This window comes from Polypterus senegalus, chromosome 13 (genome assembly GCF_016835505.1).
Source record: "Polypterus senegalus isolate Bchr_013 chromosome 13, ASM1683550v1, whole genome shotgun sequence".
Lineage (NCBI taxonomy): Eukaryota > Metazoa > Chordata > Cladistia > Polypteriformes > Polypteridae > Polypterus > Polypterus senegalus.
Window position 1 is genome coordinate 84,138,064 of NC_053166.1, and position 144,179 is coordinate 84,282,242.

The following is a 144,179-nucleotide window of genomic DNA, read 5'->3' on the forward strand; positions in this document are numbered from 1 at the left end:
GTAGGAGAAGCCCCAACGTGAGCGTCCTGGCCGTTGGGTAAAAGCCAAGTCTCGGTCTGGAGAGTGCGCGACCAAAGCCAGGGATCGGGAGGCCTCACCTTGTTTTAAAGGATTGTTTTTTCTTTTCTATTGGATTTTAACCTCCGCTTCACTTCTGTTTTAATGGATTATTTATTTAAAGATTTGATGCACTGCACTTTGTTTAAACACTTGTTTTTGTTTGTTGTTTTTAAATAAAAGCATTTTGCACTTTTGCACTATCCCCTTGCTCTATTTGTTGTGCCTCACTGCCGAGCTCATCGGTAACATTACCAATGGTGACGGGTTCAAAGGCTCCCGGAAGCAAGATTGGAGCATGCAGCGAACCCGCATCGTCACAATGTGAATTGAAAATATCATGTCATGACTAATAAGAACAGATTAAGGTTTGGGCAGTTGGGCGAAAAAAATGTACCTTGCCTCTGGCTTTATGAGAAGCGCTGTGATTGTTGCACTGACCAGTGGGAGACTCCTTTTCTGTTACTAACTATTGCTGGCTGAGCACTTGTATTATTTAAGGCACCTCTGTCAGGTATACTGTTGTTACAATGCTGGATTTTTAGGACTTTATCACACTGTGCTCCCCCTAGCAGGTTAAATACCCCCATTTTGGTCTGGAGCCAGGGCTGCCAAGAATGCTTGTCAAAATGCGGGTCAATTTGAATGTCCACATGCCACAAATCACCAAAGGGTCCCCACCACACTTGTCGAAATGAATGTCCACCTGGTGAGACCAAAACTGGTTACTGCTACATACGTTGTAGTCATAATAATTCAAAAGTAAACAGGTTTGCATAGCTTTTGTGCAGAGGTGTATCTGTGTTCAGGCACACTTGCTTGCAAACCATGGATTATATGCTTGTCTGCTGTTATGATGGCCATTGATGTAATGGAGTCCTTTTCAGGTGGTCTGAATGCTTTTCTCCTGCTGGTCTCAAACTTGGATCTTGACCTTTGCATAGAGAGTGGTAATTAACCTTCTTAACCACTCCATTAGAAGAGAAATTGTCTTTGTTCAAGAGGCTTTTCAGCCATCATACACTTCATGCAATTTTTGCATTTTAGTGCTCAAAGAATGATGTGCTTTAGTCAAAATTAATAACTTTAATTATGCCACTCTTCTATATTCTCCTAAGTATTTAAGGTCCGCTGAGGCTTGCCTTAATTTAGCAGACGCTGTGATGGAGGTTTGCTGTAGGGTGATGATTCAAAAACCATTAAGTAATATATTTGCACTATACAGCTTTCACTGTCTTTCCAAAATAGAGCAAATGGTGGGCAACAACAGAATATCTGTGTTTGTGCAGATTCCTAGGGTTTTTGCATCTAAAAAGAAAAATAAAGAAAACATTCTTTAACACAGGAAGGAGCGGACAAGGCGCTAGTCAAAGGAAATCATGCATCTTGACTCTTTAGCTTGATTTTGCGGTCATTGTGACATGGCGTTTTCAAGTCCTTTTCTTGAAAAAGTGACCTGGACAACAATAAGAAGGTAACTCTTTTAGATTATCCATCCATCCATTATCCAATCCGCTATATCCTAACTGCAGGGTCACGGGGGTCTGCTGGAGCCAATCCCAGCCAACACAGGGCACAAGGCAGGAAACAAACCCCGGGCAGGGTGCCAGCCCACTGCAGCTCTTATAGATTAGATTATACTTAATTTGTCCAAAGAGATAATTAAAATTTTAGTTTTGTTAGTTCAATCTGAAACCTCAATCACAGTATTACAGTGAAAGTTATGAAAGCACATTCTTGTGGAACAGAGAGTCTAGTTTCACAAAACAAGGCTAAAAAAACTGGTCCATATATGACAGCCCTTATACAGTTCTCTGAATGCTTTAAATTTAATTTTAAATTTGAACTTAAGCACATTGGACGTCATCTCATCCATCTACTTTGGAACTCCACTACAGACATTTTCAGTGTCTTCTATTGACAAACCATCAAATACAGGAAAGTTTCAGAACAAATTACTTTTAGCACTTCCATTGTACTTAAAAGGATTTGCTTCTTGCTGCTTAACATATTTCTGGACACACACAAAAAAAAAACCCAAAAAAGACTTCCTTGGAGTTTATCTCCTTTTCAAAACAAGTGGTGTGGAGGGGGAGTAGACAAATGGAGTGTTTGTAATCTATACTAATAAAAGGCAAAGCCCTCACTGACTCACTCACTGACTGACTGACTGACTGACTGACTCATCACTAATTCTCCAACTTCCCGTGTAGGTAGAAGGATGAAATTTGGCAGGCTCATTCCTTACAGCTTACTTACAAAAGTTAGGCAGGTTTCATTTCGAAATTCTACACTTAACGGTCATAACGGTCGATAACGGTCGACAACGTCCGCCATGTTGAACTTTCTTATTTATGGCCCCATTTTCACGAAATTTGGTAGGCGGCTTCTCTGCGCTAACTGAAACCGATGTACGTACTTATTTCGATGGTATGACGCCACTGTCGGCCGCCATATTGAACTTTCCAACGTCACTAATTTACCAACTTCCCGTGTAGGTAGAAGGCTGACCCCATCTTCACGAAATTTGGTAGGTGGCTTTCCTGTGCTAACCAAAACCGATGTATGTACTTATTTCGGTGATATGATGCCACTGTCGGCTGCCATATTGAACTTTCCAACGTCACTAATTCTCCAACTTCCCGTGTAGGTAGAAGGCTGAAATTTGGCAGGCTCATTCCTTACAGGTTACTTACAAAAGTTAACCAGGTTTTATTTCGAAATTCTATGCGTAATGGTCATAACGATCAACAACATCTGCCATGTTGAACTTTCTTATTCATGGCCCCATCTTCACGAAATTTGGTAGGCGGTTTCCCTGCGCTAACTGAAACTAATGTACGTACTTATTTCGGTGGAATGAGGCCACTGTCAGTCGCCATATTGAACTTTCCAACGTCACTAATTCTCCAACTTCCCGCGTAGGTAGAAGGCTGAAATTTGGCAGGCTCATTCCTTACAGCTTACTTACAAAAGTTAAACAGGTTTCATTTCGAAATTCTACGCGTAACGGTCATAACGGTCATAACAGTCAACAACATCTGCCATGTTGAACTTTCTTATTCATGGCCCCATCTTCATGAAATTTGGTAGGTGGCTTCCCTGCGCTAACCGAAACTAATGTACGTATTTATTTGGGTGGTATGATGCCACTGTCGGCCGGCATATTGAAGTTTCCAATGTCACTAATTCTCCAACTTCCCATGTAGGTAGAAGGCTGAAATTTGGTACTTATTTCGGTGGTATGATGTCACTGTCGGTCGTCATATAGAACTTTTCAACGGTCTTTGTTACTTATGGGCCCATCTTCAAGAAATTACGCGGGTTCCCAACGCTAACTGAATCCTACTTACGTACATATACAGTAATCCCTCGCTATATCGCGCTTCGACTTTCGCAGCTTCACTCTTACGCGGATTTTATATGAAAGCATAACTAAATATATAACGCAGATTTTTCACTGCTTCGCGGGTTCTGTGGACAATGTGTCTTTTTACTTCCTGTACATGCTTCCTCAGTTGGTTTGACCAGTTGATTTCATACAAGGGACGCTATTGGCGGATGACTGAGAAGCTAACCAATCAGAGCACGCAGTTAAGTTCTCCTGACTAAGAAGCTAACCAATCAGAGCACGCAGTTAAGTTCCTGCGTGCTGAATGCAGTGTTAACCAGGAAGTCTTGTCTCGCTCATTCAGCATCAACGTGTTTCGCTGTGTAAAGAGTTGTGCTCTTTTGTGTTTATCTTTGTGCATAGTCAAGCCCTTCATTATGGCTCCAAAACGATCTGCTACTGCTTCAGGGGCCGTGCCCAAGCGCAAACTGAAGATGTTAACGATTGCCGAAAAGGTAAACGTTTTGGATTTGTTGAAGGCTACGATTCTTTTTATTTAAAAAGTAGGAAAGGACTATAAGATCTACGGCCGCAGTGTCCTTTTAACCAGGGTGCAAAACGAGTTGTAAGTGGATGTAATAAGGCAGTAATCTGGATGGAATCTGCTTTAGGGATTTGGATTGAAGACTGCCAGAAGAAGAACAATGGCAGTGCTACACAATTGCCTGAAGTGGCTCCTTTAGAAGAGCTGTAACGCTTTCCTTTGTTGTGCAGTAAAATTAAACTCATTGTTATCGGACAAGTCATCGTGTCATTGTTGGTGAGTAACCATAATTAATTTTCTACTTACAGTACTTAGTACATGTACATATGTTTAGTGTCACTGTACACACATTTACTGTATACTATTTTTCTTGCATTGTACGTAAAGTATCTATCTATCTATCTATCTATCTATCTATCTATCTATCTATCTATCTATTGCTGGTGGCCTGTCTATCGTAATGGCTTTAACATATGTGATATCGGAGACACTCAATATCTTTAAAATAATATTTAGGTTTTACTGTATATAAACAGTGTGTTTATATACATAATTTCAATGAATCTTACATAATATCTAAGAGAATACAAAGGGATTATGCTGTATAACTCTGCGGGGAATATTTATAAACAGTGTGGAAGAGTTTATAAGGGCTTAAAATATATAAAAATAACCATACAAAAATATGGTTTCTACTTTGCGGATTTTCACCTATCGCGGGGGTCTGAAACGCAACCCCTGCGATCGAGGAGGGATTGCTGTATACGTCCATAGCCTGCAGCTCGGTCACCGTGTGAGGTGGCGTTGGGTCCCCCATCCCAACGCCTCCCACGTTGTTGGCTGCCTGCCTATATAAGGCCATCCGTCGCTCCAGTCTCTACATTCCCTTCCTTGCTTCACCACGGGATTCACGTCTCCCTGCTGATAACTACAGCCTTATTATTTAATCCATGGCTTCTCCGCTGTTTTATTGTTCGTTTATTACGATTATAGTTATTGTGTAGGTATTTTAGACTTACTTTACATTGTTCAGGTACCCATTTCCTTTATCTTTCCAACCGTACCCGCATTAACATGTCTATCGAGGTGATCACCATCGATCAAAGAACTGTCACTTACTGAGTGGTTTCCATGCCCGGAGATGGCACGTGCCTCTTCCATTCTCTTTGTTACATATTGCACGGCCATATCAGGCTCACTCTTGATATCCGGAGGAACATTGTGTCTTATGTATTGAATGACTGGGACAGGTTCAAGGTGTGGACTGATGACGGTACAGGAGATAATTATTCTACACAGGAGCACTAGAAGAGTGAAATGCTTAAGCCCTTCACCTATGCATCTGCATGTAAGTTGATGGCTGCCGGTGAATTGTTTGGTTGTCGCTTTCAAGTGTACAGAAATGGCGAAATATTTTACACCTTTCGACAACCGCCAATGCCTCTTAAACATCTTAGATTCACAGATGACGATTTCAGTAGTGGACACTTTGATGTTTATGAATGTTTAAACTCTCAAAAGCTGAATTTGAAGTTATTGATTAAACCGGCTGTATACTTACAACGCTTGACAAATGCCAAATGTCACTTCAACACAAGTCCTACAAATACTGTCGGAATTGAAACAAACCATGAAACTCAAACCGACGGCAGCAATCCAAGCTGTGAGATTTGAAACAAGCTTACTGTTCACATGGCCAACTGTACGTTGCATGCTCAAGAGTAAGCTCAGCGCACAGCTTGGTCATATTACAACCGGAGGGCCGAACTCACAATGTGGTATACAAAGAGATCCTTAACAAATAATTATTGGTATATTTTCCCTCAGTTTAAAAAGGTTTAATTTTCTTCTTAATAAAAATTTTAAGGCAGTACTTCACCGCTGGGAAGCGCGGGTATTTTGCTAGTTTTTAATATTTGTAAAGAGTAATAAACCTGGTTGGGAATTAAAGACTGCAATGTGAAAACCCCGGACAAACTGGTATTTCAAGGCCCTATTTTGTCCTTTAAAGAATGACTTTCTTGCTGCCACTTTCTCTGTCAAACCTGCAGCACAAAGTCTCCTCTTCACATCAGAAACTGAGACTTGCATTTTTCAATCATAGTTAAGCTGTGCTTGAAGCTGTTGTGCTCTGAGGTGCCTATCATGTAAGCTGGTGACCCTTAGAAACTTGTCTTCTGATTGGGTTGTGACTTTAGGTTTGCTAGATCTCTTCCTATTAGAGTTTCTTCCAGTTTCTAATTGCATTTGTATTGTGTAGGACACCATACTTTGGAATTTCTCTAAATGAAAGGCCTCCACTTTTAAAGGTAATAATGCTCTGTCTCATTTCATTTTTTAATTTCTGTTTTCTTGCCATTATCACTAGAATATTGTCCAGGGGGTGTAGTAACACAGTTTGCTTCAGCTCTGTTTTAAGGCAGACAGACAGAGGGTTTTTAAGTAATCAACAGAAGTTGGGACACCTGTGCAAATTGTTTGCTTGATCTTGGAAGGCTTAATTTACTTTAATTACTGCAGAACATCTTTAAGTTGTAACCTATTAGTTGTTCCCTGATGATGGCCCATTTGTAATATTCTGATATTTCCTTTTTTACAGTTTCTGCTTATATAAACTTTAAACTTGAACCTTTGGCAGTTTACTGCTTACTGTACCATTTCACCATTTTAGGTCATTCATTCCATTTCAACTGACTAAGTTTGAAGAAAGACTCACAAAAACTGATGTGTTCTAAAACTTTTGACAGGTAGTGTATGTGATAAAGAAAAATGTCAATTTGCAAAAGAGAAGCATTTTATTAACTGGAACAAAATGTGCAGTCTTTCAAAACCAATCAACAGTCCGTCATTGATAAAGTCAATGGATATGTGTGACTCCAACCATCCATCCTTTATACAACCCGCTATATCCTAACTACAGGGTCACGGGGGTCTGCTAGAGCCAGTCCCAGCTAACACAGGGCACAAGGCAGGAAACAAACCCCGGGCAGGGCGCCAGCCCACCGCAGGACATACACACACACACACACACCAAGCACACACTAGGGACATTTTAGGTTCGCCAATGCACCTAACCTGCATGTCTTTGGACTGTGGGAGGATATGTGTGACTCATTTCTTTTAAATGAATTGAGACACAAATATCAAGTATTGCCTATCATTTTTTTTACACTGGACAATTTCTCAGATATTTTTAGAAATATTCAGATATAGTGGGCCATAAGAAAAGCATGTGTTGAGCTTCTTTAAGCATCTCACATGCAGATAGAAAGCAGTTAATACAGCATGGGTCTATTTAAGCACTCAGGCTTGAAATAACTGAGGCACAAAGAAATATTGTTGGCTCATGAGCAGAATCCTCCAGAGGGGGCTCTGTTGTTTCCATTATGTGAGCGTGCATTTATTATTGGCATCAAGCTAACAGGGTAAAGAGCCAGTTTAAGTGTTCTTAGTACCTGGTCTATAAAAGATGAGGTTAAAAAGCAAAGGAAGTACCTATCTAGGCTGTCTACAGTCTTGGCCTCTTGGTAATTTTCAAATAAAAAAAGGCATTTGCAGTCAGTGCACACAATAAATGTCTAGACAGAAAAAAATTTGATAATTCTTCTATTGTTTTGTGGCACCGCAACATTGCAATGTTATTTTTTGCTGTTTGTCTTTCCGGCCTGCATGTGTGAGCAAAGAATATCATCTGTACAAGCTGTTATAAAGTAGAATGATGATTGTCAGCAGCACTCCTGAAGGCAGAATGTCAGCTTGTTCACTCAGTTTCCAGAATCTTTTTACATAATTTGCATAAATTGCACTCTTTATCAAGATGGAGAGGGAGACCAATCAGAGGCTGCTTTGGGTCTCCATAACACTTATAAAACATCAGTAGATTAGTTATTCATCCTGGCAATGTAGACTTGTAAAATAACTACACTTTTGAGTGGTCTAAGGTGGCTTAAGTGAGACATATGTCTTTTTTTTGCATACTTCAATATAAGAATTGTGAATTCTTCATATTCTTAACTAATTTTACCAGCATATCAAATGCAACGTTGCACCAAGATGAATAGCCGCTTTACTGATGCTCTGTAAGTGATATAAACAACAAAACAAGCCTTTGTTAAGATCTTGTTATGTAACAGTAAATGAGTAATAGATGCATTTTTGCAGTACCTAAATTAAGGTGGTGCCCTTTTTTATCAATGTAGTTCCAATAACTTGATTGTCATAAATATATATATATATATATTATAGCTGTACACTAACTTACATAAAATAGGCAACAGATATAATTATAGTAACCCCCGGAAACTTTGACATTACAGTTGACTGACCCTACAGTTGAATCATCCTGTTCCAGTTCAACAATGGTGGAATCTATCTTCTTAAATAATACGCTACCATGGCTGTTCGTTTGTCTGTCCAGGATTTTAAATCACCTGTAGCTCGCAAACCGTTTCACCTATTGACTTGAAATTTGGTACACATACACTACGTGACGTCTACTAGTCGGGGTGATGATTTTTATTACTCATTTTATTTTTATTTTATTTTATTGTAGAATCAACTCTCAGCAGCGTGCAGTAGGACAGCCATGTGGCGCATGCATATGGGCACCGTTCTCATTCCCTACCACCTTCGCTAATCATTCTTGAGGCAGATTGAAGTGCCAGCTTAAGTGAAAAATTAAAGAAAATGTACTAAGTAATTGCAAAAAAAAACTAACAATCAGTTTTAACGTGAAAAGATACCGACGAAAGAAGATAAGCAGTGGGCCGTTTGGGTGGAGAAAAGAAGAGCTGCTCAGGAAGCAGCAAGCGCATCAACTTCTGAGCAAACAGATGCTAAACATACAGAGAAAGAGGATGAAAACTATGAATGCTCAAGTCAAGTGTATTCATTGCACGTTATTGTGCAGTACACCATTACTGGTATATATATAAAAGCCAAATACCACTGACTCACTCATCACGAAATCTCCTGAACCATGAGGACTTGGGACTTGATATTTAGAATGTAGGTTACCCTTGGCCCATATGTGCTTGCTAAGAAACGGTTTTAAAAATTGAACATCAACAACGCTCTGTTGGAGAAGCTGCCAACTGAGATGGTTAGATACGAGTCAGTGGACTCCGTGGTGGAGATTGAGGACACAGTGCACTATCCTGTGGAGTTCCTTCACACTCTCAACCCACCTGGAGTGCCTCCCTGTGTTCTGTGCCTCAAGGTTTGCGCTCCCATAATGCTCCTGCGCAACCTCAATCCTCCTAAGTCGAAGCAATGATACTGGGCTGCAGGTGATGGGTCTACACAAACATGTCATTGAAGCCATAATATTTACAGGCATTGGACAGGGAGAAACAATCTTCATTCTCTGCATTCCCCTAATCCCATCAGACTACCCCCTTCAGTTTAAAAGGCTGCAGTTCTTGCCGAAAGTCTACTACACCAAGACCATAAACAAAGCTCAAGGGCCAAGTTTGAAAATGGTTGGGGTGGATTTGAGGAGTGACTGTTTCCCCCATGGCCAGTTGTACGTGGCCTGTTCTATAGTAAGCTCCCCTGACACCCTGGTCATCCTCCAGCCTGAGGGGAAAACTAAGAATATAGTGTACAACAAAGTACTATGTTCTTAAAACATAGGCTGTTTACTCCATGGATTTTTTTTGGAGAGGGTGGTAAGATCCCTGGGCTTATTTTAAACTATTACAGTCTATGTAAATGACAATGTTATTTTGGATTTTGATTTTTATTTTCAGGTTTGGAAGATTGCTTAGGATTTGTATTTTTTTATGATTTTAAAAACCCCTCAAAAATCTATTTTTAATATAACTGATATTATGACATTCACCTTCATTTATTTTTATTAACAAATAAATTTAGCACTTAAAACCTATGCAATCTGGTTACTAAATAATACCAGAGGTGGTTATAGTCTATCTATCTATCTATCTATCTATCTATCTATCTATCTATCTATCTATCTATCTATCTATCTATCTATCTATAGGATCACTGGGGCTTTAGTCCAAAACAAGTTTTGATCATCAGTGTTTAAGTCTTCTATACTTAAAATAGCTTATATTTGAGTAAACTATTTCAAGTAATAATTAGTAACCTATTTTGTTTCGTTTATGTGCTAAATTTTGCCTTATGACCTTTACAGGACATATACTGTCACTCTACATATTTTCAAACACATTTTTCCTGTTGGGTATTCAGCTAGTAATGAATATTTGGAACTGTTTTGTAGAACTTTATTCTGGCACTTTGAGCTACATTTTATTGTATGAAAATGTGCTATATAAATAAATGTTGTTGTTGTTGTTGTTGGCCAGAGGCTGCATGGTGGGCAAGTTTCTTTCAGGCACTTCAGTTTTTTCGCAGATTCGAAAGACACACATGGCACATTAGAGGTTTGCATTGGCACTGGATTCCTGTGAGATGCAGTATAAAAATTGTGAGAAAGTGACATTTTACTCTAAGGTGGGCAGTAATGGAGCTTTAGATTTGAGATTACAGTAATAACTCCTCGATCGTGGGGGTTGCGTTTCAGACCCCCCCGCGATAGGTGAAAATCCGCGTAGAAACCATATGTTTGTATGGTTATTTTTATATATTTTAAGCCCTTAGAAACTTTCCCACACTGTTTATAAATATTCTCCGCACAGTTATACAGTAAACCCTTGTTTATCGCGGTTGATCCGCTCCAGACAGATAAATGAATTTCCAAGAAGTAGGATTCTTTATTTATAAATCTAATATTTTCACAGTTAGAGCATTGAAAACCTGTTTACGACCTTCTAAATACGTTTTTTTAACATTATTAGAGCCCTCTAAACATGAAATAACACCCTTTAGTCAAAAGTTTAAACTGTGCTCCGTGACAAGACAGAGATGACAGTTCTTTCTCACAATTAAAAGAATGCAAACATATCTTCCTCTTCAAGGTGCGCCGTCAGGAGCAGAGAATGTCAGAGAGAGAGTAAAGTAAACAATCAAAAATCAACAGGGCTGTTGCGCTTTTAAGTATGCAAGCACCGCAATAAAGCGGCTCAATGAAGGGATCAATGTGAAGGTAGCCTTTCAGCATTTTTTTACAGGCACGTCCGTATCTTCTAAGCAAACAGCCACTGTGCAAACAGCCCCTCTGCTCACACCCCCTCCGTCAGGAGCAGATAATGGGGCCAATCATACGCCTCCCTGATGGTATTACATGATGGATAAGTATCTGCCTGTATTTCTCAGAGAGAGTGAGAGACAGAGAAAAGCAAACAATAAAAAATCAATACGGGCTGTTAGAGCTTTTAAGTGTGCGAAGCAGCGCGCAGGAAGCATATCGTATATCATTGAGTTTTATTTAATATGTAATACGTGCTCTGATTGCTTCTCAGCCATCCGCCAATAGCATCCCTTGTATGAAATCAACTGGGCAAACAAACTGAGGAAGTATGTAACATAAATTGAAAGACCCATTGTCCGCAGAAATCCGCGAACCAGCGAAAAATCTGTGATATATATTTAGATATGCTTACATTTAAAATCCGCGGTGGAGTGAAGCCGCGAAAGTCGAAGCACGATATAGCGAGGGATTACTGTATAGAATAAATGCCAAATGACAAATTGCCTGTAATGATTAGTTTTACTCTAGTAGAGACTTTTGTTGCATTGAATATACTGTAAACAAAAAAAAACATCTTACAAACAATGTTGTCTTATTTATGTATTAAAAATCCATTTGTATTGTTGTTATTTTTATTGTATCATTTTTGAACACATGTATACTCATGTATAAATGGTGCAAACGCACAGAAATATTGCATACAAACGTTTCTACGTTCAAACTGCAATGTATGAAACCTAAACTTGGCGTAAAACCACACACATTTCTACGGTAGGTCATACCCTGTCATACGCATGTTCTCGGCTCGGTTTTGCAAACTGGCAGCACCCAGTGTCAAAGCAGTGCTACTGTTCCTGTGTGGTTTATCTTTCTTTTTCAGATCCACATAACTGACGCGGCTTTATAAATACACTGAAATTAACTGCATATTGTTTATTAGTTTAATGCATCTGATTGTAATTAACCTGTAACAATATACTGGTCTACGGTATGGTCAAACTACAGTATTCTAAATACCATAGCTGATTTAGCGTTGTTACTCTGACTGCACCTTCTTCTTCTTCTTTCAGCTGCTCCCGTTAGGGGTTGCCATAGCGGATCATCTTTTTCCATACGGAGCAGCTGATCGGAAAGAGAATTATCGGTATACAGCATCAAGCATACGCCGCCTCAGCAATGCTTCCTATTTGAACTGCTTCTCACACGGCAAACGCTTCAAAACCTTTCCTGTACGGACCTCGTGGTTCAGAAACAGTTTCATCCCAAGAGCTCTAACTTCATTCTATCAGTCCATCAACTGCTCCTTGTAGAACTGTTTGGACTTACTGTATAAGTACAATCATCTCACTGTAAACTTGCACTACAGTTATATTATTGCACAACCTGAGCCACTTTATAAAGCGCGTATTTACATATGATGACGATATCCTGTTTAAGATGAAATGCAGCAAAATATGTTTATTATATTATACAGATAAAACTTTAACTTCATTTAAATAATCTATATTGTTAATAATTACAGGACATGGTGTTGCTACGCTAGCAAGGATCTGGCTCTCCGTTCATGGATTGTTCCTGCCTCGCACTGTATGCTTCACTGGGACTGGCGTGAAGGATAGAATAATTAAACATGAACTATGAAGATATTTCAATGTTTCTTAAAAGTTTTGAAGAATCTGCGTTCTAAGCTTACAGATGTCTTAACGTCTATTACAGAGCTGATTATGTGGCAATTGGGTATTTGGAGAAAGAAAAGAAAGGACAGGAATTGGAGGTTAGTACGTTTGAAAGAGACAGAACTGCTGCAATAAATTATTTCATTGAAGGTCGCGCACAATCACTGTGCCACCGTGTTCCCATGTTTAATAACATGCTTTAATTCCTATCATCATGAAAATGACATCACGTATACATCTCAGTATTTTAGTTATTTAGAGAGCTGTATTATCACAAATGTAATGGATTCTTTGTCCTGTCGGAGAAAGAGAAAGCCGGTTTAAGAAGCATGTAGTGATTCACACACATAGAGCACATAGAAGATCAAACACAAAACAAAGCATTTAACGTGCTACTTTAGTTAAGATGGGATTTAAGAAATTAGTAAATTAAACGTTTTTTAATTTGAAGTTTATGATGTTCTACTTTAATGACAAAATAAACTACGTGATTAAAGTGGAAATTTCAAGATTAAAGTTGACATTTCGTGCTTTTTCCCCACTGTGTGTCTTTTTTTTTTCTCTGTACCTTAATAAGCTTTCATATGACACTCAGACTGTGGGCTATAACTTGCCTTTTCACGGCGACTTTGATATGCAACTTCTTTTTTATTTCGGGCACTGTGCGACTTTGTGAACTTGAGCTTTCGAGTTTCTCTGACACGCTATGTCACTCGATCAGCTTCCTTTTCTTGTTTATACCACTGTTTAAACCAACAAATAGTACGTTTTTCCTTGCCTCCACTTGGTATTCACTGAAACTGTTCTATTTTTCCTTGTGGTTTTGCCATTGTCTTTTCACAGAACGCTGAGCTTAAGGGCTATTTATATTGATTTACATATTCAAGGAGGCGTAATTCTGGGAGGAGTTGGGGCGGGACAGCAGGCGCATGCACAAGCATTACTTTCACGGTGATAGGGATTTATGTAGCGGAAGTTGGCGAATGCACAGATTTATGCTTCTGGATTTTTCTGTGCGTAAGCACATTTCGGCTTTTGTGTTTACGCCATGTTATAGTGTGAGTTCTACGCATGCCATTATACATGAGGCCCCAGATACTCAAAGCAAATTAAGTCAAAAAATAGGCAAAGGTGTAGTGTGGACAGTAGGGGGTGCTCCAGCCCCCCCAAATACAACACAAACAGTCACAGACACAGGTTAAAAGGCCAAGAGTTTTTTTATTTTGGGAAAACTCTTCTTTTATAAGGGTTTCCCACCACCTCAGCCACAAGTACAGCAAGCTCAATACAGCACACTCCTTGTCTTTTCCTCTCTCTGTCTCTCACTGCTTCCTCCACTCGTCTCATATGCTTTGTCCTCCTCCTCCTCCTGACTCTGGCTCCATGATGTGAGGCAGGCTGCTCCTTTTATTTTAACCACCCTGGAAGTGCTCCCGACTTTCTGCACATGTGGTCTGTCAGCACTTCTGGGTGAGGCAGAAACCCAATGATGTATGGACTCCCCAGTCATGCAGCTCCCCTTGGTGGCCCCCACGGGATGCAAAAAGGACTCTCTTCTTGGACTACAATACCCGGCATGCCCTGTGGGCACCCATGTGGGAATCTGAGACTGGGCTTGCTGTCATCTAGCATCCTGGGGGAGATTCAGTCCTCTATAAGCTGTCCTTCCATCCTGAGGGCGTCTGGCCAGGTAAGGATGACAGTAGTCATATCCAGCCAGTACAGCACAATTAAAAAAGATGGTGAAGTTTGAAATTAGTTTTCATTGGTTTTTAATTAGGGTGCAATGGAATTGAACTATCTGAGCTGTGACAAATGTAACAAAGTTTTAAGGTACAAATGATATGAAGTGGGCAGCAATGGTTAGATATGCGGGCAGAGAGTATGTGGAAGCAAGCGGGTGTGGAATTAATGCAGTGGTTCCCCTCAAAGCACCAACTGGATTATTGACACTAATTTGACTCAGTTAGCTGTTCCCTTGCAACATCTACAGTGGACTAGTGTCTCTTCCAGGTTTGAGTTCTTCCTCCTACAAGAGGACATCACATCACAATACGTAGAAAAACATTTTAGAAAATCAATTCATGTCTCAAAACATCTAGTTGTTTCCTGCCCATAATAAAACATTTCTCATTAATCTCACACTATTAAAATGTTGCAAAAAGAACATGAATATCACATTTCTGTGAGATGCAAAAGCACTCTTGGAATATATTTTATGTAGTCCTTGTGAAATCCCCTTGGGATTAATAAAGTATCTATCTATCTATCTATCTATCTATCTATCTATCTATCTAACTAACTAAAAAGACACATGGTAAACCACATTCATTCATTTACAAACAGATTAAAAACTTTCATTCACAAATCCATAGTGCATCAGCTTATATTTACATTAGTCATAATTAGTGTTAAGTGCTATTTTTTTTTATTTATCATATAATGAAGTACTCATCAGGCTGCAAGTATTTATTACTGTAGGTTTAATAAAATCTGTGAACATTCAGGAGTGGGAAACAAACTGATTGTATTAGAGGTTCTGTCTTTCATACACAGCATAGTGATTTATTATTAACTAGAATCACACAAACATATTAACTGGTCATGTAAATTCTCTCAAAAGTATTTATTAATTGTTCTGGTTTTTGGTGCAAAGAGAATATAGTCATATTTATGCAACAGAGTGCCAGAGACGCTGTCAGGCAGCCATTATTTTTTCCCCAGATCAGTTAAATGTAGCCAGTAATTCTTCATTCCTTCACAAACAATAAGATCTTAGTTTTATTATATAACAGGAGGTTTATCAGTTGTCAGGCATGAGCATGCAGGCTTCTTAGAGCTGTCTGGACTAGAGTCTGTGAAAGGGGGCACAGCAGCTGCTTTGAAACTAAGAAATTTCTCTGGATGTTCCTCTCATCACTCTGCCGACTTGTTACCTACTGTAGCTTGACAGCCGTATTGATTGAGCTGTCTAAATCACTGCCCGATTCAAAGCATAATGGTGTTACATACTGTTTTGCATTGCTTCCTTTTATATGTTTTTAGCCCTTATGTTTCCTGCTTTGCTTTGTTTCTCTTTTTTGTCACTCTGCAGCCTCAAAAAGCCTGGCTGTACTAATGACCTATGGATTGGCTTGTGCCCCAGCTTAAAGCAGGGGTGTTGAACTCCATTTCTGGAGGGCCGCAGTGGCTGCAGGTTTTCGTTCTAACCATCTTATTAATTAGGGACCGGTTTTTGCTTGTAATTAACTTCCTTTGCCTTAGTTTTAATTAACTTGACTGAAGCCCTCTTAGTTGTTTCTTTTTTCCTTAATTAGCAGCCAAACAATAATGAGACACAAAACAAACAGTGTTCTTAGAAAAAATCAGAAAAACAACAGTTTTGCAAATGGCTGCTGTGGAAGAATGAGAGTAGCAACAAGCCATGGAATTAAATGATATGTTTAATTAACAGCAAGAATTGGCTTCTTGGGCGGCACGGTGGTGCAGTGGTAGCGCTGCTGCCTTGCAGTTAGGAAACCCGGGTTTGCTTCCGGGGTCCTCCCTGCGTGAAGTTTACATGTTCTCCCCGTGTTGTGTGGGTTTTCTTTGGGTACTCCGGTTTCCTCCCACAGTCCAAAGATATGCAGGTTAGGTGCATTGGCGATTCTAAAAATTGTCCCTAGTGTGTGCTGGGTGTGTGTGTACCCTGCGGTGGGCTGGCACCCTGCCCAGGGTTTTTTTTCCTGCCTTGCACCCTGTGTTGGCTGGGATTGGCTCCAGAGACCCCCGTTACCCTGTGTTAGGATATAGAGGGTTGGATAATGGATGGAATTGGCTTCTCATTAAGAAAATGGTTGGAGTAAAATTGCTTGGAGTTTAAGCCCCAATTTTGCTGGTCATCTGTTGGCTCGTTTCACATCACACTTCTGTTTGGCTGTCATTTAATAACAATTCAAAGAACTCCATCCATCCATTATCCAACCCGCTATATCCTAACTACAGGGTCACTGGGCAATTCAAAGAACTGAATCCTTAAAAACAGGACTATTAAAATGAAGGGGAAAGAAGTTAATTAGCAGTGAAAACTGGTCACTGATCAAGAAAAGCGTTAGAATGAAAACCTGCATGGCTTAAAGCAGGGGTGCCCAACTTCAGTCCTGGAGGGCTGCAGTGTCTGCAGGTTTTCATTCTAACCCTTTTCTTAATTAGTGACTTGTTTTTGCTGCTAATTAACTACTTTTGAATTAATTTTATTTGACTTGCTCTTGAAGACTCAGACCCCTAAATTGTTTCTTTTTCCTTAATTAGCAGCCAAACAATAATGAGATACTAAATGAGCCAAAACAGGACCAGCAAACTGTGACCATCATACAATATCTGAAAATAAAGAAAGGTGAAGGTCTCAGGAATGCTGATCTACTCTTAGAAGAGAGAAAATCCACAATTTTGGAAATGTCTGCTTTTGCAAAATGAGAGTAGCAACAAGCCATGAAGAATAAAGAACGCGTTTAATTAACGACAAGAATCATCGCCTCATTAAGCAACTGGTTGGAGTGAAATTGGTTGGAGTTTGAGGCCCTGACTTAGTTGGTCTTCTGTTGGCTCACTTACTTCACATTACACTTCTGTTTGGGTGCCATTTAAGGAAAGAAATGAAGCAATTCAGAGGAATGATGAAGAAATTCAGGAAAACATTTTTTAAAAATTATATATTTTTTTTAAATTAATTCAAAAGAAGTTAATTAGCAGCAAAAACAGATCACTAATCAAGAAAAGGGTTAGAATGAAAACCTGCAGCCACTGTGGCCCTCCAGGACTGGAGCTGGGCACCCCTGGCTTAAAGGCTCTGGTGGTGGTAATTCCTCACTGATCCACAAGATGGCACTGTTTATTAACACATCTTCTCTTCCTCCCTCTACAGACCAGGGGCCTTATGCATAAATGGTGCATACACACAAAAACGTTGCGTACTCCCGTTTCCATGCTCAAATCTCGATGTATAAAACTTAAACTTGGCATAAAGCCATGCACATTTTCACGCTAGCTCAAACCCTGGTGTACGCAAGTTCTCCACTCGGTTTTGGAAACTGGAGGCACCCAGCGTCAAAGCAGTGCTACTGTTCCTGTGTGGTTTCCCTTTCTTTTTTAAGTGCACATCCTTGACACAGCTTTAAAAAAATACACTGAAATTAACTGCATATTGTTTATTACTTTAAGGCATCTGATTGTAATTAACCTGTAACAATATAATGGTCCACAGAATGGCCATACTATTCCAAATACCATAGCTGCTTTAGCGTTGTTACCCTCACTGCACCTTCTTCTTCTTTCAACTGCTCCCGTTAGGGGTTGCCACAGCGGACCATCTTCTTCCATATTATTCTCACTGCACCACTCGGAGTATTTACAGTATATCACTGTATCTGGGTGTGGAATCACAGCTCTACAGTAGCTGATTGGAAAGAGAATTATCAGGATACAGTATCAAGCACACGCTGCCTCAGTCATGCTGTCTATTTGAACTGCTCTCATACGGCAAACACTTCATAGCCTTTCGTGGTTCAGAAACAGTTTCATCCCAAGAACTATAAATGCACTCAATCAGTCCATCAAGTGCTCTTTGTAGAACTGTTTGTACTTATTAGTACAATCACCTCACTGTAAACTTGTGATACAGTTATAATATTGCACAACCTGAGCCACTTTATAAAGCGCGTATTTACATATGATGACGATATCATTTTTAAGATGAAATGCAGCAAAATATGTTTATTACATTATACAGATAAAATGTTAACATAATTTAAATAATCTGTATTGTTAATAATTAAACATGTGAGGACACAGTGTCACAGCGCTAGCTAGTTCAAGTTTTATGAAAGTCTACAAAGATTATTTTGGTATTCATCTGTAATAGAATAAACTGCCTTCAATGGAGCGGTTCCAAAGATTTATTGTATTTGCCAACAATTGCCTTCAGTTCATTAAAAATTTCAGGTCTATTGTTAAAACATAAAAAAATTTGACAAAAAACAGGAGACCATTCAGTTCATTAACTCCATTTGTTAAGCTAATAGCTAAGCTGTCCCAATATCTCATCCAGATTCGTCTTAACGGTTTTCAAGGTTTCTGCTTCAACTCCACGTCTTAGTAGTTTATTCCAGAGTCCCACAACTCTTTGTGTAAAGAAGTGCTTCCAGGCTTCAGTTGCTCCAATAACTGCTTTAATTACATAGTCCTTTAAGTGATTCTTCTGGACCCCTGGGACTGATCTGGCTTTTTCACTTGTCAATCAATTAATTTGTAAAGCAGCTTGTGATGACGTGATTGGTAAAAATGCTGCATCAAAGGTACCAATAGATTGTTGTGCCTGAATTGCATCTTTATAATGTTTTCAGTTATCTTGTTGTGTGCTGCTGTATTTAAGTAATTATTTCTCTCCTTGGCTTGCATTTGATTCAATTGATTTACTGTTTATGGAATATTTTCTCACCAATGCACAAAACTTCCCAACTTATTACAAAGGGTTTACCAAATGTTTTAACATAATGGAAAAATCGGGAGTGTGTTCCCATTGACTTTCTTGTATACTGAGATAGAGGAATAGGTCACTTCCAGTTGCTCAATATTTCTAAAATATCATATCTCTTTGTTTCTCATCATAACTAATTGATAATATTGATACCCAATCATTTATCTTTATCTATAATCAAACTTTATATTCAAATTTTTTCACACTCAGAGAGGTCGAAAACAGTGGTGGAATTTTTTCATGATTACATAAGCATTACCTAGATCATGTAGAAAATAAAAAGAGTTATAGCCACCTAAAAACATAGCAAAAGTTTAAGTATTATATAATATTTGTTGCAATAAATTGCTATAGGTAAAACTGCATTTAGCTACATTTAATTGTGATAATGATGGCGGAAATAAAAAAAAAATATCATAAAATTAAATGTATTACCAGGAACACGAGGCAGCTTATTATTCCCATTACATCTTTATATTTACATGACATATTCAATATTTACAAGTTATTGTAAAACTGATGATGTAAAATAAAATTAATAATAGTTACTGAAAAAATATGCGTTATTGAATAGTTTTTAATATTGTGTACACATTTATATTTCCATGACACAAAAATTTGGATGGTTGTTTAAATAAAATACTTCTTCCGGTTGAGTAATTTTTCTCAAATTTCATATCTGTTTGCTTTTTATCATTATACTGTAAATATCTATACAAAATTTGAATCATCTATCTGTAATTATAATCATAGTTTACTTGAAAATTTGAGGAGGTATTCAATTAAAGTACCACTTCAGATTGGCCCAAAAATTGATAAGGTTCCTTATTTTTGATATAAAGCAGGTATACAATAGGTCAAAGTGTTTTCGAGTTACTGTGTTTACACACAGACACACAGACAGACATAATTTTCGGAAATTGTATTTTCAACTCAGTAAGGTCTAAAATGTTTCATCACAATCATGAGGTTGAATTTTTTCACGATTCTTATACTTTCTTTATACTATGTATATGAGAAAATAAAAACCAAAGAAATAAATGCTGCAAATCAATAATAGAAGCTATGAAGCAAACCTGTAGTGTTCTCTTGCTTTTCTATTCTGAATAGATTTTTTTTCAAATGTTTTCAGGGAAGCTCATTATTTTGTTTAAATTGAATGAAAGTCCATTGACTTTTGTATCTAACAATTCACTACAGTAGAGAAAATGTTGTATTTTCTCAAGTTACCTGAAAATTCAAGAATCAAAAAAGTTTGCAAACAGCTAGTTATGAAATCTGTACATGACACATCCATTTTGAAATGCAAATGCATTTCTTATTCCCGGTATATGTACTTTCAGATCAACACCTGTGAGAGATTTATAAGCCTTGAGAAGCTCAGGCACACACACACACACACACGCATGCACACCCATGCAGGCACACACAGATTGGATTTGTTCTTTGAGATGCCATTAGGGGGTGCAAGAGTTCTGTTTTTTGCTCGTGATGCTATCTATTATTTTAGAAACAATTCTGAAGATCACATACCAATGTGTTTTCTCTCTGTTACACAAATACAGCAATAAACATCACACCAAAAAGATGTTCATACTCATTACAGTGGTGTTTAGGGTGTATTGATAATATAAATGATCAATGCTATACTTCCTTTTTGATATACAGATTAAAACCCATTTTCATTTTCTTCCTTTTAAATTATTATCCTACACTGCACAAGAAAAAATAACTGCAATATCAAGTAAAAATTTCAGCATGTAAAGCATAATTACAAAGTTTAATGAAACATTATAGCAGCATAGGTAGTCACTTTGTGTGATATATTTATTTTGTCTGGTAGGACTATTACAGTATACTGGCTGTCATTACCTGGTAGTTGGTACATGTTTTGCAACAGTAAAAAGTAACAAATAATGCATTAATGTAAAAATGCAAATAGATATCACCATCAAATGATAAACATAAATATGAAACGGTTGGAATCTTTAATCTGGCCGACCTTTCAAGACAAACGGTCTTACCATCACACAGCAGCTACACGTAAAGTGTATTTCTATTGTGAATTTGCCTAATTGTGGAATTAAGTCAACTAACCATGTATGCTATTAAATATATTCCCCATTTATAAAATACTAGTTTGTATGGCAGTTCATTTGAATATGATGAGCACCTGTAAAGGTATATTAGAAATTGATTAATAAACACTGTTTGTCTTTTCATACTGGAGACAAAGTTCTGGTCAAAATATTTTGAAGTCTATTTCAAAACACATCATAAATACATTTTGAAGTGTTATCAAGACTACATTTATTTGGGTAACCATTAAAATTATTCAGCACTTTTCTAGTAGCCATTTAGTTACAAGTACAATGAGACATATTTTCCATAATGATTAGAGGGCAATTTTCAACCCATCGAGACCTTCAATGGACAGCATGAGACTCTCGTCCCACTTCCGTCAGCTAGTTAGCACTAACGCATGTAGGACCGGATGAAAGCCTCAGGGGGCTCTCCCCTATTTTTGACCCTCTAAACTCAAAACACACTCATTATAGGCCATTTTCAGTACCGTATTTAGTGCATGAAATTACACCCTATGATAAAGAATAAACCGACAGGTGTCTTCAGCAAAAAGGATCAGAAGGACTTGAAGTTGTGCATGATACATCAGCTGAACCCTGGGGTTCACCCCCTAATGGAATACAAGGGGTCATAGTTAGTCCTTTTCACAAAACATCAAAAAATGGGGATTGGTGGTATAGGCAGGTTAAGATTCATTGTATGCTATTTTGAATTTGCTTATCATGAAAATGATAATATTTGTGACATTTGATTTTTTACTGGGGATCCCAGGCCTCTGAGAATCGCTTCTAGAAGGTTAAAAATGATCCATTTTAAAGGTAAGGTAAGGTATCGTTTAAGACAATTTTAAAGTCAGTTATTTGTGATTTTGAATCCTTTACTAGGAACTTAGCCCTCAGTAGACCCCCTCAGATGATGAAAACCAACAAATGTCTAGTATAACTGAGAATATTTAGCACTTTAAAAGTATACATTTTAATATTTCAAATATATGTCATAACTTTTCTTATTTATTATGTACTTCTGCCTCATGAAGTAAATCATTGCGTTTCTTAAAAAACCCCAGAATTAAGGAGGCTTATGCTAATTGAAACTCTTTTTTTATTTACAAAGCCATTTTGCATCAATAAATAAGAAATGATGTGAATCTGGTCCAATGTATCAGTTAATAGAAAAGTAGCTTATGAGAGTTTGGGCAACTGGATGCGATTTTTATAGATGAGCTTTTTTTTAGCACCACCTTCCTAAAGTGAAGAAAAGGGAAGTACAGACTCCTAAAAATAAAACAAAATGCAGAAAAGAAGGTAAAATATAGTAAAATAAAAAATAGTAACATAAAATAATGAAGGTAATTTTAGAATAATAATTTAAGTTGTCAACAACCTGCTTTGTATTTCTGCTTAACTCAGCAGTTTATTGAAGTAGCAACTTAACATTGGTTCAAGCGTATAAACATTTATTTATTTAGTACAGTTTTCATACATGAAAGTAGTTCATAAACTTCACAGGTTAAAAGACTTTATAAAACAGTATCAATGAGGAATAAAATCTCCAGCTTAATAAACAAATGTTACAGTCAGACAGCCTGGGAGGAGAGGAAAACAAAAACTCCAGCCGGCTGGATGCTGAAGAAATAAATCTGCAAGGGTTCCAAGGCTAAAAGACCACCCAGCCCCTTCTCAGCTTTAATGCTAAAAAAAACTTTTTAAATGTTTTCATTTTTTTAAATGTTCTCTTTGAGATATATAAACGGCTCAAAAAATTAAAGGAACATTTTGAAAACACATCAGATCTCAATGGGAAAAAGAAATCCTCCTGGATATCCTCCTGGATATCTATACTGATATAGACTGGGTAATATGTTAGGAACGAAAGGATGCCACATCGTTTGATGGAAATGAAAATGATCAACATACAGAGGGCTGAATTCAAAAACACCCTGAAAATTAGTGTGAAAAAATGATGCGGCAGGTTAGTCCTTTTTGCCGAAATTTCATTGCAGCAACTCAAAATCATACTCAGGAGTTTGTATGACCCCCACATGCTTGTATGCATGCCTGACAATGTTGTGGCAAGCTCCTAATGAAATGATGGATGGTATCTTGGAGGATCTCTTCCCAAATCTGGACCAGGGCATCACTGAGCTCCTGGACAGTCTAAAGTGCAACCTAGTTGTGTCAGATGGACCAAAGCATAATGTCCCAGAGGTGTTCTGTTGGATTTAGGTCAGGTGAGCGTGGGGGGCCAGTAAATGGTATCAATTACTTTATCCTCCAGGAACTGCCTGCATACTCTCACCGCATCAGGTCATGCACCAGGAGGAACCCAGGACCCACAACACCAGCATTGGGCCTGACAAAGGGTCCAAGGGTTTCATCCCAATACCTAATGGCAGTCAAGATGCCATTGTCTAGCCTGTAGAGGTCTGTGTCTCCCTCCATGAATATGCCTCCTCAGACCATCACTGACCCACCCCCAAACCAGTCATGCTGGACAATGTTACAGATAGCATAACGTTCTCCATGGCTTCTCCACACCCTTTCACGTCTGCCACATGTGCTCAGGGTCAACCTGCTCTCATCTGTCAAAAGCACAGGGCGCCAGTGGTTGACCTGCCCATTCTGGTATTTTATGGCAAATGGCAATATTCTATGGCAAATGGCAATCAGGCTCCATGGTGCCGGGCAGTGAGCACAAAGCCCACTAGAAGACGTCAGGACCTCAGGTCACCCTCATGAAGTCTGTTTCTGATTGTTTGGTCAGATATTTTCACACCAGTGGCCTGCTGGAGGTCATTTTGTAGGGCTCTGGCAGTGCTCATGCTGTTCCTCCTTGCCCAAAGGAGCAGAAACCGGTCCTGCTGATGGGTTAAGGGCCTTCTACAGCCCTGTCTAGCTCTCCTAGAGTAACTGCTAGTCTCCTGGAATCTCCTCCATGCCCTTGTGACTGTGCTGGGAGACACAGCAAACCTTCTGGCAATGGCACATATTGATGTGCCATCCTGGAGAAGTCGGACTACCTGTGCAACCTCTGTAGGGTCCAGGTATCGCCTCATGCTACCAGTAGTGACACTGACTGTAGCCAAATGCAAAACTATTGAAGAAAAAGTCAGAAAAGATGAGGAGGGAAAAATGTCAGTGGCCTCCACCTGTTAAACCATTCCTGTTTTGGGGGTCATCTCATTGTTGCCCCTCTAGTGCATCTGTTGTTAATTTCATTAACACCACAGCAGCTGAAACTGATTAACAATCCCCTCTGCTACTTAACTGACCAGATTAATATCCCAGAGGTTTCATTGACTTGATACTGTACTCTTATTAAAAGTGTTCCTTTAATTTTTTGAACAGTATATTACAGAATACATATTTACTGTATTTGCGGAATTCAGCTAAGCATATCTTTAATTTTTCAACAATACATTTTACTTGAACTGACATATTACAGGAGAAACTTGCACAATCACTGGGATTTTTAAATACTTGTCATATCCTGCTCATATTGGATCTCCACATTGGTACCGGCCTAAGTCTTTGAGGGAAGACCCTTCCAGATTCACATGGCTTAGTCTGCAAGGCAGGACCTGAGTGTCACAGAACAGTTGTGATCCTGGCCCAAAATTCCCAGTCGCCCGTCTCTTTACAGGCTCACAATTGTCTGCACCAGTGCTGAAGGAAGGAGGATTGCTAGCCAAAATAACAGATTGGAGAGTATGTCTCCTAAAACTATAGTTTTAAAGGGGAAAAGCTCATTGTGGTTTCATTGGTGAGCAGTATATAAAGGATCAACGTACACTTAAAATCTATGGATTATACTTTATTTAAATTTTCTGACAGGATAAACCTCAGGTTCTTACAATTTTGCAGTGAGACTGTTTTAAATTTTACTTTGTGTACCTCCTGACCACAAGTTTGCCACTAACTTATAAATAGTACCAAATATACCAGTGTTGCACTTTTGTCCTTTTTTAACAGACTCCAAACACCACATCTGATTAATTACTTAGCTTCATCCATTTTCTAATGAAAGAGATAAGAGAAAAAGATGTGTTTAAGTCTCCAGTTTGACTCGAGGAGGAGTACAGACAGAACAGAGTGGCTACAGGACTTTGTTTTTTACAGGGAAATGTTGATGTTCTTGGAGAAGGTCTGAGCAGTCGCTGATCATTGGTGGCACAACAATCACTACCAGAGGGAGGCTGATTCTACAATGAGGACTCGTTGGCTTTACTTGAGAAAGCACTGCTGTTGCCAATGATTTGCAATACCCTTTCCTTCACTCTTTTATTCTGTCATTCATTCATTGCAAGGATTCTGGGGTTCTTGAGCAGTGTGGTACACTGCTTGGCATCCATGGCTGTGCTACGCTTACTTGAATCCCTCATCATGGTACACTTAAGGCTGGCTTGGAAATCAACTGTGGAATGTGTCCTTTCCTTTGCAGCCATGCTGGCTTGGTTGGACTTTCTGATAGTGCTGGTATGTTTGACAGATGTGCTATACGTAGTACTTCGTCTTGTCCAGTACCTTGTTAACTCAAGCTTTTCCTCTCTTGACATTTTTATGAATGGGCACCATTTTAAAGCACATTTAAAACCTGTTCGAAACCTATGATGAAATAAAAAAAAAAAATTATATAAAAACAAAATAATGGAGGGATTTTCAAACAGGAAAAGGAATTATCTTGTTTTCTAAAATCATTACACATTTTTGTAATTCAAAATGTTTTGCATACTTGCTTGCTCTGTAAATCTCTATATATGTTTTGTAATCTCTTTTGGATAAAATATCAATTTATTAATCTCACCAAACTCTGTTGTTACTCCAGTATTTTAAAAGAGTGAGCTAGATCACTAAACTCACAATATTTATTAAACCATTCATCCATCAGTTTACTCAATTACATTACATAGGTACTGAGCGTATCTCAGCAGTTGTAGGGAATCAGTCAACTTGAGGGCACACTACAAGATGTCAAAAATTAAATGAATTTTTCAAATTTGTTTTTACTTACTTTTTACCATTTGAAGATGATTGTGGTGACATCAACACCAGGGCCATTTTTGTTTCAGCTCTTGAAATGGAACAAATTTCTAGGTTGTGTTCACACATATGATGTTAAGAGGTCAAGACATGGATTTATTAATGTCTACACTTTGGTTCTTCATTGAAAACTCCCAATGGGTAAAAAAAGTTTATTATCTTACATTTGAAAACTTTTGTTTAAAAATGATTTTACTCAAACATTATGGGGTACACTACAGCTAACAGTAATGTCCATGACCATGTTGTTGAAGAGAAATGAAACCACCTAAATTCAACAAATCTTATAAAACTGAATTTAACTGACATGCAGTAAATAGTAGTAGGAACCTAAAAGCTGAGCTTCTATTATAATAGAACATCCGATCAAGCAGGCAAAGTAATGATCTAGAATATGGAAAAAGGCAAGGCTGTTTTCATGGTGAACTTCAACACAAGGTTACACTCATTAAAGAGGCATTACCTATATGAACGTTTTTATATGACAGGTGTCAGGGTCAGGTTAATTGACTTGTTTGGGGTCATACAAGGAGTTAGCAGGGAGAATAAATCTGCAGCTCAGAGCTTATTGGAAAGCTCCTTAGGAAATAAATGTACAGACCAGCTTGTGATGATGTTATTCCACACACAAAGTGCTGCTAGTTTGTCTTCAAAGCATCTGGCCAGTAGGATAATTAAATTGAGTTATTACATGTCTTAAATGTGCTGTTTTCTGCCCTTCCTTCTTAAAATCTGCAACTCTCCCAATCCAAACTAATCCATGACATCAATCTGTTTGTGCCCCTCTGACCAGATACTGTGTTGGGCTGATCACATTTACAAGCCAATATTTGAAGTGCTATCCATACATATGCAGGTGTCTCAGCATCTGGGCTTAATTTAACTGCTGTGAGGATATAATTAATCTATAATGAATATTAAAACATGTCTGCTTTTTTATTCTTTCTTACACTGAAGGTTTAATCTCGTTAAATATGCCCTTAATGAATGGAAAGGAAAGCAGTAAAGCTTAGCCCCAAATCTTAACTGAATGTATTGGCCCAAAATTGCCATTGGTGCTAAGTAAAAGGACTTAAGAATCACGGTGAGCTACAAATGTGCAGTAAATGCCTCAAATCATTATTGCTGGATTTTACCATCTTGTTACGCAAGTTGTGGTGGACAGGACTATATACATGCTGGGAAGTCTGGGCTTATTTTAAAAAAAATCTAACTTTTTACTTCTTCATTATTCAATTTAAGCACTTCCAGAGAAATGTCAAAAGTACCTTTCACTTAGACAGCAGTAAATGATGGGGTTATAGGTGGTGGAGCTCATGGCCAACCAGAACACTCCAAGATACACTTGTTGAATGTGCCTCCAACGGTAGATTCCCTTGTATAGCCATCCCAAGAAAAAATAGATGTGATATGGCAGCCAACAGATGGCAAATGTTATAACAACAAGCACCATCATTTTCACAACCTAAAAAGAAATATATTATTTTCCTTTTAGATAGATAGATAGATAGATAGATAGATAGATAGATAGATAGATAGATAGATAGATAGATAGATAGATAGATAGATAGATAGATAGATAGATAGATAGATAGATAGATAGGAACAAAATACAATGTCCACTATATATAGTTATTTATTTGTTATCGTATATATTGAAAATTCATCCATCCATCCATTCTTTATCCAGGTGCTATGGGGGTAACTTGCAGTTGTGATTAATAGATAGTTAAGTGTGAGGCCATTTGCAAAGTTCAGACATCTTTGCTTCAAACTCATTCTTACAGTGCATGCAATTTCATTTATGCTTGTCATCTCTTGCATATTTACACATTATTTTTTTAAATCACAAGATTGTCACATTATTTTTTACCCTATTTTAGTTATACAATTGTCTTTATTTACATGCCTGCGTTTCTATCTATTTATTGACATATTAACAACCAGTCTGACAGCCTTTATTTAATTAATATCTTTTGGAGTGCTGCCCATTTGGAAAGAATTTTCTGTGGGCAGGGCTGGCACTAGAATAGCACATGCCTTTGACAAGATCTGAGATCTGGTAGGAGTGTCAGAGAGCCAGGGAGAATGAAAGAAAAGAAAGAGAGGTCATCCACATGCTAGCAATACGTAGGAGCCACTATGTGGCAATAGTGGCACAGATGTGTGTTCTCCTATGAAGTTAGAAGAGGTCTGCCTGGATATTAGAGGTCAAGCATTGCCATTTACATTGAGCAGGCCCAACCATGTAAAAAGACAGTAAGGCAAAGGAGGGCCAAAACTCCTTCAGACCAATATGAGGAAATGTATGTGTTGCTCTTTTACAACATAAGCCTAGGAGACAAGGCTCATGAATGACTGACAAGGACTTTGGGGTGCAGGGAAACTAGGAACCCATTATGGGCACTAATCATGTAGTTCATTAGCATACAATATAAAAAGCAATTCCAGATTGAGTGGGGTTTAAAAGCCTCCTCTAACCAGGAGAAAGAGTTTGGGATCATGAGAGGGAAATAGGAAGAGGTACTGGTGTGGAGAAGGGAGAGTGGTACTTGAGGGCTGGGTAAGTTTGAAAGCCTTTAAATAAGGGAAATCCCAGGAGTCATTTGGAACAGAAAAGTCGTATTTGTTTATTTATTTATTTTTTGATTTTGGCTTTTTGTAACCAACCTCTTTTTTATTTCATTATAAGTACACATATTTTGAAAGCTTTATTCTATGGTATGTGTTAAGAGGTACCCAAAAGTGATTGAAGGGTGTTTATTTATTTATTTACTTACATAAAAAGATTAAGTCTTATATATTTAAGGCTGAATTGAAGAAGAACATGATCTAAGATACTAACAAAAGAGCATGTCTCCATAACGTATGCAGGTATCTGTCAAATAGACTCAATAACAAATGAACAAGCTACAATGTTTTAAAGTTATATCTCCAGTTCATTAAGACAGCAGCTACTAATGGTTGAGCAAATTTCTTAGATAATAATTTACATCTCAAATCATTCTGGGCTTTATGTACTTTTTTCTTACCTTATTGAACTTTACTTCATTTCTATAAAATTATTCCCATTTGTCTCAATTTAATGAAAAATGAAGCTCTCAAATGATCACAAAAGAGCAAGAATACTGAGACGTGTTTGTCTTTTGTGGCACTAATTTGTTTGTGCTTTGAAATAGTCGGAGACTTACGCTCACCGGCAATAGACAGGTACTTGAGACTCAAAAAAGGAACCAAAGTAGCTCAAATTATTGGCAGTGCATTGAGAAACGAACTCATTTGCTGCCCTAAATCGCAATCCCGCACTTCTACCTTGCCTAAAAAAAAAAAACTTTCCTGTCTACATACCATTAGCTAGAAAATAGTGACTTGCTCTGCAGTGAGCTCAATAGGGGAGCTTGTCAAGGAACTCATTTCCTTATCATTCAGAGCCAGTGGTAATATAAAAATGCAAAGATGCAAAGTACTATTAAGATGTATTGCATTATTCTTTTCTGAAACATTTGAAATTTGTTTACTTAACAGGTGTGACAAAAGATGGCCTATTCAAGCTATCAGACTTGAATGTACATATCGGGCTTTTTCCACTGTTAAACTCATCATTTAGGAGTAAATTGTAATGTTCTAAATGTGCTAATTTGTTGTGTATATATACATATATATATATACTCTCTATATAAAATCCTAAGCCTAAAAGTGCAACGATATTGTGGAACGTATATCGAATATAATACATATAATATATGTTTGGTATCAATCTTTTCAGAGTTTATCAAACTTTCATGTGATTTTGTTAGATTTTCTGATTCTTATTCTGTTTTTAAATTATAAAGTAAAATATCAAGAAAGTCATGGTTTATAAGAATGTCAGTTAAAAGGAATGGATCGTTTATTTAGTCTTAAGAGAGTAAATATTTTATTCTCATTTCATGATTTTTTACTCTGTTAAATAATAATTACTTTTTCTTTAACAGATTTGTAGAAGGGGCGGCACGGTGGCGCAGTGGGTAGCGCTGCTGCCTCGCAGTAATGAGACCTGGGTTTGCTTCCCGGGCCCTCCCTGCGTGGAGTTTGCATGTTCTCCCCGTGTCTGCATGGGTTTCCTCCCACAGTCTAAAGACATGCAGGTTAGGTGCATTGGCGATTCTAAATTGTCCCTTGTGTGTGCTTCGTGTGTGTGTGCCCTGTGGTGGGCTGGGCTTGGCTCCAGCAGACCCCTGTGACCCTGTAGTTAGGATAAAGTGGGTTGGATAATGGATGGATATTTGTAGAATTTCGACTCCAATAAATAATAATTTTTCTTTTGTACATTTTCTAGTATTCTGGCTTGCCCTCTGAGTATATATATATATATATATATATATATATATATATATATATATATATATATATATATATATATATATATATATATATATATATATATATATATATATATATATATATATATATATATAGCACACATGCGTGTCTGAGTACCAACCCGAGGTCAGAGGGGGCACTGTCACTATCTGTCTTGTCTATTCCCTCTGCTGCTCAGTGAAAATGCCCCAGGAGGCTGACTGGCCATGCCAGATGTGGAACAAAGTGACATGTAGAGTCCCAAAAACAGTTGGGATGCCAACCCGGCCACCCTGTTTTTAATTTGAAGCACCACAGAAAATAATAAAGTTTCAAAGAAATAAACAAGCACATGGGGGTGCTAGAACACATATCAACCAATTTAATAGCATGTTTATATCAGTAGGCCTGACTGGGAGCTCCATCCTCTTGAAGGCTCAGGTTGAGTGAGACACCGCCTTCTGGGGATGGCCATTTTTATATGTTTCTCACCAGAGTTTGGGGAAAGGTCGGTTTGGGAATGATAGGGCCTTCTGGGCATCTTCTCTGAGCTGCAGTGGGAAGAGGCAAAACAGTTTTGACAATATGTCCTCTTCTCCCAGGGTGGTACTGCATACCTGATCAGAGCCGGTAAGGTGGTCCTCAGATCCACATGTGTGACTGTGTGTGTGTGTATTATATATATATACTGTATATACACTGTATATACTGTATACACACACACACACACACACATATATATATATATATATATATATATATATATATATATATATATATATATATATATATATATAGTGATGGGTGATGGACAGCCGGCTGTTGATCCCGGTCAACACTTCCAGGACGCTAGATGGCATCCTCCCTGCAGCCTAGAGGTGTCCCGGATTCCCGCAGGGCTTTATTGAAAATGTAGTTTGGCTTCACAGCCCTGCTGGGTACCGTGGGTGCCGCCAGGGGACGCTGCAGAGAGACACGGAGACTTCTGTTTCTATTATAGCCTGGAGGTACTTGCAAGTCACGAGGACTGAAGAACTGAAATACGTCCGGGCTGAAGAAAAAGAAGAGTTTTCATCTGACCCGGAAGTGTTATGGAAGCACATGGACTGAAGGACAGAAGCACTTCTGGGTCAAGGACTATAAAAAGGACTGTGGGAAGCCCAGAAGACTGAGACGGAGTTGAGAGGGAGTGTGACAGAGCTGCTGGGAGGAGAGGAGGATTATTGTATTGTGATTATTGATTATTGTGTATTGTGGTGGAGTAGGTGCTTTGTGCACTTTATAGAAGAAATTAAAATACTTCTGGGTGCTTTTAAACAGTGTCTGTATCTGTCTGTTGGGAGAAAGGTGGGCATAGCGCCACCAAGCATCCATTAACTTACAATATACAACAAATAAATCATGAATACATTGACAAAATTTGAAAAAAAGCATAGCAGTTTCACTGAAAAAAGCTTCCCTGTTAATTTAACATTTTAATGCTCTAGAAGAAAATTTTTGTCAGTACAGACAATATCAAATATTTTTATTTTAATACCATTACCTTTTAAATATATAATTCATTTTGAAATGATTACCTAATTATTTGTTTATAGTTGCTATTTTTATCATCTTATTATATTGCTATATGTTCATAATTTGACCTTTGCATAATCCAGCAATGACAATTGCTGAATATATAACTTTTTAATTACTTCCATGTTGATCAGACATTATGAGTTCTGTATCGTGAAATGGTCAACTCGTTTCACTAATCACTCAAGGCTTGTAAAAAACACCAAAATGCCTTTGTTGCTTCATATACCAGATTTTTGTACTGTAGTGCACACACTGTACATAGCACATAATGATTTTAGTATCCTTTTCTTTTCTTAATGTATCCACCATCGGGCTGTTTTAAACACTTACTTTCCTTTTGGAGTGGAGTTGCTCCTGATATTTATTAGACGTATCACCAGGAACTTTGCTTCCCCATAAATTGTAGCCAATGACTGTGTAGCAGACACCAATGATGAGGAGGGGTGCTACATACACCAGGACTATCACTATAACTTGATACCTGGTTATAAAAAAACAGATAAAGATGTTAAAGAAAACAATATGAGATGATATGCTAGCAACTACAGAACAGAACATGGTCCAGTTATAATTATATTGAGATGAAAAGAACTATAAGAGTGTGAGAATGTCTTTAAAAATCATGAAAATCTTCATCATTTATGTCACACATTAATATTACATATTTAGAAAACACTTTTGCCAAAAATGAGCTGCAGGGGCAGGATGCATAATAACTTATGATTTTTAAGCACAGACTGCTTAATAAACTTCTTAATGGACACAAAGAACTAATAACCTTAAAGTGTAAAGTGTAGTGCACTTTCCACCAGACCATACCAGCTGCTTATACAAGTAAAATAGCAGATAAGCAAATAAACATTAAAAATTACAAAAATAAAACTGCTTCTTGCTTTGTGTTTAATGCAGGAATAGACTCTAGCCTTCCATAGGAACATAAGAAATTTGACAAACGAGAGGAGACCATATAGGCCATCAAGTCCCATTTTTTAGCTGATAGCTAAGATGACCCAAAATCTCATCCCGATTTTTCTTAAAGGATGTCAAGGTTTCTTCTTCTGCTCCATGTCTCAATAGCTTGTTCGAGTGTCCCATAACTCTTTGCGTAAAGAAGTACTCCCTGGCTTCAGTTTTAAATGCAGGTTCCCTTAACTTTCCACTGATGTCCTTGACTATGTGATTCACCCTTAAGCTGAAAGAATGTTGCTGGGTCTACTTTATCAATACCTTTGAGGATTTTAAATACCTGGATTAGGTCCCCCCACAGTCTTCTCTTCTTTTGACTAAACAGGTTTAATTCTCTGAGTCTGTCACAGTATGACATGTCCTCAAGTCCTGGGATGCACTAGGTTGTTCTCCTTTGAGCAGCTTCAAGTGCTGCTATGTCTTTTTTCTACCGTGTTGACCAGAACTGCACACACTACTCCAGGTGTGGTCTTACTAGTGCATTGTATAGTTTGAGTGTAACGTCCCTTGAGAGATATCCAGCAGTTTATATGATATAACCTAACATCTTCTTTGCCTTTTGAATTGGTTCTGTGTATTGCTTAGTCAAAGAAAATGGTGTGTCAGCATAAATGCCTAAATCCTTTCCAGAGGTTTGTTCTTGTATGACGGTGTCTCCCATCTTGTATTTGTAACTTATGTTCCTTTTGCCCATGTGTGGCACTTTGCACTTTTCTACATTACACTGCATTTTAAAGATGTTCACCCAGTTCGGAAGGTTGTCTAGGTCTTTTTGAATTCTTTTTGCTACATCCTCAGTTTCTGCCATCCCTCCAATTTTAGTGTCACCTGTGAATTTGATAAGTTTACTATCCATCCATCCATCATCCAGCCCGGTATATCTTAACTACAGGGTCATGGGGGTCTGCTGGAGCCAATCCCAGCCAACACAGGGTGCAAGTCAGGAAACAAACCCCGGGCAGGGCACCAGCCCACTGCTGGGCACACACACACACCCACAAACCAAGCACACACTAGGGACAATTTAGAATCGCCAATGCACCTAACCTGCATGTCTTTGGACTGTGGGAGGAAGGAAACCCATGCAGACATGGGAAGAACATGAAGAACTCCACACAGGGAGGACCCGGGAAGCGAACCCGGGCCTGCTAACTATGAGGTGGCAGCGCTACCCACTGTGCCACCATGCCGCCCATAAGTTTACTAACTACACCAGAATCTATATCATTAATATAAATCAGAAAAAGTAATGGTTAGATCCCTGGGGGACTCCACTGATGACCTTGCTCCATATGGATCACTTTTTGTCTCCTGACGATTAATCAACTAGAGACCCAGTTTTGCAGGTTATCTCTGATGCCTACAGCTTCCATGAGCATGAATTGGATTAATTGGTTTTGAGAATCCAGTTCTTATTATATAGTCTTCAGAAAGGTGAATCTTATATAATTTGATTTTTATTCTTAAATCCTAAAACCCTCACTTTAATAAAGCTTTAAAAATGGCATCAGTTCACAACCCTCCTTGTGAACTGGAAGCATCCCAAAGCTCAATTCAATGTGCCACCCTAACCTGGCCAGAGTTTTTCTGTCATTCAGATTACAGAGTGGTATATTTGGTGTCACACAGCACCCACACATATCCACAGGCAAAGGTGTTTTAATCACATTGTAATTTTCAGTTTAAATGTAATTGCAGGATTAAAGATGGCTTGTAGCTATCTGCTTAGGTTGTCTTTTGGTCTACTCTGCCATTGCTCAACAAACTTATCTCAGAAGAGTTAATAACATTATTCTGTTTTTCAAATTAAGTAATTAGTTACCTGTGTTTATTCCATCTATTGTAATAACTTTTTCATGAAAGAAAAACATTTGCTGTATTTCCATACTGATTACTATATTTAATTCTATTAAAATTTATTGGAGTCTGACATGAATAGTTTGGCTAATTCGGTTTTCAAAACCACTTTGTGTAGTTTTCTACAGTCAAATAAAAGAAACCTTACATGCTTTCCAAGCTCCACTTCAAGGAAAAAAAGATAGTTTTTAGAGTCATTATCTATGTTTCATATTATAAGGAAATAAAGTGCTATTTCCTCCAATTAATTCAAAACAAACATTAAAAGAACAATATGAATGATGCGTTTTCAAGGTTTCTTAGTGTTCACCTTGCTGATTACAGTAAGCCTGCTGTTACACATTGCAGTTTCCTCCGAGTCTCACTATGAAAAGCACCTTCTCTCTTTTTTTTTGGCTAATCTCCACATTTACTGCGGCACTGCAATCCCTGCAGTCCTCCAGGAAGGCTAGTGATCAAAGGAGACCTGTCTTGGCGTGATCTGTCAGTGCCATTTTCTGCCCTGCAGATCTGAAGCTCTCCAAGCCTCCATGCCAATCACTGCGGCTATTGTGCTCTGTCAGCAAAATGATCTGGAGCCAGCTTTGTTCTCCTTCCTCTGCAGTGCCCTATTAGATGAAGAGCTTTGCTTGAAGAGAAAGTAAATATAAAGCACAGTGGGGATTTTTTTTTCCGCACAACTAATTATTGTTCTTAACCTAATGGCATTGCAGGTAGAACTATAGGCAGGGGTGCTTTTCTAATTCAAGGCAAAAAAGTGTTTGAAAAATATTATCTGTCAAAAGAGCATTAAAGTGAAATAATTATTTAAGTAGTCTGCTTTTGTTCATTAAAGTCAAATAATAGAAACATAAAAAAAACTGTTTTAGAGCAGTCTACTGACAGAAATGTATGATTTCATCAACAAATATGGCCAGCAAATGCATCTTTTGTGGTTTAGCTATGCAGCATATAGAATGCACCAAACTAATAATTAAATGAAAACACTTCAGCCAAATTTTGGACTGTTAAGTGCACACAGTTGTCAAATATGTGGTAATACTTACATTGTAGTCATTATAACTGAGATAATGGAATACAGGAGAGGAGAGCCAAATGACAAGTCAAAGTCCTCAGCAAAATCCATCCACATCTCATTTGCATTACCTGTAAGTCTTCCTCCAGCCCCCCATCATTGCTTCTCCCGTAGCAGTTCTTGGCAACTTTAGGGAATCAGACAACTATTGCCATTGAGCAAATAAATTTTCCCACAGCAAACTGAGTTTCCCGTTAAACCAGAAAGTCAACCACCTCTCCAATTATAATCCACAAATCCAAACTATTGAGTGACTCTTTATTTTTGCTGTTTTTATTTTTCTTTTTTGGCTTTCTTTTAACACGATTTAGTAGATCTTGCATTGCCTTTTTCTTTCACTTTCATGTAAACCAAAAATAAACAGGCTCTCTCCAAGCTTGATTGGACATGAATTAGGAAGGCAGTGTCGCCAAGCAAATATAACGTACTAGTAGACATCTTGTTAGCTTATGTTTCTGCACCCAGTCCTTCCTAAAGAGAATGATAACAGAGATCAAGTTTATTCTGGTAGCATGACGTGCAAGGTAGGATCTCCGCACTTAAGACAACACTAGACCATTGACCAACATAAATATTAATTCCTATTGGATCTGAACAGGAAATCAAACTGCAGACGCAAGCTCACATAAACACGGAAGACAAGATTTGCTAGATAGGGTTTAAACCTGTCATCATATTTGTCAATGATTTTCTTCCACTTACTGATTTGGCCAACAAAACTATGCTTTGTAGAGACTGTCCCCAAGTTTCCATGACATTAGCAAGTCCAGGATTATGAGGAAACTGGTAACACAAATAATTACCCGGTGGAACGAAGGGGAAAACTCTACTAAACAACAGTCCTGCAATCACACACAGGCTCTCAGTGCTGCCAACAACATAGTGAGCCACCTTTACCAAATTGTAAAGGTGAGCCTGGAGAAAATTGAGAAGACACATGAGCAAGTAATAATAAAGCAAGAATTATTTTGACTATGCCCTTGAATGGTAATTTGAAAGCAAAGTCCTGATAATCAAGGTGCCAGTCCTCTTATAGACATCACCCTGTTAAAGCAAGTAGTAGCCACTTTGAAATGAGAATAGCAAATCCATATCAATCTTTATGAGCAAACCTGAACAATATATACAGATGAGTCAGTATGATCGCTTGCTAAAAGGATATGGGGACCTCAGTTTTGTGCCATTAGATAGCTCAGCTTGGAGGATTCATGTTCAGTTTTCAAAACATATTTGCCTAATCAGTGTGCCTCATTTCACAGATTCTCTCATCCACTTGAACACCACACTACACTACAGATCTTGATCAGTATCTTCCCTTCATTCACACAGATTTAGCACGTAGTGTGGTAGACAGTAAGACAGAGAGCTTCCAATTTCATCTTGAGGTCATTTAAGAGACCTTGGGACTGATGATCTGTGTTTTGTCAAATAGTTCTAATGTTTTCACATGAGGAAAGAGAGACAATACGTACAAGATCACAAACGTGTACCCGAGTATTAACCTTCTACTATAAAACTCCCTTTTCATACCGTATAGCTGCATATATTAAAACCACACACTCATCCATCCATCCATCCATTCCGCTATATCCTAACTACAGGGTCACGGGGGTCAGCTGGAGCCAATACCCGCCAACACAGGGCGCAAGGCAGGAAACAAACCCCAGGCACACACACACACCAAACACACACTAGGGACAATTTAGGATTGGCAATGTACCTAATCTGCATGTCTTTGGACTGTGGGAGGAAACCGGAGTACCCGGAGTACCCGGAGGAAACTCACGCAGACACGGGGAGAACATGCAAACAACCACGAAGGGAGGACCTGGGTAGCGAACCCGGGTCTCCTAACAGCGAGGCATCAGTGCTACCACTGTGTCACAATGCCGCCCACCACACACTCGGCATGATTTAATTAAATGCAGTCATTAATAACAGATCCTGATTTCTCCATACCCATAACCCTGTATACAGAAAGCAGGCCTTTATCACTTTTTGAACAATGGCCTCTCTACAGCAATCCTGTACTGGGCTTTTAAAAAAGACCAATGACTGTAGCAGTGATGCATTTCATAGCTGAAAGCGTGCCCCCTGGCAAATTACAAAAAACGCCTAATCTATTGTGTATCGTACAGTACATTAAATAAATAATATTCATTTACATGTAGTTATAAATTTAATGCAAGACAATAGTGCAGTTGAATGTCAAACAATGGAAACATGACTTGAAAACACTGCAGTGGCAAGATGTGACACAAGGACCTGCTCAGAACGTTTGCTAGCCTATCATCCTTATTAATAGCAACTTCAGGGGAGAAACAGAAACTGCAAGTATTTTAATCTTTACGATTGTCTCCTCGTGTCTTAGCCCCTAACCCAGTTTTACACACAGTCACAACTCCTAAGAACTTTATAATGGACTTCATTTTCAGTAGTTTGTATTTTAAAATTCCAACGGATTGGTTGGCTCTCTTTAGATCAGGAAGAAGTAAATAGCATAAAAACAAACAAGCATGTTGCAATATCCATATATACACAGAATATTTTAGAAATATCCACATACAAAATATTTAGAAAGACATTGAAAATCAGATTATCAATATCCCTGAGGAAAAAAAAATATGTTCTAATTCATCTCGTTCACATCTCAGGGGTTAGTAATGGAGAAGACATGAGAACATCAAAGAATAAAATGCGCACATGAGTATTATATTAATGAAAAAAGCCTTTTACTATTGTAAAACTATAAAGCAAGGCAGTAAAAATGAAGCTCTAATACTTAAGATACCAAGTGCTTCTTAATCTCTTCTCCTCCTCCCCCCATATGGCACTACCCGCCGCTGCCACCGCCTCATCCGTATTGCTGGCAGCTGCCGCCGAAGAGACAAGAGCATCGCACGTCGCTGCCGCCTTCTTCGCAGCACTGCGGGGGCAAGAGGGTGCTGACGGTGAAGGGCATTGGGTGGTAGCAGAGCCACTGCCTGAGCAGGCTGGTGTGTAACTTCTGTAACTGTGGCATCCCCACGCCCATCAATATGGTGATTCCGCCTTTGTATGACACGAATGTGTGGTCCGTCACCCTGTGCAAGAGGCTGATTAATTATAATCAATGCCCTAACAATGTTGGCCATTCCCTGTCTTTGAACCTTTACAATACAAACAATGAACTAAAAGCATAGATGAGTCTGTGCCAACTTCCACTCGCTGAATACTACAGACCGAATGAGCTGCTCACTCACTACCTTGCTGCCTCTAACAGAACACAAGCACTAACTGAGTGAAACTGGGACGTGTCAGGCATACTTATAGTGATGAAACAGATCAGTGCTGTGAAGTCTCATGAGAAAAACAAAGCCAGCTTACATCTACGAAGGGGTGGAGAAAGGGGGAGGTTTTGGCATTCCTAATTCAGTCAATGTCGGCAGCTTTTCGCAGTGACTGGTTCCTCACCTGTCACCCCCCATCCCCATGCGTAATGCAGAAAGGACGCTTTTGTTCTCTTTCAGATATATAAACCTTTTTTGGTATTGTAACTGCATACTTGTGATACTGACCCTGGGTTCACTGAATTTTCAGTGTAGCTCTTTTGTTACTGGCACTGGCAATGTATATATTCATGCACACATCCATCAGTTTACAGCCATCAAAGTTACAGAAATGAAGAACAGGTCCCGATTAATGAGTAAGACATCCTTTGATTTGAAAGAATGAATATAGTGGAGGAATAAAAGGAAAGAGAAGAGGTAGGAAGAAAAGTTACACAGCGGGAAATGGGTGTAGGAGTAGCTGAAGGGCATGCAGTACAGGTCCATGTAATATTGAGAAAGGACAACATGACCTTACCTAAAAAAAACACACCATAATGAGATCAGACAAGGAGCAATAAACTTTGAATGGGAATGATGAAAAAAAGCTGCAAAATGCCCTGAAGGTGAGACAAACTCACTGTTGACTGACAGGGAAAAACTAATGAGGGAGTGATGGAAAGGAGTTGCAAACATACACTCACAAAGCAGGCTCTTGTGAAACAGGAAAAGCAACAAGAACAACATCTAGCTAGAGACCTAACTAACAAAGATGAAAGTTATAACAGAGAGGGTAGTTGACAGGGTAAGGGGACAGTTGTGGCTGTTGGGAGGGGAGAGGAGGACACACGCATTGGGTTAAAAAGAAACATGGAATAAGAAATGAAAGCAAGCAGCACTGCAATGAGAGGCACTGCTAAACATGCAAAAAAAGGTTAGCAACGATAGACATGCATGAGAAGATTTAGTCAGAAAAGGTGGATGAAAAAGGATGAAAAGAAAGATACACAATATGTGAGATGTCAGGGTTGGGAGTTGGCTTTATGGTGAAGATAGTAGCAGTTCTAGAGGGATTACAGGTGAAGGAGCAATAAGGGGAGACGGCCTAAGAAAGCAAGACTTGTGTGGGTATAGCCAAGAAAAAGTGTGCGGATGAAAAGGCAGCATAGAAAGATATGGAGCTATGGTTACAGAAATGTAACTGGTGAGGTTTAAAAAGGTTCAAACCAAAGAAAATGGGAAATGAAGAATAGGGGATAGGCAAGAAATTGTGGGGTAAAGTCAAGATTAGATGAGTCAGGGCATTAAGATACAAGAATTGGAGTTGGCAAGATGGCTGAAAACTGGGTCAATCAAGCAGAAGGTTTAGGGAACACAAGAAGCAACTTACTTAAAGTACGAACGCCCATAGCTCCATGTGGAGCATAGCCCATCAATGGTAACTTTCCAGCAAGTTCAACTGAGGGCTATCTTTAGTGTCATAGTTTTGTTTCCATGTCTTGCTTCCAGGTGTTTCTTGGTCTGCCTCTCTTCCTTTTTCCCAGAGGATTCTAGGCCAGAGACTGTTGGGTGATGCTGGAAGCACGGTTCTTGAGGGTATGTCCAATGCAAACCCACTTTCTCATCCAGATTTCCTTGGTGAGAGGCTCTTGTCCAGCTTTCGACCACAGGTACTCATTTCCTATTTTGTCAGGTCACCATATGTTGAAGATTCTTTACAGGCAATTTTTGATAAAAGTGTGTATCCTCTGTTGTATCCTTTTGACCATTCTCCATGTTTCTACACCATACAATTGAACTGGGTTGATGTTAGAATTGAAGATCCACAGTTGTTACTGTTCGTATTGCTCTGGAGAAACAAATATTATTGAGTGGCACAAAGCTGCCCTTATTATCCCTAATCTAATAGTGATATCTCTGTCTGTAAACCCCTATTTATCCATTATGCTTCCCAGGCATGTAACAGAGTCAACTTATTTAAGGTCGTCAATATGTTGTCATTTTAGATGTTGATTATTGTGAGCTTGGTCTTTTTCTTGCTATTTAGACCTATTTTGGCTGATGTGGCTGGCAGATATTCTGTATTATCTTGCATTTGGCTGTAATTGTGTGAAAGAAGGGCAATGTCATTTGCAAAGTCCAAGGTCCAGTGTATATCATTCTTCTTTCATACTGTGGTTGACTTCATGATCAAATCAATCCCCAAGAGGAACATAAAAAGTGACAGAAGGCATTCCCTGCATGGGCCATCGTGTAAGACCCTCAGAGGTGCTTTGTATGAGTGAAATGAATTTTTCTGGTATTCAACAGTTTCACCGCTAGGTTTTCCAACACTAGAAGCAAGGCAGGTACAAGTTCATAACATTGATCCGGACATGAGATGAGATTGTAACTTGTGGAGACAAGAAGACAGTATGCAAAAGTGATTCATTTTTTGTAATTATTTCTGTGTATTTGAGGGAGGTTGTTGTTATTTTTTGTTGTATTATTTCTAGATTTCTTGATCATCTGTAGCTACATTTTCCTCTTGTGACAAATAATCTATCTATCTAAATACACAGCAATAACAACAGAGAAGAAAGTGATTTTCTGTTTTTCAGCACTGTATATTTTGGCTACATTTTCTCCAAAATGTTTTAGTAAATTTTTTTAATGACAGGCTTTTCATACCATCAGTTTATAGGTTAAGACTCTGTCATTCATTAGGAAAATGGTAATTACAAACAAAAATAACTGTATGTGGCATGGTAGTAACAAGGCTGCAGGTTCATGCCTATCAATATGTGAAAATAGAAAAACAAGTATTTTTGAGCTCTTGATACTTGTGTTATCTATAATCTGTGTGCTTTGCAGGTAGCATTAATATTATTTCAGTCTAAGGGCTGTGAGATAACCAAACATAAAAACACATGCTTTTATTTTAAAAAGTGTCCCCAAACAATAGTCACACACACTCACAGTGCTTCCTACACCAAACACCCTTACTTCAATTGTCCGTGGGCCGCCTTTCCTCTCCTTACTAGAGCTTCGTCCTGCTCCCGCTCCCGACTCTAACTCCCAGACTGTAGGAAGGTGGCCCCTTTAATGTCCACCCGGATGTGCTCCAGGTGCTCATTGATGACTTCCTGGTGTGGTGGAAGTGCCGCACTAGCACCCGGAAGCACTCTGGGTGTGCCTGGAAGGTTCTTCCTCCACCTGCCCAGGTGTGGTGGAAGTGCAAGTCTCCCTGGTTCCATGACACTCGGGGTGCCCCCTGGCGGTGGCCATGGGCCCCAATGGGTTTGATCCTCTTTGCTCCATCCCCGTGGTCCCCTTATCATCTAGGGTGGTTGCCCCCTCGTGGCCCGGGGAATGTATAGACCACCTCCCAGTCCTTCCAGGCGTCCCGGCTGGGTCTGGTCCCCAGCCTCCTGCCATAGGGCATATTAAAATTTATGGTGCTGTCATTTAAACCTTCTTAGAAATTGCCATTGGGGGATGCACAAACCAGCATGTTTCTTTTTGCTGGTTAAAAATTTTGCCAGATCAATATGAGGACAACAATAAAGATTTCCATACCGGATCGGTCAAGGGCCAGGTTAACATTGGCTACTACCAGTACTGTTAGCCAACAGGGTGCTAGGGGAAATAGGGCTACTGTTGGCCGAAGGAGTAGAAGAGGGGGAAGGCATATCCAGAGGTAGGAAGAGAGGAGGAAGGATCAGAGAGTGGAAGTGAGGATAGAAACTTTGAATGTTGGCAGTATGACTGGTAAAGGGAGAGAGTTACCTGATATGATGGAGAGAAGGAAGGTTGATATGTTGTGCGTGCAAGAGACCAGATGGAAGGGAAGTAAGGCCAGATGTATCGGAGAGGGGTTCAAATTGTTCTACCATGGTGTACTGTAGATGGGAGGAGAAATGGGGTAGGAGTTATCCTGAAATAATAATATGTCAAGAGGGTTTTGGAGTTGAAAATACTGTCAAAGTGGTGATTATGAAGCTGGAAATTGAAGGTGCGATGATTAATGTTGTTAGGGCACGCACCCCACAAGTTGGGCGTGTGATGGATAAGAAAGAAGATTTCTGGAGTGAGTTGGATGAAGTGGTGGAGAGTGTACCCAAGGGAGAGAGAGCGGTGATTGGAGCAGATATCAATGGACATGTTAGTGAAGGGAATAGAATGGATGAGGAGGGGATGGGTACTTATGGTGTCAAGGACAGGAATGAAGAAGGTCAGATGATAGTGCATTTTGTGAAAAGGATGGACACAGCTGTGGTAAATACATATTTTAAGAAGAGTGAGGTACATAAGGTAATGTACAAGAGTAACAGAAGATGCACACAGGTGGATTATATTCTATGCAGGAGAATCAGTCTAAAGGAGATTGGAGACTGCAAAGTGGTAGTAGGGAAAAGCGTAGTTAGGCAGCACAGTGGTCTGTAGGATGAAATTGAGATCAAATGAGATCAAGTGAGGAGAGTGTGGACAAAGCCAAGGGTCAAATGGTGGAAGTTGAAAAAGGAAGAATGTAAGCTGGAGTTTAGGGAGGCACTGGGTGGCAGTGAAAACTTATCAGATAGCCTGGCAACTGAAGTAGAAGTGGTAATGGAGACAAGTAGAAGGGTGCTTGGTGTAACATCTGGACAGAGAAAGGAGGACAAGGAAACTTGGTGGTGGAATGGGAAGTACAGAAGAGTATAGAGAGGAAGAGGATAGTAAAGAAGAAGTGGGATAGTCAGAGAGATGAAGAAAGTAGACAGGAGTACAAGTTGATAAGGCATAAGGTGAAGGGAGAGGTGGCGAAGGCTAAAGATAAGGCGCATGATGAGTTGTATGAGAGGTTGGACACTAAGGAGGGAGAAAAGGACCTGTGCCGATTGGCTAGGCAGAGGGACTGAGCTGGGAAAGATGAGCACCACAGATGCGATGTTTGCTCTGTAATAAAAGTATAAGTTTAATATGTCACTGTACTCTGTGCAAATACATCTTATAAATCTGCCTTTTTCTACTCACATGCACAGTAACACAGAGCCAGATTTAACACAGGGCTTCACCATATAGAACTGCTAGGCAAGCATTATAAGACAAAACAGATCGACACATCTGGGAAAAGAGCAGTCAGACTGAGGACTGTTATATACTATTTTTGTCTGTCAAGTTCAGCATGAAACTGTATCCTCTTTTTCCTTGTTTCAAATGGCATGATTCACCTAAGTGGGGGCCTGCACATGAAGAAATAGTATAAAGCCTTGGAACATTGCCTGTCACATCTTTGAAGCCAACGGACGGATGGGAAATAATGACATTTGATCCTAAACTGCAACAGCAAAAATGTCAGACCCTACACATCGGGCCCCCATTCCCAAACTGGGTTTTTGCCATAGCCTTCCTTCATCTGTTATGCAGCGTAAACCATCATTAAACAAAACTAAGTTATTTCTCTTGAGTGATTTTTTTACCATCATATCACCTTTTGATGTTATATCTATACAGTTTCAAGTTATGTAACATGCTGCAGTCACGAAAGAACTCATTCCCAGGGAGCTAGCGCTCTTTCCTGGATACATGCTCTGAGGGTGTTGATGGAGAAGTATAGAGAAAGTCAGAAGGAGTTACAGTGGGTCTTTGTGAACTAGGTGAAAACATATGACAGGATGCCTCGAGAGGAGTTGTAGTATTGCATGAGGAAGTTGGGAGTGGCAGAAAAGTATGTAAGAGTGGTACAGGTTATGTACGAGGGAAGTGTGACAGTAAGGTCTGCCGTAGGAGTGACAGAAGCATTCAAGGTGGAGGTGGGATTACATCAAGGATTGGCTCTGAGCCCTATATTATTTGCAATGGTGATGGGCAGGTTGACAGATGAGATTAGACAGGAGTCCCCATGGACTATGATGGTTGTGGATGACATTGTGATTTGTAAACGAGAGTAGGGAGATATGCTGTAGAGAGGAGAGGAATTAAGGTCAGTAGGAACAAGACACAATACATGTGTGTGAATGAGAGGGAGGTCAGGAGAATATTGAGGATGCAGGGAGTAGAACTGGCAAAGGTGGATTAGTTTAAATATTTGGGATCAACAGTACAGAGTAATGGGGAGTGTTTAAGAGAGGTGAAAAAGAGAGTGCAGGCAGCATGGAGTCAGTGGAGAAGAGTTTCAGGAGTGATTTGTGACATACAGGTACCAACAAGAGTGAAAGGGAAGATCTAGAGGACAGTAGTGAGACCAGATATGTTATATGGGTTGGAGACGGTGGCACTGACCAAAAAACAGGAGACAGAGCTGGTGGTGGCAGAGTTAAAGAAGTTAAGATTTGCATTAGGTGTGACGATGATAGACAGGATTAGAATGAGTATGTTAAAGGGTCAGTTCAGGTTGGGTGGTTTGGAGACAAAGTCAGAGAGGTGAGATTGTGCAGGTGTGGACATGTGGAGAGGAGAGATGCTGGGTATATTGGGAAAAGGATGCTAAGAATGGAGCTGCCAAGCAAGAGGAAAAGAGGAAGGCCTAAGGGAAGGTTTATGGATGTGGTGAGAGAGGACATCTAGGTGATGGTGCAACAGAGCAAGATGCAGAGGGCAGGAAGATATGGAAAAATACCATCCACTGAGGCAACCCCTAATGGGAGCAGCCAAATGAAGAAGAATGGGCCCAAACAGAGTCAAGAGAACATTATCCACATCATTACACCACAGCCTGGAAAGACATAAGGCAGGTTGGGTTTATGGATTCATTTTATTGACACAGAATTCTGAGTTACCATTGGCATGCCTCAGCAGAAATCGAGATTAATCGGACCAAGCTATGTTTTTTAAGTCTTCAGCTTCCCTGTTTTGGTAAGTCTGTGCTCACCACAGCCTCAGGTTTATGCTCATGGCTGGCAGGAGTGGAACACAACATGGCCTTCAGCTGTTGTTGCTCATCAGCCTCAAGGTTCAACATATTGTTCATTATGAGGTGCTTTTCTGCTCACCACAGTTGTACAGAGTAGTCTTTCTGTCAAACTAGTCTGGCCATACTCCTCTGACCTCACTCATCAACAAGGTATTTCCATCCATAGAGCTGCCACTCACTGGATGTTTTTTGTTTTTTCTGCGCCATTCTGAGTAAACTCTTGAGATTATTGTGCACGAAAATCCCAGGAGATCAACAGCAACAGAGACACTCAGACCAGCCTGCCTGGCACCAATAATCATGCCACACTCAACATCACATTTTTTTCCCATTCTGTTGTTTGACAATTCCATGGTACAGGTGTTCCTACTAACTTGCTCAGATAGTGTATATGCAGTATTTGTTGTACAATATGTGACCATAAGAGTTTTTTTTACTTGCTATTTTCTTGTATACAGTTCAGTTCTCCATCAAACCACAGTCTACAGTATGAATCAGTTTGACACAAGAGACCACTGACAGCCATTGAACATATGTCGAATGACAGTTACCACATGTTAGATGCAAATATGTATAGAAACAAGGTGGCAGAAAAAGAAAAGAAAAACACAAAAGTGCTCAGTGCTCTAGATTTCAATGTTAAAGTTGGAAATATATGTCTTGTATGGTACATTCAGATTAGTGAGTGATATTTTAAATTGTGTTCACCTCAGCAGTGAATTTCCCAGTATAAAGCCAATCAATGAAAGTTCATCAATGCATCTGTTCAGCAGAAGGCTGTCAGCATCATTTCTGGCTCTGCTCCCTCAGCCCTCCATTCAAATACTGCCTGCCTTTGGCTTAGCTTCTCTATGCTCTGGACATGTGATGGGAAAGATTAGAAATAACAGTGGAAAACACACTTCTACATGTGTTTTACACTATGCATTTTGATTTTATGAAAGCCTGCTTTGTTCCCCTTGGCCTTATTTGAAACTTCTAGATGTTAAAACCTTATTTACTTTGCCCCAGACTTTATGAAGGCTAAAAATGTTACTTTATTATACATTCTCCACATTTTTCCTTGATTGTTCTGCTGCTGAATTCACACTTCCAAATTAAACTTCAACCTTTGTGATATGATGCTTGTATTATTAAAGCAAAGCCAGATTTTCCAGCCCAAAAAGAGCTGAGAATCATGAGGAGTATGTTACATGGACTAATGGCAGCTCATGGTATGCACTGTTTGACAGCAACCGAGAAGTTTTCACGATGCCTTTTCACTAATATCAGAGACTATAAAGAGTCAGACCAATCCCAATTCCTGTTTTGTTTCCACTACTTTTTTTTCAAAGGTTTCTGTTACCAGCTGTGAAGTTTGCCACTCTGTATCTCGCACCCACGCCAAACTTGCAATGTCTCAGTGGAGTCATTGGGAGGTTGTGCTTATTGACTGGTTTCAGGCCTTTTAATCATGCAGATGACACACAACTGTACTTTATTATTGTGACTCTGCATGCCAGTTGTTTGGGTTTGTTTTGTGGAATAAATTAATTTTATGAAAAATGGAGTAACAGATGTAATGGACTTATGACAAAGTTTAAGAAATTTCTAACAATGTAAAATATGGCTTGAAAATTTCAACCCACAACAAAGAGCAGTGCAAATAAATGAATATGAAGTATGTTGGCAAGAAAAGACCATTGTGTTCAAGTAGGAAGAAAAGGAATCAAATACTAGTTCACATTAGCAAGGAAACACCATTAGTAGCAAAGTAATTTTCTCAGTATCATTCATGTGAGCAGATGCATCAAATATCCCTTCCAAATGATTTAAGCATATTGCACTTGGCAAGAGGGCAGGATTTCAGATACACATCACTATTGTAGGTACTCCACTTTCCTGTGTACTCATTCTGATTAACTGATCAAAATAATGTGCAATTGAATTTTCTGCAAAAAGATCTTAAATTCATGCATAAGTGTTTATTATTTCATTTACCTACTGTCTAAATTTGATCTTTATTGTCCAGTGTATTGAAGAGCTGAAAGTTTGTTCTTACCTTTTAACTGACAAAAATGACCAAAAAGAAGGAATCAACCAAGAATACAATGCCAAAACATTCAAAGGCTCACTTCTGCCCACATCTACAGTCACACTCCAGGGACAAATACAGTGTCAGAGATGAAACTAACAGCACAGGCCTCATTTACACAGGATCATAAAATCAAACTTATTTGTAAACAAATAGCATACCCATTTACACGAGTGTTTATCAAAGAAAGAAAGAAAGAAAGGAGCACAGATCACTATCTTAACTATAACTTTTAATGTCAAATATAAATCTCTTTGACTTTTTCAAAGACATATTTTCAAGTCCTGCGAGCCAAGACTTTGTGCCAAGAGATTTAACCACGCCTAGGGCCAAAAATTAAAGAAAAGAGTAGATGACAAAGTAGAACGTCATAAAAGAGGTTCAAAAACGTTGGCACTATACACATGCAGAGCAGGTTACAGATTATGAAAGTACTAAAATTCAAAAGTCTCAAAAAAATGATAGTAAAGATAACATTAGTGCAAACAAATTATTACTCAGTAAAATAACGGAACAGCGAAAAGAGATTGAATATATTGTTCGGATTTAAACTTTAAGTCAGAGACTTGTAGATCATCTAATTCGTGTTGCCATCGGGGAAAAATAGTGTTTCTTCCCAATGAAGAGGCGTATCTGCAAGAATTTAAAGATTTGTTGTTTGGTGAAAGTGAAATCCACATACACAAGTGGCAGAGATGCGAAGTGGTTGGCACGTAGTGCAGGCCGGGGGTTGGCAAGCAAAGCGAGCAGGGGGGCAAAGCCCCCTAGTTTCTATTACAATCAATAATATTTAGACTTAAATATTTAAATTGAAGCACACATTGACACAGCTATTCTTGCTTATTCTGTACATCTACCTTATAAAGCAAATAATTACATTTCTTATGAATTCCCCAAGTTAGGAAGGCTTAGGCTAATTCAGACTTTTCCAATGTGTTTATATGTTATTTTTTGGGGATGTTCTGGGAAGTTTCATGAAAGTCTACAAAGATTATTTTGGTATTCATCCGTAATAGAATAAACTGCCTTCAATGGAGTGGTTCCAAAGATTTATTATATTTGCCAACAATTGTCTTCAGTTCATTAAAAATTTCAGGTCTATTGTTAGAACATAAAAAATTTGACAAATGAGAGGAGACCATTCAGTCTATTAACTCCATTTGTTAAGCTAATAGCTAAACTGTCCCAATGTCTCATCCAGATTCGTCTTAACGGTTTTCAAGGTTTCTGCTTCAACTCCACGTCTTAGTAGTTTATTCCAGAGTCTCACAACTCTTTGTGTAAAGAAGTGCTTCCTGGCTTCAGTTGCTCCAATAACTGCTTTAATTAAAAAGTCCTTTAAGTGATTCTTCTGCACCCCTGGGACTGATCTGTCTTTTTCACTTGTCAATCAATAAATTTGAAAAAAGCAACTTGTGATGATACTTCTGGGACTTGTAGATTGTCTAATTTGTGTTGCCATCAGGGAAAAGAAGTGTTTCTTCCCAATGAAGAGGCATATCCGTGAGAATTAAGAGATTTGTTGTTTGGTGAAAGTGAAATTCACATACTCGAGCGGCAGACACGTGAAGTGACTGGCGCATAGCGCAGGCTGGGGGGTTGGTGAGCAAAGTGAGCAGGGGGCAAAGCCCCCTAGTACCTTTCTTGAAATAATCAAAACTTTAAAATGAATGTTTAGGGGTTTCCTCTTTCTCTTTGTTGTATATCACAACACCTTTATGTTTTTTGAAGGGCAAGGTCTGAGTTGATGCTGATGACAGCCAAGCTGTTCATACATTGTTGTGCCATGGGTGACCCCAAATATGGCTTGATGAGCTTAAATTTTGGAAAACTTGTAACTTGAAGGATTGCTGCAATCTGGAGGGCAACCCATAGGTTTAGACTTGAATGGCAATGATATACAAATTGATTTGTTTCCTTTATAAGTGAAGGATTAATTAGTAATAATAATAATAATAACAGTCAAGAGTATCAATGTGCTGTTACTCTTTGTTACTTGTTACAGCCTACAATATCAATTGTGACCTGATTAAACAACAAGAAAAACAATTTTAATACTACTATTACCACTACTACTACTTATAATGATAATAAAAAAATAAAAAACTACTACTGAATATGCTGAATAAAATTAGGCCTACTTAATGCAGTCAATATAGGGTCATAATGGATATTTAGATATTTAAAAAATGAACATGTGAATATGTCATGTACACTTATGAATTCATCAAAACTTCACTTTGTCTTTCCAATGACAGCAAATAGCAATAGAGCATTAATAATGTAATAGTAATGTTAGCTACAAATTAAATGAACCAATATTTGAAGTTAATCTAAGCTAATTACTCTTTTTGTGTATCAAACTTTCTTGCATGGTGCTTTCCCACAATTAGCCAATAACTAATGTGATATTTGGCCGGCTTATCATCCCGGCCAATACCCCCAGGCCGCCAGATGGAGCCCTCCCTGCAGTATGGAGGTGCCCCGAAGACCAGCAGGGAATCATGGACGATGTAGTTTTTATTCTCAGCCCTGCTGGATACCTCAGGGGCCGCAAGAGGGTGCTGCAGGGAGGACCGAGGACTCATTTGTGCCCTATGACCCGGAAGCTCGTCATAGGAAGAGCGACGGGCTTCCGGTGAAGAAAGAACTTTTACCTGACCGGAAGTGATTGAGGATCACATGGACTGGGGATTGAGAACACTTCCGGGTCAGGGATTATAAAAGGACTGTGGGAGCTCCCAGACGGCGAGCTGAGCTGGGTGGAAGGGTGGCAATGCATCTGGGAGCTGGAGGATTGTTTATTGAATTATTGTGTGTATTTAATGAGTATTGTGGTGAAGAGTGAGCTTTGTGCACTGTGGCAACAAAATAAAGTCAACAATTGGACTTTTACCTGGTGTCTGGAGTCGTGGACAGGGGTTCAAGGGAGCGAGAACGCCCCCTATCTACCACACTAACTAGTAAGACAGAGAGCCGCATGTGTGTTGGAAAAACTTACAGACATGTCCTCAATACAACAACACTCACATGTTGACTAATGTCAGCAGCTACGTATAACAAAATGTGTAGATTCTGAGGTCTGTATGGTGCAAATAAATAATCCTAAAACCATGTGACAGCTAAGTACTGTAACATTATATAATATCTATTAAACACTTGATATCAAAACTATTGCGCATAATGCTACTCCATCAGTCCAGTAAACAACTAGCTTTAGTGTAGTGGCAACTGATGTAACGTTAGCTAGCTTACTGGAAGTGGACAGATTTAGATTTCTAAACACAAATGCAAATGCAGCATGAGATGCTTCTGCATGCTTTCTATTATTGTTTTATTTTATTTTTTTCTGACTGGTGTTGACTTGAAGCAATCTCTCTCCCTCCTATTATGTGAGATATATAGTTATTGCAAAGATGTTAATCTTATAGTTAAGATTAATGTGGGAGGAGTTACCTGACTCCAGTCATGTAAACCAACTGACAAAACATGTAATCCAATTGGCTGCCTACCGGAGCTCCTGAATTACAGAGATCTGCGAACACCTGACTGCCCCCCCACCACCACATTGGCCCACTGATCATGGGTCCCAGGCACAGTGCGTGATCTGCATTTAGGAAGGGACGGCTTATATGATAAATCTGATTGTATGATAAATCCAAATCCTTCAAATGGAATGTCTGGAAAGTCTTCACTGCCACCCATTGCCTGTCTTACCTCCTCCTCCCTGAAATCAACCTTGCAGTCTTCCTTTTTTAACTTCCACCATCTTCCTCTTCTTGATCTCCAACGTCATCCTACAGACCACCATCTTATGCTGCCTAACTACACCTTCCCCTTCCATCACTTTGCAGTCTTCAGTCTCCTTCAGGTTGACCCTCCTGCATAGGATATAATGTGCCTGTGTGCATCTTCCTCCACTCTTGTACGTAACCCTATGTTCCTCCCTCTTCTTAAAATGCGCATTCACTACAGCCATGTCCATCCTTTGTGCAAAATGCACTATTATCTGACCTTCTTCATTCCTCTCCTTAACACCATACCTACCCATCATTTCCTCATCTCCTCTGTTCCCTTCACCAATATGTCTAGTGAAATCCACTCCAATCACCATTCTCTGTCCCTTGGGTACACTGTCCTTCATGCCCCCGATCCATCTGGCCTTACTCCCCTAACATTTAGTCTCTTGCATGCACAGTATATCCAACTTCCTTCTCTCCATCACATCAGATAACTCTCAACCCCTTACCTGTCATACTGCCAACATTCAAAGTTCCTACCCTCAGTTCCACATTCTTTATGATCCTTCCCTTCCTCTTTCATTCAGACACGTCTACCCCCCTCTTCTTTTCCTTCTTTGGCCAACAGTAGGCCAATTTCCGCCAGCACCCTGTTGGCTAACAGTACTGGTGGCAGTTGTTGTTCCCCCAGGCCTTGACCAATCCGGTATGGAAATCTGTATTTTAAACTGGATGCCCATCCTGATGAAACCCTCCCCATTTATCTGCGCTTGGGACTGGCATGAAGAAACACACTAGTTTGTGTGTACCTTGTGGCTGGGGTCTATTTGGGCTCAATAATACCAATAAATCATTGCTTAAATGCCAAAGCCTATCTGAGTATTGTTACTGACCATGTGCATCCCTTCATGACCACAATCTACCCATCTTCTAATGGCTACTTCCAGAATGATAATACAACACATCACCAAGCAAAAGTCACCTCAGCCTGGTTTTATGAACATGACAGTGAGTTCAGTGTTCTGCAGTGGCCTTCACAGTCACTGGATCTGAGCCCAACAGAACACCTTTGGGATGTGGTAGAATGACAAATCTAAAGTAACAGCATGATGCAATCATATCAACATGGACCAGAACCTCTAAGGAATGTTCCAACATCTTGTGGGGTTCACACCACATAGAATTGAGGCTGTTCTGAGAGTAAAAGGATGTTTCAAGTACTAGTATGGTGTGCATAATCATTTGCTTAGTGAGCGTATAAGCCAAATCAATAGAATTAATAGGAACAACATACAGTATTCATTGTCCCCTTCCTCTCTCCTTTTGCTGGTACATGGCATAAGCTACTGTATGTGCTCTTCCCTTATCCTGCAAACTCAGTCATTTAAAGCTCTTCTATTTTGCTCAGGAGTGGCGATTCTGAATATAAATATCTCTGCTGATACCTGGAAGGTTGCTGGTTCAAATCTTATTACTGCTAGAAGGGATTTTACTCCATTTGGTCTTAACCTGAAAATTACACCAGTGGTGCTGTGCAATGGCTGAACCTGCACTCTGACCTCCAAAGATCATGAGAAAAGACAACTCCCCCTTGGAAATGAATGAAGTGTATCAAAACCAAATCTGGCTATTTCGAAATATTCAAAAAACTGAGAAGAATCACATGGAAGTGGTCAGGCCAGGGGTAGAGTGGAACAGCCTTTCAGTCCTGAAGTGACATGATACAGAGCAGCACACCCAAACTCCAGGGGGATGGGAATTATAACTTGGTCACCATGGTAACTGTCAACAGAAGAACAGAGACATACAGCTGCTAAATCAGCTGTCACTTGCTCTTTTCTATGCACTCTTGTGGATGCTGGAGCATCGTGTTAAACATGGTTAAGAGTGTCGTCTTGTTGAGTACAGGTAGCTTCAGCTTTGTACCCCTGATAGCTAAGGCTGTGTTTTCCAATTACTGTACATGCTTTGTCCTGGGGAATTGAGGTAATAGCAGAAAAACAGATCAAGATCTTTGGGCTGGAGATGTGCAAATTAACCAAAACTTTAGTAGCCTCGTCTAGTAGCCTTCCATCTGTCCGAGTATTCCTCTCTTTATCCTTCTCAGCTGTTGTTTCCTCTGTCAGGTACCCAAAAAGCACAACCATCTCTTGTCTCTAGCATGGATCCTGCCACTGAGATAACTACCCTCCTTCCCCCAGGGCCAACCTCATCTTAAATAACAAAGAAATTAAGTCAATAACAGGACCATAGCTAATTAGAAGTTTGCACTACATAATACATGATGTTTGTATTGCTATATTACTGCATGTTTTACCATAGATAATTTCTTCATATCCTGCAGTCATAATATTATATCACACTGGTCATAAAATTTTCTGTAATATTATAAAATACCCACAAACCTCCAACTTCCACACCGCAGCACCACAATGTTGCAAATATCTGTTGCGGTCCTTTCTTTACTACCTCGTGCCCCTTCCATAATTATCATCATTGCACTGGCTTTCTGTGGCTGCCAGTGGGTGCAGAACTAACAAACATGGGAAATGTTTTGTTTTCCCTGTGCATAGCTTGTGTTTCAATTGTTTAATACTTGAATTGTACATTGATTAATAGGCTACATATAGCTTAAATTCTAAAGCCACCGATGAAATTTAGGTAGTGATGCTATATTATAACTACTACTTCATTCAGTGAGCTGACGTTAACAATGTTGTCATGTGACGCATTCATGTCAGTTAGACACGGCATGTGATAACACCAGAAACAGTGGGTTTTACGCAATATCAGTGCCGGTGACAATATGACAGACAGTAAGGTCAATCACATTTGATTCAGTAGCTAGTTAGCCACATTACTGTCACCAAGTGCTACTGAAGTTGTGAACCAATGCAGTGTTGTGAACTTAACAGATGATAACTTTTCTCACCTGTTCTAAATAAAGCTGATATTTTCACACATAATGCTGCATCCTCCTTGCTTTCTCAGCATCACCTTTCTTTTTTGCTTTTACCTTCGGTGTCCATTGTAAAATGGTTGAATGCTTTGAGTGGGTTAAGAAAATGGATGGATGAATAGATAGTTTCAATTTCATGTGTGCAGGGTTGTACCACTTGGGGAGGGGATGTCTCCTTTTCCCCTAGAATGGATACAAGCACGCAAAGCGAGATTATACCACCTGAGGTGGGGGATTCTTTTTATAGATTTACTAAATGTGTGTGCATTTATTTATGAGAAATTGAAAAGATATGCATGGCAGCTCAATCAGCCACTCTGCCCCAGGTTAGGTTCTTCAGGGTGCTGTTAGTTAGATGGATGAAAGCTGATTTTGACTATTTTAATCTCACATGTGCTTTGACCCATTTACCAGAGACACTTCATGGCAAATATTTAAGCATTTAGACCCTGACTGAAGCATATTTCTCTTTCTATATCTAGTGTTGTATTTCATTGTATTAGTTTTGGTATCTGAAAATTTTCACTTTTTGTGGCTCTGGTTGGTAATAACTAAAGAATTTCCACCAGTTAAATTCTCTTTCTGTCACTCCCTTAACTCAATCTGTCAAGACTGAAGCATTTTAATTGAAAACTTGTCAGCAGGAATGAGCCAGTGGAGGTGCACAGCATTTTTAATTAGGTTGATCCTTATTGTTAACACCCCTATCTATTTTTTTTAAATCATTTTATGCAGTACGATGTCCAGCATGCCAATCCATTGTAGAGTACAATTTAGATTTGAAAATCAGACAAAGCTTTATAGGAAACCCCGAGTACCCATACAGACAAAAATGGGAATGTGCAAACTACACAAAGATAGAGAGACAGCTAGGAACTGGAGATGGACTGGAGATGTGCAAATTAACCAAAGCTTTAGTAGTCCCATCTACTTGCCTCCCCACTGACTGAGTATTCATTTCTTTATCCTCCACAGTAGTTGTTTCCTCTGCCATGTACCCAGAAGTACAACCATCTCTTGTCTCTAGCATGGATCCTGCCACTGAGATAACCACCCTCCTTCCCACAGGGGCAGCCTCACCTTAAATAATAAAGAACCCGGCACTAAGCTGCAGCAGCACTACACCATATTAATGCATGGGTTTAATGCCATATTGTTCATTTAACATCAACACAAATATATAGAGTCATTTGTAAACCCATGTTCACTGCTCACCTTTTCCTTTAAAGTGTTAAGCAAAAGCCAAAGTCTACCCTGGCAGCTTAGAGTCAAGGTGGGAACAATCTCTGAATGGGCTAACATCACACGGCACCCTCTGGTACAGACCTACACTCATTCACGTCAAGCTAAATATGTGGAATACACAATGAAAACAGTGTGTGCAGAGGAAACACGAGGATACAGGAAAGACGTACAGACTCCAGTGTGTGAGACCATAAGACAGCAGAGCTAACTATTTAACACATAAGTCATACTGTATATCACACTTTAACAATAGCTTAATTTCAACTAATGTAACATATTTAAACATGCTCAAGCAAAGACTACCATATACAGTACACAAAATTGGGCCTAATTAATATTTTTATTAAAGTCTTTACTACTATTTATCAGGTGTGGCGCTATATGGGCATCAACCTGAAACAGACTGACAGTGGAGGCACGTGTAAAATAAACAAAAAGAACTTTTATTTTTCTTCAGCTGTAGGGCACGTCTTCCCCATGCCCTACAGGCCCAACACAGTCCAAAAACACCCAAAAGCAAAAACACCCCAAACCATCCTCTTTTTCCTCCACTACTCCTCCCAGACAGCTTCGTCCTTCTCCTCCTGACTCTGGCACCTAGAGTAGTGGCTGCAGGCTCCTTTTATAGCACCCCTAGAAGTGCTCCAGGTGCTCGTTGACCTACTTCAGGCTGCACTTCTGGGTGTGGCCGCAGTCCAGCCCACATGGACTCATTAAGTCACGCAGCTCCCCCTGGCAGTGGCCATGGAGCCAAACAGGGATGAGCTCCAGTGTTCCACCATTGTGGCCCTGATGCAACCCAAGGGGGCTGCCACCAAATGTTCCGGGGGATGTAGTGTGCATCCCATGGCTGCTCCCCTGGATCCATTATCAAAGGGCCATCCAGGCCAGTCATGGGTCCCGGCCGTCCGCCACACAGGGTGAAGGATAGTCCTGAAGGAGAATCCCAAAAAAACAGCTACCCACAGTGACATTCAATGCAATCTTTAACTTTTCAGGTTGGGGACCAGGAGCTACCAATGGGGAAAAGAGTCTCATAATATTACCAACATCCCAAGGGATAAACCTCCAAGGGAACCAACCAGGCATTGATGGTATGGTGCTCTGGGCAGGAGTTCCAACAGGATGCTAGAGGACAAGGAGGCACAGCAGTTGAAGTGCATGCACCACAAACCAAAGTAAGCTCTGCAGAGGTCTTTTAGAAGGCTTTATAAGACTTCCAGGGCAATAGGTAGCTCTGCTTGTTGTCCACAGTTTAGGAAGATGGCACCATGCTATTTCTTTAAAGGTAACGTCTAGAAAAAGTAGGATGTCTGCCACTAGGGGTCAGCTGTCATTCCTTAATGGGTAGAGTGAAATTGTCCTTTAGAGAATAAAAAAAACAATGGAGCAGCCGCTACCCTCAAATTCATTCTCATCATGTGTATTAAAGATTACATTTTCTGCTTCCAGTCAATGATCCAGTTCATCATTTGCCTTTAGCCAGCAGTCAAATATAATAAAATATGTAGCAATAATACATGTATCATCCAAAATTGAAACAAATATAATAATAACATTTCAAGAGTCATTAAAATCAGTCCCAGTCTAACACAGTGAACACCTTTAACTGTCCCTTTAAGTGTACATTCAGGAAGGACTAGTAGGCATCCAGACCCTCAGGTGTTGCCCTTGGTCTCTAACTAATAAGGCAGACAGCTATGGATGTTAGTAACAAAACTGATATTTTTGAAGCGTAGAATGAATTTGGTTGTAGACATCTGTGATTTTCAGTTATTTTTCCTCTTTCTATCTCACTGTCTGTCAACATTACTGATGCAATTTTGAATCTACACAAGGGTTTGAATCTTTGAAGATAAAAGTTACATTGCATACAGTAGCCAGTGTATCAGACTTGGCTGTTTCACTTAACTACATAACATATTGACAAAGGAGAAATTCCTTGATAAAAACTTCTGAATCCATATTTAAAGCTGTGGGGAGCAGCAGCTACTCCTTGAAGCATTTCATGTGAGTCAAAAGCTACTCTGGGAATGGAAGGCCAAAAATTACATAACAGTACATACTTTGTAATGCCTTAGGAGCCCACAGCCTCTTGGACTAGGGCAAGTGAGGACACAACGACTGTTTTGGTGCAAAAAAAGTGCATGTTTAATGAAAAAGAAAAAAAAACTGTCATTGTGCAGTTCAAATAAATATCCTTCAATAAAAAGATCCTTAAAAACAGACTTTGAGAATAAATAAATAAATAAATAAAACATTTAAAATCATAATTCCATCTTCACCAGCAAACATACTGTCTGTCCCCCCTGCCTCTTGCTCAACATTAAATTGGCCGGCTTGAGATGCCAAGTGTACTTGTCTTCTCAGCTCCCTCCCAGCCACTTCCACCAGCATCCATTTCTCAGAGCCCACCCTGCACACTTGCACCTCCATTGGTGTCAGCAGTGACCTATAAGCCATCGGCCTTCCCTTGCCCTTTCTAATCATCAACAGGGTTTTATCCATCTCCTCGGAATGACATTGCTCACATACTCTCCAAAGGACTTGCCCGCTTTCACTCAGATTCTGATGTTGGTTTTCCACACTAACAGTATGCCTTCCTTTCTTCCTCTTCTGTTTTTCCTCCCATTTCTGTCAGGATTCAAAACATTTATATGGTAGTGTAGAAGTTGCACTTGTGACACCCAGAGCTGCTAATGAGGTATAATTGTGCTAGTCTCTTAATGACATTGGTGTACTTAATTAGCCGATTCTCTTATTAACTGCTACATACCACCTTGTACTCTCACTTGCACCACCAAGCTTAGTTGCCACTGGCCCCAAAAGAAACATTCTTGCCATCCTTACCACAGCTCATACGATGCCACCTAATCTACTATAATCCTAATAATTTTAAGTTGTGGAATTATCAGATAAAAACCCACAAAGACATGAGGAGAACATGCAAACTTCAAAAAGACAGTGATTGGAATAGAATTTGAACCACCAATGCATAAACAACCTTTTCTAATATAGATTATGGGATAAAAATACTATTTATCAATTCATTTTGAGTTTTGTCCACTGACTGTATTGAGTGTGGCAATTACAACAAAAATATACTGCTCAAAAAAATTAAAGGGATACTTTTTATTCAGAGTATAGCATCAAGCCAGTGATGGGCTATTGATCTGGTCAGTTAAGTAGCAGAGGGGGTTATTAATCAGTTTCAGCTGCTTTGGTGTTAATGAAATTAACATCAGGAACACTCGAGGGGAAACAATGAGACGACCCCCAAAACAGGAATGGTTTAACAGGTGGAGGCCACTGACATTTTTCCCTCCTCATCTTTTCTGACTATTTTTTCACTAGTTTTGCATTTGGCTACATTCAGTTTCACTACTCATAACATGAGGCGATACCTGGACCCTACAGAGGTTGCACAGGTAGTCCAACTTCTCCAGGATGGCACATCAATACGTACCATTGCCAGAATGTTTGCTGTGTCTCCCAGCACAGAAGGGCATGGAGGAGATTCCAGGAGACAGGCAGTTACTCAAGGAGAGCTGGACAGGGCCATAGAAGGTACTTAACCCATCAGCAGAATCGATATTTGCTGCTTTGGGCAAGGAGGAACAGGATGAGCACTGCCAGAGCCCTACAAAATGACCTCCAGCAGGCCACTGGTGTGAATGTCTCTGACCAGACAATCAGAAACAGACTTCATGAGGGTGACCTTAGGGCCCGACATCCTCTAGTGGGCCCTGTGCTCACTGCCCGGCACCATGGAGCTTGATGGGCATTGGCCATAGAGCACCAGAATTGGTAGGTCCACCACTAGCACCCTGTGCTTTTGACAGATGAGAGCAGGTTCACGCTGAGCACATGTGAAAGACGTGAAAGGGTTTGGAGAAGCCATGGAGAATGTTGTGCTGCCTGTAACAACGTTCAGCGTGACCAGTTTGGTGGTGGGTCAGTGATGGTCTGGGGAGGCATATCCATGGAAGGACCCACAGACCTCTACAGGATGGAAAATGGCATCTTGACTGCCATTAGGTATTGGGATGAAATCCTTGGACCCATTGTCACACCCTATGCTGGTGCAGTGGGTTCTGGGTTCCTCCTGGTGCACGACAATGCCCGGCGTCATGTGGCGAGAGTATGCAGGTAGTTCCTGGAGGATGAAGGAATTAATACCATTGACTGGCCCCCACGCTTGCCTGACCTAAATCTAACAGAACACTTCTGGGACATTATGTTTCAGCCCATCCAATGTTGCCAGGTTGCACCTCAGACTGTCCAGGAGCTCAGTGATGCCCTGGTCCAGATCTAGGAGGAGATCCCCCAGGACACCATCTGTCATCTCATTAGAAGCATTCACCTAAGTTGTCAGGTATGGATACAAGCATACTAAGCATACAAACAAACTACAATTTTTAAGTTGCTGCAATGAAATTTCGGCACAATATACTAGTCTATCTTTGTATTCAGTCCTCTGTAGGCTGATAATTTTCATTTGCATCAAACGATGGGGCATCCTTTAGTTCCTAACATATTATCCAGTCCACATCACTATTGATAGCCAGCATGATTTTTTTTTGTCCCCATTGAGATCTGATGTGTTTTTAAAGTGTTCCTTTAATTTTTCTGAGCAGTTTATAAAGTAAAAAATATATTTTATGGTGTTTAAGAATAAAAGCTGCTTTTGGAAGACATTACTGAAAGGTCATTTTTATCAGTTTAATATCGTCTAACCTGCTTTAAAGCCGATGGCCTAGGCCTTTTGAAGTGCACTAATTACTTCCTAGAAAACATTGTGGCATCAGCTACAAAAAAGCCCCTCCATGAGTGTTCCTTCAGAATGTCAAATAGGGATTAGCTCCTGGGTGCCAGGTTTGTTCAATATGGGCGTCTGAAACTTCTTTCAAGCGACTCTGACTCATTTCCTCCAGTAACACCTGGAAAGGATTGTGATGTGGCGGCACGCAGATTAGTCAGTTGTTCAGCTGATGATCAGAGCACTTTAGAAATTGTCGCACAAGAGAATCATGATGAAGAGGGATTAACTTTTTAAAAAATAGTCACAATGTCCCCAGCTTCACAGACACCCTTTCTTGTATCACTTTGCGAGCATAGACAGGGTAGCATTTTTGTGTCATCTTTATAAAAGCAGGAGACTGCCATGAAGAAGGGGGACTTCTAGATATAAATTAGTGCTCAATGTTTTTTTATGTATATCAAAATTAAATAATGCATAAATCTTACTCAGCCAGCTAATGTGTGCATCTACATGCAATAAACATACATGCAGTTTTAAGAGTCTGTCTATTATTTTTCGCTTTCTACTATTCAGATTCAACATTGCAGCAAAATCACTGAGTACAAGATAGGTTAGGATGGCACCAGGGCTGGCAGATGGGGTAAGACAGCACTTTGGTAAGAGCAGCACTTTATACAACAGTATTTTTTTTTTTAAATTATGAAGTAATTATAGGGCAGCATGGTGGCACAGTGGGTAGTGCTGCTGCCTCGCAGTTAGGAGACCCAGGTTCGCTTCCCGGGTTCTCCCCGTGTCTGCATGGGTTTCCTCCGGGCGCTCAGATTTCCTCCCACAGTCCAAAGACATGCAGGTTAGATGCATTGGCGATTCTAAATTGTCCCTAGTGTGTGCTTGGTGTGTGTGTGTGTGTGTGTGTGCGCACCCTGCGGTGGGCTGGCGCCCTCCCTGGGGTTTGTTTTCTGCTTTGCACCCTGTGTTGGCAGGGATTGGCTCCAGCAGACCCCTGTGACCCTCTAGTGAGGATATAGCAGGTTGGATAATGGATGGATGGATGGAAATAGTTATACTGTAATGACTAGGAAATTTTGACATCCTTGCTCATCTATTTCCATGTTGAAAGTTAACTTTTACCCACAGCTCAGTTATACTAGTTATAGGAGTGGAGGGTAGTTGATTGCTGACAGGCTTGGTGCCTTGGTGTACAAACCCATGTTGAAAGCACTTTGCACCCTGAGCCAGATCAACTGTCATGAACTGTGAGTCCCAAAGAACATAGTAAGTTCAAAAGAACTTCCAACAGTTCCCACTAGAGGGGATGGGGATCACATTGTGAAACATGTTAATAAGAAAGGTAAGCACCACATCTTTATAAAATTAAAAGGTTTATTACACAAAAAGCTCTGTAAACTCATGAAGCTCTATAGAGCACACAAGGCAAAAATGAGTTGGTAGCAAGGACAATCCAAGTCGAAAAAGTTCCACTATGAAATCCCAAGAATGGTTGAAATTCAGAGTGATAGGTCAATAAATCCAGTAAATCACTAAGCATCTGAAATTCATGAAAAACACATGAACTCACCACTCCAGGGTGCATTCACAAAGGATTTATAGGGTGGAGGGCAGTTCCTGGATGTGATTGGCAGGTGGTGCCACCTCTTGAAGGACCACCAACAAAACACATGGAACATAACACAGGTGGCTTGCACACACACAAAAAATATCAAAAACAAAGAATAATACACATAATCAATGAAAGTTGCATTAACATAAATAAAAGAATCAAAAACAGACATAAAATGTGAATTTAAACCCTACCCTGCTGAGACATGACAGCAATGGACTGTAAAGAAGAGTAAGAACCACAATCATACCCAGTGCTTCATTTATACTTCCTTAAAAAATCATGAGAAATATTTTCATTTTAAAAGTTTCGTTTTTTGCCAGACTTAATTCACATGTGAGTTTCGAAGAATCAATACAGCGATACACATTTCAAAGCTGCTTATCAACTACATGATGTTATTGTTTATTATTTTTAGTTTCACCAATTGTATTGTGTATTAACTGATTATGTCATTTCTCTCTATTATAAAAAAAAATCCTGGAAAGTAAAAGCAGGGCGACGAGACGTGATTCGCAGAAGACACTTAAAAGACCCGCAAGACGCAAACAATATCAAATAACACTCAGTTGTGTAAAGGCACATAACACACACAGATCCTGTGTTCTTAGCACATATAAAGTGTATAAGGACAATACGTTCTAGATGAAATGTCAACGACTAAGCAAAGAAGAAAGAGCAGCATGGAGAAAAGAGACCCAAAAGCGTTGGAGAGAAAAAAAGGCAGATAAGAGATTATGAAAGCAGTGGAATTCAAAAGGCTCAAACAAACAATGGTGCGATACACATGCAGAGATAGGTAAAGAATATGAAAGCAGTAAAATTCGAAAGTATCGTTGCGTTCCAGCCAGGTTGAAGCCTTTTTTTGTTTTAAGTGACTGTTAGGTCCGATTGAGGGAAGACTGATAGCAGCGCAACAGCAGCAGAAAGACAGCAGATAATCCGACAGCACCTCCTTAGCATGTGTTCAGCCGCCCCCCGCCCCCCTTGACAATGCGAGCAGTATTATACGTCCTGCGAGAAAGAGAATTAACCACGCCCTGGGCCATAAATTGTTTTTAGAAAAGTTTTAAAATAAAAGTGAAAATAATGCATATGTAACAATTCCCATGAAACTAACAATCTCTTTAAATTGTACTGTATATCCGGTAAACCAAACCCGGGGGTGGGTGAGCGAAGCGAGCAGGGGGCGGACCCCGCTAGTTTCCAAAATTGAGCTAATTTCTGGAATGTTTATAAGGTATCTGTCAGACATACAATGTCTGTTAAATGCCTCTTAAATTTGCACTGAGCATGTTTAGTTTAAAAAAGACAGGCATCTTTTGCGCAGAATGTTTTATTTTGCATTCTATTTTGCAATTGCAAAAGTAAATACAATTATTTTATGGACGATGTCAAATAGAAGCAAAGAATGTGAACATTTTAATTGTTTTCAATGCCTATTTTGTGTGCTTCATTGTTTTAAGCTAATCTTTTTTCATTTGTTCACCTTTGTTTATTGTTCATATTTGTCTATTTTAAAATTATGAACTTATTAATGCTATGAAGTCACTTCAGTTTTTTTGTCTGGGGTCTCCTGTCTCATTGATATGAGAAAGCCCCCATATATGATATTTTGTTTGACTCTTCTAGGTGTCTAGTTTGCTAGACATCAAACCTATCGGGATGACCCTTCAATTTTGGGTCCCGCTAGAACCAAAAAAAACCCCATAATTTTTAGGCCATTTTTGCACCATATGTTGTGCAGAAAATTGCAGTCTTATGGTAAAAGGTAAATCAGTAGGTGAGTTTGGCAAAAATGTTCAGAAGGACTTGAAGTTGTGCTTGACCCTGGTGGTTTACCCACTAATAAGATAGAAGAGGTCTTTACTTCTTTTGACAACACTTTGAGGATCAGTAAAACAGACATGTGCTGTATCATATTATGCTATTTCACAATTGCTGATAATGAATATGATCGTATTTTTAATATTTGATTCTTTACTCACGGACCACTCCCAGAAGGTTACAAATAAAAAATTTCAAATAACAACTATTTTAAGGTCAATAATTATGAATAAGATTTTTTTTTTTCTTTTCTGATCCTTTACTAGACACCTAGCCCTCTTTGGACCTCTGCCAAAGGTGAAAAATAAAAAAATCCTGTTACAATCAAGAATTTTTAGACTTTAAACATTTAAACTGATGCAAACATTTTAATATTTCAAATATATGGTATAGCTATTCTTGTTTATTATGCACTTCTACTTCATGAAGTAAGTGATTACGTTTCTTATGAACACCCCGAATTACAGCGGCTTATACTAATTCAGACTTTTAAAAGTTATTTTGTCCTTTGTTCTGAGAAACCACTGTATCATGAAGCCTGTATAGTTGTATGCTTTGTATACAACTTTGTATGTGTGTAGTAAGTTATAGAGTGGCATGGGGGAGTCGATTAGTGGGTGGAAAAAATATGATGGCCTCAGGCAGCTTTATTGCATGTGCCAGCCATGGGTGGCATTCTATCATTGGACACACTAGCACTCTACCACACCCAATGATCCATATGGAATTTTAATGTTCTCCACATGTCTGTGTGGGTTTTCCTCTCACATCCCCAAAGAAAATTTCTGCACTTCTGTAGACCCTCAAATGCATTGGTTTCCTGTCCAGGGTTGGACTCCAAAAACCCCCATTAAACGTGAATGGAATTAAGCTGTTTTTGAAACATTACGTTGCTTACAACATGTTGCCTCAAATTACATGTAATTCAAAACCTCAACAAAATGCAATCAGGCAACAAGCTGATTTTAAGTAGTACATTAGAGCACAAGTCATACAGTACTTCTAAGTTCCACACATTTACAAGCAGAGCTCCAAATTTCCATTAATTGAAAACTAACAAGCAACAACTACTGAAGAAAATGCCAAATAGGAAGCAACCTTTTGCTCATTTATTCCAAGCAGGCTTGTCAACTATAACAGAGCATTTTCATCTCCAATTTTCCACTTCTGTAATTATGTTTTATTTTTTCATTTTTAAAAACAAAAGTTTGCATTCATTTGGAACAAATCAAGCAATTTCTGAGTCCTGTTTAGGTCAATCTATTGATTCAGCTACTCCAGGGTTTCTGCTAATCCCTCCAATTTGGTGACAAACTAAGCCTCTTGATGAATTATGTAGTGATAGCGATTTGTCATTATGTAGACTTTTGTCTTTAATGAATTTGGATTTTAGCATAAAATAGCCTGGTTCAGTGTCTGTGCATGTTCATTAAGTTCTTAATTGCTGCTCTCATTAATAAACAATAAGAAATAGCATTGAGTGAATATGCCATTTTATTTCTAAATATAACAACACTAATTTTTGCAAAGCTTGCCAAATAATGAAAATGTGATGTTTATCATAAGTGGTATGTAGTTTACCAAAGCAGCAGATCTGGTAACCCATCTGTTAGAGTTTATCATTAAGTACAGGAGGGTGTTGTACCATGTTAGCCATTATGGATGCAATGAGAAACTTGACTTCTCAGTTTATCATTAAAAGTTCTGTTAATTTCAAAGAGTTCCAAGTTCTCACCATTTAAATAAATCTCTTTGCTGAAACCTTTTTTCTGCACATCTGTTCTTGCAAACTCACTTGTCAGAGCTAATAATTCCTCTGCCAAGGAGCACAGTTTTTGAGTATGATAAGTGATACTTAAAACTCACTCCTGTAGTGAGGGCACTATCCACTGCTGCACAGGATGAGACACCAGATATTGGTGTTGCCATTGTACAAATGGGGAATCAGAGCAAAATTTGGCAGAGATAGGTTCAACGCTGTTGATTTGCATAGTAGATAAACACAATAAGGGTATCCAGTGCTGCCCTGAGTGACCAAAACCAAATGAAATTTTGGAACAAAATATAACCTCTTGTCTTCCCCCGTACAAATGGGGAATTTGTTAAAAATCTGGCACAGAGGTTCAATGGTGGGAATTGGTATACCAAGCAAATACACATTCAGCTTTATATATTAAATCAACAACAATGACATTTATTTATTTGGCACATTTTCATATAAACAAGACGATAAAGAGAAAGTTATATCTTTCTATTATAAAAAGAAATCCTGGAAAGCAAAAGCAAGTTGACGATACGTGATCTTCTCTCGAAAGACATTTAAAAGACCCGCCAGACAAAAGAGAGTTACCACGGAGCATCTCGCGGGGACCGTAAACATGAGACTTGGTGCCAAGGGACTGTGCCTGGGCCATCTCGCAGGGATGTGGAGCAAGTAGACACATCCTACTTACAACCGATATCATATAGGAGCACATCCATCAAAAAACAGTCAGTCGTGTAAAAGCACGTAGTGCACACAAATTATGTGCTCTCAACAAATATAAAGCGTATAAGGACAATACAGATAATAGACACCTAAAGGCGTTGGAGAGAAAAAAAGGCAGATAAGAGATTATGAAACCAGTAAAATTGAAAAGTATTGCAGCGTCCCAGCCAGGTTGATTTTAAGTGACTGTTCGGTCTGATTGAGGGAGGGCGGAGTACAGCATGGAAGACTGATAGCGGGGTATTGATTGACGCGGTAAGGGGGTGCGAGACACGGTGGATGAGGGGTTGGAGAAGGTGCTAGAAAGTTGTGTTTGGGGTTACGCAGTCAGCGATTGTTCAAGTAAAACGTTTGTGACACTTTATCATGTCAGTCGGTACAGTTTTAAAGAAAAGATAGAAAAAATCGCATTACCCCAAAACAAGCGGTGATTAATCATCACCCGACTTATAAACCCGTACAAAAATACACTTAATTTTTTTTTTTAACATCTTCTTGCCTCCTCCAATCTTGCACCAGTTTCTCAGACACATCAGATTTTGATGCAGCAGCGCAGTTACCAATTTCTTTCGTCACTTCAACAGCTTTTAATTTAAATCCAGCTTCATATTTTCTTCTGATTGAATGCTCCATCGTAAATAAGGGATGCTCTTACGATAAAGGGGTATGAGGGTGTGAGATACAAAAAACACAAAACAGTGCAAACATTGCTTTGGAATAGTTCGATTATTACCGTGTGGTCACATAGGCACAATACATAGAAAAGAAAGAAGGTGTGCTCCGTAGTTACTCTCTCAGGTGTGCGTTATCTATACTAATAAAAGGCAAAGCCCTCACTCACTCACGCACTCACTCATCACTAATTCTCCAACTTCCCGTGTGGGTGGAAGGCTGAAATTTGGCAGGTTCATTCCTTACAGCTTCCTTACAAAAGTTGGGCAGGTTTTATATCGAAATTCTACGCGTAATGGTCATAACTGGAAGCTGTTTTTCTCCATTTACTGTAATGGAGATGAGCTTGAACGCCGTGGGGGCGGAGTTTCGTGTGACATCATCACGCCTCCCACGTAATCACGCAGTACATAGAAAACCAGGAAGACCTCAAAAAAGCGCTCAAGAAAACATGCATTATATAATTGAGAAGGCAGCGAAACAATAAGAAGCGAACGAGTGACATATACAACCATGTTCATGAGTTATGCTACTTCGGAAACAAAGCACGATGTAAATCTACACTTTAAATTAAGTTCATAGACAGGCTGCCGCTGGCGTTTGTAATTTAGTGCCTGCCCATATAAGGCCGTCCGTCAGCGGCAATCCAATAGCAAACTCCCACTAAATATTCACGGGTGAAGGACTGTGTTTATGGAGAGGAAGATGAGATGGTCAGGGTGGTGTTTGACACAAACTCAGCGAAACTGCGAGAGAAAGTTTTAAGTGCCAGGACTAAGGTAACATTAAATACAGCCATGGACATAGCACGAGATGGCACCAGCACAGCTGGGAACCTTCGATGCATGTACACCGAGTGGCTCACGTGAACTGGCGCAGTGCAGAGATAAAGGCAACAGTTCCAAAGAGCTGAACAAAACCGAATTACACAATTGAAAAGGCAGCAAAAATATGAAGCGTCTGATAAGCATATTCATAAATCCAGCTACTGCGGAAACAAAGCACACGGTGAAAAAGTCAATGTCCCGCTAAAGGAAGACAGTGTAAAAAAACCTGTGCATGCAGTGTGTCAGGTCTCAGATAAAGAAGAAGATGAGCTGTTTATTGATGCAGTAAGAAACGAATCGATGAAAGAAACCTGTCATTTTTACAACGATTGACAAACACGGAATGTAACTTGAACACAACACATCCTACAAATACGAGCCTGATTGAAAGAAATAATGATAATCAAATCCTTGATGACAGCAACACTCAGTAACACTCACAAAACAAATACTGTATATTGACAGTCATGTTACGTTATTTTAAAATGTTCCCTTTTCTTTTCTAGCTTTTTAACACACTACTTCTCCGCTGCAATACGCGGGTATATATATATGTATATATCTATACTAATAAAAGGCAAAGCCCTCACTCACTCACTCACTCACTCACTCACTCACTCACTCACTCACTCACTCACTCACTGACTCATCACTAATTCTCCAACTTCCCGTGTGGGTGGAAGGCTGAAATTTGGCAGGTTGATTCCTTACAGCTTCCTTACAAAAGTTGGACAGGTTTTATATCGAAATTCTACGCGTAATGGTCATAACTGGAAGCAGTTTTCTCCATTTACTGTAATGGAGATGAGCTTCAACGCCGTGGGGGGAGTTTCGTGTGACATCATCACGCCTCCCACGTAATCACGCAGTACATAGAAAACCAGGAAGACCTCAAAAAAGCGCTCAAGAAAACATGCATTATATAATTGAGAAGGCAGCGAAACAATAAGAAGCGAGTTCTGCTACTTCGGAAACAAAGCACGATGTAAACCTACACTTTAAATTAAGTTCATAGACAGGCTGCCGCTGGCGTTTGTAATTTAGTGCCTGCCCATATAAGGCCATCCGTCAGCGGCAATCCAATAGCAAACTGCCACGGGTAAATATTCACGGGTGAAGGACTGTGCTTATGGAGAGGAAGATGAGATGGTCAGGGTGGTGTTTGACACAAACTCAGCGAAACTGCCAGAGAAAGTTTTAAGTGCCAGGACTAAGGTAACATTAAATAAAGCTATGGACATAGCACGAGATGGCACCAGCACAGCTGGGAACCTTCGATGCAAGTACACCGAGTGGCTCACGTGAACTGATGCAGTGCACAGATAAAAAGCAACAGTTCCAAAGAGTGCTGAACAAAAACCGAATTACACAATTGAAAAGGCAGCAAAAAATATGAAGCGTCTGATAAGCATATTCATAAATGCAGCTACTGTGGAAACAAAGCACACGGTGGAAAAAGTCAATGTCCGCTAAAGGAAGACAGCGTAAAAAAAAACCCGTGCATGCAGTTTGTCACATCACAGATAAAAAGGAAGACGAGCTGTTTATTGATGCAGTAAGGAACTAATCGATGAATGAAACCTCTTATCTTTACAGCGATTGACAAACACGGAATGTAACTTGAACACATCGTACAAATACGAGCCTGATTGAAAGAAATAATGATAATCAAATCCTTGATGACAGCAACATTCAATAACACTCACAAAACAATTACTGTATATTGACAATCATGTTACGTTATTTTTAAAATGTTCCCTTTTCTTTTCATAACTTCTACTTCTCCACTGCGATACGGGTATATATATAAATGTATATCTATAGCCCGATCTACAATATATACTTTAGCATAGACAAGCGGTGCGCAATTGTAGAGTCTTAAGCCTCTAACGCCGACATTCGAGGTTCGATTCGAGAGGGATGTACTGACTATGTCGCAGCGCTACCGATTCATTTTACCTTCCCATCTCCTTGGTTTGGGACGTATGAAAAAATATTAGGTTAACGCAGAATCATGTTACGTTATTTTTAAAATTTTCCCTTTCTTAGCACAAGCACAGTTGAGAAGCTTCGATGCATGTACTCCATAACGCGTTAAAAATAGCGCATTTAATCACACTTTCAATTCCAAGCAAGCGGGAACTTTTGTCAATGCATGATTTCCTGGTACATCCATTACACTGATGCACACATCACAGCTACAAAAATGTTAGAGTCGGAATAAAGCGTTCCTACGACTGATCATTTCGACTACCCGAAGCCTTGATAAAAGCATGGTTTTGTGCACACTGAAAAGCAAGCAAAATTAGATGCATTACAGAAAGCGGACTTTGTGGCTCTTACTGGGGATCATTGGACTTCCGTGACCGTTAGTAATTCTAAATACATCTAATTACAAAATGTTCAATGATCACACTGTTTTAGCCTAATGTACAAAATAATTTTGGCTAATGTTACTCAGAGTTTAAAGAGTAAGCTGGTCAAATTACCTTTTATGTTTCTGACTTATTTTTTTAAGAAGAAAAACTGCACTTTATGGTGAAATTTTGGTTATTATTATTTAAAGACAATACTATTCTGAAAATGTACTTAAAGTACTTAAACTACCACTTTATTTTTAAGTCTGCCCAATTTTAACCAGGGATGATATTTTTGTTTCTGTTTTGAATTCAAATGCAGTTTAAAAGCTTTTTTCAGAAATTAAAACAGCTTCAGTTTACAATATTCATGTCCATGTCTATTATTTGATTCTGTAAGCCCACTAAAACCGTTTTAAAAAAAAAAAACATTTGCGATTTGGGGCAAATTCGTGTCGATTACATACGATTAATCAAGATTAATTCTTACACAGCCTCTAATTAATTGGATTAATTTTTTAATCGAGTCCCACCTAATATATATATGTAGATATATATATGTAGATTTGTATATATATGTGTATATACAGTATATATGTAGATATGTATATGTTGTATATACAGTATGTATATATGTGTGTGTGTATATATACAGTATGTGTATATATATGTATGTGTGTATATGTATATATATATAACTGTATATATATATGTGTATAGATGTGTATATATATATATGTTTATATGTATATATATGTTTATATATGTGTCTGTGTGTGTGTGTATATATATATATATATATGCCAGCAACACTCATGACAATTACAAAACAATTACATTGTCAATCATGTTACGTTATTATTAAAATGTTTCCTTTTCTTTTTACTTCTCCGCTGCCAATCGCAGCTATTGCTATATATATATATATATATATATATATATATATATATATATATATATATATATATATATATATATAAATAGATAGATATGACAACAACACTCATATCAATGACAAAACAATTACATTAACAATCATCTTACGTTATTTTTAAAATGTTTGCTTTTCTTTTCATAACTTCTTTAACACACTACTTCTCCGCTGCGAAGCGCGGGTATTCTGCTAGTATATATATATATATATCCCGATCTACATACTCGAATAATGGATACTTTATTCGCCATCAATGATTGTTTTGGTAAAGCCATACTCAGTGTATTCATTAGATGAACGGTAAAAAAGTAAGAGCGAGGAGGATGCAGGCTGTAGTGGCGTCAACTCTATCTGAATTGCGTGATCACATTTCAAAAAATATCTTTTCAAGTTCTATTTAGTCCATATTTGTCAAACTCAAGGGCCACGGGCCACATCCGGCCCGGCGTGTAATTATATCCGCCCCGAGATCATTTTATATACTGTATTATTGTTATTAATGGCCCGGGTATATGAAGCGCTGGTAACACAATAAACTACAGATCCCATAATGCAGCGCTTCAGCTGCCTTGCCGAACACTTACCGCGTTAATCAAGTCTAGCTTATGATGCTGCAAGTTATTGCGAAGCTAGCTCACACGATGCTGGAGAGAAAAGTTCATTCTGAAAATAGAGCCTTTAAAAACCGATGGGAGGCTGAGTATATGTTTACTGAACCCGTGTGTCTCATTTGTTGAGCTAATGTGGCTGTAATTACAGAATTTAATCTAAGACGGCACTATGAGACAAAACATCAGGGTAACCTGAATGCAATGCAGAAGATACAGAAAGCAGAATAATTAAATAAGAACCTGACACTTCAGCGGACGTTTTTACCCGTGCACAATCACAAAGTGATTCCAAGTGAAGCTGCTTTTATGGGAGACACAAATGCACCAGTACACCTTGCCCCACTTTCCCTGTTACCAAGTAATGTTAAACCAAGTCGTCACTACAGTGTTCCCAAATACGCACTTTGCTGATAAACTGAGCGCACTGCGCACTGAGTTTGCACGGCGCTTTGGTGACTTTGAAGAACAAAAAAAGTCCGTCTACATGCGGCTCGAACCTTGTGCATGTTTGGTAGCACATATCTGTGTGAGAAGCTCTTCTCAGTGATAAAGACTAACAAAACAGCACACAGGAGTCGCCTCACTGATGAGCACCTGCAATCCATCCTGAGAATCTCCACAACACAGAACTTCACACCAAACAGAAACGAACTTGTTGCCAAAAAAAGATGCCAGGCGTCCAGCTCTAAAATGACATATGAGCAAAGAAAACTGAATGATTTGATTTGTTATTGCTGAAAGGAACACATTTTATTTATATTTCCAGGTTTTGTTATGCAGCATGTTCATATTTGAATTTGTATAATTTTGACAGGATATATTTTTATGGAGAGCAAAATCTTTTGGGATATTTAAAATCTAAGTTTATTTTTATATAAAATTACATAAGAGTAAAGAAATTTGAATGTTTGTTCTTTTAATGTTTACTTTATTTCTAACTTGTATAATTTAGACAGGATATATTTTTATGGAGAGCAAAATATTATAAGTTGTTTAAGGTTTGAGTTGATTTATTCACGAATAATATTCCTGTCTGTTTTTACCATTCCTACCAAAGATATTTCTGTCGACTAAATAAAAATTCCTTCTATTTAAAATTTAAATAGAACTTGAACAAATACGATACTTCATAATATCCACGCAGACTTGCACGTAAGAGCAGGAGTTATCCATTTTAACAAGCAGCGTATTGCACTGATACGAAATAGCTGTGTGTGTATATATGTAGATATGTATGTATATGTATATATATGTTTATATATGTGTGTGTGTATGTATGTAGATATATATATGTATGTATATATGTGTATATGTATAGATATGTATATATATATGTTTATGTGTGTGTGTGTAAATATATATATATATATATATATATATGAATGACAACAACACTCATCACTCACAACAGTGACAAAACAATTACATTGACAATCATGTTACGTTATTTTCAAAATGTTTCCTTTTCTTTTTCATTGCTTCTTTAACACACTACTTCTCCGCTGCGAAGCGCGGGTATTTTGCTAGTCATATCATAAACTCTTCATCCAATAGCCTGAGTTTTTTGCATTCGACTTAAAATACAGACATTATAAAATACCGGAAGTTATACGGTAAAATCAAGCCCCGACTTATCTGCAGGAGAACTTAAATATATACGGTTGCCATATTTACAGAAGAAAACATGAAATTTGCCTTCTCAGCTGCATCCAACAACAGAGAGAACAGAAACACACTGATATTACAGGTTAAAACTTTCAGAAATTCCAAAAATTCATTTGAAAAAACAGACTCTTCTGTTGAAACTGCCTCTAGCAGTTTCTTGGAACATTTGACCTAAAATGGGTATTTTAGGTAAGAAAAACTACGAAAATTATAATATTCCTTATTAAAAAGATGTGTGGCACTGGGGAGAAAGGAATTTGTGGAGCGATTTATTTGCATTTTACTATTCTCCCTGATTTATTGAAGTTCTGTGTGTAAAGGGTGTCAGTCATCAGTTGACATGATTTCTAGTAACTTTAGCTGCATGTTTGGTAATCTGCTGGAGCTCTTTCAAATTTTGGTTATTAAGACCATTACACCAGGCAATGAAACTGAAAAAGAAAACAGTCTGAATCCCACTGTGAGAAAAAAACAGAGAGGTCCTTACATAAATATGGTAAAAGTTACTTTTACACTGATTAAAATAAGAAAATTAGACATGGAGTTACTGACTAAAGATTAGTTGCAACCAGTGTGACAGCAGATACTTTGCCAGGGGTCAATGTCTGGGTGGTATACCCATCAAACTGTCCACATGACCGTCTTGTAGTTCGTAGCTGAGATGGGCACAGCAGCGAGTGAAAGATAACAACTAGGTTCACATTGTCCGAAAGTGCATAGCGCATGTTTATTAAAACCAAAATAATGCAGTGCAGGAAATACAGTGGGTATAGAAAAGAATCACCCCCTTCGAAATATTCCCATTTTTTTGCGTTACAGCCTTAAATGGAAACACACAAAACAATATTTTTTCCAGCTTTATTTACTCAATGCAATCTATAACATCCAAGTGAACGATATCACAGCTACAGTTCAGAAGAATTTTAAAAAATAAAAAACAAGAAATACTGAGATTAATAAAGGATCACCCCCCTCCTAAACAATATTTGTAAACTTAATCAGGTATAAGTAACCACCATTTCTATTGCAGAACATGGTTACTGGCTTCCATCCACCTGTGATCAATCGTAATCAGTGTGATTAGTGAAGCATAAAAACTGCTGTTTCTGGCCCATTCCCTTGCTTGGTAGTGCAACTGACAGCAAACAACTGACTCTGGGTGGCAAGTCACTTTCAAAAGGTCTCTGGGATAGAGTTGTGGACAGACATAAGGCAGGAGATGGATACAAAAAAATCTCAAAGACTTTATCAATCCCGAGGAGCACAGTAAAGTCCATAATGAAGTGGCAAGTGTTTGGTACTACTAGGGCCCTCACTGGATCCGGCCGTTCCTCCAAACTGGATGGAAAAGCAAGGAGGAAACTGGTAAGAGAGGCTACCAAGAGGCCAATAGCCACTTTGAAGAAGGGGTCGTTGTATGCATGTGAAAACAGTTTCACGAGTGCTCCACAATTGTGGCTTGTTCAGGAGGGTCGCAAGGAAAAAGCCACTTCTCAAGAAAGGCCACATTAAGGCTTGTTTGAGCTTTGCCAGAATGCACCTTGAAGATTCTGATACCAACTAGAAAAAGGTCTTATGGTCAGATGAGACTAAAATTAAACTATTTGGCCTCCATACCAAATGATACACCTGATGGAAATCCAATGCAGCTCACCATCCACAACACACCATACCTACAGAAAAGCATGGAGGTGGCAGCATCTTGTTGTTGGGGTGTTTCTTGGCCGCAGGGCCTGGGGCTCTTGTTAGGGTAGAAGGAAAAATTAGTGGGGCAAAATACCGTCAAATTCTTGAGGAAAACCTGTTACCCTCTGCCAGAAAGTTGAAGATGGGCAGAATGTTCACCTTTCAACATAACAACGACCCGAAGCACACAGCAAAATTGACCACACAGTGGCAGAAGGAGAAAAAAGTGAATGTCCTCGTGTGGCTCAGTCAGAGCCCAGACCTAAATCCCATTGAAAATCTGTGGAAAGATTTGAAGACAGCAGTCCACCAACGCTCACCATCCAATTTGACAGAACTTTAACAGTTCTGTAAAGAAGAGTGGGCAAATATTGCTCAATCTAGATGTGCAAAGCTGATAGAGAAGTATCCCAACAGACTCAAGGCTGTCATTAAAGCAAAAGGTGGTTCAACAAAATATTGAAATTGGGGGCGATCCTTTATTAATCTCAGTATGTCTTGTTTTTGATTTTTTTTATAATTTTGGATGAGTATCTCCTTAGAATTCCAAGAACAAAACTTAAAAGGGGTGAGGTGGCCTTCTGCTGTTATGCACCTAATAGGAATTCGCCAGGCTGATACGGTGGAGCACATTAAAAAACTGCTGAAAACACATTATTTTAACATGGCTTTCTCATAATTTTACTGTAATCAAAATTCTAACTTCACTTTAACTTAATCCGGATACTCTATATCTCCAACTAATTATAATAACTATTCATGGTGGCTCTAAAATCTGTACTAACCCCTACTCTCTCTTCTGTTTCCTTTTCCGGTATGGCTTGTGCCACCACCATCTACTCAAAGACTGTTGATCTTCCAACAATGATGGAAAGATTAGAAGCCAGAAGTCTGTATGACCATCAACATCAAGTGACTCTGTGAGAACCCTAACTACAAAGAGGACTATTTCATTTATGTTAGGTAGAATGCCCATAGGGGACTGGGCAGTCCCGTGGCCTGGAACCCCTGCAGATTTTATTTTTTTTCTCCAGCTGTCTGAAGTTTTTTTCTGTTTTTCTGTCCACCCTGGCCATCGGACCTTACTCATTTTCTATGTTAACTAATGTTGTCTTATTTTAATTTCTTATTTTGTCTTTTATTTTTCTTTTCTTCAGTATGTAAAGCACTTTGAGCTACTTTTTGTATGAAAATGTGCTATATAAATAAATGTTGTTGTTTTTGATAATTTTTCTAAACTGTAATTGTGATATCTTTCACTTGGATGTTATAGATTGCATTCAGTAAGTAAAGCTGGGAAGAAATATTTTTTGTGTGCGTTTTCATTTAAGGCTGTAAAGCTAAAAAAGTGTAAATATTTTGAAGGTGGTGATTTCTTTCTATACCCGCTGTAAATCAGTCGTTAAATAGTCCATAAAAAAGCAGTTCAATTGTGGAGGCTGAAAACTGTCAATAAATACTTTAAAATCCCTTTTGGACTGCTTCAGGGCATTCGGGTTGTCTTTGGCAAGATAAGTTTGGCTCTTTCTCGATTACCCAGGGGGGTATGCTCAGCTGGAGGCAACACCGGCACCTACAGTTGCCATCAACTGACTCTCGTCCCACCTACACTCTTTGGCCAAGATGCACCTAGCCAGCCCTCCATCATCGCATACACCATATTGCACTACCTGGATCTCGGGAAGTCCATCCAAGTCTCCACTCTTACTATAAAACTCAGCGGAGAGAACCATCAGAGTGCCATAGCCCCTGTAAGCTCAGCCCAGCCGTGCTGCACTCAAGCAGACCACCAATCTTTCTTTGAACACACTTTCCTTCTTCAACCTCTCTTTTTCTTTTAGCGCTTGGCCGCTCCTATTAAATATTGGCGGGCACAGATGCTTAAATAAGCATTGGAGTGCCAATGAGGCAATCAGGCAGAACGTGCATGTCTGCACATGAATGCGCAATCCACTGACCACCTCATTAACACCCCACAGTCACTCCACCGACATGACAACACACCTGGATAATGCCCCACCTCTCGAGCTTAACGCACTGTTTTTTGTTTTTTGGAATTTGCACTGCCATGGACCGCATCTCATGACATACTTTGAGCCTGAAAAACCCAGTGTCCAGTTTTACCACTTGATTAAGTATCTCTTCTATAATTTAACAACCATGCAAATAACAGCCAAGATGGTTCTGTTACCTAGATAACTTATTTACTAAAACAGGAGGTCACTTTACTAGTGGTAAATAGGGTGTGGATTAAGGCTTCTAAATAATATTTTGTCATACACTTATTTGAATTTATCTTTATCAGAGACAGTACATAACAGTTTTCTTGGAAGTTTTGGAGAACAAACAAATTTTGTGATTGGTAGAAATTGTAAAGAAATCAAGCAATATTCAACTAAATTTTAGTAATTGGCAATAATGGATTCAGCGAGGTTATCAGAAATAAACTTGATGCACTAGGATTAAAAATTAAGACGGAAGTAAAAAATTTAGGGGTAACTGTTGACTGTAATCTGAATTTTAAATTGCATATTCATCAGACCACTAGGACAGCATTTTTTCACTTAAGAAACATAGCTAAAGTTAGACCTCTTATATCATTGAAAGATGCGGAGAAATTAATTCACGCTTTTGTTTTCAGTAGACTAGATTACTGTAACGCACTCCTCTCAGGACTACCCAAAAAAGACATAAATCACTTGCAACGAGTGCAGAATGCAGCTGCTAGAATCCTAACTGGGAAAAGAAAATCCGAACACATTTCTCCAGTTTTGATGTCACTACACTGGTTGCCTGTGTCATTCAGGATTGACTTTAAAATACTGCTTATGGTTTATAAAGCCTTAAATAATCTCGCTCCATGTTATATATCGGAATGCCTGACACGTTATATTCCAAATCGTAACCTTAGATCTTCAAATGAGTGTCTCCTTATAATTCCAAAAGCTAAACTTAAAAGAAGTGGTGAGGCGGCCTTCTGCTGTTATGCACCCAAAATCTGGAATAGCCTGCCAATAGGAATTCGCCAGGCTAATACAGTAGAGCACTTTAAAACACTGCTGAAAACACATTACTTTAACATGGCCTTTTTATAACTTCACTTTAACTTAATACTGATACTCTGTATGTTCAATTCTTCATAATAACTATTCACAGTGGCTCCAAAATCCATACTGACCCCTACTCTCTCTTCTGTTTCTTTTTCCGGTTTCTTTGTGGTGGCGGCCTGCGCCACCACCACCTACTCAAAGCATCATGATGCACCAACATTGATGAATTTTACTGTAATCAAAATTCTAACTTCACTTTAACTTAATCCGGATACTCTATATCTCCAACTAATTATAATAACTATTCATGGTGGCTCTAAAATCTGTACTAACCCCTACTCTCTCTTCTGTTTCCTTTTCCGGTATGGCTTGTGCCACCACCATCTACTCAAAGACTGTTGATCTTCCAACAATGATGGAAAGATTAGAAGCCAGAAGTCTGTATGACCATCATCATCAGGTCCTTCCATGAAAACCCTAAATACAAAGAGGACTGTTTGACTTATGTTAGGTAGATTGCCCAGAGGGGACCGGGCGGTCTCGTGGTCTGGAGCCCCTACAGATTTTATTTTTTTTTGTTTTTTCTGTCCACCCTGGCCATCGGACCTTACTTATTCTATGTTAATTAATGTTGACTTATGTTTATCTTTTATTGTGTCTTCTATTTTTCTATTCATTTTGTAAAGCACTTTGAGCTACATTTTTTGTATGAATATGTGCTATATAAATAAATGTTGATTGATTGATTGATTGATTTGTCACAGAGAATTTGTTAGATATCTTTTCCATGTTATTAGGGCTGATAATTGAATCATTGTCTCAAAAGTTAAAACCAGATTTGCGCTTCCTAAAACTCTTTTTCATTCTGACTCTTGTTTCAGGATTCGCCTCTAAGGGAAGTGTTTCTTTGATTAGTCAAAAGTATTGCATACAGTAATCATTTATAGTGCAATATTGTTGCCTTGCAAAACGTGGCAGTGTCTAAGCAAGAAGATGGACAACAATAAAATATCAAAAGAACAAAAAGTAAACATTAGTAAAATATTAAAATAACACAAAAATGTGAGAAAATAAACACTAATTTGTCTCTCATCATGATGAATATCGAGAAAAGGTAAAAATAAATGGGAATGACACATTAATACAAGTAGATACAAAAACACCAAAATTAATCAACAATAAATTCCTTACAGTGTAGACCCAGTATGCCGCTAAACTGCCTCACTAGTGCTATTTAGGATTTTTCTGGCACAACCCTTAGCCTTCTGATCCTTAAGCCTATGTCACATTATGTGACTTCTAGTTGTGGGGTATGCCATATTTGCCAGTTGTGGTTGCTGTACACGTCACTGGACCATGTCAGTTTAAACAACTGAAAATCTCTGGGCATGTCACATTTACTAATTGAGTGGCAACTTTCCAGCACATTTATACTCATTCCTTTTTGTGACAGCCAATAACATGCTGCCTGAAAGAATCGGTGTAGCACGAAGGAGTAACAGGTACGGTTAGGTTAGTTGCAGTCTCTTCTTTTAAACATGATGTTAATACTGTTCCACCTCCGAAGGCCTCCTCTTCTGGACATGTGGCATGAAAGTACTTTGTTGTCACAAGATGGTATTCTTTTGTGAACCAGCTCTCAAGGAGTGCCGTATTCAATTGGACAGCCAACGTGTAGGCTAGTTTGATCCTTGGGCTCTGCATTAGCCGTGATAATATCTGCTCGAGACTCATATTTTTCCTTAAAGAGGGTGACCAACTCTTTACACTTTTTTCTTGTGTTACACTGTAAATTCCATTCCTTCAGATTACTTTGCATCCCTGTTGCCAGACACCTGAGATCTTATACTGGTCCAAGGCTCATTTTTTTCTTTTTCCATTTTTTCAAGGTTTATAAAACACGAGACGTCAGATAGACATGCTTCTGTTTAGTTAGTGAGGTCCAAAGCACATATGTTTTTTTTATTTCTCCTTGTTGAATTATATGCATTGTACCTTGGATGAGCATTCTTAGGTTGTTAGCCCTCATGCACACACAGCCTGGTCTTATAGCTAAAGGCAAAATCAAACCTGTTTGATTTTATCGGTGCGAGTCACAGACTAGTTTGAGTGAGTAGCTGGGTATACGATATCACACAACCAGCTTCATGGGAGTGTTGCCTCAAACTCACTAAGATTATGTGAATGAAGGCTATGGCTGAAAATCACTGGAAAAATTGTGTTATGTGACATAGCCTTTATGATGACACTTCACTTCCCATGTTACAATGCAGCTGTATTTGTTTGGCATGCATGTGGTTGCTAAAACTGATCTCGTCCTTCCTTACTGGGAGCACAATGCTCTCAATTTCTGTTTCTAGCAACTCAGTAATGCACCCTAGTAGCAACAGTATTAGACTATAAACCAGTGGTTCTCAACCTGTGGGGCGGGCCCCCCTAGGAGGGCGCGAAGTAACAAAAAGGGAGGCTTGAAGATGTGAAAAAAATTAAACAAGAAGCAAAAATATGAAAAAAAATCTGTTGAAACCAAAACAAATTACCTTAAACTACATTCTGATACTAGAATAATAAATATAGAGTTAGATAAATGTCGATAAAAGTTAACTAGGTATAATAAAATATGCATCTACATTTCAAAAAAATGTTGGTGGGGGCGCGATTAAAACTGTTATGAAAACTCGGGTCGCAAATACTTAAAGGTTGAGAAACGCTGCTATAAACCATATGACTCTCAGCTCAATCCTCAGTTTAATCTCATTTTGTGACCCTAACCAAATGATTTACATTGCACTGCCTGAAATTCTATAAGAAAGCAGATGTGCAGTGCCTTTGTATTTGCAATATTTCTTTGGGAGAAGTTCTCTATAGAAAGGTTTTTTTCTAGTCCTTCTGTGCCAATTCCATGCTACAAAGATAGTGTTCACCTATTCAAAATCGTCTGTTAGCTAAACAGATCACAATGTACTTACGCTCTAGTTCCTCAAGCTGTAGTAACATTTTCAGTTTCTGCATGCTGCTGCCTCCCCTCAGATAGCCAGTTGCCATTTCCTACACACCATTGCACGGTAGTATGGAGGTGTCTTATCTGATGAGAAACATGTTTACAGTGTATTTCGCATCCATACACTGCGGTGAAGGCCTTCTGTCATAACGTCACCTACAGCACCTTATCCATTTAATATGCCTTTTGGTCTTGACTCGAAGACAGGCACACAGACAATCCCGAGCTTCAACTTATTTATAAATTGATGAAACACCAAGCAAATTAGATGAATTCAAAGATCAGACAGTACAGAAAAGTCAATACTTCAGCATGAATAGCTATAAGGAAGAACCATCATTTAAAAACACATATAAAAGACTGCAGCAGTGTTTTTTTTTTCAGGGAGCACTCTAAACAGACTCTTCTCTTATCTGTGTCCAACATTAGTTGATTCAGTTCAAATTTCTGCGTCAAGCACATCTCTCTTCCTCTCCCCAGTTTTGTTTAAAACTTTCTCAGGATTACACACAACATTTGAAAATTTAATTTCCTTAATTACATGTTTTGGTTAAATGTTCAGTACAGAAGTTATTACACTACTAATTTGGCTTATTTATTTAACATCTCTGGAGCCACCATGGAGCCTTACCTTTAATACTCTTTCTTTGATATACTTCTTGACACAGCACTGTACTGTAAGCAAATTGTCCTGTTTGGTGGGGTAGCTCACTCCCCTCACAACCTTCAGAGACTAACAAATTGGACAGCGCTCTTTCACTATCCCGCTTTCCCCCACTCTCTCTCTTTCACACCCTAGGTGTCTTCTCTAAGCTCCAGTTAACTTCCCTAGAAGGAATCCAACATTCCTGTACTCCAAAGTCCTTGGTTACCTTTAAAGGGCTGGATTTCTTTGTCAAGAACCTATGTGTATTTTAAGGAGGCAATAAAGTCAGAGACCATGTACTTATTACTAATAGCCACAGGGATATGTAGCGTCTTTCCAAACCCCCCTTAAATGGGTAGCATGATTCTGGCTTTGCTGCTTTTATGGCAATCTGTCAGCTCTCCATAGACCCTCTATTTAACTTTCCTTCTCTATTTCTGAGAAGCAATACAGGTATCTCAAATATTGTATACCTTCTATGGACCCTAGTGGACTTTTTATTTGGATATCCCATTGGCTGCTGGCCTGATTGTCCCTTGTGGTTTTATTTCTGTGCTATCAGTCATGATGATAAGGTCTTCCAACTATCCTTGAAGCACATGTATTTTCACACTGCAATCCAGTTTGCTATCCAACCATTTGGTGTATATCATCAGTACATATTAGCTGCTAGGAAATTGGCCAGTAAGAGCTTAATGAGCCAAATAAAAAGCTTTCAACAATGATTTAATGACTAATAAGAATGGTAAAGTACAGAAAAAGTGCTTTGGAACTTACCCAAGTACAGAATACATCACAATATCTTTCCTCACAGAGACACATTTGTAATAACAACATTTTGAAAATATTTTATTATAATTAATACATTTATTGACTCTCCCTGACCCATCACTAACCTTAACCATTTTTAAAGCATTGAAAAGCATATTTATATGATCATTTGGAAGACATATTAGCCCAATACCTAACACACTGGACTTCAAAATACTTGTATAATAGCCATTTCTTAGTCTGTGAACCCAAACAAGCAATGTATGCCACTAGTGTGTTTCGACTGTAAAATGAATGTAAATAGTTTTACTATTGAAAGACCCTGTACAAAATAATAATTATTTATTTTCTCAAAATTGCAGTCCTACATTTTTGGACTAACTTTAACTCATTATTACCACTTAGATCAAAACAGCACATTTAAGAAATGCCTGATTCTAAGTGGATAGTATTGTAATGCTAGCACAGTTGCTTCACAGCTCTATAGTTTTGGGTTGAAATCTTGCTGTAGGCACAATCTTTTTGGATTTTCTATGTTCTCCACACAGCTACATAGGCTTAGGCCTGGATTCTTATCTTGTACCCAGGAGAGGCTCCAGCCCCATGACCCTGATCTGGAGTAAATAGTTTCCATAATGGTAAAGAAAATGGAAAAAAATGAAAGTGCTAGGAAAGCCATGAGAGAGGCCTACAACTACAACAGTAATAATGATTTTAAGATGTCAACAAGGCAGAGTTAAAGAACTACCAGGTTGTAGAAAGAGGGTTTTAAGAAATTAGAAGAGAATAGACTTGGGACAGTTACAAACCATTTGGAACAAAGGACCATGATCACTTACAGAACTGAAGTGGCAATACAAATCCATGGTCACATCCAAAGTGTAACTGTTTTAGGGTGTACATAAAAACAAGAAGAAATCTGATAAACAAGAGACCATTAAATCCATCAGTCTTACTTGATTAGATTATAGCTAACTTGTCCCAATATCTCATCCCAAAACATGTTAAAGGTTTGTTAAGGTTTCAGTTTCAACAACATAAATGGGTAGTTTGTTCCAGACTCCCACAAGTACTTTCACTGTTAAATTCACTTTTCCGTAACATCCACTAGTGCTCTCAAGTACATGATTCAATATTTGGTTGAAAGAATTCTGCTGGATCCACTACATGCATATGCAGATTTGAAGGACTAGAATTAGGTCCCATGTAGTCTCCTCTTTTGCAAAGTAAAGAGATTTAACTCATGGCGGCACGGTGGTGCAGTGGGTAGTGCTGCTGCCTTGCAGTAAAGAGACCTGGGTTCGCTTCCCGAAGTTTGCATGTTCTCCCCGTGTCTGTGTGGGTTTCCTCCGGGTGCTCTGGTTTCCTCCCACAGTCCAAAGACATGCAGGTTAGGTGGATTGGCGATTCTAAAATTGGCCCTAGTTTGTGTGTGTCCTGCAGTGGGTTGGCACCCTGCCCAGGATTGGTTCCTGCCTTGTGCCCCGTGTTGGCTGGGATTGGCTCCAGCAGACCCCCGCGACCCAGTGTTCGGATTCAGCGGGATGGAAATGGATGGAGATTTAACTCTGTGAGCCCGTCAGGGTAGGACATGCCATTTAATCCTGAGATGCACTTCATTGCTCTCCTTTCCTCTGCACAGTTTCAACTGTTGCCCAGAGGTGGGTAGAGTAGCCAAAAATTGAACTCAAGTAAGAGTAGCGTTACTTCAAAATAATATTACTGAAGCAGAAGTAAAAAGTAGTCATCCAAAAAATTACTCAAGTAAGAGTAAAAAAGTATTTGGTGGAAAGACTACTCAAGTACTGAGTAACTGTTTGATCATAATAAATTATTTATTTTTTAGAAATGTAATAAGACAGACAAAAATATTAAATAATTAGCAAATTCTGCTATTTGCAAATAACAAAATAAAAAATGAGTAAAAATAAATAACATATTTACAAAATACAGATGCACAAATAACACAAAGTTCCAAATCTCAGGTTTTCAAAACAAAGCTTTTGAAGCCAATACCTACAGTAGGTGACATGTATGTTTGAACTGTGCAAACTACTTACAGTGACAAGATATACTGTACACTGACAGTATAATACTGCATATTCATTTGCCCTCCAAATAGCACAGCTGATAGAAAATAACATTAGAACAAGGCAGCTTGTGCACGTATAAGTTGTCTCACTTTACCTTGACTGTGTGTGTCTGTGCATGTTTGGTTAAAACGTGCTTGTTCTTCATTCAGTGAAGTGACGTTTAAGCTTCAGCAGGGGTTGGCTTGCAAGGCTCCTGCCGTGAAGTTGTGACCGTTTAGCAGTGATCAGGAGCCCTGTATGACTAAAAAGTCCCTCACAGGCTGCAGACACAGGAAGTTTATTGCTACGTCTGTTTGGTGAAACAGACATGCAGTAGATCTACTGGCAACTTCTCTCCAAGTAAAATATTGTGTATATAAATGTGTAAATGAAAAAAAGTAACGAGTCGAGTGTTGCCCAATGTAGCGGAGTAAGAGTAGCGTTTCTTCTTCACAAATGTACTCAAGTTAAAGTAAAAAGTATGGTGCAGTAAAACTACTCGTAGAAGTACAATTTTTTTAAAAAGTTACTCAAGTAAATGCAATGGAGTAAATGTAACTCGTTACTACCCACTTTTGATGTTGTCATATCCTTTTCTGAGGTTTGGTGATTAGAATTTCATAAAGTACCTTGGATGCAGTCTCAGTAGTACATCACATTGTTTGAGTATAACACCCCTTGACTTATATTCAACAAATTTTACAATAAAGCCTAACATTACTTTTTTGCCTTTTTAATTGCTTCTGCATATTCCTTAGATGATTCCTTGCATTGTGTCAATGTAAACCTCTAAATCCTTTTCAGAGTTTGCTTCCTGTAAGACAGTGACTTTCATCTTGTATTTATGGCTAGTCCACCTTTCACCTGCATGTGGCACTTTGCAGTTTTCTATATTACACTTCATTTTTCAAATGTTTGCCAATTCCGAAGCTTGCTTAGGGCCATTTGAATTAGTTTACTGCCTCTCCAGCATCTGCTGTCTCTCCGTTTTTAATGTTATCTAATAATACCAGAATCAATGTTATTAGCTGCGGTGGGTTGGCACCCTACCCGGGATTGGTTCCTGCCTTGTGCCCTATGTTGGCTAGGATTGGCTCCAGCAGACCCCCGTGACCCTGTGTTCGGATTCAGCGGGTTGGAAAATGGATGGATGGATGGATGTTATTAGTATAAATTAGAAGTAGTAAGGGTCCAAAGACTAACTACCTGAGGGACTCCACTGATGACTTCACCCCACCTGGATCTTAAATTCCGAGGTTTTAGGTGACCTCTGATTTCAGTAGCTTCATTGCAGAAGTGTATCAAAGATTTTTTTTTCAAAGTTTCAACTTTGTCAGTTGCTTGAGTAGCCTGGACAAAAAAGTGTAACAGATTATTATTTCTTTCATTATGTAGTTAGTAATTTGTAAAGTTTGCAATTGCATTGTATCTATGAACTTGTCAGAGCAGTCTGTGCTTGCACAAAATTAAACTGAATTGAAAAAACTGAATAATATCATATTGGCTGTTATGTAGTATACTGTTTTCACACAGGTACTTTTCTAATTTGTATCTTATTTTAATTTCCATAATTTGGCATGGTATACAAGTAAGTATACTTATTGGTGTCTAATCACCAGGGGCCTCATGTATAAACGGTGCGTACGCACAGAAATGTTGCGTAAGAACTTTTCGACGTTCAAATCGCGATGTATAAAACCTACACTTGGCGTAAAGCCATGCACTTTTCCACGGTACCTCATGCCTTGTCGTACGCAAGTTCTCCGCTCGGTTTTGCAAACTGGCGGCACCCAGCGTCAAAGCAATGGTACTGTTCTTGTGTGATTACTCATTATTTTCATGACGCAGCTTTATAAATACACAGAAACTAACCGCATATTGTTTATTAGTATAATGCATCTGATTGTAATTAACTCGTAACAATATAATGGTCCAGGGAACAGCCATAGTATTCCAAATACCATAACTGCTTTAGCGTTGTTACTCTCACTTCTCCTTCTTCTTCTTCTTTCAGCTCCTCCCGTTAGGAGTTGCCACAGCGGATCATCTTTTTCCATATTACTCTCACTGCACGACGCAGAGTATTTATATCACTGTATCTGAGTGTGAATCACAGCAGCAGCTGATCGGAAAGAGAATTATTGGTATACAGCTTCAAGGACACGCTGTCTCAGCCACTGCAAAACGTTTTAAAGCCTTTCCTGTACAGACCTCGCGGTTCAGAAACAGTTTAATCCCAAGAACTTTAAATGCACTCAATCAATTGCTCCTTGTAGAACGGTTTGTACTTATAAGTACAATCACCCCACTGTAAACTTGCACTACAGTTATAATATCTCACAACCTGGGCCACTTTATAAAGCGCGTATTTACATATGATGACGATATCATTTTTAAGGTGAAATGCAGCAAAATATGTTTGTTATACACGTAAAACTTTAACTTCATTTAAATAATCTACATTCTTCACTGGGAGTGTCGTGAAGGATAGAATAATTAAACATGTACTACGAAGATATTTCAATGTTCTTTAAACGTTTTGAAGAATCGGCGCTAAGCTTACAGATGGCTTAACGTCTATTACAGAGCTGATTGTTTGGCGATCGGTTACTTGGGGAAAGAAAAGCAAGGACTCTTGGGGCGGCCACGCCAATATATATTGAATATAAAACAGAAAGAAAATAACAACACAGCTAAAAACGCAGCAACAAATTTCGACAAAAGATAAATGCTTGTCATGAGCACGAGGCTCATGAAATACATGTTTAATAATGTGCTTTAGCTCCTATCATCATGAAAATGACATCACGTATACATCTCAGTATTTTAGTTATTCAGAGAGCTCTAATATCACGAATGTAATGGACTCTGTGTCCAGTTGGAGGAAGAGAGCCAGTTTAAGAAGCAAGTAGTGATTCACACACATAGATCACATACAGTAGAAGATCAAATACAAAACAAAGCATTTAACGTGCTACTTTAATTACGATGTGATTTGAGAAACTGGTTAATTAAATGATTTTAAGATGAAGTTTATAATGTTCTACTAAATGACAAAATAAACTACGTGATTAAAGTGGAAATGCCACCGTGTGCCTTTTTTCTCTGTACCCTAATAAGCTTTCATATGACACTCAGACAGTGGGCTTACAACTCTTCTTTTCACGCAACTTTGATATGTGACTTCTTTTTAATTTCCGGCACTGTGCGATTTTGTGAATGTGAGCTTTCAAGTTTCTCCAACACACTATGTCACTCGATCAACTTCATTTTGTTGATTATACCACGGTTTATTTGAACAAATAGTATGTTTTTCCTTTGCCTCCACTTGGTATTCGCTGAAATTCTTATATTTTCCCCGTGCTTTTCCCATTGTCTTTTCACAGAAGGCTGCGCTTAAGGGCGATTTATATAGATTTGCATATTCAAATAGGCGTAATTCTGGGAGGATTTGGGGCGTTACATAATGCGCGTGCACGAGCGTTAGTTTTCACGCTGATCGGGATTTATGTAACGGAAGAACGTGGAAGTTGGAGTACGCACAGATTCCTGCATCTGGATTTTTCTGTGTGTAAACACATTTCGGCTTTTGTGCTTACGCCATGTTATAGTGCGAATTCTACGGACGGCGTTATACATGAGGCCCCAGGACAACTTTTAGCTCCATTCTTGTAGATATATGCAATGTATAAAATTTAATTATTGAATGTGTTGGTAATTTGGGTTTTTGGAGAAGTAAAGGATATTTTTTAAAAATAGTAATCCAGAGTAAAAACGGAACACACTTGTATGGCATATTTTTAAATCTAATGTAATAGATTGCTTAACACAAAGCAGTAATCAAAGCAAATGCTAGCTTTTAATTGAGATAGAGAACAATATTAATAAAAAAAAGGCTGAAGGGAAAACAGAAAAGTAAAATATCTAAAACTTTCTTAAGAATGGACCTCACCCGTAGATAGAAGAAAAAGAATGCAGATGATTAAAATAACCTGGGACCCCATTTATTAAAACTATTTGTGGATTTGAGAGTGAAAATGCATGCATGCCAAAAATAACAGGAAAATGTGTACACCAAAAAAAAATCAGATTTATAAAACCTGGTGTACACAAATTTCTATGCAATGTACCCTTTGTAAATCTCAGTCACCCTGTAAATATGCACACATGAATGTGCCTTGAATGCCGTCCTGAAACGTCCATATATAGAGCATGCTAATCAGCCTCATACATATATAATCACAAAGCAGCAGAATTTCATTGGCTGGTACAGCAGCTCCCTCCTAATGCGTCACGACCCCACCATCTGCATTCAAGAGTATCTGGCTGTGCTTCGCAACTGAAAGTTCAGGATCATGTGCGGCATTATAGTGTCTTTCTTCTATAGTGTCTTCTTCTTATTGTGAATTTAATGCAGTCAATTACTCTGACTATTTTAGAAGAACCGGGCACAGCTGCAAAATGACTTTAAGTTGTCATTATACTATACACCCCACTAAACGAAAACTGGATGTGGTGCCTTACTGGTCAGTTAATGGTTTTCAGCACAGCAAGCATGACAGAGTGAATCTTGGTCAAGATACTCGTTACATGTTGGCTACTTCCCTTAGAACTGGCAACATCTAACCAATATAAACTGATGAAAAACTAAAAAAGGCTCTTCAGTGCAAATACGTAGCATTGACTACGTTTAAAAGGAAACTAAAATATAGTCTGTGCCTCATATTCATTGTTTTTGAGGTGTAATATGTTACACATTATAATAATGGCTCAGTGATATGAATTATTGTGCGTGCAAGTTGCCATTTGGCTGGTTTGGCTTCATTTTCCTGCATGATCAAGGGTGTCGTCATTTCCCAATTTCCTCAACATGTTGTGTACACGTGAGTCAAACTTGCCGTATACACATGTTCTTCCAATAAGTTTTCTTTCATAAATCCTGACATTTGTGTGGGAAGTTGCATATACACATTTTGAGCCTATTTTAGAGTATATGCGAGCATTAAAAATGAGGCTCATTGTCTGTAGCCAATGAAATATTCCAAGCCAAGATCAACAAAAAGTAGCTCCAGGATGAAGAAGACATAGAGCAACTATTGATTCTACAAGCCTTGTTGTAAAAGACTGGAATGTGGTAATGCCAATCTGAACATGTCTCAATCAGACTATGTCCCAAGAACATGAGAAACAGAATGATGAATTTGGGAATGTGAGACTTCATTTTCATGAAGTTGAAGAGATAAACAGGAATAGAATGGGGAAGACATTTTGTTCAATGGGGAGTACGAATTGTGAATTTGTGGGAAGGGCAGCCTGACACCAGATTGGATGGAGGGTGTAGTTTTTTTTTGTATAAGATAAGTGAAGCATCTCCCTTTCTTATCTGTCTTGGATTAATAAAGGGTGTTTGATGGAGGATCACTTTATTTTTTAGAGGAAGTCAGAAAGAAAGGATCCGAGTTTAGACTAATATTCATTTTAACAACAGACAACTGGGAACTAAAGCACAGGGGAGGACAAGACAGAAAGACACATTTGTTCAGGTAGGCTTAATAAGTGCCTACTAATCCATTCCTATGAAACTGATGAACACTGATAGTGTGCAATCACTGAGCTGACAACACATCGATCAGGATGGTATAAAGATGTGCCCTCGTGCTGCATTTGTGGTTCTCTCCTTTCAGTGTATGATTCCTTTGAGATTGTTCATAACCTTGTGATACCTCAATGGTGCTCTTGTTTGTGTCAACTGTTTGCAAACAAGTCTTAAAAAGCAACTCCATGGCAGATGTATTTGCAATAGTGTGGGGTTAATCAAGAAACAACATTTATAAATAAGTAAATGTACAGATAATACAAACTTTGTAAATCCTTCTATGTTTTGTACCCTAACACTTTTTAGTTACTGTAGTTACTTTGGTTGTGCATGTTCCGAATACACAAACCCTCAACTCATTTATTCTCCTCCACTCTCTTTAACATTTATGTCTTTTCCATTTTCTAACATTTTGCTTTTAAACAATCTAGGGCCCTGCAAATTCTCTTCTAACCCACAGTCTTAATGGTAATCATGTGTTGGACCCATTCCATTGGAAATTTATGGCGCCACTATAATCTTGGAACTGATTTCTATTGCATCTCTAATGGTAGCCTTAGAGATGCAGAAGCTGGATCACTTTCTATGTTCATTCCTTCAATTCCATTTTTGGTTTTGGCAGGGTTGACCCTAACAACATTCTAAAGAGCCAAAAGTGTTCAAAACTGACCATCAGTATCTCCTTCTAGATGTGTGCTTACATCTGGATTTTTGTAACACGTTTTGCATTTTATCTGGAGCAGAAAGCAACTCATACATTATGCCAATGTAGTGCCAATCAAGGTTTTGTGCATAGCCATTTTCTCTTATTTATTTGCACTCTTTGCCTCTATCATCCGACTCACTGATATTCTCTCACTGACAAGGTCACCTCCAGCTTCTGTTATTTTAATGCCTGGACACTGGCCAGCATTTTCAAATGCACACCACAAAAATGAAATTACATCTTATGGGGCCTCTGGCATAATTCACAATGCTTGACTCTTTGCCCCTGACCTTTGGATACTGCCAACTACATCAAACCATCTGTGAACATTGGCCTGTAATTTGACTCTTGGACCACAACTATAGCTAAATCTTAATTCTATATATTTCCACGTCTATTTTAGCCATCAGAAATTCTCCATTGGTATGTTGGATTTTTGTGCCTTTTCTTTTTCTATCAGTTTCCTAATAAGACCCGGCAACTGACCCTCCAGTATGAAGGCATTTGTGTTTCCTTTTGAAATCTGTATGACTGATGTGAAAAGATATGCAGTGCAATATCTTCATGTCCTGTTCAACTATAAAACATTTAAGACAAATGTGACCCCTAAAACCACAATTAATTTACCAAGTCCTTGGTGTAATGAACTTTCTAGTTACTTATTAATTTTTGAGCAACTGCGAGTCTGGAACTGTCACCCTGTATCGGTCTCAACTTTAAGACCCACAAATATCCTATTAAATATCCACCAACAGGAGATCCAGGAGACGACATGAATAATTCCATAGCAGCACTTTTTGACTCTTTATACTCAAACAATTGTATACCTTCTGTTGTTCATAACACCTTACGACATTTTATTGACTTGTTTATGAAATGCACACCTCCATTGATTTTCCTAATTTATGTGGAACCTTTACAACACACATTTAATGACAATGCTTAGCAATGCTGTCTCATATTTCCATGAGACTGTGTTGGAAACCCTGGTCTGTTCACTTTCTATGTGAAGATAACACATTATCCCTGTCCATGTTAATTTTTCTCTGGGAATTCTGGCTGTCCTCCCACATCCCACAAAAACATATGTTTGATTAAATTTAAACTGGCCCTAGTGTATATAAGAGCAGTTGTGTTCATGAATGTGCGCTGTGAAGGAGTGTCCCCAGTCAAGGGGTTTCTACCCCACTAACCCTGAAGATCTGAAAGTAAATGGATGTGTTCTGCACTGAGGAAATGGAATAGCAATAAAATTAAAAAAAAGCGATATTCTGGAGTCTTCTTCATGATTATGTTCTTTAATGTATTTGAATGCATTATTATTGGATCATTTAATATGGTGTTAACAATTCTGAATCATACTTACATAAAATGTTTTGTTGCACCAGGCCAGTTAACAAAACAAATGGTCCTTCCTGGGATTTGCTGTGCTGTGGCGTATATACACTGAGGTGAAGCCAGTCCAATAGCTAGTATCCAAATTCCAGCTATGACAGATTTTGAAACTTTTGATGGCATTTTAGGATTGAGAGGGTAGATAATGGCCATGTACCTGAAGAAATAAGCGAAATATCAATGAGAAATGATGCTTCTAATAATGTATAATTTTATTAGTATCGAGCAAATTATTTAATCTCCATAACAACTGTCACTAAATCATTTAACACTTGGTAACAGGAAACTTTGCAACATGCTATCGGTCTAAAGCAAAGTTAAAATGCATTTGTAATAATCAGGTGTTAAACAACACAATGCCATGCACAGTGGTCAGTGCAGTGAGATTATACCCTGATGACTAAGGAAAACAAAGAATTTCAGTCCAGATTCCTGTAAGAAGTGGTGTAAATGTCACCATCCAGGAATTTCCAACACAAAGTTAAGGTTTCATTTAAATAAGAAGCTAAATCTCTTCAGAGAAGGGAAGCTGAAAAAAATTCTTGACAATGAAAAAAATTAATAAAGAGAAAGTCATAAATTATAAACAGTACTGATGAAATTTTTATTGGGAACAGAAGTCAATTTGAAAAAAATACATTTACAATTTTCAGAAGCAAGAAGCCATCCCCATTCTTCTCCATCCCAACTCCCAATACATAATTTTTGCCCTGGCAGTATAAACAAAAATCAGAAGCAATTAAGGTCAAATTGCCTGAGCTAAACAAAGAGGGACACCACAACCATCAGGCCATATAACATGAAAAAAAAAAAATCAAGAGTCAAGTGGTAGAGTCTGGGATGCAATGCTTGAAATCTGTTATCCAAATCATAACCAGTTTCACCACATATTTTCATCTTTCAATTTTGGGGCCAGGTGACATGTTAATCTGTGGTGTGGAAGGTTCAAGTAAAAGTAAATTTGTACAAGGAAAATGTATAATTGGTGAAAGAGAGAATACACAAATTTCCAGTGAGAAGCTAATATAGATTTTCCAACAATAGTGAGTAGCAATAACAGTGCTTGCTGAAAACAAGAGACAGAAACAGAGAAATATCCAAAAGAAGAAATATTTGAGGCAGAAGATGTAAGTAGAAGAGAGACAATGGAGAACAGAAAGTTAGGGACAATAGATCAGAAAACTTTTACTTCTGGTCAGTTCCAAAACATATGCATAAGTGTGACTAGTGCATTCATCAGGCACACATGATAGTAAGGATCCATAACCAGGCCCATAGCATAACACTTTAAAGAAGTTAGGTACAAGAGATATACTGTACATACTGTATCGGAACTGTACATGAAGATAATTTTACATTTTTTTGAGAAAAAGAATATATTTTTTAAAATTGATTTCCAAGCGAAGGGGGGAAATAAGAAAATATTACATTGCCATGCTGAGAATATTGCTAGTGTGCTACAGGATGCCTTACAAGGAGTTGCATGCAGGACTTCTACTAGTGCCCTAGTAGGGGAAAGTGAAAGAAGATAGAGTGAGAATGAGAGAGGAATGAAGAGGATAAAACAACAGCAATTGTCCAAATGACAAGTGTATATTCTAGGTATATAAAAAGAGGAATAAGGAATTAATCAATGACTGGGAAATTTGGAGCCCAGCATCATCAAAAACATTCTGCAAGAACAAAATACCTTGGCATGACCAAGGAGAGAAAGTGATGAGATTACCACCAACATGTAGGGCCAAACTATGAAAGGTGTGTGTGTGCCCAACTGGACATTGTCCTAGGAGCATTTTCACTTTCATAAACCATCGGGTGCAGATTTCAGCAGAATTCGTACTTACTAACCGAGAAAGGAAGAACTGAAAGGTGAAAAGTAGCTACAATATTGGATTCAGTGGCACACCAAGGAATGAGATGGGTTGGGAGGCAAGGCACAAATGCACAATGATATAGCTCATAATTAGGCAATTATGCCAAACTTTCCAATCTGTCACTGGTCAAAGTTGACTGTTTATTGAATAGTCTTTAATTGTTCTATTAAAAAATTGAGATTAAGGATCTGACCACAGCTCACTATTTGACCGATGCTGAAAGATGCAACATAGTACTAATAAAATTAAAAAGCAAACAATGTTCATTCATTAATGATTATTAATCCAGAATGAAATGACCAAGAAACAGAGGACCAAGATGTAGGATATCCTTTTAAACCATACAAATTTAGTTAGATGATTCTTCCAGTAAAAGGGAAACATTCATATCTGGGTATTGAAATTGATTTGGCCAGTGGAATGCATGGGTAAGAGACATTGACACAATGAGGGATTTAAAGGAAGAAGGGCAGAATTAATTCAATTAATTTGGTAACCAGACAATTTTTCAGACTGATTGAATCAGACAAAAGAAAGAGCAAAATATAATCTATGTAAAGGGAAATTATGATGAGTACCATAGGCATTAATGAGAGAAAGCAACTGTGAGAGACTCATGGGTGAAGTAAAAAAGGAGATCGGAACAAGAACAACCTTATCTGGCAGTCTAAAACTCTAAAGGGTTGAGAAATAGTCTAATGTCTAAGGATTACAGCTGTAGGGGAAGAGTTTAAGAGTATAAAGTCTAATAGCCTGCCCATTCACGCAGTAAATACCATCTTTACATCAAGTAAGATATAAAGTAGGGGCTACCTCTAACATACGGATATCTGGGAAAATTTTAGTGTTAGATCCCTTGTGAACAGTCTTCTTTACTTTACAGGCCTCAGTTAGCATGAGTTGTCTTTTGGTATATCTTAAATGAGGAGTGAAGTCAAGTGACGCCTTTAATTGGCTAACTGAACAGATTACAATATGGACACATTCTTCAAGCAAGTTGTTACAGCTGTAGGGGAATATCTTCAGAAATTGATGATATGGAGACAGGGTTTGGATGTGATCAACTGCTTCATGAGGATTCTGTGAGCACTTTCGATTTCAAAGGTGGTGCTGCTTAAATGCTGGAGATTGCCCTGGACCAGGCTTTAGACATAAAAGTCATATTATTGTTCTTCTATGAGTTCTTCAATAGGCCCAGGGTTTATAGGTTCTGGTGACATCCATGATCTCCTTGGTCTACCGGCTTCAACTTAATCTCGTTTTTTTATTCAAGGCCCTGTTCTATTCGCTATGTTTTGAAACTATGGCATGCAAGGAGTGCACATCTTTAGAGACTACTCTAAATTAATTTTTGCCATTTCAGCTGTCAGGTCAGAAAATGGCCTTGCATATATGTACTTAACCTGTTAGTGTACTTCACAAGGAGGCCTTTCATCATCTCCCAGTAAGAGGAGTCTGATTCATTTGCAGCATTGGGAGGTTTGGAGTATTTCTCTGGAGAGTTAAAGCGAGCAGATTATCTGCAAAGAATGTCACATTCTTAAGACTAATTAAGCAAGAACCATGTTCTTAGCATTAAACAAAGTCAAATAATTTATGGTTTTCCAGTATAAGATGGGTTAAAAAGCAATTACAGGGAGAGCAGGAGCACTGTGCAGCCATTGCAGACAAGATATCACATGACTCGTATGGTACAGATAAAGGTAGAAGAGAAGCCAAGCACTCTTACAATAACGTAACCACAACAGATGTACAACAACAGGATACTGCAAATTGCTATGAATTAATTCCTTCTAAGCAGGCATCATTCCACGAAAATTACATTTACCCTTTGTTATGACCAGTGTATTTTTTGCTCCGATCCTGTCAGAGCATTTTTGCTCCATCATTTGTTTTGCAACATTTTTTAAATTTTGCATTCTTCCTTGTCATTTTGACAGTAACATCATAAAACCACACCATTTTGTGTTCTTGTTTCTTTTTTACTGCCATTTTATATCAATTTTTGCATGGGTGCAGCAATATTATTTACTAAAAAAGTATCTTATTGTGCTCCACTTATAAAAGATTGTTGCACATGTTACTTAGTGTCCAAACTTTGAATTCTTTATGCTAATAACAAAAAAAATGATTAGGAGCAACAGTTAAGGGCAAGCAAAACATATAAGTATTGGGCATTAACCCCTGGCCTGTTAATAATGATTTGGTGTGCTTCTCTAGTACTTCCATTGCCTGATCTTCTATTCCATTCTGCTTTTGGGTACTTGCTCTCTTCCTTTAGGAAAGTCATAATAACCTTTTAATAATACGTCACATGTAAATAATGTAGTAATAATAATGATAAATGAAAAATACACTATTCATATTGAATATTTGAAACAGTGAACAGTGAGCAGCTTGGTGATGTAGTAGTTAGTACCACTGCCTCATAGCTTCAGTGTTTACACCTTAGCTGCCTCTCTGTGGGTATGCACCTGTATGGGCTTTCTGTTGTATGTTACGTTAATTGGTTAAACTGGTCTTTTAGGGTGTGTACTAACATAGAAACTTCACTAAGAATGAAAATACCATTGCTATTTAATCTACTATCATTTTTGTTATGATTTTAGTAGCATCTCACTTTCTTAAATTAACTGTAGCATTAAATCACATAATTAAAATAGTTAATAGTGTTGTCTACATAAACAGAAGTGAAACTAAATAATAAGCTAGCAGGGACTTGCATTTGCATGGTATCCCCCTCAAAAGAGTACAAAAGATGGAAAGTGCAAGCAAATGTAGTGATTTTCCTCCTAAAATCATTTAAATTGTCTAAATAGCTATAAAGCTTCCATTGAAATAAAGAAAGTGTACTTGCTTCAAAGAGTTTATAGGAATGAATCTTTAAAGAGATGTGGAAAAGCTAGGTCTCTATCTATTATAAACACGCAATATGCCAAAATGTGGAAAGTAACCTTTAGGAAATTAATTTCCAAGTAAGGTTAAGCTTGAAATTGCAGTATGGCCTTTCAGCTTCAGGCTTTATTGAAAAACAAGTAAAAAAGTATTCGTCAAAGTCCAGTGGTCGTGTGGTTATGATGAAGAATTTTCTTTGAATCACAAATGTTTCAGAACTGCACATAATAGAGCTCAAAGAGAATATTTTTTCCATGGGAATGAGTGGTATTAGAAGCTCTAACATTTGTTGATAATACATGTACTGTATTTGTCTGAATCTTTAAAATGATTTTAAAAACGAATTATTTTTATAATACTAAAACAGGTTTCAAGTCAGAACCATTAAGACAGCTCTGGTGTTCTACTAGTCATGTAACTGTTGCTGAAAACTAACTGATGATACACTTTTTTCTGTTCCAGAATCACTTTGGGCCAACTTCTCAATTGTGTTTGATTCTGACTCATGATTGCTCAAGAACACCCATCCTTTTCTTGACTGGTGGATAAAATAAAACTTTTGCTATGTTTGTTTTGGTAGCTACTTTAGATTTAGCCTTCCCTTGCCAAGAATTTCCTCCTCATTTTTCAGACGTCAATATTAGCAACAGTATGCATTTTCTTTTTCCAGCGATGTTAAATAATTGAACTTGAGATGCATTATCCTACCATATAGAGATATTGCTTCTGAAAAAAATAATACAAACGGAAAGAGAAACCAGATTCAGTGTTTCCAATAAAATCTCTTTTCTTGTCACTTCTCACCTCTCTTTTTAATGATCCTAACATAAGAACATAAGAAATTTGACAAACAAGAGGAGACCATTCAGTCTATCAAGCATGTTGAATGAATATTGATATTTCCTAGCACATTTCATTGAAGAAATAAGTGTAAAAAAATTCAACAAAACTCGTTCTCTGGGATTTGAGTTGAATTATCCAGACAGACATGATTTTGACAGTAGGTGATTTTGAAATGTGAATGCACTTAAAAAGTACAAAAGAGGCAATGATACACTGTACAATCTACGTGTTGATCTTTGACATGCATGTCTCCTTCTGGGAATCTGTCTTAATCACACAAGCAGCCTCTAATACATTTCAATTAATGTAACCAATCATTATCAAAATCACTTTGGCAGAGGCAATCAACCAAACGACTAACAAACTCACTCTCCTAGGGTGCAAATCCAAGTCCAGAGATATGTTGGTGAATGGTGATGCATACCTTCTCAGAAGTGATCACCCTGCTCAGTACTGATTAAGGCAACACTTGTTCTCCTCGGACAAAATCTAACAATATCAATTCATTGTGGAAGATTTTTTTTTGCAAACATGGGAAAATTTGTAGTAAAAAAGCCATTATAATCCTAGTAAGCTGAACATTTGTTTCTCAAAAAGAATTTTGAAAACAATGATTAATAATCACTTTTGTCTTATCCAAATAAATGGATACACAGTCTTATACATTTTTCCCATGAACAATATTTCTGTTAGCCATGCATTTACACCATGATTTAGAATAATAGGTTTTTGTCATCACTCACCTCATTTACTTGCAAAGACACTGGCTTTTTTCAACTTTAAACAAATGTTTGCTGCAACAAACTGTGCCTAACACTCCACATATACATAAGAGATACAGATTTTGTTTATGGAAAGCTAAGTTTAAACAGCACATATATCATTCTCTGCAGTAAAGATGAGCAAAACAGCTATGAAAAAAGTCATTAACTGCACAATCTTACACTGCGATTATGATAGAAATCTAAACACTTACTTGAGGAAAAAAATACCCACAAAAAATGTAAACATTTTTTTTTTAAAACACACGTGTCCCAGTTACTAGCAAAATCTAAATTAGTTTTGTGTATACAGTAATCCCTCCTCGATCGCGGGGGTTGCGTTCCAGACCCCCCCGCGATAGGTGAAAATCCGAAGTAGAAACAATATGTTTGTTTGGTTATTTTTATATATTTTAAGCCCTTATAAACTCTCCCACACTGTTTATAAATATTCCCTGCAGAGTTATACAGCATAATCCCTTTGATATTAGGTAAGATTCATTGAAATTATGTATAAAAACACACTGTTTATATACAGTAAAACCTAAATATTATTTTAAAGATATTGAGTGTCTTCGATATCATATGTTACAGCCATTACAATAGACAGGCCACCAGCAATAAATACGTACAATGCAAGAAAAATAGTATACAGTAAATGTGTGTACAGTGACACTAAACATACGTACATGTACTAAGTACTGTAAGTAGAAAATTAATTACGGTTACTCACCAACAATGACACGATGACTTGTCCGATAACAATGAGTTTAGTTTTACTGCACAACAAAGGAGAGCGTTACAGCCCTTAAAGGAGCCACTTCAGGCGATTGTGTAGCACTGCCGTTGTTCTTCTTCTGGCAGTCTTCAATCCAAATCCCTAAAGCAGATTCCATCCAGACTACTGCCTTATTACATCCACTTACAACTCGTTTTGCACCCTGGTTAAAAGGACACTGAGGCTGTAGATCTTATATTCCTTTCCTACTTTTTAAATAAAAAGAATCGTAGCCTTCAACAAATCCAAAACGTTTATCTTTTCGGCAATCGTTAACATCTTCCGTTTGTGCTTGTGCATGGCCCCTGAAGCAGTAGCAGATCATTTTGGAGCCATAATGAAGGGCTTGACTATGCACAAAGATAAACACAAAAGAGCACAACTCTTTACACAGCGAAACACGTTGATGCTGAATGAGCGAGACAAGACTTCCTGGTTAACACTGCATTCAGCACGCAGGAACTTAACTGCGTGCTCTGATTGGTTAGCTTCTCAGTCAGAAGAACTTAGCTGCGTGCTCTTATTGGTTAGCTTCTCAGTCATCCGCCAATAGCGTCCCTTGTATGAAATCAACTGGGCAAACCAACTGAGGAAGCATGTACAGGAAGTAAAAAGACACATTGTCCGCAGAACCCGCGAAGCAGCGAAAAATCCGCGTTATATATTTAATTATGCTTTAATATAAAATCCGCGATAGAGTGAAGTCGCGAAAGTCGAAGCGCGATATAGCGAGGGATTACTGCACTCCTTTTCATAATTTATCTTTTAAAAGCACATTTAATCATTTTAAAACCTAGGTGTAAAGATGAGGTGATACACATTTACAAGAGAGGTCCAAGGACCTTGAAGGATCTAACAAGATTTTCTGTTGAAGAATAGTTTTATATGTGTTCTCCAATCTCATCCAGCATCATAAGAAATTAAGAAATGAATGAATAAGGAATGGGAAGACACACAAAGTACAGGGGTAGCAGTAAGAATAACATATGTTTTTTGGAGAACAAATTGGTTTTATTTTTGTGTACATTTTTATTTCTTTGAAAAATGTTACCTCAATGAAACGTTACAATTCTTTGAGGGTATGTTTAAATAATAAACGAAAAATGCTATTTGTTCATCAGCTTTTCTTCTCAATAATTTTGTAGGGTACTATCTTTGTGAGACATTTCAAAAAATCATGCAATGCCTTAAAATAAACCACAGTTTAGTTTACTTTTACTTCATTTACATTTGTGTTTTAACTTTAATAATTATGAGACGCACATGTTTTAATAGAACATTAGAAAAATCGAGACAAAAACAGGCCATTCAGCCAAACAAAGCTTGCCAGTCCTATCCACTTAATTGTTCTAAAACAATATCAAGTCTAGTTGTAAAAGTCCCTAAAGTCTTACTGTCTACTAATAAACTACTTAGTAGCTTATTCCATGTGTCTGTTGTTCTCTGATTAAATAAAAACTTCCTAATGTCAGTGCGAAATTTACTCTTATCAAGCTTCCAACTGTGTTCCCCGTTTTCTTAATGAGCTCATTTTAAAATAACAGTCTCGATCCACTCTACCAATTCCCTTCATAATTTTAAACACTTAATTCATGTCTGCTCTTAATCTTCTTTTAGTTAAAATATTATTATAAGGTCAAGATACAAAGCATGGTTTTGATTCAGGTAATAAGTGTAATTTTAAGGAAAACTTCAAAGCCATTACTCACCCAATGAAATTTATAATTTGTACCTCTTATAAATGTTAATGGCACTCAAACCCAAAATGAGTGTCCAGGATTCCAGAACTATGGTAAATGGTTCATTTTGTTAACAAAGTAAAAAGATACCAGCAAGTTGAACATGTGGTTTAGAACAGTACTGAATAAATAGAAAAAAATAAATCTCTATGTCCATATCTCTGTGTGTTTGACCGGATGACTGGTCCACATGTCCAGCTTATAATTATTACAATTTTACACTCCTATCTTCTTTCCTCTGTACCTTTCCCTCTGTCTCTCAGCTATCCTCTGGTCTGATCTGCCTTCCACCCACCGGTTGATCTCTTGCCAAATCCAATCCTAATCCTCCTGATTCCAAGCTTGCTGCACATCTGGTTGGTAGGAATTTAAACCCAAACCAGGAAACACTTCTGGTGGTATCCGCATAACCACTTCAAGGATCAAGAACTAGTGGGACTGTCCTCTTAGAATTCCTATAAAGTAATCATGTAAATATAAATAAAGTATAATAAATATAAGTATCAAACTAGAGTGCAGAGTGTTGCATCTTAAGTTAATATTGTACATTCTCAGAACAAATAAGGCTATTCTCATGTGAAGAGAAGACAATTTATTGCACAAGAACAGATAATATGTTGCACATTTCAAGTACTTGAAAAATGTACCTGGATATCCAATAAAGAAAGATGGTAATAGCTTAAAGTATAAAATAATTAATCATGCCATAAACCCTAATACATTATTACTGAATACAACAAAGTTACTCTGTTTTATATGATTTGATGTCATGCTTAAAATGTTTATAATATATTTTAAAATTTAGATTTTATCTCAGACTGTTAAATACTCTGCGGTGGGCTGGCGCCCTCTGCCTGGGATTTGTTCCTGCCTTGCGCCCTGTGTTGGGTGGGATTGGCTCCAGCAGACCCCTGTGACCCTGTGTTAGAATATAGTGGGTTGGATAATGACTGACTGACTGTTAAATACTACTTTTTTGTTAATCACACTTTTCACGTGAGTTCAAAGAATATTATATACTATTGACATGCTTTATAATTAATTATAAAAATTGCAAATTTATTTACAACCAGTTTTAGAGAACAAACAAAAATCCTGCCAAAGTAAAACATATCCTTTAATTAAGGATTCCAGCTAACCAATGCTTCTATCATGTTCAGAAACGGTTTATATTCTCAAATAAATGTGCATCCTGACTACTGTATATGAATTCACCCTGTTTTACAGAGCACTGTGGAAGTTTTGAAAAGTATAATCTTTAAAATGTTGAATATTGTAAACATTTCTGAATAAAATGATTCCCTGTTAGATTAACCGGGCAGAAGGCACTGACCAATCAGTAATACAGGAGAAACTCCACAACACCTGTAAAGAGTAATGCTTAATAATGCCAGGATGGATGATTCAGCAAGAATGAAATTTAATTTGTTTGTTTTTATTTGAAACTGGTTATGTCTAACTGACTTTTGATGAGAATACATTATCAATGATATGAACTGATGATTATGGGTGGCTTGTGTCAGAGAAACCTCTAAAAACTCTTCTGGTCTGGGCTGAAATTCTGACATGTAGGCATACCTTAAGTTTTGTCTTCATGTCTCAATTCTGCATATAGAATTACAAAAAAAGCCATTATTTCTTCGACATCACTAACATGTAACAAAAATGCTGAAATACAACTGTCTAATGATAATTCAGCTCTTTTGATTATTTTTTTATTTTTTAAAGAAGTGTACTTCCCTGAAGAACCTTTCTGTCCTACATGGACCTTTCACTTTACAACATGGTTATGCATCCGGTCAAGATACTGCCACAAGAAGAAATGACTCAGAATATCTCCAACATTGCAGCTGTAATAAAGGTCCAGGTATAGTTTCCTGTACATGAACGATTCCTACAATTGATCTACAATGCCCTGTAAAAGTGTAGAGGTGTATATTGTTTTTGTGTTGCTGCACCTCCCAGTTTACATGCAGAGAAATACAAAGGACATAGTCACAATATATGCAATAGTAATGTGTAAAATGATGAAAGTAACCATATACTGTAAGTAATATCTTCTATTACATACTCTATGAAACCATTTTAAATTCAATCTTCTAAATGTAATTTTTAAAACGTAAATAAATCATTAATTCTTAATAGCTTCAGATATAAGGCATATAACAAAACATGCGATAATTTAACAAGTTACAAAGCAATGCAAAATGGCAAGTCTTAATGTTTATATTAAGAATACAACCATGGTTAATATTTATAATTAATAAAATGTTTGTGGACTCTAAACAGTGGCTTATAATGCATACCTAAGTTAAATTGTTAATGGAGTCTCTGGTATGATACAGGAACATGATCTGACTGAGTGTTGATGCTTAAAGATGTACTGTATGTGACTGAAGATCTGCTGAAATAATCTTACAAGACCTTCCCTAATACATATGTTTAAAGACAGTTACTTTTTCTTTGAAATGAAATACAATATAGAGTCTTAAAAATCAGTTAAGTTGGTTCTAAATAACATATTTACCTTTGTTAGTCTCAAAATACTAATAGAAAAGCTTCACTCTGTAGACATAAGCATAAAATGTGAAATAAATAGCAAATAAGTCCTTATGTTAAAATGACTTCTCATATTTCCAAAATATTACAAATTTGGAAGAAGCCACTCACCTGTCTGCAGCTATGGCTGTCATGGAGTAAATGCTTGCAAAGACTGCAGTAATGGGGAAGCCGTTGTGAAATTTACAGTAGATGGACCCAAAGTACCACTCATTATAGATGGAGTATGCAAAGTTGACTGAGGTGTTGAAAACAGCCATCGAGGCGTCTGAAATAGCCAAGTTAAGGACAAAATAATTGGTAACTGTCCTCATTTTCTTGTGGGACAAAATAATCCAGATTACCACTCCGTTGCCAAAAGCCGAGACCACCACTACCAAGCTGTAAGCTATGGACCAGAGGGTGACCTGCCAAGCAGCAAGTGAAAACTGGTTAGTGACATTGGACGAGGCAGTAGGGACAGAACTGCCATTTAACCGGTGAGCATTTTCTTCTGCCATCTCTTCACGTCTGGAATGTCAAACCCACTGGTAATTGATGTCATTTTGTCTTGAATTTGTGTTCATCTCCAAGGACTCCTGCAGTCTGAAAGCCACTTGTCCTGCTGAGCTCATTACTGTACATCAAACACAGCTTCTGGGATAACACAGATGGCTAAATCAATATAAGAAGAAACTTATTAATATTTTAGCTACAGTTTAATAGAATTAAGGACTTAAAAGACAATGTTCAAGAACAGGATGATATTTATCATTGTGCATTGTGCATCTGTTCTACACATATTCTTTGTTTAAGGAATATTTTGAATTTTTATATCTGCAATGAACTGTTTTCTTTAAATGAAACTTCTATTAAATCAAAGTTTATTTTAATCACAAAGCCTTTTGCAAAGCAAATACTTATACATTACAATGAAACTCATTAAAATAATGCAGAGTGAAGTAAAAGATGCTGTGGGAGCTACCAATATCCTGGCATCAGCTGAATTTGATTGAAAGTAAGGCCCTACCAAATGACCGTCCCAACTTTTAGCTGTAATAACACTAGTCTACAAAAAAATATTTTTTGTTTGCTTCTGGGAACTTCAGACCAGGGGCCTCATGCATAACTCCGTACGTAGAATTCACACTATAACATGACGTAAACACAAAAGCCGAAATGCTTACGCACAGAAAAATCCAGATGCATAAATCTGTGCATTCGCCAACTTCCGCGTTCTTCCGCTATATAAATCCCGGTCAGCGTGAAAAGTAACGCTTGTGCATGCGCCTGCTGTCCCGCCCCAACTCTTCCCAGAATTACGCCTCTTTGAATATGTAAATCAATATAAATAGCCCTTAAGCTCAGCATTCTGTGAAAAGACAATGGGAAAAGCATGAGAGAAAATAGAAGAATTTCAGTGAATACCAAGTGGAGGCAAATGAAAAACCTACTATTTGTTGGTTTAACCAGTGGTATAAACAACAAAAGGAAGTTGATCGACTGACATAGTGTGACAGAGAAACTCGAAAGCTCAAGTTCACAAAGTCGCACAGTGCCCGAAATAAAAAAAGAAGAAGTTGTCAGATATCAAAGTCACCATGAAAAGGCGAGTTGTAGCCCACCGCCTGAGTGTCATATGAAAGCTTAGGGTACAGAGAAAAAAAAAGGCACACAGTGGGGAAAAAAGCACGGAATGTCAAATTTAATCTCTAAATTTTCACTTTATTCATGTAGTTTATTTTGTCATTAAAGTAGAACATCATAAACTTCTTAAAATCGTTTTAATTTACTAGTTTCTCAAATCCCATCGTAACTAAAGTAGCACGTTAAATGCTTTGTTTTGTATTTGATCTTCTGTGTGTGTGAATCACTGCATGCTTCCGGGTTTTCTCTTCCACCGACAGGACACAGAATCCATTACATTCGTAATATTACAGCTCTCTGAATAATTAAAATACTGAGATGTATACTTGATATAATTTTCATGATGATAGGAGTTAAAGCACGTTATTAAACATGGGAACACAGTGGCAAAGTGATTGTGCGCGACCTTCGATGAAATAATTTATTTACAGCAGTGCTGTCTCTTTCAAACGTACTAACCTCCAATTCCTGTCCTTCCTTTTCCTTCTCCAAACACCCAATCGCCACACAATCAGCTCTGTAATAGATGTTAAGCCATCTGTAAGCTTATAATGCCGGTTCATCAAACCTTTTAAGGAACATTGAAATATCTTTGTAGTACATATTTAATTATTCTATCCTTCACACCAGTCCCAGTGAAGCATACAGTGCGAGGTAGGATCAATCCATGAACGGAGCACCAGATCCATGCTAGCATAGCGACACCGTGTCCTTTAATTATTAATAATATAGATTATTTAAATAAAGTTGAAGTTTTATCTGTATAACAAACATATTTTGCTGCATTTCATCTTAAAAATGATATTGTCATCATATGTAAATACGTGCTTTATAAAGTGGCTCAAGTTGTGCAATATTATAACTGTATGGCAAGTTTACAGTGAGGTGATTGTACTTATAAGTACAAACAGTTCTACAAGGAGCACTTGATGGACTGATTGAGTGCATTTAGAGGTCTTGGAATGAAACTGTTTCTGAACCGCGAGGTCCGTACAGTAAAGGTTTGAAGCGTTTGCCGTGTGAGCAGCAGTTCAAATAGGAAGCATGGCTGAGGCAGCATGTGCTTGATGCTGTATACTGATAATTCTCTGTGCGGTCAGCTGCTCCGAGTGGTGCAGTGAGAGTAATATGGAAAAAGATGATCCGCTGTGGCAACCGCCTAAGGGGAGCAGCTGAAAGAAGAAGAAGAAGGTGCAGTGAGAGTAACAACGCTAAAGCAGTTATGGTATTTGGAATAGTTTGACCATTCTGTGAACCATTATATTGTTACAGGTAATAAACAATATACGGTTAATTTCAGTGTATTTATAAAGCCACGTTGGGAATGTAGATCTGAAAAAGAAAGATAAACCACATAGGAACAGTAGCACTGCTTTGACGCTGGGTGGCGCCAGTCTGCAAAACCGAGCAGAGAACTTGCGTACGACAGGGTATGAGGTACTGTGGAAATGTGCGTGGCTTTAGGCCAAGTTTAGGTTTTATACATTGCGATTTGAACGTAGAAACGTTCCTACACAACATTTCTGTGCGTATGCACCATTTATACATGAGGCCCCAGCACTTTATTAAGTTTTTAACACTGATTTCATATATGAAATCGGAATTAAGCTAGGTTTTTGAAATACCATCATTGACGTTTCGACACATGAGAATATCAATATAATAGATCACCACAATATCTGGTGCCTGGACTCTGTCCCACCAAAATTATTTTGATGTGTTTGTTCTGAAAACAAACGAGAAGATGATACCAGAGACACATTAAAGCATATTTATGTCAATTTACCTCAATATAAAAGTAAGGTCGGCGTGCCCAAAAATGTTGGAGGCACTCGATTTTGCGCTTGTACTGCACATTAGTCTCTCTTTGCAAGAACCAAAAGTAGTCACCCGTCATGCTCAGAGTGAATTTTTCCCGATATTAATTTTCCATCACCTTTATATCTCTGACATCGCTTAGATTTGGTGGAAAAAAGTCGAAATGAGAATGTAAAAAAATGTGTCTTCAGTGACATTCTGGCTCCCGTAAGATAATATACTTTCAGCATATTCTCCACTAGCTCAGTATAATTCTGTGACTGTTAAGAAAATTCTGGACAACCTGCACAAATGAGGGTACTGATTCAGTTGGCTTCAGTTTCCTTTTGAACTCATTGTCAAGCACCAGTTCACGGGTTTCAGGGCCAACAAAAACACCTTCCTTAATTTTGGCTTCAATTTTCTCAAGACCAAACTTATTTCTTAAATACTGAAACGCATCGCCTTTACTGTCCAGTCACCCTATTTGTCCAAGACCTGGAACATCATAACTAAAAAATGGGACGTGCTGGATGAAAAAGGTTTTCAGATTTGGAGTCAGCAAGTGAAATTTGTTAAAGTACAGGTGAAAGAATCCCAGTAGCAAAATGCTTGTTAACCAGTGTAATTAGTCACTCCTAATAAATTAGATTTTCTTTATATACTTTATTAAACCCAGACAGTCAATTGTCTTTTCACATGACCTTTGGAGGTCAAAGCACAGAGTCAAAAACAACATTTATTTATATAGCACATTTTCATACAAAAAATGTAGCTCAAAGTGCTTTACAAAATGAGGAATAGAAAAATAAAAGACACAGTAAAAAATAAAATAAGTCAACATTAATTAACATAGAATAAGTAAGGTCCGATGGCCAGGGTGGACAGAAAAAACAAAATGAAACTCCAGATGGCTGGAGAAACAAATTAAAATCTGTAGGGATTCCAGACCATGAGACCGCCCAGTCCCCTCTGGGCAATCTACCTAACATAAATGAAACAGTCCTCTTTGTATTTAGGGTTCTCACGGAAGGATTTGATGATGATGGTCACGTAGACTTCTGGCTTTCAGTCCATCAGTATTGGAGCATTATGATGCTTTGAGCAGGTGGTGGTGGCGCAGGCCACAACCACGAAGAAACTGGAAAAAGAAACAGAAGAGAGAGTAGGGGTTAGTACGGTTTTTAGAAACACTGTGAATAGTTATTATGATGAATTGAACTTGCAGAGTATCCAGATTAAGTTAAAGTGAAGTTAGGAGAAGGCCATGTTAAAGTAATGTGTTTTCAGTAGTGTTTTAAAGTGCTCTACTGTATTCCTATTGCCAGCATTAAGCATAAATCAGAAACCACCTGGGCAGTGTTTTATGCATCATAAACAACCAAAAGATAACTATTATTGTGTGCCTACAACAATCATTTCCATTTTTAGGTTGTTCGTGGCTTACTAACAAAGTGTTAGCCAGTTCTTTTAGGGCATTGTAGCTTGAAGTAATTGTACCATATTTTTTGGAATACAGGATTAAAAAATAAAGGTTCCTTTGTTCTGTGTATTAAACAAGTAACTTATATCAGCAGCTTTTTCTAAAAGCTACAAACAGAAATATTCAACATCTTTTTGAGGTTTAGTCATGATTACATGTGCATTTATTTACTAAACTAGCTTGGTTAACAATGTTGAGTTGATTACTAATTCAAAACTGATTGAACTTTAAAAGAAAATGTATAAAAATACACAAAACAAGGAGGTAGGTCTTCCTGTCATATGGTAACTAGGCAGTAAGAGGTGGGTCCAGATAGACAGACATCAGAAGTGACATTGGTTGAGGAGAGCTGTCAATCTTGCGGTCTGCAGAGGGAGAATAAGAGAGAACATTATCACATGGTGCCATCCCCTGGAGTGGTGGAAAACTACAATCACCAAAGCCCTTAAACTGCCTCTCATGCACATGTATGTGTGTGACAATACTATAGAATTATTACAATTAAATTGAAATATTAAATATAGTTGTTTATATAAATGGATAAAAGTAATCTGAGGTGAATAAACGTCAGATGTCATGTGATTGTTTCTTTGTAAACAACATTTTTTATTGTATTCTGTGGAACGTATATAAGCAAAGACCTGTTTGACATCACTTGTGAACAAGCAACATACTGTAAAACTACATATGAGAGAAATAATCTGTTCTTCAATTAATGCCTACAATTTTCAGCGCCTGACTTTGTGATTTGTTTATGGTCATAGCAAAGTAGATACAATTAGGAAATTACAGATGTTTAAAAGAAAACGGGAAATTATTGGTAAGTGAAGATATTCTTGAGATGAAAACGATTGACCTGTTCCATTGCTTGTCAATATTTCAGCCTCTTTTATGGGCTGCAAAGACCTTTAACTTTCAATGTGTGGTTTTAAATCTTTTAGAAGTAGCAAAACATGCTGACTTTATTCCAAAGAATGTGCACGGCTACATTGAACACGGTGTACCCTTAATAAAAATGATTATTTGTCGAAGTCTAAGAGTTTGCCCCTAGGGGCATGACTGATGTAATGCATACATTGGTTTTTAAGCAGGTATACTTTTGATTTATCATTAAATTTTCATGACAATTTGTTTGTTTGCATTCTTGATTTGGGACTAGAAATGTAAGAAAATAATGTGCATTATAGAAAGATTTCTCAGAGAGTCCACCACCGAGCCTCATCCGATACTATAAAAGGGACCAAGATAAATTTTCATAGCAAATTTCATGTAAATCGGTTGAGCTTCTCCCAGATATACATACCAACAGTCATTCTTAACTCAGATTAGAGTGATGCAAGTTATATAAACCCACTGTACTATTTTTGGCATATTAAAACTGCATTATCCACTAAAAACTACATATGGACCAAAGAAAGATCAAGGCTACTGTTTTCTGGAACATTCCGGAGTGTTCCAAACTTGGTGAAACAAGTGCTACATTTTAGGACATTTTATAATTGTTATAGGAGATTTATTACAAAACTTCAACTCGGTCATTGCACCTGTTACCGCCGTTCCTCATATGCGTCAATGGACTACTGAAGCTTGAGAGCCTAACATTAAAAGAAGCCTTTAACAAGCATCAGTTTTAAGGTGCCCTGATGTAAGTCTCCCTTTTGAGTTACAATTGATGTGTCTAATATTGAGGTTAGGCTGTTGTTATTGTAACAACTTCCAGAGTGTGAAGAGCTCAATCTTTGTGCCTACTTTTCAACAAAATTCAGCATAAAATTACAATGTGGGTAACAGAGAACTTAGTTAGAGCTGGTTAGAGGGACCTGAATAGCAGAAGTGATATATGGTGTCCCGCAGCGCTCAGTACTGGGACCTTTACTATTCTCAATTTACATGCTTCCACTGGGTTCTATCATTAGGAAACATCTTGTTAATTTTCACTCGTATGCAGATGACACCCAGTTATACCTTTCATTTAGATCAGATGAAGTTTCTCCAATGTTTGCTTTAATTAGTTGTTAGTGAATTAAAGGAGTGGATGGATCAGAACTACTTGTCTTTAAACACAGATAAAACAGAGATGTTAATTGTTGGAGGGAATGACGCTGATCACAACAATATTTTGTCACCATTTAACTCAGCTGGAATCCCCATTAATTTTACTGAATCAGCCCGTAATCTAGGAGTTATCTTTGACTCTAGCATGTTATTTAAAGCGCATATTACAAATTAGTCCAAATCATGTTTCTTCCATCTTAAAAATGTTGGGAAATTAAGGCGCTTTCTAAATAAACATGATTCTGAGAAATTAATTCATGCATTTATTTCTAGTAGAATTGACTACTGCAATGTGGTGTTTACTGGATGTTCAAACTGTTCTTTATACAGAAGATCTTAAAGACTTTGGCTGGTGAATTTGTAAGTCAATATAATTTTGCGTCTGGATTCCCTAGTAAATAAGTACAACCATTGCCACCCAAAAAAGCAAATAGACTAAAACCTTGAAAAATATTTACAGGATACAATAAATTCTGTCTGAATTGTTACTTTTAGCTGAATTATCTAAGAATGTTTAAAAACTCTCTCTACTAGAATATCATGTTATGAGTATCTTCATGTTGTAAGACAAGAAACAGACACAAAAAAAGGTTTGGGGCACATCTTTGACCCTGTTTAATGACAATAAATAAAAAACGAATGTTACAAAGATATTGATAATGTATTTTCAGAGTCTGATGTACGTAGAACTGACTCAAAGATGGCAGAACTTCCAGTTTTAAGGGTTCCAGGCAAGAAGGGGCAGGTCAGGAGGGCCGACAAAGGAAGTAATGGCAGTGGAAGAGTGGTTGTCAATCTTCCATTCTGTAGAGAGGGGTAGAAAGAAGGCATTAACACACAACGCCAACCCCTGGTTCAGTGTGTAACTACCATCACCAGAGCCCTTAAGCTGTCTCCCAAGCACACACATATGACAATGTCAACAAAAAACAATTACTTTCAATAAACTCCATAATCTCCCCTGTAGCTTGCCTTTTCGTAGTTTAAAGGACTAAAAAAGACAATTGGAAACTGGTAGAGAGAAACATGTTAACAGTAGGAACGTCTCATAAGATATTTTCATGATGGAAGATGCAGGCCTGCTTCATATTTTAACGTAGAACAGAAAAGCATTGCTTACTGCATGGAACAATTAACCTGAGAATCCCATCCTGCAATGTATAGAAGGTCCATGTTACATTGCTCATTATACCATTCACAAATAGTTCAGCTCAGCATCTTAGCCACTGGCTATCCTTAGTCATTTTAGGATACATCCACATGTTCCATGTCTCTCATCTCAAATCAGTGTACAGTGGAACTTCGGTTCATGATTATTAATAAGTTTCAAAACTCTGGTCATAAACCAAGTTGGTCGTGAACTGAAGCAATTTCCCCCATAGGATTGTATGTAAATACAATTAATCCGTTCCAGACCGTAAGAACTGTATGTAAATATGAAAATATATGTAAAGATTAAGCACAAATATAGTTAATTACACCATAGAATGCACAGTGTAATAGTAAACCAATGTAAAAACATTGAATAATACTGACACAAAACACCCAGGCTCCCTGCTCAGCTACACGAGCAGGCTCGCTCGCGCTCTCTCTCTGAACAGAGGGGAACATTTGAACAAATCCAAACTTTAATTTAAAAACCAACCAGAAGCAACCAAAAAACATTGCAGGAGTTCATGCTAATAGCCTTACAGCCCGATCGCTGTAAACACTTTTTTTAAAATGAGTTTTAAGCACAGGGAAAAAAACGAACATTTGAAAAAAGAGAAAAGTAGCATTGCAACAATTCACGCTACGAACTGAAAAATTAACTTCTGAAAAATCCGTAATACAAAAACCATAAACCACCAAGAAAACTAACCTTGCATGAGTCAAGTTCTGGCATGAAGTGAGGAGGAATTGGGTGGAGAGTAGGTTACAGTTTTGAGGGAGAGTCTGGCTCGGCAATGGAGGGGAGTTTTCCTTCAGGTGTTTTCTCTCTTGTGATTTCTTGGGTTTCTGGTGTTTTTAGCTGTTTAGCTGGTGGGAGCGAAAGCCTCATGCAGCCATTCCAAAAACAAAGTCCTTGTGACCCAGCCCATCGTGTTTGACCTCCACATTACTGGCATTTGGCTTTGTTTACATTGTGCTGCTTGAAAGCACGAGGGTTCTCAAATTGGTAAATGAGTAAACTGGTAAACAGTTTTTCCACCTCTTCCAGCACTTGAAGCCTCTGCCTGGTTAACGCTGTAACTCCTTTTGCAGCATCAGCTGCTTTAAAGGATTCTTTCTGCTTTAGAATAGTCAAAATCGTAGATTTTAACTTCTTGTACTCTGCGGCAAGATCAGTAACACGAATGCCACGCTCAAACTTTTCAATAATTTCTTTCTTTACTTCGATTTCAATATTCTTCAAAACTTTCTTCTCACCACTCTTCACTTGCTTAGAAGCCATAGTTAACTGCAAAAGCACACAAAATACTATAGAGCACAAAGAGAGTGCAGATAAAGCATGCACGTCTGACTGAGAACAATGAACAGGGAGCGGCTCTGCTTAAACACAGTAATCGGTGCGTATGAACCAGCCAGGCAGGCACGCACGCACATGCACGCACCCTCCCCCCTCTCTCTCAGCAGCAGGCAGGCCTGCACCCAAGCAGCAGGCAGGCAGGCACGCACGTGCAGCACCCTCCTCCTCTCCCTCTCTCTTAGCAGCAGGCAGGCACGTCTGACCGAGAACAATGCAACACGTGCGGAAATCATCAGCGCACACAAACCAAAAGGGAAACTGGCTTGTTTGTATACCGAGTGTGTGGTCGTGAACCGAGGCAAAAGTTTGCCGAACTTTTTGGTCGTGAACCGAGACGTTCGTGAACCGAGGTTCCACTGTATTCTTATTTGTTGTAAAAAGGACTGCTCCTCCTCCTCCCCCAGTGGAAGTGTACAGAAATTCAGCCTATCTTTTGACTCCAGATGATGAAGTTCAGACATGAATTATTTATTCCACAGATAGATATGGTTGTGAGGCTACGTCTTAAGTGCAAAGGATGTTCAATCTTCTCAGCTCCTCTGATGGCTGTGGCCATATTGTTTACTGGCCATTCCCTGTGGCTCCACCCGCGTAGTAGTAAAACAGGACAAACATTAAAAATCAATAAACAAACAGGTATCACTAGCTAAGTGGAAGCAAGGTATGCTCTAACACGAGGCAAGAGGTAGAGTGACTTGAACGGAGGCTAGCACATGAGTGAGGAGGGCGTCACCGGGTTCCTTACTCCTGAGGTCCTGCCCCCCCTCCCCTCAGCGTGCAGCCTCTGTCTTCGATTAGGATAAATAAATCGCTCCTGCAAGCGAACTGTGATACGCAATTAGAGAAGTCGCAAAATCAACTGGAGTGATCAAGCAAATTAGTGAAAAAAACCCAATGTAAATCTGTTAAGTAGTTCTCATGTGAAAAATGGACAGACATACAGACAGACGTTGGATTTTATATATATAGAGAGAGAGAGATCGTTATGACACTTGTTTGCTAGTCACATGACAAGGAAGTCATGATGACGCATGATGTTGCCATGCACACAATGTTTTTGATATTAAACAAAATAAATGGGGAAATCACACATTTAGTGTTAGTTAGTGTCAAGCTATTTAGTAATGCTTAGGAATTTTCAACTGCATTTAACTACTTATTTTGATTTTGTCAGTACTGCTTTTTGTTTTTTTTTTTGGTAACAGACCCCAGCCTGCTTTATTTAATAATAATTTGTACAACCCCATGAGGACTCATTATCTCATAGTCCTTGCATTTTATTACATAATTCATCAGTTTTAAGGCACCCTAATGTAAGGTTCCCTTTTGAGTTACAAATGATGTGTCTAATATTGAGGTCAGGTTATTCTTATTGCAACAATTTCCAGAATGTGGAAAGCTCAACCTATGCGCCTATTTTCCAACAAAATTCAAGCACAAAATTGCAATGTGGGTGGCAAAGAATTACTAGCAATAGATAAGCAGATACATTAGGTAGGGATAATTTGTCCTGTGGACTAGCAAATCATCATTTTTACCATAATTTCATGTATATCATATACTTTTTCTGTATGATTGCTTCCTTTTGAACTTAAACTTATTGCCTTGTAGTGCCGAACCCAGTCACAATATGAAGAATGTCATACAAAGAGACTGTGTTAATTTACTGAGCTAAAATAATATTACAGTACCCCAAGAGCTACAAATTAAACCTCACCAAAGTGTGGTAATGACATTCCTGAAACTGGCTAACTTGTTAACTTTGTAATACAAAGTGCCTAGCAAAGTAATCAGAACTTTACGAAGTTTTTAAATGATAATTGATTACAAGTGATCCCAATATACTGTATTTTATTCACTGCCGCCCAAGACCACGGAAGTCCCACCCTGCTGGACCTACAACTATGTAATGGACTGCAACACTGGAAGACGCCATTCTTTTGAGTAACAGCTTCAAAGGAGGAGGACAGAACCTCTAGATGCTAACTAAGCCTTTTCTATTTCTATTTTCTTACCATAGAAAGAGGACTACATCTGTCTTTTCTTAAAATTCTTTGGTAGATATCTCTGCAGAATAAAATGAGTTTTATCAACAAAAGCATTTCATGTCTACCAATCTTTTTATTACACTTGGATTTCCAAAAATGTTCTTCCTTTTTATACTCATTCTTCAGGTGCACTATGTGGCCAATAAATCCCAAAATGACTGGAGTTATTTCAAATTTTGACTTAAAATATACTGTATTTTTATGAAGAACTAATGTGGAATATAAACCTTTGCACTTGATCACTGAAACATGATGTGTAAATGTCATTTGTAATTCATCAACATCAGAAAACTGTAAACATCTGAATACATTAGCATATTGTGCATCTACAATAAATCTTCCATATTTGTGAAGTGAATTTGAGTATCACTGTACAAATATAAATCCAGCATTCAGTTATCATTTGCTTTTTTTAATGCTCATTGTGGCCAACAGAGTCCGCACTCTTAAATATTTTGCAGCTCTCTCTTGTCACGCATGCACAATGGAGGATTGCTTTCCAGGCACCACCCTGTGATGAGAGGGGGTGCTGTCACTAACAGTCTTGTCTTCTTTTTTCCTCACATCCACCCCTTGACGCCAACACAGCCTTAGAAGTCCCGACCCTTCCGGTCTGTTCAATATGAAAGGGAGATGTTCTCATTTGGATCTGATAATGATGGACAGAAAGTCTTTGAGAACAGCAAACCAGAGTGATTTGGAAGGTATCAAGTCAACAACAACTATAGCACCACCAAGCATGTGTTTAATTTTGATCTTTCTTTTTAGTTTTTGAATTAAATGGGGTTATGCTTATTATAGAGTTCATCTCTGATTGGATGTTACTTATTACAATGTGTCATTTGCTGATTGGTCAACCTGCCTCATCACTCGCCCCGCTACACTCAGCCTGCCTTTCATTCATAAAAAGATGGAATTTTCTTCCACCAGCATTGTCTTGGACTGCTGTAACGTGCTTGTTTACAGCCAGAGCAGCACCACATTTATGTAATGAAATAATCCCAGTAAAACAGTGTATGGAGACTGTGATTTTATTTCTGTTTGTTACACTTGTTTGTATGTGGTGAGTATTATAGAGCGAGATATGTTTTACACCCCCACAACTACATTCCATATTTTGAATGGATTTCAAATTAGCAACTTGTTGCTTAACTATTTGTTATTTTCTTTATTCTGTTTATTCTATTTATGATCATTCAACAAATGTGTAGCATCATAGGAGGCCACTGTCTATTCCAGCTGCACTGAATTCAAGACAAGCACTAAACTAGCACAGGATGCCAGTCCTTCAGGCTGAATTTTATTTTTTCAAGAAGCTGTTCTAGCAGCTTATAGTCATAAGCTTTAAAAGCAATACTAATGTGATATTTTAAATCACGTATTAGTGTTTTTTTTTGTAAAGCAAATAAAGTGAAAGGCAAATAATTATGCTTGCCTTCTAAAACTCTGCTGCCAGCCCCTCCAGATTTCTGTTTCACTTTTTTTTTGCTTAATTTCTATCTTATATATGGAGTTGTATTTTATAAACAATTTGTTATTTTTCCTGATTTTTTAATAGAGATTTGAAAATAATAAATTATTGTAACTATCTGTAAAAGCCCATGGTAAAAAAAAAATCATTGTAAACAATGCATTAAAATGTTTTCTTTTATCAGTTAAGGGGAGGTTTGTCAGTCCATTAATGCATCTTATAAACATATAAAGCCAAAACTCTACCTGTCCACTCACACAATGCTCCTTGTGCTGCTTTTTAACATTTTGTTCCCATTATTTTTTCTCTAAAAACCACAAACTGACAGAACAATTAGCTTTTCAAAGGCTAACTCGCATTCTTTAGTTGCAAAACACTTCATGTGAGCAGCCCTCTTGACTCTGAATTGGATTAGGCAGTTTTGTGAATGTTATGTTAAAACCAAACAGCTACTTTTTAGCAGGCAGCAATTAATCATACATTTGTTTTACTAACAGCAAAGCAAGTTTAAGCTTTCCGGAAACTTATGGTAGAAGACCAGATGCTGAAAAGAAGGAATGTAATGATAATCCTTCCACTTAAACCAGATGAAAATATTTATAACTCAATATCCTCTGGTGTTTCCGTCTATCTGTTTGAATGCTTAGAAGTTGACACCAGTGTGATCCCACATATGAATCATGTTAAACAAAAAACAAGTACAGTAGTGCAATTGGGGTTGTCAAATGAACATGGCCATGTTGCCATCTACAGGTAAAATTAGAAATATACAAGGAAACAACATGTACAATAATTGCTTTCTTCTTTGTTTATTTGCAAAATAGAAAAATGAACCTTAAATGATATTTTAATTCCATTATAATGACATAGAAATTCCACTCTATTATTAATGTTTTATTCCTTATCAAAAATTGTAAACCAGCATGAGAAGCAACATCATGTAACCACAAGTCTAACAGCTTCTATACAAAACTTTTTCATATATGGCAGTCTTAAAACAGTATCACCCTCAATGTACCACATTTTGCATAACATGAAGAACAACTTGGTTATTTTGCAAAGGCTAGGAAGCAACAGTTTCACAAATACATAAATACAAACAGCAGCTGATTTTATGAATGATATATAAAGAATAACCAGTGTGACGTACTGCCAGGGCCATTACCTGTCCGGGATGCTAACATGGGGAGAGAACATTGGAAGGGCAATACCTTCCCCGGGATGCTAGAGGGCAGCTCTCATGGGCGGCTGTGGCACCATGGATTCCTACAGGGTATTGGCACAGCCCTGTTGGGTTCCATGAGGGCTGCCAGGGGGAGCTGCAGAACCCTATAGTGATACCTGGGAGTGATTCCAGGTAACACTGATGAGCCAACTGGAGCACTCCCAGGTGGTGAAATAAAGGAGCCTCCATTCGAGGAGCCAGAGTTGGGAGAAGGAGCACAAAGCTGCCTGGAAGAGTGGAGGGGAAGGACACAGGAAGAGAAAGGAAAGAAAAGAAGAAGAGAAGTGTTTGGTCTGTGTCATGTGCTGTGGGGAGCAGAGGAAAGCTCCCCCCAGCTGTAAATAAAAGTGTGTGCTGGACTGGAAATTGCGTCTGCCTGTCTGTGTCGGGTTAGGGTGGCTGTACGTTTTGGTCCACACCTGATATTTTATAAGTGGAGTTTTTTAGATAAGAAACATAAGAAATTTGACAAATGAGAGAAGACGATCCACTCCATCATGCCCATTTGTTTAGATAATGATTGCCCTAGTCTACCTGTCTATACTTCTTTTTTGTGCACATTGCTTATAGATTTAGAGAACCATTACATTCTCAAGTAAACAAGTATCATTGTGCAAAGGAAGGAGCACACAAGGTAAATGTTGGGGTGCCATCCCAATCGTTCCCATTTCATTCTTTCAGTCCCAAAAAAAAACAAAAAAACATGCTCGATGGCATACAAAAATTCAAACTAACAACTATAAACAGAACGCGACACTTGAGGTCTTCAGAGTGCAAGAAGCTCTGTCTCTCTCATTGCTCAGGTCATCATCAAATGACACTGACATGCCCAGGCTTTACAGAACTTTATGGTCCGAAGGAGTAGAATCAGTTACCCTCAAAGAACGTCTTCTTCTTCTCTTGACTGTCGAAGGAGACAGATGCAACTTTCTTAATTGTAGCGCCCCCTCTAGCTCTGAGGTAGTATTACATACTGCAGATGAGCCAGTGAGGTGATCTTCTGACGTGTATGCGTGACACAAAATTATGTCATTATTCCTTAACCTTGTGCAAGGATCATTTTCAATGTTTACAAAAAAAAAAGACCTGAAATTCAATGTCGTTGGCTCATTTTCTTTGAAAAACATGTTAAGGGATGAATTTTTATCACGTTCATACTATGACCCCACTCCAACACATTTACTGTACATAACATTGAAGATGTTCGGGTCTGCTAGATGCAGGAGCAATGCAGGTGTGGAAACTGTCTATAAAACAACAATAATACCACTCTAGATGTATTGTATCACACCAATCATTTACATCACCATCAGCCATGACCACCTCCATCAATTCTTCCATACCCATTCAACCTCCAACAATACCATTCCCTTTTGCAAACAACACTTAATCCCTCTTTCTAATTTCTCATTTTCTCATTCTAATTTCTTCTCAAAATGGAATTGGGGAAGGACACAACAAATAAATAGCTGTGTGTAGACAGTATGTGTGTCTTTTCCAGAAACCAACCAGTATCGAAAAGAAAATCTTGGCTAAGATGGCCTCAGAAATCCTTTTAGAAGAGAGAAAAGCTAAAATGGAAAAAGCACCCACTTTAAAGGATGAAGAATTTTCAGAAATCATGTCTCTATCAATTTGTAGTTTGAAAGTGAGTTTGAGGAATTGAATGGTATTCTTGTCCAAGCAGTGAGGCACTCTGTCTTGCTGCCAATGTGATAAAGGTGCAACCAGGGCCAAAATGGATGGCACTTACTCATGTTAAAGACATCAGGTGGTCTTCTGAAGGTTTTATTCCAGTCTTTCATCAATCATTCTGGACTACACTAATTTGAAGGGGAGGCATGTTTTTGGGGAAAGGTGGAAGGAAGTTGACCAAACCAATTTACATGCATACTTTTAGCTTCTTATACTTGCTTCTGTTTTCAGATCCAATGGAGAATCTACTGAATCCCTGTGGAATGCAGAAACTGGCCGGTTTTTACATGCAACAATGTTTCTACACAACGTTAATATTTCCAGGATTTTCTGTTTTGATATTTCAGACACAATAACCAGCTTGACGAAAGAGAGAGACAAGCTAGCTACAATCAGGTCAGTGTGGAATAAGTGGGTGGAATACTTTCCTCTGTGATATAATCACAGGCCCATCATTACTGTTGATCAGTGGCTTATGCCATTTAAGGGTCACTGCCCCTTCAGGCAGTACATGCCATCTAAACCTGCAAAATATGGACTAGGGGTGCCTGTAATGTTACATCATCATATGTATTGAATATGCAGATATATCGTGGGAAGTCTGATATAGGAGTCCATGACAAATCCCAAAGGATGTGGGTTATCCTGAACATGACACAGGGACTCTGTGGTCGGATACATCACACGTGACAGTTTTTTTTACTTCGCACAATTTGGGTCAGGAACCTCTGAAGAGAAAGCTGACAATGGTAGGAAGAATAAGAAAAATCAAGCCAGAGCTCTCACCTCAGCTGATAAGTACAAAGAACAGGCCAGTCAATTCAAGTAAGTTTCTATTTACTGTGGACATGTCCCTTGTGTCTTACATCCAAAATAAAGGAAACAATGTGGTACTCACAAGTGCACTACATAGGAACCAAAGAATCTATGGCAGGGAGAATTATCAACTGGAAATAATTCTGGATTACAATGCTACAAAAGGGGGAGTGGATAGTTTAGATAATTTAGTGAGTGGCTACACATGCAAAAAAGGAACCCTACACTTGCCAGTTGGATACTTACTGTATAATACATTTGTCATCTGGATGGCATTGAAAACTCCAGAGGAGACAAGTCTTTTTTCAAGAGCTGGGCAAGGAATTGGTAGGACCTCAAATCCAGAGTAGACAAGGACCCCAAGGACCCATGCCTCTGCAGCCACTGTAAGGAGGATACAGGAGGGGAATGGTAGAGTCACAGGTCCAGCAACTGCAGAACCACAGTTAAATGTGAATGATATTCTCTGAATATACATACAGCTACGCATCACATGATGTCCATTCAGGCAACATCTGACCACATATACATCCATGGTCCCATAAGGTTATAACAGTGTTCAGAAATCCCGATCAGTGTATTGGACATAGCAGAAATAATTGGTCATAGCAGATGCAACATCTTCTGCGTATCTTATGTCTCTTGTATACAAAGCAATTGTGCTGCCAATATTATACTGTACTTTCTATTGTTATTTTAACGTGAACTTTACCTGCTTACAAATAAAAAGTTTACCATATAACCGTGTATGTTTCAACTCAGGCAGCAGCAACCTATTTCACCTATTACACATCTCTGGAGTGTTGTAGCATTATCTCTCTGAATTTTGTCAAAACAGGTACACTACAGAATCCCATAAATGTTTGCCAAATACCCTAATCCTAATATGGTGTTCACCATTTTACAATACATATATAATATAAATTGATAAGCAGAAACACCAAAGAAGAGTTGCGGTGCCAGCCAGTGATCCCTGTATATTGTGAGAAAGATGTACAATGCAATTGCAAAGCAGAAAATTAGAGGAAAGTCTCTCCAGATGTGAGTCCATGTCAAGACTGTTGGCTAGCTGTAGTCGTGGCCCTTATATGACTTCTTTCCTGGAAGCGGAGGGGTTTCCAGAGAAAGTAGGTGTGTCTTCATACACTAACGAGCTTTGGAGCATCTGGTCCGAATTTGGAAACCAATGCCATATTTGGATTCTTTGTGATATAAAACCATAGAAAGATCCATTCAAAACAAAAATTCAAGACAAAAATGAATAATAAAATCAATTCATGACACTTTTATTGTGACATGAGTGGGCAGAATCAGGTCTGGGTCACAGTTTTTGACAGTCAATTACTTTCAGGATATGGTGAAAAGAAACGAGTTACATTTTGGTCCAAATTCCTCACCCCTTCCTGTGTTTCCTTTAGGTTGGTACACAGAGCATCATGAAATAGAAATCCCAAAAGCACATAAGTCCCATAAATATTTCCAAAAATGTCTATGAGAGGGGTACAACTGTCAAAACCTAGCTAGTAATACAAACACAGGACCTTTATAAAATAAAAGATTTATTCTTCACCAAAACAGTATCTTAAAATCAATGAAGCTATGTGGACTATAAAGGCAAAATGGAATTGCCTGAAACACATGGTAATCCAAAACAAAAGAGTCCCAACACAACAAATCAAAGAATAATTTAAAAATATCAAAATGTCAAAATATCAATAAATTGGAAAAAGTACAAAGTGTAGGAAAACTCACCAAAAAACTACCTAGAACATTCAAAATGAACCACCAGGAACTATGGGATACCCTCCATATTTATAGAGCAGAGGGCAGGTACTGGCTGCGATTAGCTGGTGGTCCCATCTCCACCCACACAACATAAGGAACATAACACAGGCATTGGTAACAAAGCAGATAATAATCAAAAGTAACCTTAATATAGATAAATAGCACAAAAACAGACAAAAGATACAAGAAACACGACTTTGAATCCCAGCCAGGAGAGAAAACATAGCTGAAACTTGGCAAAGAATGGCAGTAGAATAATTACACTTTTGTGGACACCTAATGAAAATTTGCATTGATTTACCTTAGTTAAAAACCTTTGGTAACACATATGATTTGTCTTGATTAAGCAGTATTTTTATCACAGAAGAAAATGTATCTACAGTATCTTCATCTTGGTGACCCTGTATTAGATATTTCCAGTGCTTGAAGTTGGCTGGTACACACCTCTTCCAATTTCAACATAGTGTTTTGGGGCCGCAAGCTTCATGGGAGACAACTCTTTGATTAAATGTCACTGTATACCCATAAAAAGAATAGTGCTACCCTAATGTGGTTCCACTTAAAGAACTGGGCATTGCCATATTTGAGGTAATCCAGGGTTGTGGAGAGCAACGTTCACTCAAAATAACAGTTAATAGTGGGTTTGTAATTTTAATTTCCATTTCAACCACAAATTTCTTCAGCTTCTTAAACATGAAAGGAATACAGTCTTTCTCATCACTAAAATATGTTTCAATGCATGAATTTGCTTTAACATGATATTATCACATGCCATTTTAACTAGTGTCTGGGTTTCTATCATGCAGAAAGTCCTGACCAACCCAGTGTTGCATTTTTCTGAAACAAAGATTATACAATTTCAAATTTCAGTTTAAAATGATACTTCTTAATAGGACCTGTAGCTCTGCTAATTAAATGCACAGTTTTTAGGTAAAATGTGCCAAATCTGTGCTGAAGAAAAAACCTTTGGAAATCTGTCACACAGCTCTGATTTGCATAGGAGATTAATTATTGATTGCCAGAGACAGTGCCAGGAAGCTGATAAACTGCTAGGTTCTGCTAATCCATGCATCTGCCTGTGTGTCCATCAGCTCATCCTGCTTACGTATTCCTTGCATGTTCTGCTAGCAAAGCCTCAACTTCATGAATGGCAGCTCTCATCCTTGTTCAGATGGGATAATTTATCTTTACTAGAGTCGTTCTGAATATTGTTGAAATGTAATTACCTTACACAAATACGAAATTATGACATATTTTATTACTAACTTTGCATTCTCTAATGATGCTCTATGTGCTTTGTTACCCTTAACATAATAACCCCCCAAAGACTGAATGCAATCCACATAACATCTGCATGTATTCTTCCTTATGTTCATGACCAACTGTGTTTTCTCCTAAAATTTCTTCAGCATTCTTTCTAAAACCATTACTTTCCAAGATTCTACCCTTTGTCACAATTTAAATAATGTTCATAGCATTTTGATCTTCTTCTATTTATTTGTATTAGCCTTTTAGTATAGTAGTAGCTATGACTTGACATATTACTAGCAGAAGTGTCCTCCGTATGTACGTGTGTGTGTCTCTCTGTTTGTGATGTCAGAGGAGCACCATCATGTGCTTTTGACAGCCATATTATTTAAGAGTGAGCCAGCTGCTCTGTAATTATCTGCACTTTGTTTCAACAAAGAAAATTTTATGATATCTGCAATACAAAAATAGTCAAAAAGGGGAGCTAGCCTCAAAATGAAATGAAATCTCAGACCAGGGGTCTCATGTATAAAACCTTGCTTAGATTCACACATTGTGAATCAACGTAGGCTGTGTGCACAGTGCTGCAAGATATTTAGAACATTCTTATTGAGCTTGTAAAAAAATAAAATAATTTTGCTAAGTAAACATCAAAGTTGCTATATACAGATGTCTCTTTACATTCAACATACAACATCCAGATGTTTTTAATCTGCCAATGTGCAGATGTCCAGAGGAACAGGGTCTTTATAAGTCATGCATTCGACCTGATTCATCTCAGGCGTCAGATGCAGTCCATGTTTGTGCATTATGCTGTGCAAGTACAGCACAAGCCATTGCACAGCAGCAAACATTTGCGGGGCTGTACAGAAGCGTACCACCAAACATATCCAAACACCACCATCGACATTTTAATAACTTTTTTTCAGATCATGATGTTGACTCACTTATTAATAATGCAATTGACTGCATATGTTGTGATAAAGGCTCCATCACAAAATGAAGTTGCTTTTGTAAGCAAAAAATCACTTTAATTCAATTAATATACAACTAATATGTGATGCTCAAATATATCTGACTAATGGTTGTTGCGAAGTGTCCTGATTGAGATATGATTTGTTAATTTTGTCATGAGACAGCATTGGAAGCAGACTTCATGGTCTAAGTGTGTGTGATAGTTGGCTTCTTGGTTACACAGCAATTGCCAATAATGTCATACAACACACAGCAAACCCTTATCATAGTCAAAATAGATACGATTGTTACCGCAATTACTATTAAGCGGCATTATCACCAACATTGAAGACCACTGTACAGTATTGAGAGAACATGTCAGTTAACTGTGATACGATTGGAGTGTAGCTGATCTGTCCTTAAACAAGATGTTCTGTTCACTTCATTGTCCTGCCACTTTGAGTTTCTAAAATGCCAACACCTAAAATGTCTGGACTTTTGGATGGTAGACATTTGCCATAAAGTAAGGCTAATTTTCATGCCAAGTTCATTTTTTATAAACACCAATCTTTACTTAAAAAATGACATATGCATATTTCCAAGTGTAAGCACATTTTATACATAAAGCCCCAGGACTTCAGTGGTCTGCTTAGAGATAGGCCTCACCCCAGTCAACCTGGCCACAAACTTAAAAGACTATAAATATTCATTAAATATTAAAAATACGCAAAAATGCCCTTCAAGGGATTGGATAAATGTAAACCTCTGACATGAGAAGACAAAGGCACATAAAGAACTCCTCAACCACTGTGGAACCTAAATTCTCAGCCAGAATATAAATTATGAGGTTAAAGGTGGTCTCCTCTCTTAGGGTTCCAACCACTGAACATAAGAAGTATAGAAAGGAAAACATAAAATACACTATATATAACGCCGGGAGCATGCACTGATAGCGTACTGCTGCACCTACCACACCACGAACCAACTGGATTGGGGCCTGAGTGCAGCAGGCGACACCTCAGCACTACATTGGAATAGTGTGAGGCTTTTTATGGTGGCTGGAGTTCCAATTCTGTCTCCAACCCCCAAATTTTCCTTGTAAGTTGGAGGACCTGCTTGCAGGGCTGGATGCAGATTAATGTCAAACCCAGGACAAAGCCATTGCAGGTTAAGGGCCTTAGTCAAGGCCCCAATGAAGTAGAGTCACTTCTGGCGTTTAGGAGATTCGTACTGGCAACCTTCTGATTGCTGGCGCAGATCCCTAGTCTCAGAGCCACCACTCCTCTGTATACATAAGCACTAAATAATATATAACAATAACAGCAAAAAATGCATAATAACAAAAAACATATAAAGAATAATAATTCAAAAATAATAGAAAAGACAAAAAAAAGAGCATAGACATAAATTGCTTCTAACTGTCACTCTTTGTGAAGAGACCTGTCCTGTGGATAATATGACATGAGTAACATGGGACATTTTTGATGTTTCCTGTTGTCCAACATTGGTCACCAAAGGCTGCCATTGTATTACAAATGATACTATATCCGTTCACCACGAAAATAGAAGATTAATCATTTTCCTCACCCTTCACTACAAACTACATGGAGTAAATAACATAAAAATATCATTTTTGAGTGAAGCACATATTTAAACAAACTCATTTTTTTAATAACATTGAAAATTAGTGAGAAACCAATTATTGCAAATCAATGTTTTAGCCATTACTAGCAAAAAATGGGAATTAAATAATCTGTATACTACAATGCTAAGATGTATATTTGAACACTGAGTTTGCCTACTTAAACCTACTTAAAGTTACTATGTTGTTATCCGAGAATCCTTTTATCTGAAACTGTGTGGAAATGTGTCAGATTTTGAATTTAATGAATACTAGAAGGTTTCGACCCCTGCTCGCTTCACTCGCCAACCCCTGTTTTTGTTTTTCCAGATACACACTTTTAAGATTTATTTTTATTTGAATTGTTGCTATTCCATTAGTTTAACTTTTATTTCAGAAATTCTGTTAAAACAATATTTGGAATCTTTCGAGTCTCAGTGTGCTGAATCTTTTTAATGAGGTCAGTGATGTGTTTAATGACTTTGTCCTATCCATAATTTAGGATAGATTTCTCTGTTTGGAATTTCAGCACAGACAAAACGATCTACATCATCAGCAGTTAATAATTTTTTTTGCGAAGTAACCAATAAATGCATGTGAGGTAAGCTTCGTTTTTGAAATTCTCTTGACTTAAACTTCCAAGCCTTACAATATTTGCATACTTCTGACATATCACTTAAGTTCATACTGTATATTCAATCTCTATTCGCCTTATCGTTATTTCTCCGAGTAATAATTTCTCTTTCTTTGCGCTAATGCGATGTTTACTCTCTTTGTTTTGACACTGTCATTTTTTCTGCTTTAATATTCGGTATCTTGTTCTGCATGTGTTTCTTTGAGTCTTTTAAATTCCAGTTTTCATTATCTCTTACCTGCTCTGCATGTGTTTGGTCTCTTGTTTTGTAACCTCTTTATGACGTTTTACTTTGTTTTCTACTCTGTCTTTTATTTCTGACCTCGATTTTTCCTGCTTTTGTTTCAATGACACCTGGTCCATGGTGATTACTTTCCCTTTTTTGAGTAATAATTTCCGTTTGTTTGCGCTACTGCGATCTTTACTTTCTTTTTTTTATACTTTCTAATTTTCCTACTTTCATATTCTTTAACTTTCTCCACATGTGTATCACGCAAACATTTTTTTTTTTTGAGCCTTTCGAATTCCACTGCTTTCATAATCTCTAACCTGCTCTGCATGTGTATAGCACAAACATCCCGATTGGACGTGCTTTTTTTTCAGTTCCACTTGTTCCAGGCTGATAATTACTTTCCTTATTTTCTGAATTTGCACCTAGGTTATTCCTTTTCTTTTTATGCTTTTGAGTCTCTTTTCTCCACGCTGCTTTCTTCTTCGCTTAGTCATCTACATTTTATCTATAACGTTTTGTCCTTATACGCTTTATATGCGCTGAGAGCCCTGGATCCGTGTGTGCTCAAAGCCAAAACACGACTGAGTGTGTTGCTTCCCATACTGTTATTTGATTGTAAGTAGGACGTGTCTTGCAAGAATCTCATGTTTTACGTCATCACGAGATGGTCCTGGGTCAATCTGTTGCAACAAGTCTCATGTTTAAGGTCCCCACGAGACGCTACATGGCTAACCTCTTTAGTCTTGCGGGTCTTTTAAGTGTCTTCCATGATCTTATAAGATCACGTCTCGTCTCCAGGATTTTTTTTATAATAGAGAGATCATTAAGTTAATTAGCAGAATATGATGCAAGCATGACTCTTTTTGCCATCTGAGCTCCAGCTACCTGTGACTGTGAAAATTACAATATGTGAATAACTCAACCTTGAAGCAAAGCGCAGGGACAAATTTAGTAGTAGGAACCCTAGTTTCTCAGCAGCTACAATGCATGAATACGATACAAATAAAGCACACATTTTTTTTCTGTTTACAACAAAATATGCGTGAGAGTGCATAAGCAGTAGATACCAGCATACAGAACCTCATCCTGCAAAACATAACACTGTAAGAAGCCAAACACTGGTTACATCGATTGAAAGTGTGTAGGGGGGTACCAGAAAATGCCTAAGCTCAGGGACACACAAAACCAACAGACCCACATTGTTTTAGATTTACAACAAATATACCAGAGAATGTAGAAGAAACATATTACACCAAACAGAATCTCATCTTACAACTCCACAGGATGCAGTTGTTTTGATCAAAGGCATGTAAGATGGCACATGTGGTTTTTGCTTTTCATTTGCCTTTTTGTGGGAAATTTGCAATTTTTTTTCCATTTATTGAATGGGTTCTTAACTGGAATCACCAGCACCATAGCATTGCATTTTGAGTTATCGTCCATGGTTGTACATTTAAGGTTACTTGGAAAAACTCAATGTAGGAAATGTGCACTTTTATGAACATATTTTTGTGTTTTTATATATCTTCCTTATTCTGATTCCTGTTTCACATTTTGAATTGCATTTTAAATGTTTTATTTTATCACTGTCTTGATTTCATTGTTCAGACGATGCTTCTGCTACTGATCATGTGACTATATTGTTGCTCTTGTGGACATCATTGAATATTGCATATAAATATGTATCCGTTCACACTTTCTAGTTACTCCTCAGCTGATCCAAATATTCTTGTTCCTTATAGTGCTAATGAGCTTTATTCCAAGTAGGTTTTATTTACTGGTTTTGAGTGCTTCTATCTTCAACCTATGACTATTTTATTCACAGCATCTTCCAGTCTTTCTTGCTCACACTATGAATGTTAAATCATTCATCTACTGGTACTGAAGAGATTGTTTATTAGTTTCCAAATAAAGCATTAATTTCAGGCTAAGCACAATAACTTAATTCCACTATTACAGATGACATTTTAGAATTTATTTTCTTCCTGTGCTCAGAACTTAATCTCTGATGTTTTTCTCTGATCCTTCTTCTGTGCTCTCTGAGTTCTGCTCCTACAGACTTTCACCTGCCCCTGCAGACTTGTAGCCTGCTTTATCTTTCCTTCTTCTGTGATGATCAACAGGGGGACATCTTGGTGACAAATATTTTTCTCCACTGAAGACACAGAAGACAAAAACAAGCAATCTGTAAATGAGATCTATGACACTCTGGGCCTAATGCCACTAACGTATAATTTAATGCCTCTAATCTATACTAATAAAAGTCAAAGCCCTCACTGACTGACTGACTGACTCACTCACTCACTCACTCACTCACTGACTCATCACTAATTCTCCAACTTCCCGTGTAGGTAGAAGGCTGACATTTGACAGGCTTATTCCTTACAGATTACTTACAAAAGTTAAGCACTTTTTATTTAGAAATTCTACGCGTAACGGTCATAACGGTCAATAACGGTCGACAACGTCCGCCATGTTGAACCTTCTTATATATGGCCCCATCTTCACGAAATTTGGTAGGTGGCTTCCCTGCGCTAACCAAAACCGATGTACGTACTTATTTCGGTGGTATGATGCCACTGTCGGCCGCCATATTGAACTTTTCAACAGTCTTTGTTACTTATGGGCCCATCTTCAAGAAATTTGGTACGCGGATTCCCAATGCTAACTGAATCCTACTTACGTACATATATATGTCTATAGCCTGCAGCTCAGTCACCGTGTGAGGCGGCGTTGGGTCCCCCATTCCAACGCCTCCCACGTTGTTGGCTGCCTGCCTATATAAGGCCGTCCGTCGCTCCAGTCTCTTCATTCCTTTCCTTACTTCGCTACGGGATTCACGTCTCCCTGCTGATAACTACAGCTTTTTATTTAATCCACGGCTTCTCCGCTGTTTTATTGTTCGTTTATTACGATTATAGTTATTGTGTAGGTATTTTAGACTTACTTTACATTGTTCAGGTACCCATTTCCTTTATTATTCCAACCGTACCCGCATTAATATATCTATTGAGGTGATCACCATCGATCAAAGAACTGTCACTTACTGAGTGGTTTCCATGCCCTGAGATGGCACCTAACTTTTCCATTCTCTGTGTTACATATTGCACGGCCATATAAAGCTCACCCTTGATATCTGGAGAAACATTGTGTCTTATGTATCGAATGACTGGGACAGGTTCAAGGTGTGGACTGATGACGGTACAGGTAATTATACTACACAGGAGCACTAGAAGAGTGAAATGCTTAAGCCCTTCACCTATGGTTCTGCATGTGAGTTGATGTCTGCCACTGAATTGTTCGGTTGTCGCTTTCAAGTGTACCGAAATGGCCAAATATTTTACACCTTTCGACAACCGCCAATGCCTCTTAAACATCTTAGATTCACAGGTGACGATGTCAGTAGTGGACACTTTGATGTTTATGAATGTTTAAACTCTCAAAAGCTGGATGTGAAGTTATCGATGAAACCGGTCATATACTTACAACGCTTGACAGATGCCGTTTGACAGTTGTGTCTCTTCAACACAAGTCCTACAAATACTGTCGTAATTGAAACAAACCGTGAAACTCAAACCAATTATGACAGCAGCAATCCAAGCTGTGAGATTTGAAACAAGATTACTGTTCACATGGCCAACTGTACGTTGCATGCTCAAGAGTAAGCTCAGCGCACAGCTTGGTCATATTACAACCGGAGGGCCGGACTCACAATGTGGTATACAAAGTGATTCTTAACAAATAATTAATGATATATTTTTCCTCAGTTTAAGAAGGTTTAATTTTCTTCTTAATAAAAATTTTAAGGCAGTACTTCGCCGCTGCAAAGCGTGGGTATTTTGCTAGTATCTTTATATATAATATGCTACCATGGCTGTTCGTTTGTCTGTCCAGGATTTTAAATCACCTGTAGCTTGCAAACCGTTTGACCTATAGTCCTGATATTTGGTATACATATACTATATGATATCTACTGTCCGCTTTCAGGGTGATGATTGACCTCCAAGGTTATTCCTCTTTTTATTTTTATTTTATTTTATTATAGAATCAACTCTCTTCAGAGGCCAGCAGGGCGGCCATGCTGCGCATGCGTACGGAAGCCATTCTCATCCCTACCACCTTTGCTGTCACTTCCCCTACCTCTTCATATCCTAAATCATTCTTGAGTCAGACAGAAGACTTAAGTGCCAGGCTTAAGTGAAAAATTAAAGAAAACAAACTAAGCAATTACAATACAAACACTGACTTAATTGGTTTTAGCGCAAAAAGCTGCCGATGAAAGAAGAAAAGAAGCGGGCCATTAGGGTGGAGAAAGGAGGAGCTGCTAAGGAAGCAGCAAGTGCATCAACCTTTGAGCAAAGGAATGCTAAATGTGCAGAGAAAGAGTATAAAAACTATGAATGCTCAAGTCAAGTGTATTCACTGCACATTATCGTGCAGTGTGCCATTACTGGTATAATATACTAGCTGTGTAAGCCAGTGCTGTAAAAAGCTTGGGCTCCTAGAAACCATGGATTTTGGCACTTCAATCAATCAATCGCATCAGTTGTGCATTAGCAGCTTAGCAAGGTTCTCTTTCCTCAGCGGTTTTGTTTTACTGACATGCTCACCTCTGTTGCCTATCAGCAGCTAAGCGAATTTCTCTCTCCTCATAGGTTTCGTTTTGCCGATGTGCTGGCCTCGCTTGTGTAATTGCCGCTAAGTGAGCTTCTCTTTTCTCAGCAGTTTCACTTTGGTGGCAGAGTCAGTTTCTTTGAGCGTCATTCTGCACCCTCGAACTTCCGGGCCAGACAGACAGACATACACACTTCCATACATAGACATTTATATATAAATAACAGGTAATGTATCAGGACATGCTTCCCTGTGCTGAACTCTTTCCTATAATATTAGTCCTTTTCATGTAACACAAAACAAAAATACAAATCATATTCTATAAGGCTTTTAAATAATGACATGGGAAAATAAACAAAACACCAGACATTCTTCTATCTGTGAATCAGATAAACCGAACTTCTCTCTTTTGCCTTCCATGATGCAAACAAATTCATAGTCAGCTAAGTATAGGCTTAAATTTAGAGCCATTAACAGGTCTTTATTTTGAAAGAGCATATTTGATTTCTAAAGAAAACTACACAAAAAAGTAGTTTGTGTTTACAGTCAAGTAACACCTAATTTGTAACACTTCTTTATATTTTATACATAATTCAAAAGAAATGACAGAAATAGTAGAAAATATACCCATTTAATGTATGTGATTTTACAAGGATCGCATGTTGCTCTTCTGCAATTTGATACTTTAAAATGTGTTTTTCTCAGAAATGGTCTGGATTTTTTTTATAAGTGGTCTTATCATTTCTGTTAAAAAAGTCACATCAGGGATTTGATTAGATTTTTGTGAAAAGATGAAGTTGGTTGTATCTAAACTTTAGAATATCTTTTCTGGCACGTTTTCCCTTTCCATTTAATTGCCTGTCATATGTGCTAAGAATCATATTCAAAACAGGTAGGCAAGCAGCAATGGATCATATCTAGATGCAATTCAGAGGACATATGGGAAAGGCTTAAGTTTTAAATGGCTTAAAAAGGCATGATGGTAGATGCTAAATGCAACAGCATGACTTCATCTGAAAAAGCAGACCTGCTGGGATTGTCATGCATGGGTTGTCACAGAAGAAAAATTTAGGCAACATTGATTCTATGGGCTGACAGAAACCGTGCTAAGAGCTGAACTCAAATCCTTTGGCCATAGAGTTATATCAGGAAGCCTAACTGGTTGTATTTTGTCCAAACACATACAGTAGTCTACATCTTCTTTTGACAAGTAGTACAAAGTCTTATGTTTTTGATTTCTTAATTCATACATAGGTAGGATGTGACAGTTTTTGAATACTGATCTATTTTTCTATGGATAGATTTTCATGATATAATCATTTTTCACAATTTGAAATGCGTACCATCCTTTATTAACAAATAATTTTTTCAGGCACTGTATATGAACCCGACCCAACACAGATTGGACACGGAGGCACATGTATAAAAGAAATAAGCTTTTATTTTTCTTCACCTGTCAGGCACGTCTTCCCCATAATCCCCACAGGCACAACACAGTCCCAAGTGTAACACCAACACACCTAATCAAACTCTTTTCTCTTTCTTCCGCCACCACTCCTCCTCCTAGGCAACCTTGTCCTCCTGCACCCGACTCTGGCCGCTGAGTAGTGGTCACTGGCTCCTTTTATCGGGTACCCAGAAATGCTCCAGGTGCTTGATTGCCGACATCCGGCTGCACTTCTGGGTGTGGCAAAACCAGTGCCCAAAAGGGGCCAGCAGCTCCTGCTGCAGCACCCTCTGGCGGTGTCTGCAGAACCCAACAGGGCTGCACCAAACTCCAACTCCCATGAAGCCCTGCGGGAGTCAGAGGCACCACTGCATCCCAGGGAGGCTGCCATCTGGCGTCCAGGGGTAGATATTATCTTTCCCAAACTTGCTTCCCTGGAAAATATGCTGCAGGGTCGTCCCGGCCGGGCATGGATCCCAGCCATCGATCACAAGTGGTACAGCTGGATATTAGGTCATATTGCAGTTACCAAAATCCTAATATTGTCTGCGTTACCTTTGATAAGCTTGTATCTTGGAAGACTTCCTTTAAAGTTTAACTATTTTTGCTTCTGGAACAGTAAGATTGTTTATAATCTTATTGGCATGAATTGTGACACCCTGTGTAGTGGCAAGGTTGGCACCAGACTACACACTGGGTGGGAAAAAAATCTTGTAGTTTAGGACCGACAAAGATCAGACTTGAGATGTCGGACATGCAGACACAAAAGAACAATAGTGAGTTTTACTTACTGGTGCACAAAAACACAAAAAGTAATGTCCCAATCAAAAATAGCAAATACTATTTACAGTGGTTTTTGCCAGTCCTAAAATAAAAGCAATCAGAGACAAAAAAAAAAAACGTATATGCACAAAAACTACTACTCTTCCTAAATGAAAGTACAATCAGGAAGAATCTACCCAAAGCAAAGTCCTTTCAATGAATCTCAAAAATATTTACAAGAAAAACAAAAAGTACACCATAAACCCTTACTATATAAATACCTCCACCAAGAATACTACAACTAGGAGATATCTATACTTATATACAAAGGAATATATATATATATACAAATAAGGCACAAGGCACTATGCTTGGTTTACTATCCGAATGAACTATATGCACACTCCTCTACGACTGAGTCACCAAAGAGATGACTTCTATAGTCAGGAAGTGCCTTTTATACCTGGGATCGAAACCTTCAGCAAATCCTGTTTCAAGCCACTCTCTTCTACCTATAGCGGCTGACAAAGGTGTATAATGCGCAAGTACTATGCTCAATTCCTGTAAGGCCCATAGAAATAATATGGCAGCCTCGCATGCGTGTGATGCCTCCTCTGGAGTTACAGAGGTGAGTTATAAAAAGTAACTTTGCCTTGGAATATTCTCTAGGAATTTTATCGGGGATCCCATTCTCGGAACTAATGCATGCATGCCTGAAATTAACTAAACTAAATGCTCCCCACTTCTTACTTTGTTAACAGCAGGCGACTACAGAGACACTCAACTTTTTGGCTGGGCAAGTGCAACATTCTTCAAGCTTGAAGTGGACGCTCGCCTGCCCCTCTGCCAGTGTTGCATTGCATGGACTTGCCGAAGCCAAAGTTAAAATCCTCTTGGAAGTGTAACCCTGCACTTCGACGATTTAAACAGGTAAGTGCTTTTACTTTACCAAAAGTCAGTCATTTGTACACTGTTCTTAAGACATTTTCCTTAAAATTCACAATGCCTGGCAGGCAGATTACCAATTGAATTAGCTCATACTGCTAAATAATTTCTAATTTCTCAGATTTAGTATAAATGCTGGACATTGAATTTTCCACTAACAGTTCTTTTTGTTTGCAGTAAATAAGTTGTTGACCAAATTTCAGGATTATCTCTGTGTGCTTGGAAGCTTATTAGCAAACACCTTTTCATCTTCTATTCCAACCGATTTGTCATAAACATAACATTTTCAATTAGTAAAGGCAAGAAATAGTAATTCTTTATCACTTTTGAGTAGTGTGTCTTGGTTAATGCCCGCAATCAATAGACAATCCATTTTGATCTGATGTTATTCTCATTTGTAATAATGTCTCCCAACTCTAACTTGGAAATTTTGTTGAATCTTCAATATAAATGTTAAAAAAATGGTAGCTTGCAAAGCTCAAGAAGTTGATAGTTTTCAACAATCAAAAAAGTACCCTGTACTCAAAACAGGTCTAAAAATACATGCAAGGTCTCACCAGCTCAAGTAAGCCTGGCTCCAAACCTGAGATGCAGGCTTTTTGGCCTGCAGAAGACTAAATGAACCAATGCTTAAATGTCTCAAAAAGGGAGAGGGGAACTGTGAATAGAACAAGAGCAAAAGAGAACAAAAAAAGGTATGCCTTGAACAGGCAAACCTGAAAGTGAATGACAGGCAATGATTCAAAATCCAGATAAACAAAAACAGAACACTTATGAAATCTGAGGAGAATATAAGAAATGGGATCAAATAACACAAGTGAAAGAAAGTGAATGCCTCAATTGTGAACTGAGGCATCTTATCCCTTTTTAAGGGTGAGAGCAGTCCCCATAGTTACCCCTTTAGGTTCAACATACAATAGATCTTTGACAAAGTTAGCACAAATAGCATCACAAATAAGAAACCAAAAAGCAAAATAAAATAAAAAAACAGTACAATAAAATAATATAGAAGAGTACAAAAAATAACAAAACAAACAAATTTAACAATAAAAAACATAGACTGAAGGCAGAACCCTGGTTAAACCACAAAAATATCCTTCTTATCACATTGCATAAAAGTAATTTTATTTTTTTATTTAATGTCACTTTATTGTTTTGCATAACAGGTTTCTTATCTGATTTTACAGTATATGCAGTATGCATACAGTATGTATATTCTCTACAAAAATGCTTCACTAAACCTAGTCAAGTATGAATGCCTTCATAGTCTGTAGATACAGAAATACTTTGTATTGGTCTCAAATTATGTAAAGCAAATTTCAATAAAATAGGGTATTTTTATTTTCAAGAATTTGTATTTGTTCCAACTTAATATTAAGCCATCACACATACAGTAGTTGCTCACAGTCAGGTCTAGTTGTTTTTTAGTTTCCATTCTCCCAAATCACACTTACCATCAAAGGACAACTTTTTAGTTGCACTCTCTTGAAACATTTTTGCACTATTCTGTGAAATACTTCTGGTGCAGAGCACAATCCAAATGGCATCCCTTGACTATAGTACAGCACCCTCAATAGGAATATTGAAACTGTACATTAATTTGTTGACAATACGCAGAATTAATTGCAAATATTCTGATAAGCTGCTTCATTTATAAATTATTTAGTTCTAAATACTTCACCTAAAATGTTTCTACTGGTTAACAGCTAAAATGTTTACATTTCATGTATTATAAAAAAATTCTCCAAAAGAAAATAAAGTGTAATCTATCTATGTTAAACAATTTATGAAGTAATTTCACTAAATTAATACTATATAAAGTCAAAGGAGTATGACCCTTTCCTAATGTTCAATCTCTACAGTATATACAGCATATAAAATCCAACGTCTGTCTGTATGTCTGCCCGGTTTTCATGAGAGAACTACTTAATGGGTTTAGATCATTTTTTTTTCTTTAATTTGCTTGAACTTCCCAGTTGATTTTGCAACTTCTCTCATCGCACGAAGTATCATAGTTCACTTGCAGTAGAGATTTATTTGCGCTAACCTGAGACAGAAGCTGCGGACTGAGGGGAGGGGGAAGTGTGACGTAAGGATTGGGGAGCCGGGCGGGGCCCTCCTCACTCACGCACCAGCCGCCGTTCGATTTGGTCTCCCTCTCACCACGTTTTGAAGCGTACCTTGCCTCTGCTGGCTAGCAATAACTGTTTGTTTATTGATTTTTAAAGTTTGTCCTGTTTCACTAAACGGGATGTCAGGAGTGGGGAGCTGGGCAGGGCCCTCTCACTCATGCACCACCCTCTGATCTACCTCTCGTGACATATTGGTGCATACATTGCTTCCGCTTACCTAGCGATACCTCTTTGTTTATTCATTTTTAAAGTTTATCCTGTTTTTACTACTACATGGGCGGAGCTGTGGGGGACAGCTAGTATTTAATATATTTTCTACATTTTTAATTGTCTGGGGTGGCAGTTGAGGGCTTCTGCCACACAGCTCCAAGAGACTGGGTTTAAAATTGACTCCATATGCATCAATTGACTTTGTAGGTCACCTAATAGGGAAGTCCTGACTACACTACCTATTGAGGTTATGAGCACTACAACCCCTGAGCAAAAGAGACTTTCTTCACCCTATTCCCCCTTTTAGTTTGAAATCTGGGACCCGTAAACAGGCACATACAATAACTTCACCATGGCCTGATTAAGCCCTCTACAACATTTATTTAAAACATTAAAATGATTAAAAACCTTCATGCAAAACCTCCCTTTTCTTTCATTTTTTGTAAAATTGTGTAGTCCCAAAAACAGTCAAGTTCCCCTTGCAGTCTTTAGTCAGATTCTTTAGCCACCAGAGATTCCTGAAGACTCTAGTCAATGTTTCTGCTACCCACTAAAAATTGCACCCTTCACCTGCATAAAACTGCAATATAAAGGGAAGGGAGCATCTAAACAGCTGAATCAGAGCTGCCAGTAACCAATCAAATGAAGTGCCAACTTAACTTTTAGACCGGAAAACCATGCCAGTTTCAGTTAACAGACCAGTTGGTAACAGCCCTCTGAAAATCAAATTTGCACTGCTGGCCCCCTATAGCCTGTCCCAGCACGTCTACAATGTTTCTCAAATGAAACAGTTTCTCTATTTATTTTTTTTTTACTTCTGTTCTTTTGCTTTCGTTTCCATTTATTGAGCCAAATCCAGCAATCTTCCATCTTCTCCTTCGCCTCAAAGAGTCCCCCCTTTTTCTTTGTCAATTGCACCACTTCAGTCCAATTCCCACCCAATTAAATACAATAATTACAAACATTAGAAAAATATCTAATTAATTAAACAGTGCAACAATTACAAACAAGTGAATTCAATTAACCAAGTGCTCACTCAAATTATAAAAATAAACAAATACACCACAAAGTGCTACTTAATCTACTAAAAAACATACTTTAAATAAGAATCCTCTGTACATTATAATACCGTGATATGTATATTCAAAATGTACTGTTTATTACAGATTCGATTTCATATATTCAAAAGTTGACTACAAGTATACTAAATTTCACTCTATATAGGACAATATTTAATGTATTTTCCTGACTGGTAATATTTATTTTTGTATGCATGTGAATACAGATAACTGTACATATAAAGTTTACTTTAAAACATATTTCACCACATCTCCCTTCTGTATTAATAGTAGCATAAGTCTGATATTACTTTTCCTTAAACAGCTGAGAACATTTTAAGATATGTGTGTGGTATCACAAGATATATCCTTCATTAAAAAAGGAACCTCGCATGCACCTTTGCTTCAAATGGTGCTGAAATGGGATGCTCACTGCAGTTAGGAAATAATAGCGGTTGGGGTTGCCAAAAAAAAAAAGATCTAGAGACCATTCAGATACTCCATCTTGTCAGCAGGAAATACCAAATTTTATGGGCATCACTTAAGGCAACTTTTATGATGAAAACTAAAATCAATTATTTAATAATATAATGTTTTTCAAAAATGTTAATCTGTGCAACAACTACACAGTTAAGACATTTGGTAGGAAAGGAGAGTGGAGAAAGGTACTCTGAATGTGCACTGCAGTGGAAGGGTTTTCCTAGAGACCAACCAGAACCTCTTCCTCATGATTGATATTTACTGGATATTAAGAAGTGTTCAAGGTATGGTTAATGCAAATATTATGTATCTTCCGGTGTCTTCCTCTGTGCACTTGCTTGTGTAAAAGTACCCATGCTGTCAATACATAGAACACAAACTGTCGAACTGTGTGAATATCTTGTATGTGCAGAACAGGCATAATCAGCCTTTTCATTTCTGAAAAGAAAGTTAGAAAAAGTTCTCATTTAACAATTTAGGAATGGAGCAGAAAAGAAACATATTGTTTAAATCCTGGCATTCTATGCTTTTCAGGGGTATCTCTCATAAAGGCACCTTAAACTGATTTCTGGAGAAGACACTGGCAACATCAAGTAAGGAAGTGAAACTTGCAAGAAATAACCTTGGCCAGTGTTTTTCCTATACAGGGTTCTGCAATGACCAGCGATGCTGTCATGTTTTCCACTACTGAGACAACAACACCTTCTTGTGAGAGTCTGCGTCCCTCTGTGAATAGGGTTGCTAAGCAACAGAAGTCTGCAAGGGAAAAGTATGGAGTTTAAACTCTCGGTGATTATTACGTGGAGACTCTGTATGATTGGGGTTTGATTTAGTGAAAACGTGCATGATTAAAGGCATCCACCCTGCTGATGTTCAGACAGAGAGGACTGGAGGTGGTTTTATTTGAGATACCGTGCTGTTCCAGTTCCATTTTGGTCTCACGGAGATAGAGGCTGCTGTGCACATAGTTGGGTGTGTGTGTGTGTGGGGGGGGGTGTGTGTGTCTGAAATATAACATCTTATAAGAGCAAGAAATATAAATAGACAGACAAAGGTAATAGCAGATTAGTAGACTGCTCCACAATTACACATTTTTTCTTTATTTTTTGACAGCAAACTTCAAAATATTTAGTATATAGTACAGCTGAACTTTAGTACACATGATGAACACTACAAATTGTATGAAGGTAAAGAAGGCTCATTTAAGCTAGTTCAGCTGAAGAAGCCGTGTAGTTTTAAATGCATTCTGCACCACTAACCTACAAGACTATATAGTACATACCCCATGCTATGTTTGACATTAAAAAAGTTAATCTAAACCGTGCTTATTCAGTTCATCCTCCAGGTGCAAGTGTCTGGTGACCCCATTAACAGTAGCTGGCCCACTCAAGAAAATATAAATCTAGGTCTTTAAACAACAGTGACACAATGTAACTCAACCAGAAAGACAGAACTGAGCAGAGTTAAATGGAGATACTGAATGGCCTCTTATTTGTGGCTTACCATCCTCTTTGCATAAATGACTGCTCCATCAGCAAGAGCGTCAGATGTACAAAGTAATTAAAAACGGTTAGGATTGTGTGTGTGTGTGTGTGTGTGTGTGTAATTCAGAGGAAGAATGGTCAAGAATAAAGATTAAGATGCCATTCAGTGTGGCATTTTTAGCTACATCAGTATCTTGGATGTATTGAATGTAGACCACCACACAAACAGTTAACAGAGGGTCTGTGCTAAGAAATAGGCCGTTGATGAAAGGGGCTGGTGGAGGCAGTTACTGGTGGAGGAAGATTGTGCAGAGCATTCATGATAACTACATACAGTCCCTTAATAGTGGTGCCAAATGAGGTATACCATACCTTGTCACACAAATGGAGTATATCTCAACTGACTTAGTGATTACAGAAGTCTTTACTAAGTGCAGGCTCAGAGCAATATAACAGGTACACAGGTAAAATACAATTGTAAATTTACTAATTGCATAATGTACAGTATACGCATAACAATACAGATTTGGTTAAACAAATAATAAAAGAAAGCAGTTCCAAACTGATTAATATAAATGTAACCTAACAATATCTATTCTAATGATATCTGTAATTATCATTGAGCTATGGCTAGTTGACAATGGAGGAAGGCAAACTCCCTCTAGTCAGTAGCATCTCTGTACAAAATAAATTCTTGGATTCCACAGGCAGTTATAACAAAGTCAATAGACAAAGCCAGACACAGTCACAGTCCTAGAAGCCCAAGCCAACTGACCACCCAAACCCTCCTGGGAATTCAGCAGTTAAGTAGGGTTCTGTGCTGGGCTATCTAATATGAGGACAAATCTTTCTATCCTTTAATTCTGGGGCTCACAGTATCACAGGGATTCCATGGGCAGGAAAATAAATTGGACATAGATTACTGTTCTCAAGTGCCACAGCATGATACCAAGAAGAGAAACAGAATAGAGGACGGGTTAATAACAGTCCATAGTTGTAATTTATATATATTTGTAGAAATGAGTAACGAACAGAGATGTAATATGCACAGTTAATCAGCTGCTCTCTTCAGGTATTTTAGATTAAAGTAGTGACTAGTGTTGCTCGGTAAAGTTTAGCTGTGTTCGCTGGTGATCTTGTGTGCTAAATATTGTCCTGGAAATTCATCATGTGACAGATTTAGGTAAACATTTTTTCTAGCACCCAATGATGCTTTGAGAAGTCAGCATGACACCACAGAGCTGTAGCAGCCATGCGTAAAACTTTCACAGTGTCGTATCTAAGACTGGATTTCTATCTCACATGTGTTTAAAAAAAGAAGAAAAGAAAAACTTGCAGTATTTACATTTGAGGGGTTCATTAGGTGATTTGTAATGTGTACTGCCACTGAATATATAACAGAAATTCCTTTGAGATGGCAGAGCAGCACCCCATGGCTAATTGACCAGCTAGATCTTGAAAGAACCTTTAATGAAGCCCTCCCTCTCCTCATCCACAAATCAGAAGGACACACTGTAAAATAATAATAATAATGAAAGATTTATTACTATTTACAAGGAATTCATTTCTTCTTGATGGAAGAAAAAATATGAAGCACCTGCACAGATCCATGGGAAAGAAAAAAGGCATTCCAGATGCGTTTGAAGCTGCAACTTTAAACAATTCAATGTGCCAGTCCCACATTGCCACTCAGTGGCGTGGCCAATGTGTGCTCTATGCCTGGAACTCTGGGCACAATGATCTATATTTTATTTCCTCCCTGCTAGTTTGTGGCCATTTGTCGAACTGTTTTTGTGCTATTTGTTCCTTCTGTATCTATTGTTGTTTGAGGCACAGTGGCACAATTGTTATAACTGCTGCCTCACAGTTCAAATCAACTTTTTGGCCTCAATAATCAGTCTAGCGCAGTTGGCAGATGTTTCCCTAGTCCTCAGGGAGGCTTAAAAGATCATTTCACCATTATAATTCATTCAAAATTAGTTCAGTTCCTCATTCCCCATTGTATTTTGTGGTATTCAGCAAACTTCACGAACATTTCTGTTATTTTGCCGAATTCACTATAAAGAGAACTTTGTATGGTTTGCTCAGCCTAAACTTTTCCTGTCTTATATGATGTGGTGTTTTGCTCCACAGCTTTGATGCTCTCTTACTAAAAACTTGATCTCTTAACTGTCATTTTGTGAATCCTTTAAATCTTTAGTAGGTTGTCATCTTGAGATCTTAAGGAGCACCTTGGTTTTTTTTTAATGATAGGATCACATTGATAAATAGGGTCTTTGCAATTTAATTCTTCATATGCAAGAATAACAAGTTTGAAATTAGTCCTAAGCTTAACTGGAAGTCAGTGTAAAGATGTAAGAACTGGAGTTGTATAGTCAAACTTCTTAGTTCTTGCAATTATTCTTACAAAAGCATTTTGAATTAACTAAAGGTTCATAAAGGTCAATTTGAACACCCTGTGAATAACTGGGAAAATACACAGTAAATAAAGAAAACTCATGAGTTGCTTTGTAACAGTTGTCATGTCTGTTCGCTGTCAGTGTCTAGTTGTATCTTTTGAACATTACAGTAAAGAACCTGAGTAGAAACCTATGGATTGCTTCCTTCAACTCCTGATTAATCAGAAAACCTCAAAGTGTTTAAATTTGAAAAATTAAAAGATCTTGTTAGATAAAGGTTAGTTATTTCCAAGGCCAAACTGACCTGGTAATACAATAAGTACAGATAGAGTGTTAAATATTGTGAAGGAAACTGGGTTTAGCCAAGGACACGCTACTTCTCCAAAGCATCATCCAGATTTGCATTTAAGTTTTGGCCAAAATTGTTTGATCCAGCTACAGTCAATGACAAACTTACTGCAATTTTAAAACAGATGCATACCATGCAACCAACAAGCAATTCTATGATCTGTAGGAGGGATTTGGGGGTGGGTGGGGACTCAGTGACAGTAATCATGTGCAATTGGTGTCATTGTCTGGTTGTAATTTTTCATCATTATGGTAAATAATTTATAAATCGGTATTAGAAGCCTATGGATTACCTGGAAAGGATGACTGAATCAGAGGGAAATAAAAGCTGAAAGAGGAAGGTGCAGTAGCAAGGAAGGGAAGAAGAGAGGCAAGGAACAGAGCTAGATAGAAAGTTATGGATATTACGGGGAATACACTGTCTATAGGAGGAGTCATGTGAACCCAGGTTCATTTTCATGAAGGACTTGGTAACATACCTGCGGTGGGCTGGCGCCCTGCCCAGGGATTTGTTCCTGCCTTGTGCCCTGTGTTGGCTGGGATTGGCTCCAGCAGACCCCCCGTGACTCTGTGTTAGGAAATAGCAGG

General features: G+C 38.3%; 1 protein-coding gene across 1 annotated transcript; it reads right to left on the reverse strand.

Moving 5' to 3' along the window:
- Positions 1-24,640: 24,640 nt before the first annotated feature.
- Positions 24,641-104,969, reverse strand: LOC120542970 (neuromedin-K receptor-like). Its single transcript, XM_039775745.1, has 5 exons — positions 104,625-104,969; positions 93,036-93,221; positions 32,610-32,760; positions 27,629-27,825; positions 24,641-25,925 (listed from the first exon to the last, which is right to left on the reverse strand). The coding sequence occupies exons 1-5, from the start codon at positions 104,825-104,827 to the stop codon at positions 25,610-25,612; spliced, it is 1,053 nt and encodes a 350-aa protein (XP_039631679.1). The 5' UTR covers positions 104,828-104,969; the 3' UTR covers positions 24,641-25,609.
- Positions 104,970-144,179: the final 39,210 nt, after the last annotated feature.

What these genes read in the sequence shown, in the direction of transcription:
- LOC120542970 (XM_039775745.1), bottom strand. Translation starts at nt 104,827, where the DNA reads ATGAGGACAGTTACCAATTATTTTGTCCTTAACTTGGCTATTTCAGAC. An exon ending in ACAGCCATAGCTGCAGACAG is followed by an intron (nt 93,222 to 104,624) that starts GTGAGTGGCTTC and finishes TTATTTCTTCAG; the next exon opens with GTACATGGCCATTATCTACC. An exon ending in GGTGCAACAAAACATTTTAT is followed by an intron (nt 32,761 to 93,035) that starts GTAAGTATGATT and finishes TTTTATAACCAG; the next exon opens with GTATCAAGTTATAGTGATAG.